Consider the following 142,911-nt stretch of genomic DNA (forward strand, 5'->3'; position numbering starts at 1 on the left):
ATCAGGCCAAGGGTGGGGGGTAACCCACCTCTTATCACCACAGTCCTCTTATCTGACCACCAGAGGCTCCCAACCTCATGATACAGGTGGGTATTATGAAAAAGATGGTCATAAAATGCAGGTGCTTTGGGGCCTTCCTTCCACATAGAATTCAGCTACCACCCCAGAGGCTGGTGGTCTGGCGCACTGCTGCCGACCACTGGCCAGAATAGCCCAGCAAGGGGCCTCTGGAAGCCATCTGCTGTCCTGAGTGCTGTCGGGGGTGGCAGCCCGGCGAGTTGGGCTGCGGTCCCCAGCACCCAGCCACCTTTGCGTGACCTGAGGCAGAAGATGGAGAGGTGCTGGGGACTGTGTGCCAGCGTGGTACACCAACTCTGGCTTCTCCCCCATTCTGAGTCTGAGCATCCTTGGGCAGGGCTGGCACGGGGGTCACTGCCAAGTAGCCAGGCAAGGCTGGACTGCATCCAGGAGATGCTTAATATTAATCTTTTGAGAACCAGAGCCTTCCCACTACCTGGGCGGACACAGCTAATTTATGCAGGATGCAGGAGGTAACCCTCAGACCAGCTGAGCTTGGTGTGACTGAAGGGTGGGCGCCTCCATCTCCTAAAAAGTTGCCAGACCAGGCTGACACTGGTTGCCCAGGGACAGGGACACAGCTGCTCCCCAGGGGGTGGTGGGGAGAGAAAGGTGGCGCAGGCTGGGGAGACGGGTCAGAGGTCACATTCAGCCGTCTTTCTCCAGGCTGGCTTCTCTTCACGCTCTGAACTGTGGCCTGGACAATGAGCCCCCTCCTCCCTGCCTGGAGGATGGACAAGCCTTTGGTCCCATGTACCTGCTTTGTAGCTACTCCCCTTGCCCCAGCTCCTCAAGGAGGACTGGCTGGGCCTGGTCTCCTGTGCGCCTGGCTCCAGGCCATACCTCAGAACACACAGCCTACCTGTTGCTCACAGGAGATGGGGGCTGCTGAGGCCCCTGGACCCACTCTGGTCACTCAGCCCCCAGGCCCAGGCATTCCAACTTCTGTTCTCCTCCACAGGCTGACCTTTCAGGCAGGTCAATTGTTCTAGCTCCACACCAGCCCCCTTCCCTTCAACCACCGAGGGGTTGCTGGGTTGGGGGCTCCCACGTGCCTCAAGCAGTGACTCTTGGAGAGCCTGGTGTGAAGATTCCAGACCGGAAAAGGCTGTGCTCTAAGACCAGGGCACCCGAGCTGCCACAGAGATGAGAACTGACACCAGCACCTGACCTGTGGCCCAGCTCCTGAGCCGTGTGCCAAGGCCTCCACACTGAGCCTCTGCGTTGCCATCTGAAAAATGGGGATGATGTACTGACACACGAGGAAGTGCCCAGCACCTGATAAACGAGTGCATCTGGGGCGGCTCACAGGACCCACTGAGTCAGAGACTCAGCCTCTGGAAAACGAGATGCAACTTTGCTCCACCCAGGGTTGTGGATTCGATGCCATGAGCTCATGGAGAGCCTGGCACCTAGGCCTTGGACAGGATGGCTGCGTCCTCCCTGCAGGCCCAGTCGCCTGCCACACCCACACCTGCTCCGTCTGTGATCACAGAGCTCCTGCTGCTGGGCAGGGGCTGGCCTGAGGATGCGGACAGGTCACCCACAGAGCAACGGGGCCGCCTGGCGGGCAACTGGTGGCAGCGCCTGTGCTGGTGCGGTGTGGCTGGGGGCCCAGTCCTGCTGCTGCACCCACCCCATCTGCAGACGTCTGTCTCGTGGGTGGCCCTCAGCCCAGCCCAGCCCTGGTGAGGCCAAGTAGCTTCCTCCTGGAGACTGAACACTTTTAGGGTGCTCTTCTACCTTTATTGGGGATACGAAAGGCACCTCTCCCAGTCAAGAGGATCAACCGACAGGTGAGGGGCCCGGTGGAGCCCTGCGAGGGAGGAAGGGAGGAAGGAGGGCAAGGCAGTGGAGGTCATGGGGGTCCCAGGAGCCGCAAGCATTGGTGGGAGCCCCCTGGCGGCCTCGGGCTGGCGCGGTCTCCCCCGTCACATGCAGCTTGTCTGGACAGCGCGCTTTCAGTAGAGTCACAGGCCCTGCCCTCAACAGCTGGCCAACCCTTCGGGCTCCATGGCAGGCCCTCGGGAACGGGCCTGAGGCTGCGAAAGAGACTTCTGCTGTCTCCAGCCTCTGGCCAGGCTTCGACTGGCAGTGTGGGCTCTGAAGAGGGCTCCTCTGGGGGCGGGTCCCAGGAGGGGATCACCCAGGACAATGGGAGTCACGTTGGGCCACCAAGCGACCAGCCTCTCCAGCCTGGGGCCTTCCTGTCCTCAGCAAAGTTGCAGTGGTTGGTGGGGGTGGGAGGGGAGGCATGAGTGTCCAGGGCCCCAAAGTAGAACTGACTCATTCCCCCAGTTCATCCAGCTGCCTCTCACACTCCCAGGCAGCACAGCCCCAACCTCAAGGGGAACAGAAGGACTTATGTGACAAGCCACCCCCAAGCAGCCTTAACACCAAAGGAGGGACAGTCCCCTGCCACGGGGTGTGGGAACAACCAGGGCTCGGGCAGCAGGGCGCCAGGCCCCACACTCATAAGGCAAACAGCATGTCGTCGTCTTTCTCCTGGGTCTTCTTTCTCAGGGCAGTGCCAGGTGGGGGGCCTGGGGGCCCCTCGGTTGAGGGACTGGAGAGGTTGGGCAAACGATCGGCCACTTTGGCACGTTCTTCCAGGAATTTGTCGAATTCTAGAACAACGAGAGGGAGGCTGGGGCTGGGCTCCGAGGCTGGAGCAGGGGAGGGGGGGCAGGGCCAGGGTCTACTACCTTCACTGGTGACGCCCTTGGGCTCCTCCACGTTATTCCCCTGACAAGGCAGAAGGAGGGAGGTTAGCTGCGCGCATGGCAAGGCGGGGCTCAGCTGCTGACCCAGAGACCTCAGCCCCACCACTCTGAGCCACAAGGCCTTGGGTGTCACTTGGCTTCTCTGAGCCTCAGTTCTCTGCTTGGTGACACTCATGGGGTTGTTGGCAACCTAAGGCGGAGGACTTCTGGAAGAGTGCCAGGTGCAGGGTGTGGTGCCCTTAAGGGCACTAGTTCCTCCCCTTCCAGTGTTCAAAGAGATGGGCAGACTCGCTCACGGTGGAGAGGCTGACACTCAAGCCTGTGTCAGCTATACACACTCAACTAGGGGCCAGGGAGGGGGTAAGCCTTCACCCAGTAGGCAAATTGGATGGACCGTGGGCAGAAACATGGTCTTGGCCACTTGCAGAAGGCGGCCTTGGAGCTAGAAGTACCCAGGCACTTGGTCCTTGGTGCTCAGGATGAGGGGTGGGCTGGCAAAGGCTGGGGAAGAATCCTGGAAGTGGGCCTGGACTGACTGCCCCTCCTGCACACTGGGGGCTCTGGAGGATGCTGGGCCCCCTTCTCCTGGCACAGCACCCCTGACAGTTGCCCATCAGTCTCCACTTTGCACAATGGGGCTCCCTCTGGCACCACTCCTCAAGCTACCCCAGGTGCCGAGCTCAGGGCTCTCATGTCCCTGCTGCCCTTGGGCGGCCCATCTTGCCACAGTGGGCCCTCATGTGGGCAGCAGGCTTGGGCAAGGGGAGGCCCCAGAGGCTGTGAGGAGTGTGAGGCTTCCCCCTCTAAGGCGAAGTACTGGGGAAGCAGCAGGGGAGGGGACACTGACCCTGCTGACGCTCTCTCACCAGCTAGTCACCCTGTCCCCACACTGGTCACTTCCTCATGCGAAAATGGAGCCCCAGGTGAGGTGGGTGAGGAGCGGGCCCCACTTACCACGTCCGTGGACAGCCACTTCTCGATATCCTCCATGAGGCAGGCCTGGGTGACGGGGATCTGGAGGGGAGGGCAGGGGTGAGGCGGGAGGGCAGTGCCCCTCACCACCCTGAGTCTACTGGCTATGGCCCCAGGGGAGTTGCCTAAACTGAGCCCCTCACTCATGGGATGGGGCCAGTTGACCTGCCCAGCCCCCTCATGGCAGTCCCTCCAAGACAGCTCTGGCCCAGCTGCCTGGGACGCTGAGGTCTCCCTGAGTTCTGCCTGCTGTGCCAGGCTGTGGGCGAGGAGGATGGGGGCCAGCAGGCTGAGCAGGGGATGGAGAGGGGCTCCTGACAACTGGCACATTATTCAAAGCCCAGGAAGTGGGCAGCCAGCCAGAAAGGCTGGGGCAGGGGCACGGCTGTGGGCTGTCCCCACAAGCCTCCGCAGACCTGGAGTTCCTGGTGGAAGTGGGCAGAGGAGGGCCAGTGAGGAGGCAGGGGCCGAGCCGACCAGAGGAGGCCAGGCTGGTGGCCCAGAGGGGATGTGTCACTGTGCTTCTGCCACACAGCCCTGCACAGGGTGGGGGCTGAGGGCAGGTGTGGGGTCTTCCCATTCGAAAAACATGTGAAGAATCCAGCCGGAGGTTAGGGGCAGACTCCGGGGTCAGAGAGACCGGAAGCTGGCTGGGCCCCTGCACCTGGAGCAGGTGACTTAGCTCCTCTCACCCTCACTGCTCATCGTTAGAGAGGATGACAGCACCTACCGTCTAGGTCCAGGTCGTTGTGAGGATTAAAGAGATGAGGGAGATCAAGAGCGCAGCTCTGCGCCCAGCACAGGGCAGACGCTTGGGAAATGCAAGCTACCACTCAGTTACTCTGAGAAACAGAGGGACAGCGAGTCCTCCTCCAACCAAAGCCAGCTCAGGCCCCAAGCCCCGTACTCAGCACCGAGACCCCAAGGGGGCGGGGGTACCAGAGAAGCGGCAGAGCTGACTTCCCAGCAGCACCAGCAGCAGCAGCAAGTTCTCTGGGCTGCACCCTCCAGCTCCCTCTGCCCGCACTTGGCCCAGACCCAGACACGCCCCGGGCACCTCCCAGCTGCCAGAACTTGCTCCGAGGCAGCACCGAGGGGCCGTGCAAGCGAGAGCAGAGGGACTGGGACCGTGCTGGGCGCTGGGTGGGGCCTGCAGGCCCTTAGCCGACCCTGCGCTCCTCTGGTTGTGATGCCGGCGCCACCTGGGCCCCCTGCGAGTGCGCCTGGCCCATCCTCACCATGCCTTGTCTCACCATCCAGTCACTGAGGCTCTTCTCACTGCCGCCTCCCATCTGGGTGAGAGAGAGTCACGCTGAAGGTGGTGGGGATGTCAGGCCACTGGTGTACTGGGAGCCTCATCCAGCACAGGCCTGCTACTGCCTCAAGAGGGGTGTGTGTGTGTGTGTGGTGTGCGCGTGTGCGTGGTATGTGTGTGTGTGTGGTGTGTGTGTATGGTGTGCGTGTGGTGTGTGTGTGCGTGGTATGTGTGTGTGTGGTGTGCACGTGGTGTGTGTGTGTGTGTGGTGTGCACGTGGGGTGTGTGTGCACGTGGTGTGCGTGTGTGGTGTGTGTGCATGTGGGGTGTGTGTGGTGTGTGTGCGTGTGGTGTGTGTGTGTGTGTGGTGTCTGTGTGGTGTGTGTGTGTGGTGTCTGTGTGGTGTGTGTATGTGTGTGGTGTGTGTGTATGGTGTGTGTGTATGGTGTGTGTGTGGTGTGCGTGTGGTGTGTGTGCACGTGGTGTGTGTGTTTGTGTGGTGTGTGTGGTGTGTGTAGTATGTGTGTGGTGTGTGTGGTGTGTGTGTAGTACGTGTGTGGTGTGTGTGCGTGTGGTGTGTGTGCATGTGGTGTGTGTGTGTGGTGTGTGTGTGGTGTGTATGGGGTGTGTATGGTGTGTGTGTGGTGTGCGTGTGGTGTGTGTGTGTGTGTGGTGTTTGGTGTGTGTGTGTGTGCGTGCGTGGTGTGTGCGTGGTGTGTGTGTGTATGAGGTATGTGCGTGTGTGTGGTGTGTGTGTGGTGTGTGTGTGTGTGTCCATGTTTGTGCAGGTGTGGTGGCTGGGGAAAGGGAATAGGAAAGGTGTCTTCCTGTGGGGACCGCAGAGTCCTGGATGGGTGGGGCAAAGCCTCGCCACCTACTTTCACCCCACAGATCCCGGTGGGTGTGCTGAGCAATCCTAGGATGGAGTAGGCAGCCCCCCACTGGCTCTCAGGGGGTTCTGATGGGCACCCAGTGTCAGGAGCACTGCTGTACCTGTTTCCCATCATGTTTGTTGATGGGCAAACAGGAGATGCCCAGGGCCCCAGAGCAGACAGATGGTGGAGGAAGCCTAGGGTCCTGGCTCCTGGCCCATCAGCCCGTGATCGTCTTCCCCAGCCAGACAGACCCAGCCTGGGGCCTGGCACAGGCGGTCCAGCATCCTCACCTCCCAGGATTCATCAACCCCTGGGGGCAAACTCCAGCCCAGCCACCTACAGGGTCAACGCTTGATTCCTTCAGTACTTTGCTGCCTGGAATCATGTTTTGACAGCGGAGAGGGAGAAAGCCTTAGCCCTCAGCCAGATCTGAGTATTTCATGAGCAGATGTTTATGACCTGCTTTATGACTTCCTTTGGAGGAAGTCGTACCATGATTGGTAGAACTCACTTAAATCTCAAGTCACCAAAGATGACCAGGCAGAACTTGTCAGCATCTGCTTTTCTGCAGGTAGAGGTGTGTGTGTTTCCGCCCCAAGGCTGATGGCAGGTGGGGCAGCAGCCAGGAGCCCTCGTCCCAGTGCTCGTCAGGTCCCTGAGCTGCTCTGTGCCCCTAGCAGGTGACATCTGTCCCCCACCACCCCAATTCTGTAACAGGAAGGCACAGGGCTGAAAGGCCAGTCTCTGCCCACGGGGACCAGGTGGTGGCAGAGGGACATGCTCCCTACTGTCCGGACTCATCTGGATTCTTGGAGCCAGACTGATGGCCCATGGAAAAGGAAGGTTGAGCATGGGAGCAACTCTGCTCCTTGGAGCTCTGCAGGTCACCTGGGCCTCTCGTTACCAGCACTGGTTTCCGCTCTGGACAGACCAACAGCTGTGAGATCGTGGGCAAATGACCTTGATTCTAAGCCCTGGTGTCTCCTCTGTAAGTGAGGACGACCACACTGCAGTGCTCTGATGGTAAAACGTTTCACTATATGCCAGGCACTGTGCGAAGGACGTGAGCTCTGTGGTTTCACTCACCCCCCTCTGGGACCTGGCTTTCTCATCTGCAAAGGGGACCCCTTCGGGGTTTGTGTAATGACTTAGTAAGTGGGGGACACAGAATGCTCACTCAGCAGGGGACATAGGGTCCAAGTGGGAGGCTCTGAGACTCAGGGCGTAAACGCACTCCGCGTGGTGGCAGATCTATAACACACCCAAGGAGGCATCTGAGCCCTTCGTTGGTCCTGCCCTGTTCTGACTTGGGAATGACTCCTGGGACACTGGGGATGCAGCTGGGAATCCCTCCCGCATCTCCTGCGCCCCCCTCCCCACTCCAGAGGACAGGGAAGCTTCCACAGCCTCCTGACTGCTCTCCCAGCTTCCAGGCTGGGTCCTCCTAAAATGAAGCCAGATAAACATCCCCCTGCCAACCCCTGCTCCAGACTGCCCAGGGCTCCCACCTCAGGCAGGAGAAGCCAGTCCTCCCAGTTGCCCCTCAGGCTTCACCTCCCAGCACCCAGTCCCACCTGCACCCCTGAAGCCCTGGGCTGTGACCAACCCCCTCCTTGGCCCTGCTGTTCACTGCCCCTGCCTCTCCAGCGCCTGGGTCCTGCACGTTCTAACCACCGCTGGGTGCCCAAAAGGCACCCAGAAACAAATTTAAAGGCAAGGGAACTGTCTTCGGAGCTCCTGCCGAAGGGGCAAGTGGCTGGCAGAGCATGCTCAGCGTGGCAAGTGGCTTTCATTCCACGTATGCCAGCAGTTAAATGGAATACAAGTGGCACCTTTGGGTGCCTCCCTATGGTTTTAGGGTCTGTCCTCCAGCCCCTCTCTGTCCACATTCCTGCAGATAACAGGGCTCTGGAGGGGCAGTGAGGCTGAATACTAGCTCAGCTCCAAGTCAGTGCCGAGCCCCTCCCATCCACACTCTCACACCTCCTGTCATAAACCAAGGGCACCGCCAGGCAAGCACTGCCTAGCCTTCCTCTGGACAGGCCCCTCTGCTTACCGCTCCAGTGCTCTGCTGCCGGGCATCCAGGGCTCCAGCCAGGCCATCTGTTGCTTGAGGGGCTTCATATTTTACCCTGAAATACAGAGGCCACCATGGCCATTACCTGCCACCCTCACTGAACCAGACATGCCAGCCCACGTGAGGAGGGAAGGGGTTGGGTGGGCAAGGGCTGGACCCACATCCTGTGTGGACTCAGAATGTGCCTGGGCAGGGGCCCTAGGAGGGGCACCAATCTGCAGGCCTGCCTTGAGATGGAGGAAAGGGTCTCCTTTCCTGCCTTTGGGAACCTGGGTCAGACATGTGACCTGCATGACAGGCAGAGCAAGGCTGGAGAAGCGAGGTGTTGGGGGCCAGAGACCAAGACCACCGACCTCCTATTCCCGGATTTGGCCACACGACAGGGATGAGCACAGCGTCCCAGACCCCGTGGTCATGGAGAGCTCGTATCTAGACCCTCTCCAGAGCAGCTCCCACAGCGTAATTTCAGAATCTGTGGTTCTGTGAAGGCTGTGTGTGAACGGGGGAACCCCACTCTGCAGCTGAAAACAAACCTGCAGACGGTGGGTGAGGATCTGCATGTGCTCGGGGGTGCCAGCCCTGGCGACTGGGAGGAAACGCAGGGGACACTATACCCTCCGGGCAGAGGAGGATGGGGAGGGAGGGATCTGCTGTGTCTCCAGTGAAGGCTCAGGGGGAGTGGGAGGAAAACCCGTGCTAACAAGCGGGCTGGTGTCTCTCTGGCTGCTACAGAGGGGGATATCCAGGGAGGCCTTGGGGACATGGTCCAGTAGCTTGGGAAGAGCTGTCATTCTTGCTCTGAACTGCTGGCAGAGAGGAGGTGAGACTGGGTCAGTCTTTTTTTTCTGGTGGTCATCCTGTGATATGTGGGATCTAGTTCCCTGACAAGGGATTGAAACTGTGCCCCCTGCATTGGAAGCATGGAGTCAATCACTGGACCATCAGGAAGTCCCTGGGTCAGTTGCTGAGGCGAAGATGAGAATCTTGGGATTCTTGCCTCAAAGGAAGGCCCTGCGCCTTCAGGGAGGAGGGGTCTTTTTCCAGCTGGGGTGGGTGGGGAGCACCTCGCACTCTGCTGGAGCTGGGCTGGACCAGCGCAAGCACAGCACATGCAGCTCTGATAGCGCCAACCTACCTCCCTGGGGCCTGGGCAGGCTGGCACTTAAGGGGCCTCTAGAATAAACCCCGAAATTCTCAGGCAGCCTCTCTGAAGAACGGAGGTAGCCAGGAAGGCACGGGAATTGGCGAGTTAACTCTGTCACATGGCTCACCACACAAGGGGGCTGCAGCCAACGGAAAACTGGGTGTCTCGTGCTACCCCTGCCTCTGACCCTTTGCACGAGCTGATCCACAGCCCAGCACTGCGCAGCAGCGGTCCACAGGCAGGCTACCTCCCACCCCCAAGAGACTGCAGGCTCTGGAGGCAAGCTCGGGGTGTGCTTTTCTCTGGCCTTCAGGGCTCCACAGAGTAGGGACAGCATGGTGGCAAACCTCAGCCGGGCTTGGGCTCTTAGGTGTCCACCTTCTGGCAGCAAGTCCCACCAGGCTCATTAGCCTCCAGTCACACAGCAGCCTCACTGCGCCCTACCTCCAAGGTGACCGTGATCCGCTGGTCCCAGAGCACCTGGGCTTGGGAGCACAGACTCCGCTCCAGACTCACAGTTCGGCTCACAGTGCAGGGCTGGTCGGCCAGTGGGTGGGGCTGTGAGCAGCCCTATGAGCCAGGCTGGCTACCGCCTGTCAGGTTTCACTGGGACTGGCCAGTGTGGATGGGGGACCCCTGAGCCCTCTGGAGGCCCATCAACAGTTCCCAAGGAGACCAGAATGGAGTCTGCCGAGAAGTTCCCTTAGTCCAGTGCTTCCCTTGGTTGTACATCCTGGTTGCCCCGGGGTTATAAGCAAAAGGCTGACAACAACCCCAAGTAAACCCTGTCCCCTGACCAGCTTGTATGGAGCCGGTCCTGGGAAGCCAGCCTGGTGGACACTTGGCCACGTGGCCTCCGCTGCTGAAAGTATCTCCCTGAAAATGGACAGTCCCAGGAAGCATAGAGCCCCAGCTCGAGGGCAGGGCAGGCAGACTCGAGTGGAATAATGCGACTTCTGTGGAAATTAAGGCTGGTTGCAGAATAGCAGAAATCACTGGACCAGTCTCTGAGGGCTTGGTACATGGTGTACAGTGCAGTGGGGAGCTGGGCTGGGTTGGAGACACTGTGTTTTAGAACCAAACAGTCTGGGATTCCCAACTCTGTCAAACATTAGCTGTCTGAGCTGGGGCAAATGACCAGCCTCTCAGAGTCTCTGTTTCCTCATCTGCTTGGCTTGTGTAAGATTCTGGAACCAAGCTGGTCATCACCCAACGGGCGTCCCTCCCTCATCCATCCCAGGCCATGCAGGACTGACTTAGGGGGAAAATCTCTGCCATCCTGAGGGGGTGCAGGCAGGGGCTGGTGTGCCCACCCACACACCGAGCTCAGGGACCTGGAGAGGCCCTCCCCCGACAGCGGTTGACCCAAACTGCAGGAGCCAGGGTGGGTTTCAGCACTCACTCTTTGCGTTGGTCAGCCAGTGAGCTGCCCCGCGTCAGCGCAAACATGTCAAACTCATCTTCCAGTCGGCCAGAGGCCTCCAGAGACTGCAGGCCAGCCCTCACGCTGCTGGAGCCCAGGTCTGTGGGGACAAAAAGACCACATGAAGGGTCTTCCTGGCTGTCCTTGGACACTGAGTTGCGGCTGGGCTGCTTCCTGGCAGGCCCAGGTAGGTTCTGGAGAAGCAGGGCAACTTGGAGTGGGGGCAGGGTGGGGCATACGGATGGGACAGGCCACCTGCTGGCTGAGGGACACCAGGCACCTCACCTCCTCTCTCTCAATTACTTCTGAGCAGGCAGCCGATAACACTTAACAGATCAAGTGACGATGGTGCTGATGGCTGACGTGTACCGGGAGCCCATTCTGGGCCTGGCCTGGTCTAAGCCCGCTCTGGGCATAAGCTTATTCAGGAGAAAAGGGGCCCAGGGTGTCCACGTGATGTGTCCAAGTTCACCAGATGATCCAGGGGCAATCACACAACAGCAGGGTTTCTGAGATCTAAGCGGGCTCAGGAGCTATGGGGCTGGGAGGGAGAGTCTCCCGTGTTTTATCCCAGCTATGCAGCAAGATTTGAGACCCACACCAAGATTCAGCAGGGGACCCCGGGGAGGTGGGGGCTGGGCCAACATTCTGCTGTGGGCACTCCAGCCCCAACTGTGTAATGAGAGGGCACTCCAAGAGCTGCAGGGGTACCCATGGTAGGTAGCGTACCCTGGCCAGAGCCCCCAGGGATGCACTTACTCATTTCTGCCAGCTGGGATGAGAGACTGCCGGTGGCTACAGGGTCAGGGCCCATGTCGATCAGGTCAGGGGCCGCCTCGGCCTCACTTGGGGCCTGTGGGGAGGGGAGAGGCCACCATCACCCTCTGACCGGAGGTGCAGCCTCATTCCTGTCTGCCCTGAAGCACTGGCGCCTGCATTCTTTGCCTGAGGGTGTGTCATTAGGCTCCCTCCTCCCCTTGTCACCCCCAGCAGCTATGACTGGGAGTCAGGGAGTCCTTCTTCTTCCCCTTGGCCTCTAGCTCAGCTGGACCCGCTGGGAGGTTCATAAGACCCTGGGGCATCAGCTGGTGGCAGAACCTTGTTTACCCTAAAGGGACAATGACAGAAAAACTTAGAAGAAGCCTTTTCTAAGAGCCTGGCTAAGAAGACACATTCTGGCCAGGATACCTAGGGAGGGAGATGGGCACAGCCCTTCCTGTCATTAATATGGAGAAGCTGCCTCTTACCTTGGTGGTCTGGCCTGTTCGGAGGCGTTCAAACCTACGGGACAGAAAAGATCTGGGTCAAGGAGACAGACCAGGCCAGAGCTTTGTCCACTGCAGGTCTCGAAACCCAGGGGATGGGTCACAAGCAGGATGGTGACTGGTCAGGTTTGCCCCGGACAATCCAGTGTATGCCCTAGGGGAGTATTAGCAGGGTGCCTCTTTCACTAGCAACTGTCCCAATTAGATGACCAATTATTTAGTTACAATTAGCATTAAACAAACAACAGGCATAGACTAGAGAGGAAAAGGAAAAGGGGGTGCACGCACATAGTAAAGGTGTGGATTTTTGGGGGGACCTTGTTTGGTAACATACATTTGTGCATGTGGTAAGTGTCTAAAGTGGTGTAAGGAGGACACATATCTCTTACACTACTTCATGGAGACACTTACACCACCCTAGACAGGCCAAGTTGCTGCTGGGTGGGCTGAAGACCTCAGTCTGGGATCTGCTCTTGTCCTGGTTCTGTCCCTCCCTGTGTGACCCCAGGTGAATTACATCACCTCTGAACAATTAACAAGGGGGTGACAGTGCAACCTGCCTCCCAGGTGTGAGGATCAAGCAAAGACACTGAGGAGTGATTATAAACCAGAAACAATCAGACACGAGGTCCGATGAGTGAGTGTCAGAGGGGTCCTGGTCACCTCGAGATTGGGCCCGTGGGCCACCCCCCAGCCCACACCCCTAGTAGCAGGGGCTCTTAGCGCCACTGGTCCAGTGAGCAGGAAAGGCTGGGCAGATGTTATCTGCTGCAGCCCCATCCCCATCACTTGATTCAGAATCACTGAGCAAGTGTCTGCTGATGGATAAACATATGAAATGAACTGGGAGCTGGAGGCAGCAGGCTAATTAGCACCCTGTGCAGACAGCCTGACTGACAAGGCCCTTACAGGAGTAACTGCACGGGCTGTCGGTTATCTACAAGGGATCACAGCTTCATTGTACAGACAGAGAAAACAGTAGGGGTGTGCTGTCTCTGCAGGCCCAGCACCTACATGCTCCTCTGGGGAACTGCTTCCCATTTCCTGTGACCCTGGTGGGCCTGCCAGGATCAAGGGGGCCTCTCCTTCCTACTCCTGTGGGCACAAGGAAGCTAAGCCAATCGGAGTGTCTCCCGGGGTGCTGACTCTTGGACAGAATGATACCTCCCAAGGGGGCAAGTGTTTGGAGCCCACGTATTCAGGGTGACACCCTGGGATCATGGTCCAGGCATTATTGTCCCGAGACCCCTGAGCCATCCTGGCATCTGCCCTTCTGCCCCCTTAGGAAGGCTCACTGTTTTATTCTTCTCCGGGCTCTGAAAGCTACCCATTCAATAAAAGCTGTTCTCCTAATGACTTCTTTTTCTACTTAAGTTAGCCAGAAGCGCTTACCGAGTTTGCAATCAAGGAGCCCCAGAGCCAGGCAGTTGGGCAAGGGGTAGGGGTGGGGGAGCAGGGACAGAACGGGCCTGTTTGGCTGTGGGCCGGTGCGCTCAGCCACCACCGGTGCTAGCCCGGAGGCGGGATGCAGACACACTGGTGGCAGGAGAGGAGGGGTGGAGGGAGGGCGGGCACTGTGGCCTGCGCTGGATGAAGACAGTTGAGAGTGCACACTGGGTGGCTGGCCTGGTGTTTGGGAGGGAGATGAAAGGTCAGCGGGTGCGAACAGAGGAGATGGCAGGGGCCGCGGGCTGGAGCGGGGCAGGCGGTGGGGCTACCGTTCGTGGCGCAGGAAGACGTTGTTGAGATTGTCATTGACGATGAGCAGCTCCTCGGTAAGCTGCTCGTTGGCGATGCGGGGGATGAGCTCCAGGACCCGCTGCTGCATGGCGCGGCACGTCCGGTTGAGCTCCTGCCGGGGAAGGAAGGGAGACAACTATGGCCACTGGACTGGGAGGGAGGCCGTCCCTTCCAGATGCCTGGTCCTTGGCGCGCCATGGAGAAGCAGAGGTCTCCACACTGGACTGGAGGTTGCAGGGAACAGCTTTTGGGGTTCTACGGACGAGCACCGGCGTCTCATTTCTAAGTGTGGAGCACACTGGACACAACCAAATGGGAACTGTGCTGTGCGTTTACTTGGCTCTGTGCGGACCTCTGGATGGAGCTCCTGCCACTATCTCCGATTTGGGGAAAGGTTGAGCTGGCAAGGTGGCTGGTGAAACACCTGCCACTTGTCAGGGGGCAGTTAGGTTTTTTGTGACCAAAGCATTAAAAATGAACTGGATGATCCAACTATTATCCACAAACCCTGACTCCAAATTTCTGCCTCTTTAGTCTAATTTCTTTTTTTAATGCCTTTTATTTTGGAAGAATTTTAAATATACAGAAAAGTCCCAAGGTAAGAGAGCACAGGGGTTCCTGTAAACCCTTCACCCAGCCTCTTCTTGCCTTAGCTTGGCACTGTCACAAGACCTTAACACGGGGACACTGCTATTGACAAAACTACGAGCTTCACTCAGGTTTCACTAGCTTTTCCTCTCTGTTCCAGAGTCCCACACTGCATTTAGTCACCAGGTCACTGACTGACTTTTAATCAGTTAGTGTTATGTATTTAAGCTTGTTTGGGGAAAAAAAAAAAATTAAGCTGCAGCATCACAGGCTTTTCATTTGTAGGACTGAGCACTTCCTTCCTCAGGGGCCTGTCACCCGGTGGACAGGGGTCCAGGTTAGAGTCTTAAGGTTCCAACAGACAGCTGTTGGGCACTGTGGACTCAGCCACAAGCCAGACTTTTCTCCAGGCATCATGAAGACCACTGACTTTGGTTCTTTGCAGACCCTGTTGCCCCTCGCCTACTTAGACCCTCTCCTGGGATTTCGTCTGCCCCCTGAGCACTGGGCAGGGCAGTCCAGACTCCTTCCAGCATCCCATGGGCCTCCCCTCTCCTCCCGCCATGACTAAACTCACTGTGGCTTTGTTCCCACCTCCTCGCCTACCCCTCTCAAGAGAGGAAAAGCAGCAACTGGAGCCAGGGCCCTGGGTTCATACCTCAGCTCTGCTGATGACCAGCTCTGTGACCCTGGGCATGTCCCATGACATCTCTCTGCCTGAGCAGTTTGCTGACCTGGGACATGGAGACAGTAAGGGTGCCTACCTTATGGGGGGGAAGGGGAGGATTGAGTGAGTGACGCTGTACCACATGTCCACATCAGAACCTGGCACGTGGGACATGCTCAGCATCTGTCAGTTGTCCCAGGGTCACCCCTGCCTGCCAGCCAGCCTCCTGAGGCCACAGAATCACTCACCCCCGCATGGCCCTGGCATGAGACACCTGAAATTAACTGCACTACAGTAATCCTGTCACTTCCCAACTCACTCGGGCTTCTGTCATTTACTCTTCATGTTTGTGGGTTCACTCAACTCTGAGACTCCGACTTCACCCCTCCCCCTGGCTCCTGCAGTAAGGTAAGGGCCACACAGCTCAGCTGGGCCCGGGGACAGAGAGATGAGAACAACCCAGCTCCGCCCACCAGAAATGCGAGGGTCCAGCAGGAAAGTCACCAAATGAGTTGATCACATCAAGCCCTCTGTCCCCTCACAGGTTCAGGTGGCTCCTGGGCCTCGGGGGTCCCCAGGGATGACCTCCATGGGGAGGGTGCCTTTCCCCACATACAGCCCCTTCATGCCCAGCTTGGGGTGGAACCCTGGGGATATCACCTGACATACGGGAGCCCTGGCCCGTAGATCCCAGCTCATGCCTGCCTGCTAGGCTTCCTCTTCTGATGGCTGGAAACCTCACCTTCCAGCCTTCATCAAGACACTGATTGGGAGCTATATGGAACCAGGCACAGGAAGGAGTGTTTACATGCAAAGCCTTATTTAATTCTCATGTCAAATGTATACCATAAAAGGAATCTTACATATGAGGAAACTGAGACAAGAGGGGCTTTACTGTTTATACCATCAAGTGGTAGAAGCTGAGTTCCAATCTGATGGAGCCCAAAGTCCCTGGTTTTAACCTCTCCCACTGTGACCTAGGAGCCCAGGGTCGCCAGGGAAACTGCCCTGGTGGTGGGGAGCGGGGAGGCCGAGCCAGGGGCAGTGGCCACTCACCTGTAGCAGCTCCAGGTCTGCTGGCTCCGTCTGGGTGGGCACCAGCTCTGTCAGCATCTCTGACATCACCCTCACGTTCCCGCTCACCATTTCCAGCTCACTGCGCAGCTTCCCGATCTGGAATACATGGTAGGTCTTGCTGAGTGAGGCCAGGGTCCAGAGCCGCTGCTCCTCCCACAGCGTGGCACCACTAGCCCAACCTGCTGGCACCCTCTCCAGGCTCCTGGACCATAGCCTTGTGCCAGGAGGCCTGTGGGGGGCTTATTCCCATCCTCACCGACCAGCTTACAGAGGTGCTACCAACCGTTACCATCTCCAAGCTGGGGTGCCCGGAGCAGGGAGAGGCGAGGAGGAAAGAAGCTGAGCGCTCCAGCATCTCATGGATGCTGGCGCCTAACGAGGCCCTGAAGGGCAGTTCCCCCGAGGGGAGAGGAGGGAGGCCGTCCTCCTAGGAAGATGGGGTTCTGTCTTGCTCCAGCCTGCTCTGGTGTCCCAGATTCTACCAAGGGTAAGTCCCAGTGCCACCCCCCACCTGAGTATGCATGTGAGCAGATTCTCAACGACCACGGTCCCAGCCCTGGCTTGGGAAACAGCTGCACATCAAGTCGCAGAGTCTTAGCACCCAGGTGAGGTGATGGAAGTGCCCTGGTGTAGCATCTCACACTGTGGGCTCTGCGGGGTGTCTTGTGTCCTCATGGACAACGTGGACACTGTGAATGCCCAGAAAGGGACCCTTGTGGACGTTGCCAAACATGACCTGGCTGATGAACCCTTTGATCACGGGCTGTCTCATGAGTCTAAGATTTAGTGGCCTACATTTTGGGAAATGCTGGATGTATTCTAAATTGGGTGACCCAGTTGATTTCAAAATACAAGTGTTATCATATAAATTCACGGTGCCTGTGAAGGCAGTTGCCATTCTGATCACCTCTAAGTGACAAGCACTTATTGTATGTTGCTAGTTAACCCTGACCACAGTCTCATGAGACAAGTATCACTACTCCCCACCCCTTATAGATGAAGAAGCGGGCCTGCAGACACAGTCTACTGCAGTCTGCCAGCACCTTCCAGACCTGTGAAATGTTTGGTACATTTGTCCTGTTTAATGAAGGCTCTTGGTAGAAGCGAGTGGAAAAACGACTGATCACAAACCCCGCGTGTCTGGGTCAGATGGGACCTAATTACAAGGAGTCTGGGAGTTACATCAACGTGTCCCAAAAGACAGACGGGCCCTCTGAAATTAAACTACTCAGACTACTCAGTCTTGTTTAGCAAGAACCTTTTTCCACTGGACATAATCAGTCTTAATCTACACAGAGGCCAGACTTCAGGCAAACTGGTTAAAATTATAACCAGGTTAGATCAGTTTTGTCACCCTGCTTATTTAACTTATATGCAGAGTACATCATGAGAAACGCTGGGCTGGATGAAGCACAAGCTGGAATCAAGACTGCCAGGAGAAATACCAATAACCTCTGATATGCAGATGACACCACCCTTGTGGCAGAAAGCAAAGAAGAATTAAACAGCCTCTTGATGAAAAGTGAAAGAGGAGAGTGAAAAAGTTGGCTTGGCATCTGGTCCCATCACTTCATGGCAAATAAATGGGGAAATAGTGCAAACAGTGGCTGACTTTATTTTGGGGGCTCCAAAATCACTGCAGATGGTGACTGCATCCATGAAATTAAAAGATGCTTACTCCTTGGAAGGAAAGTTATGACCAACCTAGACAGCATATTAAAAAGCAGAGATGTTACTTTGCCAACAAAGGTCCATCTAGTCAAGGCTATGGTGTTTCCAGAAGTCATATGTGGATGTGAGAGTTGGACTATAAAGAAAGCTGAGCACTGAAGAATTGACGCTTTTAAACTGTGGTGTTGGAGAAGACTCTTGAGAGTCCCTTGGACAGCAAGGAGATCCAATCAGTCCATCCTAAAGGAAATCAGTCCTGAATATTCTCTGGAAGGACTGATGCTGAAGCTGAAACTCCAATACTTTGGCCACCTGATGCAAGAGCTGACTCATTTGAAAAGACCCTGATGCTGGGAAAGATTGAAAGCAGGAGGAGAAGGGGACAACAGAGGATGAGATGGTTGGATGGCATCACTGACTCAATGGACATGAGTTTAAGTAAGCTCTAGGAGCTGGTGATGGATAGGGAGGCCTGGTATGCTGCAGTCCATGGGGTTGCAAAGAGTTGGACATGACTGAGCGACTGAACTCAACTGAGATCAGTTTTGGATCACAGGGTGATTTTACAACATTTATGCACCTTTTATTATTGGGCCTATTATTTATTAGGAAAACGTTTCTAGTAATATTTGTAACTCTGGGGATTGACTTCATAACTTGCTGCTGCTGCTGCTGCTAAGTCGCTTCAGTCGTGTCCGACTCTGTGCGACTCCATGGACTGCAGCCTACCAGGCTTCTCCGTCCATGGGATTCTCCAGGCAAGAACACTGGAGTGGGTTGCCATTTCCTTCTCCATCATAACTTGCTAGAAGTACAGAACTAAATAGGTTTGAATGTGAAGCTGTTGGTAAGCTTATTTGTTTCTGAGGCTAAATAATACATAGACATTTGTAGAACACCTCAGAAGGGACACCCACGGTGCACAGGCCATGAACGACTGCCATCCACAAGTAAACTGACCAAACACCCAGAGATGCTGGGCATGGCTGTGGATGTCCCTCGTAGGACAGAAGCAATGGCGCTGGCCTCAGGGGCAGGAGGGACAAGTGGCATGGTCTGAAGAAGGAAGTCCTGCAAAGTTACTCATGGGGCGCCAGAAAACCCTGCCCAGGACTGGCCTCCAGGATCTTACACTACATACAACCCCAATCCTCTTGTTAGGGCTTTATGGGAAGTATCATGGTGTGAGACAAGGGTTTAACATTTTTTCGGTGCCGATGTTTGAGAATCATTATTTTAGCGAGAACCTCTATTCAAATGAAATCTTGTGTGAGCACCTGAGCAAATCCTAGCAGGGAGTGGAGCTGCTGTGGATGAGGGGCCATCTGCTGAGTTGTTCCTCTTCCTGGCATTGCCCAGAAGGCCCCACAGAGGAGACAGTGTGGAGAAGGGCCTGGGTGCAGGACAGAGCCTGCCTGGAGTCACAGACTTGAGCTTGAATCCTGGCCCTGTCTTCATTGGGCTGTGTGGCTCTGGGCAAGTTAACTGACCTCTCTGAGCCTCATCTCCCAAATAATGAGCCCCTCTGGGGCTGCCTGAGGACTGGCTGGAGTACCTCCACACTGCCAGGACCCCCTCCGTAATGTGCGGGGAGGTGCTGAGCCTACGGCTGTGACCCAGGTTTGATTACCTGCTCAGGGGTCGGCGTAATGGGTGTGTCGCTGGGGAGTAGGGCCGAGGTGGGCAGGGGTGTGGTGTGTTGGTTGGAGTCCCCTCGGTGGCTGGTGTCAGTGCCCACGGAATTTTGTCCTGACTGTGTCTCTGAGTTGAACACGGTCTAGAAGGCAACAGGCTGAATCAGCAAGGCTGGAAGGTCAGGGGCCCCCAGGAAACAGCCGCAGAAACCCCTCTGGAGTGACCCCTGCCACTCCTGCCACTGCCCCTCACCCTCTGGGGCGTGTGGATGGGCGACAGCATGTCCAGGTCAGTCATGGGGAACTCCAGGCCCTTCCTCCGCAGGTCCTCGTAGACGGTCACCACACCTGTCAAGTCGGGCGAGCTGCGGAACGCGTCAGCCCAGGACTGAGAGGGGACAAGGGGACAGGGCTGATAACTGCTCCTCAGTGGCTCCTCTGCAAGCCTGCCTGCCACCCCAGGGAGCAGAAATTCCCTCCTGGATTTGCTGGTCCTTTGGCAGCATCACCCGGGCAGCCAGGCCTCTGCCAACTAGGCTCCCTCATTCAGAAGGCCTGTCCGCAGATGAGCAAGATGGTCCCAAGAGAAACCGAAGTAGACAGACAAAAAGCAGCACTGACGGGGGCACCTTCTTCCCCGCCTGCCCTGGGCTGCCCGCACGCACCTGGATGAGGGTGAGCACCTTGTCGTGCACGATGGTGGGTGGGTTGTTTTTGGGCAGGATGGTCCTCACCAGCACACCCTCCACAAAGTCCTGGCTGGCCACCAGCACGTGGAAGCGGTGCCCACAGTTCTTGACGCAGGTTTCCAAGACCTGGATGCCGTGTGGTACCCGTGAGCACCTGGCAGAGAGGGGGGGCACCCAGGACCCCACCCTCACCCCCGACCCACGTCCCATCATGGAGACCCTGCAGAGGGCATGGCTTTCTCCAGTGAGACCCAGACATGGAGGAGCAGGGACGAGGCTGGATTCAGGGGCTGGGTGGCTTGGGGTGAGCCTGGGGTGGGCAGAGGGCTGAGTATTGGCTGGAGATCCCTGGCTGAGTGGCCTTGGTGCCCACAGAATCCTGTCCTGAGGCCTTCTCTGAGCTGAGCACAATCTAGAGGGAGGTGGCTCTTCAGGTGGAAAGCAGAGAACTTTCACTGAAATGGTGACCCTGTGGCCTAGGAAAAAGGTGTTCAACTTTCTTCCCCACTCCTGTCCCCACTTCCTGGCAGGAGCTGCCTTTGACTTTCAGTTTAGTGGATTAATCCAAATATAAGTACTGCCTGGGGGAGGCAGAGACAGAGTCCTCCCAACCCCACTCCCCAGCCAAACCCACGCTGACTGCCAGCTCATGTCTGTCCTGCCCTGCTGTGGGCAAGGACTGGCCTTGGCCTCTGACATTTGCATTACGTTCATTTTTCAGGGCCAATTAGTCCAAGTGTCAATTGGAACTCAACTTGGGTACTGCCTGCCAGAGGCCTGTGTGCACTGAGCCTCTGTGTCACCGGGCAGGTCCTCTGCCCAGGTGTCCCACGACAGGCCCTGGCGGGCTGTGGGCCTCCATGTGTCTGTTCCCCACACCAGTAGGCTGGAGAGAACTTTTCCAAATAGCCTCTCTTGTCACTCCGTGTTGGCCAGCTGTGTCGACAGGCCAGTGCTTTGCTCACAGCCCGGTAGCTTGGTCAGTAAAGAATCTGCCTGCAGTGCAGGAAACCTGGGTTCAATTCCTGGGTTGGGAAGATCCCCTGGAGAAGGAAATGGCAACCCACTCCAGTATTCTTGCCCGGAGAATCCCACGGACAGAGGAGCCTGACAGGCTACAGTGCATGGGGTCACAAAAGCTGGGCACGACTTAGTGACTGAACTGCTACCACCTGGAAGAGGGGCCCCAGGGTGGCTGGGAGTCCCACCAGGCCCCTGGTGGACTGTGGTCCCCATGGATGGAGGGATGGGGCACTCACCGTGAGAGCTAACATCACCTCGTGGAAGTTCTTGTTCCCCACGATTCTCTTCTTCACGGCTCGGAAGGCATCTTTGGGACTGGGCAGAAGGACAAAAGGAAGGATGGGTGGAGGATCAGAACCTCCTTATCCAACAGGGAGGCTGCGTGCCTGAGATCAGGAGGTGCTGGGAGATGGGAACGGCTCTCATCCACCCAGGGGGAGGCTGGTGGGTGGGTGTGGGAGCCAGGGAAGCCTCCTCCTTCTCCAAGGCCCGCAGCTGAGCGTGAAGGGTGGGATGGTGTCAGCTGGAAGGAGCGGGGAAAGTGGTTCAGGTAGTAGAGGCAGGAGTCTGAAGCAGGCCCAGGTGGGGAGGAAATGAAAGGAGGCCACGCGTGTGGTGGCAGGTGAGGGAGGGGCTGGCGAGGCCTGTGGTCATGGTGGGGAGGGGAGTGCGGCAGCTACCCTCCCTGCTCCACCTGTAACCCCACGGCCGTCTGCACGCCTCACCCCGCGTCCTTGTCCCTCAGCCCTGTGCAGGGGAGATCCACACTGCTTGGACTGCTCCGGCCTAAAAGCCTCTGTGGCCCCCAACTTGCACACCTATTGAGTAAAAGCCCAGCTGAAATCCTGCTGATTCATGACCCTTTCCTAGTCCTCATCTCCCGGCTGCATTCGCCCTGGGGGGCTGCCCGGCTAGAGAGGACACCCCCTAGAGGCCGGGGGTGGCATTCTCCTCTGACACTTTGCCTTCCCAGAGCCCAGTGCACTGCAGGAGCTCAAGCAATCCTTCTAGGCTGGGGAGAGTGGGGAGGGGGCTGTCCTGCTGTTGGCTGGACGTGTCGGGCTGTCAGTGCCAAATCCATCAAAGGCAATATAGGAGAGTCGGGAACCCTGACGGGGGCTCCGTGCAGGAGTGAAGGAGGCAGCCAAGGCTTCCTGGGAACAGACCTGCGTGGAGGGCGGTGGGGACATAGGTGACACAAGGGGTGAAAGACCACACGGCCCTAGCTGGAGAGGGACCCTGCCCCTGGGGTGTGAGGGCAGTTTTCAACCCAACGCCCTGGGGCAGCTCCTCAGCCGCCCTCAGGGCTCCAACCTGGGAGAAGCTGGTTTCTGTTCCTGGCTTGGCCGCTCACCTGTGGCCACGTCAGCGCTCTGAAGGGACGAGTCTCCACTTCTTACCGAGTGACCAGAGAAAAGGCGCAGCACCGGGAACCAGCAGTTCTGGCCTGTGTCCTGTGGCTATGGGTCTACGAGTCTAGTTCTAGTCTACGGGCCTGCGGGTCTAGTTCTCTGCCAGGGCACATAGTGGACGACAAGAAGGCCGCAACCCAAGGTGGCAGCAGACAAGAGACAAAGGCTTAGATGACAAGCTCAGTGAGGTCAAGGGTCATGTCTGCCCCGCTCCCTGCTGGATCCCCCGGGCCTTGCGCAGAGCCTGGAACTCAGGAGGTACTCACATCAACAGCACCTGAATGAGTATGACCCTAGTTCCGCCGATGTCTACAGCGAGATGGGGACTTGCTTCTCTAAGGACATGGCAGTGACCTCCAGCCTCGACATTCACGACCGGGCTCCGTGAGGTTTTCTGCCTCAGTCCTCTCAGGGACCCCACCACCTGCCCACCCCCTCACCCCCCTGCCACACTCAGGAGTCCAGATGCAGGAGGGCATGTCCCCACCCAGCACCTTGGCGAGCCCAGGGCACATGGCTGGGGAACTGGAAGGCTCTGGCAGCCACCGAGCGCTCCTGACTGGCCCTGACCATGTGCCGCAGACGCCCACAGCCTCCTTAGCTCTGAGGTTGGTGCTGCCTGTCTGCTCCCTCCACACGGTGAGGGAACCCTTGCAGGGCAACTGGACCACCGCAGGGAGATATGGGGGGAGCGCCGAGAGCCTGCTCCAACTGCTGAGCCTCATTTTCCAGACAGAGGCCTCCTCTGGTAGCTCCTCCTGCTGGCGGTGGTCATCACACCCCTTCCATCTCATCCCTGGTTTTTCATGAGAAGGACAGTGACCCTGTACCCTTCTCTGCTCCCCTCAGGGCCTTGGACAGAAAAGAGCTTTGTCTCTGAGGACAAAGACCTGGGGAGGTACAGTGATTTGCCCAAGGTCAGATGCTGGTGAGCAATGCTAGTCAGAGCCCAGGAGCTGGGACCACGGTGCCTCCGCCACACCACGTGCTTCAGTGGGATGCCCTGACCCCGAGCAGGAGGCTGTGCCCTGTGCTCCAGAAACACTAACTCTGCCCAGTCTCGCTCGGTTCTGCTGCATGTTCACTGGCCTCCCTGTGATCCCAACCCTCCGTGCTTTTGGATCTTAAGGAAATGAAAGTCTGTCCCTGCTCACGGGGGAAGCTAGGCATCCCTGATGCACAGTCCCTCCCACGGCATGCAGGGGGTGCTCGGGGCCACCTCCGGATTCTAGGAGCCTCCGGCTGGCTTTGCCCTGTGAAGATGCAGCACAGGTGATGTCCCTGGAAGAGCCAGTAGACTGTGCTGTGGCTGCTGGGTGGGAAGCATCCAGGGGCCAGCTGGCCGGCTGCACACCTGGTATCTCTGGGCCTCTCACCCACCTGATAAGATGGTCAGACTAGATCAAGGTTCTGAAATGTTTAAGATGAACTGCAGTGGCTGCCTCGCCCGCGTCCCTCTCCCTCCGCGGTCCTCACCCTTCCTCGGTCTCGTTGATGATGTCACAGATTTCCATGTTGAGCGCCCAGTCCTCGCTCTGCAGGGAGCCATCCGTGGCTTTCTCTGAGGACAAGAAATCACAGGTCACAGAGGTGTGTGGGGGTCCCGGACGGACAAACTCAGAGAGCGGGAGTGGGGAGGACAGTGCCTCTGGGCACTGAGGTGGGCCAGCACCACGTATATGGTATCACCTTCATTGTCCCATTTCGTCTCTTAATTCCTATAGTAGCCATGTGAGGCCAGGAGGAAAGCCCTGGCTGAGTCTACCATGTGAGTAGCGGATGGATTCAGAGGCCTGGCCTCAGTGTGCTTGTTTCTGACATGACAATATTGAGAACAGGGTTTGGTTTTATACTTGCAAATAAGTGTTCTTTCTTGACTTTTTAATTATCTTTGGACTTGGAAACACTTCTGAGGTTCAAAGTGTAAAAAGTTCCAAAAACACATCGAATGGAGAGTCAATCTATCTGCCTTCCCTGCCCCCAGCTCCCTTTTCCTCAGTTTCCTCTCAATTCTCCCAGTGATGTTCTTTACCTCCAGAGCCAAGGACACGGGGTTTTAAATCCTGACTCTGTTACCACAAGGCCTGGCCACGGCCTTCCCCTTTGTGTCAGCTCATCTATACAGAGGTGGACACCGAGGTGCCCTGCAGAACCACCCAGGGGAATCTGGTAATGCAAACCAGCATCGACAAGATACTTGGTGCCAAACGGATGCTTCTAAGTGGTGGCAGGTCTTTTTCTTATTAAAATTGAGGCAAAGGTCACACAAAGTAAAGTTCACCATTTCAGTGGCATTTAGCATATTCACAAAGGTGTCCAACCACTCTGTCTGTCTGGATCTTAGGGTGAGGTCTCCAGGTAGCCAGCTACGAGACTCTCCAGGTCTGGAGAGGCCGTGTTTAGAGGTCCTTTGCTGTAAAATCTGCTCAGTGTGCTCCAGTGTGAGAGGTGGTGGGTGGACAACGAACGCAGGAAGAGAAAATCCTAGGACGTTCAAAAACATTCTTTAAGAGCGAAGCGCCAACCTGTGTTCACACTGCCTGTTTTCTCTGACCTCAGCACCTTCTAGGTTCCATCCACACACAGACCTAGCTTTAAAGGAAGCTTCAGTGGACTGCATATACCCTGCTTGTCTCAGGCAAGAGTCTGCCCTGCGCGTTATCCCTGCGTTTCTGTCAAACACGCACATGAGTGTTTACCACTGGCTGGATCAGCGGTTAGGACACTAGTCAGGAACTCAGTCATGGCTGAGTTCTCAGCTTGAGAGCCCAGCTCCAGGCTAGGAGTGCTCCTGTCTGTAGCCTCGGTGCACCCCCAGACACCGCGCAGTGGGGTATCTCCCAGGAGCCCCCATGGACCAGGCACCCAGAGCTTATTACACACGATGGTGCAGGGGAGGTTCCCGCACCACCCTGCTCATGGGGTGACATGCCAGGCCTGCTCTAGGCACTGGGGGTGCAATCTGGACAGATGGACATGGTCCCTGCCTTGCGGCGCTCAAAGAGGCCGAGCTCTCAGAACAGATGAGTAGGCTCTGTGAGACTGGTCAGGGTTCTCCTCCAGCCGGCAGGCAGTCCTATCCTGTAGGGCAGAGCCTGGGCTGGGCTGGCACAGTCAGATCCCTAAAACAGTGGCTTCCATGCTCTACGTTTGGAAACTAGCCCGACTTCAGCTCCACCCTGGGTCCCCTTGGGTCCTGCAGGCTAGATGGAGGCCTGGGTAGCTCAGGACATGGGCCAGGCAGCTGGGCATCCAGGCATGGACCTGGTGGCAGGCAGGTTGCTTGGCTCCTGGGTTAGGGCTTCGAGAGGGGTTGACAAAGGGCTCCCTTTAAAAGGGTGGAAAAGGGACTTACTCATCCCACAAGTATGTCCTGGGTGTGGCTTCTCTGGGCCACACTCCCTACCCCTGGGACTTACACGCCTACTGAACCACATATGAAGAACCGAAAGAGCTAAGTGACCCCCGGGCAGGGGAGGGCTAGGTCTTACTTTCGAGGGTCTGGGGGGCAGTGGCTGATCAACCATGAAGAATAGCACCTCCTTCCGAAGCCACGTCTCAGTGACCCCCAGTCCCATGGCGGGAAGGACTCATCAACCCAAGTCCTGACTGCCTCTAATGATCCACCGAGTTCTGCCAGTTCCAGCCCTGGACGCTCTCTCCATCCCAGCCCCTCCCTTCCCCGCCCTGCTCTCTGCCAGCCAGGCCACCTCCCCGCCTTGCTCCCCTCACTCGTCCTCCATGCTAACCCAGAGTGAACTTTCTGGAACCTGAAAGTGATTGTGTCCGTCCATTCCCAAATCCTTCAAAGGTCCCTTAGCCCCTGGCTGGACCTACAAGGCTCTTCCACAGTGGTGATGTTTTCACTTCCCAAGTTATATTGCTAGGTAACACTCAGCTGTTTACATAAAGAAGGTGACTGGGGCCCTGGCAGCTATAAGGTGCCACTACTGCCCTTGTCTAACTAATGGGGAAGCTGAGGCATGGAGAGGTCACACGGTGGTGAGGGAGGGTGGCTATGGCTGCCTCTGCCCTTATCTCCCATCGGGCGTCAGGCACTCTGCTTTTCCAGAAGGATGCGCCCAGAGCACTCAGGCCATCTGCCCCCTCCTTCCGGACCCTGGTTCCACCAGTAGCCCTCGGTGGTTCCTCCATTGGTTCCTCCCTATGACCTCCCCCAGGGACTGCTGAAAACCACGGCACCTCCCTCCTCCTGGGGGAGAGAGTGGCAAGGTCTCAGAAGGGATTATGATCATTTAGAAAGGCAAGCGGCTGTTGAGGGGGCAGATGTGGCATTTATGAGAGAGAGAAAGCCATCTTGAGGAACCAGGGTGGGTGCAGCGGGACCCCTGGAACGCGAGTCTGACACCAACCTGAGCACAGGGCCAAGCTCTTTAGTCCTGAGTGCCAGCTGTGGGCGGAGCCATTTGGAGGATGGAGCTTTTTGTAGGGGGTTTAGGGTAACGGGGGCTCTGCAGTCAGTCTGAGCAGGTAGGTGAGGAAGAGGCAGAAGGGAGACAAGAGACATCTGAGCAATTCCAGCAGAAGGGAGGTGCGCCCAGACCCCTCCCTTCAGGGCTGGGACAGTTCTAGGACTTCCTCAATAAAGATGTCCAGAGACTTCCCTGGTGGGGTGGTCCTGTGGTTAAGACTCTGTGCTGCCAATGCAGGGGGTGTGGGTTCTATTCTGGTCAGGGAACTAAGATCCCATAAGCTGAGCAGCTTGACCAGAAGATTAAAAAAAAAGAAAAAGATAGAAGAAAAAAAAGAAAAAGATAGAAGAAAAAAAAGAAAAGAATAAAAGGTGCAAAACGGTCCAAGGGGTAGGCATGCTCTATTAAGGGCAGAAATTTAAACCCACAGGAATCTGGGGATGTGTGTTTTGTTTTTGGTTTTAACCGCAGAAGCAACTCAGCTGGCTATTTTAAGAAGGCAGAATAAAAACACTGACAATGGTTACTAGTTCCAAAAGAATGACAGCTGACTTCTCGAGCTCTCTGCTGGTGGCTGTGACCTTTGGAGGCCCTGGGGCAATCCTACCCTTGTCCCCCAGCTCTGGAGGAAGCCGGGCCCTGTGAGTCACCTGCTGTCGTCCGGGCGGGCAGGTGGAGGTTGGGGATTTTGGGGCGTCTGTCTGTCTGCTCAGCAGTCTGTCATCTCCATGTGGGGCTGGTGCCGGCACAGCAGAGTGGTGGCACGGCCTTGGAGTGGGACAAGCCTGGCCTCACCTCTGAACTCGGAGACTATGGGCAAGGGTCTGAGCCTCAGAGTCTTGGTTTCCTCATCTGTGAAGCTGGAAGAAGATGGCCGCCCCTACAGGTGATGGGACTTTTCAGCCTGACAAAGTGCATGCGTCAGCTGAAGAGCAGTGGCAGGTTGCTGCTGAGTCCCACGACCATGACCCGGGATGAGAGCAGCAGACAGTGGCCACCGCAGTCTCCAGCTGCAGGCCCCTGGAGCCAGCCTGCTCGAGCCGGGCCACCCTGAGTTTCTGGAGAGCCCACCCTCTCAGCCATGGGGGAAGCCCTGCTTCATAGGAGGCCATTTCTGTGGAGCTCAGGGGACCTGTGGGTCACCATTGTGGGTGTCCGTCCCCCTGATTGCCTTCTGCCAGGTCAGCCCGAGGGCAGCAGCCTAGAGCTGCCTCCCCACCACCCTGCACATTCCGTCACCAGGTCCCCAGGGGCCCGGCTGCTCAACGTGTCTCTGAAGTGCCCACCTCTGTCATCACGGTCGCAGCTCTGGTTCCGGGCCTGTCTCCCACCCAGTCCTGTACCATTACCATCACACTCTCCTCTCCCAGCATAAATCCAACCAGTGCTCTTCTCTGTATAAATATTGTCTATGACACCCCACTGCCCGAGGATCAAAAACCAGATCTCTTCAGGGGCTGAGAGGGACATCTGAGGCCGAGCCTGGCCACGATCCGCTGTGGTCTCCTCCCTCCCTCAGCTGCCCTTGTTCTTTCATGCATCAGGGCTTCTGCTTGGGGCGCCTGGCTCCCCTCCAGGCAGGCACCAGGTCACAGGTGACGGTCAGACCTCAGCCCTCACCACCAACACTTGGCTTCTCAGCACAACCAAGCCCAGGGCCCTGCACTTCTCGTCAGCTCCACTGCGCTCACCACAGCCCCTAAGGCAGAGGGCGGAGACACTGAGGAGCAGAGAAGCCAGTGGCTTGCCATGGTCATACAGTGTGCGTGTTGCAGAGCAGAGGTTTGAACCCCAAGAGTTTCTTAGCTACTAGGTTGAGTGCCTCTCAAACATACTGAACATGTGCCATCCAGGCCCCGGGAGACACTGGTGAGCAGAGCTGGCCAGGTCCTGCCTTCAGGAAGTCTGCAGCCTGGTGGGCAGCCACAGTGGCATCACAGAAGGGAAAAACTCCTGGATAGAAAAGAGCAGGTGCTGAGACAAGCACAGGGGTGTGCGATTCAGATGTGCCAATGGGAGGACCTGTAAGGCCCTACCCCAGTGTTAGCCCTGCAGCGTATCTCCAGCCAGGTGAACCGTGCCAGGCTCATCCTGCCCCTCCGCACTGACACTGTGGACAACAGCAACCAGATGACCAGCCTTCCCTGCCCATCAGCCTGGGACCCTCCTCTCCTGTCACCACCCTACAGCCCACACCACGTGCGGGGACAGCTCACACCCACACCCGGAAGTGGAGGGTGGGGATGCAGAGCCGGTCTAGAGGGGTCTGGACCTGTGAGCTCCCCCTCTGCTCTGCTCCCGCCTGCCTCAGCTGGATGCCGAGCTCTGGAGACATCTCTGTGTCTCTGGGCCCACCCTCTGGTGGGACAGAGAGTAGAGGTTCAGCCAACGTTTGTGGAAGGACCAGCCGAGGCTCCAGGGAACCTCGCTGCTGAGCACCCGTCCCCACTCTGTCCCAGGGAAGATTCCTCGTGCTTCACTGACCTAAGCTCCCTTGTCCACTCTTGAGCCCCTCTGCTGCTAGGATGTGGCTTACAAATAACAACCTGTCAGAACTCGGTAGATTTTTCTTTCTAGATTCAATGAAATATGGTTTGCAAACAGTAATGAAGTGTCCTAAAGGGCGAGGCCGACAGCTCAAGTCCCACCTTGACCGTGACCACGTCTGGGGCAGGGCTCACTGACCTGGGATAGAAGGTGAAGTAGCTGACCATGATCAAGCAAGCAGTGACATGAGGCGTCGGCTCGACCCAGAGCTTCCACGGGCTCTCTTTCCAGATCCTCCTCCTATGACCAGCTCCCCTGTGAGGGTGCCCACAGGCCACCTGATCTTCAGGAACTGTCACCTTTCCAGTGTTCAAGGCCACCTACTCATATCGCTCAAAGGAGCCATGGTGAACCCTTGAGATTTCCCTTCTAGTCTTCACTGTTTTCAGGATTTAAAAAACACATCAGCATAATTTTTTTAAAGATGTGTAAGGGTACTGTGACTATGGCTCATTTGTTTCTAACTACAATCCCTGTTCCACACCCTTAAAAGACACAGAAATATTTATGAGTGAAATGATATGCTGTTTGGAATTCACTGTACTCACCCCTCCCTCTGATCCCTGCCCCTCTCCCCACCCACGTCTGCCTCCATCGCTGGCCCAGCGCCCCTTTGCCCCCTCTGCCCACCTCTCCGCTGCCTCCCAGGTGCCCTCTTCCTGCCCTTCTCTTCTCCCTCCCACGACACACTCTGAGCGGCTCCTGTTCGTCCAGCCCTGCACCAGGTGCCAGAGGGGCAAAGATGAACAGAATCCCTGCCCTTGGGGAGGCCCAACAGCAGTCAGTGAAAACAGCTGGAGAGATGTGTTTAGAGGAAAAGGACAAGTGATGTGACTGAGGTCAGTCCAGGGCACCGGGGAGCCGCAGGGAGGGGTCAGCACCTGCGGGAAGAACCAGGAAGGTTCCAGTGAGGAGGTACCTTTTGGGCTGAGCACAGGGCATGAACTGCTGGGCTGGAGGAGATGAGAAGGGACGTTCCTGGGAGAGGAAGAGCATGAGCTGAATGAAAGACTCCAAGATGAAACCTCAGGGGTGAAGAGGAGAAGAGGAGTGACAAGGGGCTTGAGGGTCAGTCTGAAGGGCCTGAAGGAGGGAGACAAGGCTGTTCTGAAACCAGGAAAGATCCAGGAGCCGGAGGTGGGCTGAGGGTCCTGGAGGGAGCAAGGCAGCCAGAGGAGAAAGGCAGTGATGCCAACGGCCTGGAAGACCAGTCCGCGGACCAGGACAGAAGGAATCAGGCATGGACACCCCTAGCCTGCCCCCTAGCAACTCCTCCCTCGTCCCCACCCAAAACAACAACCCCACTACCCACTGGCAGTGCCCAGTCCAGGAGTGGGCAAGCCACCCAGTCCTGATCCCTGGGGAGCATGGGGTGTCTGCGGGGCTGCACTGGGGAGGGGAGAGCTTTGTCTCGCTCATTCCTTCCTTCGCTTCTGGGAGCCAGCACGGGAGCATGGCTCCTGGAGCTTAGGCTGAGGGGGGACACACTCGGGAGACAAAGTTGGCACATCCAGGACCAAGAGTCTGGGTGTTGAAAGACATCTCTGAGCTCTCAGACCAACCCTGAAACCTCCCACCTTCCGACTTCTTCCCAGGTAAGCCCAGCATGTGGGGCCAGCTTGGCTGTGTTGGCTGGGTATCTGTCTGTCACTTGCAGCCAGGGTACCCCAAAGCTTGGTGGCGGGATGTGGTGTGGAGCCTGGTCTTCTCCCTGCTTCCTCCTCCCACTGCCCGGGCCTTCTGCCTGGGCCCTGCTTCCTATGGGGCCTGCCTGGACCCCCAAAGGGCCTTGCCCTCCGTGCTGGGCCAACAGGACTCGGCGCAGACAAAACTACAAGCTCTGCTTAGTGTCATGGTAACTTTGCAGAATTTACTGCTTTGTTCCTCCATCTCTTCCATCAGGCTGTAAGCTCCAGGGTGGAGATTGTGAGTCATGGAATTCTCTACACCAGACCGGATGACCAGGCCTGTGAAAAACCTGCAGGACGTGTTTGATGAATGACTGAATGAAGGATGAGGCCATATTCACCAGGACAATAAGCCCTTAGAGCACTTTAATTTAAATGAACTACTCCCACCCTTTGGCCCCCGTAGACCCTTTAGTAGCGGCTGTGTAGAAATCCTAATCTTCCTTCCACTTGGCAGTCCTATGAACTTTTAATTTTTTTTTTTTTTAACTTTTTTGCCCATGTCATGTGGCATGTAGGATCTTAGTTCTCTGCCCCGGCATTGGAAGTGTGGAGTCTTAACCACTGGACTGCCAGGAAGTCCCAGTCCTATGAATATTTTTAAAAACTACCTTGCGTGTGTGCCCAGTCACTTCAGTCGTGTCAGACTCTTTGTGACCCCATGGACTGTAGCCCGCCAGACTCCTCTGTCCATGGGATTCTCCAGGAAAGGATACTGGAGTGGGTTGCCATGCCTCCTCCAGGGGATCCTCCTGACCCAGAGATTGAACCTGTGTCTCTTACGTCTCCTGCCTTGACAGGTAGGTTCTTTACCACTAGTGCCACCTGGGAAGCCCTAAAAAGTACCACGTTCCTCTTTAATCTGACCTCCGCGCTACATCCTCAGTTCCTGTGACCACCCCACTCTGGACGTGACCTCTAGAGCCTTCGCTGTTCCCATCAACCCCTTGGGACACTGGCCAGCTGTGCTGTCCTCCTGGAAATGCAGTGTGGGAACTCACGTACCTGTCCACATGGGAGGCGGTATCCGTGTTAACTCACCCTGGGACTACATGAGACGTTTACTCAATCCACTGTATGGACCTGACCCCCACAGAGTCTGTTGCTGTGAAAGACACTCTCCATTGCTGTACTCTATTTAGGTGTTCTAATCTCCCTTGCAGTCAGAAGAGGCCCTGTGACCCAGTGCTGGCCTCTGACGTTAGTGGAACTTTCTGGTGGCTTCCAGGGAAGGTCTTCCTGCCCTGATAACAGAGGCAGTGCTGGCAGGTGCCAACCATGCTCTGTCATGTGCAGTCCAGCAGGAGGAGGAAACCAATGCGCTAAAGGCTGGGGGTGCGTGGGTGCAGAAATGCAGAAAGAAGAATATGAACAAACTCAAACTACACGCATTCTGGACCCACACATTTCCACTGTAAAGGAAACCTGCCGGGTCCCTGTCAGTTCTAAGGGGAAGCAATCAGGTGGGAAAGTTAGGAGAGTGGGATCTGGACACAGACAAACCCCAGTTCAAGTCCTGACGGGAGCACTCGCTGACTGTGTGACCAGAGTGAATTCCTTAACCTCTCTGTGCCGAGTTTCCCTCCTGCAGAATAGAGGAAAGGATAACTAAAGCACCGACCCTCAGGGTTATGTGAGGAGGAAATCAGAGAAGACACTTCATGTGCTCCACGTCCCACCCAGCACAACAGCCAGCCCCCAAACAAATGTTACCAACTAGAAATATCAATCCCCAAATCATTGCCTGAAAATTTCAAGCATCCCCCAAAAATAGCTTTCTAAATCACATACACGCAGAGGCCATTCTTTTTCTCAGCCAGCAAACCATCCTGAAGCCCACTTTCCAGTGAATAGCTCCTTCCAGGCTCAGCATGGAAAGTTCCATCATTCTCCTAAGTTGCTGAGCCATCCTTCCCCAAAACCCTGGCTGCCTCTCCCCTGCCATTTTGTAACCACACGCCACAAGAGGAACTCGAAAATACCTCACCGAAGGCATAACTTTGGCAACCCACAATTTTAAAGTTGATACAGCTAACTATAGTACCTAACTGAAGAAAATTCCAGTTTGCTGAAAGAAGGCTTTTGAAAAACTATCCAGGTAAGAAGGAGCAAAACTGTGAAAACAGGTTTGAAGGGACTGGCCAAGGCATATATGACATTCTTTTTTTCTTCCCCCAACTCATGAATGCAAAAGATGTATGTATGACGTATGTAGGCGTGTACATTATTATTTATGTACCTATCTATCCATAGAGAGATTTAAGGGATTGCTTGTGCTATTGTGGAGGCTTCAGTATCAGTTCAGTCGCTTAGTCGTGTCTGACTCTTTGTGACCCCATGAACCGCAGCATGCCAGGCCTCCCTGTCCATCACCAACTCCCAGAGTCCACCCAAACCCATGTCCATTGAGTCGGTGATGCCATCCAACCATCTCATCCTCTGTCATCCCCTTCTCCTCCTGCCCTCAATCTTTCCCAGCATCAGTGTCTTTTCAAATGAGTCAGCTCTTCGCATCAGGTGACCAAAGTACTGGAGTTTCAGCTTCAACATCAGTCCTATTAATGAACCCCCAGGACTGATCGGATCTCCTTGCAGTCCAAGGGACCCTCAGGAGTCTTCTCCAACACCACAGTTCAAAAGTATCAATTTTTCAGCGCTCAGCTTTCTTTATAGTCCAACTCTCACATCCATAAATGACTACTGGAAACACCATAGCCTTGACTAGACGGACCTTTGTTGACAAAGTAATGTCTCTGCTTCACCCATTCCAATCCATCTTAGTTCGCTGATTCCTAGAATGTCGATGTTCATTCTTGTCATCTCCTGTTTGACCACTTCCAATTTGGACTCATGGACCTAACGTTCCAGGTTCCTATGCAATTTTTCTCTTTACAGCATGGAACCTTTCAAAGTCTGCAGGACAGACTAGCAGGAGACAGATGCAGTTCAAGCACAGAGGTCATCTGCTGGCAGCATCCCATCATCTGGGGAGGCCAGTCTTTCTTCTATGCAACTGGTCAGATGAGGCCCATCCATGTTATAGAGGGTAATCTGCTCTTCTCAAAGATGGACTTAAATGTTAATTTCATCTAAAAAAATACTTTCACAGAAACATCTAGATTAATGTTTGGCTAAATATCTGTGTGGGCTTTCCTGGTGGCTCGGCCAGTGCAGGAGATGCAGGTTTGATCCATGGGTCGGGAAGATGCCCTGGAAGAGGGCATGGCAACCCACTCCAGTATTCTTGCCTGCAGAATCACCTGAACAGAGGAGCCTAGTGGGCTATACAGTCCATGGGGTTGCAAAAGAGTTGACACAACTTAGTGACTAAACAACAACAACAAATATCTGGGTACCGTGACCTGGCCAAAATTGACACACGAAGGGAACCAACCCAGGGTTTATCCTGCATCAGTGTATTCAAGCTCCAGGTGAACAGAGGACATCTCTGCCTGTCCTTCGTTCTCCTGGTCTCAATCTCTGTAACCCGGCTGGCATCTCCCTCCCGATTCCCTCCTTCCCTTTCCTGCTTTCCCCACAGGTGTAAAGCCCAATTCCTCCCATGGGTCCTGCATAGCTGCTTGGCTCTTCATGGCACTCTGGGGTCTCTACCAGTTCTCAAGTCTTCCATGTCCATGGAAGCACAATCCCCTTGGAGGTTCTGTCACTTGCTTGGGGACATGGCTGGGGAGGGGAGGAGCTGGTACTTGAATCCAAATCTTCTGATGCAGGGTCTATGTTCTGAGCCTATTCAGACTGCTTACATCTGAGTGGCTGAAATGTGCCATCTGGGATCACGAGCAAACCTGGGATCAGGTAGGCTCATAGTTGCCTATTTAATGTCGAGCAGCTTGTCAAAGTCATGACTTCAGGATGTAATTACACAGGATAAGGCCAACTTTAAAAAGGTAAGTGAACAAAAGGAAGACACTATGAAAATACAACTAAAGGTGGGACACAAGGGCAGAAGTCTGGAGAGAGCCAGCTTCGGCAGAGACTTCCGTGATAAGGAGGTAAAGAGTTAACTTGTCCTGAATCCTCCGGCTTTCCACGGAGTGATGGCCCCAGGCTAATTAGAAGACTGAGGGTTTTTGTTTTTTTCTGAAACCAGAAGGGCGGAAATCTGGGACTTTACTCTTATTTCTTTGAGCTCAGGGAGGGAACAAAACCTATTCACCAGTTCCATCTGTACAGTCAGGCAAAGGCTTTAATTCCCAAGTGAAAACCGGCTCCACCCCACAGCCTGAAACCTGACCTGTCTGTGACTGTGGCTGCCACCCAGCCTACGACTGCTCATTCCCAGTAACACCAAGACCAGACAGAGGCTGTGCTGGGACCAGGGCCCTAGGTGGGTACCCTGGCTCCCTGGCGACCTTAGACTCTGCCCCAGCAATGATAATAACACCTGGGGAAAATCACAACAGCTGACAATTATGGACAATTACTGTCTGGTGGGCACTGGGCCAAGCGCTTCACAACGTGACCATATGAGAACCTCCCTACATGGCTGAACCTCCCAATCCTGACTGATCCCTGCTATTATTATCCTCATTTTTAAGACAGGAAATTGGAGAACAGAGCGGTTAAGTAACTCGCCTCAGGTAACAAAGCAGACGATGGATAAACCAGGATTTGGACCACCTGGTCTGACTCAGGAACACACCCCGTGTGGCCATCTGACTCAAAGCCCTTTCTAGATATTAGTCCCTGTCATCCTTAAGACACAAATTTTGGGTTCTAACCTGGTGCCAGCACTTACAGATCAAGGAATCGGAGCTTCAAGCTGCAAGGGTTCCGCATAGCAAAGAGTGGGAAATGGCAGAGATTCTGACTCAGGGGGTTCAGAATTGGAGCGTTCTCAAGCATCTCTAACAGGGATACCCTGGGACCCCATTTTGAAGCACAATGCCCCCCATCATTCTGCCTCTGTCCAAGAGGTCAGCAAACTACAAACTCATGTGCCAAAAGGAGTCTGCTTTTGCATGACCCACAAGCTAAGAATAGTCTCTACAGTTTCAAATGGTTGAAAAAAAAATTCTGAAGATCATTTCATAACATGAAAATTACATGAAATTCCCATTTCAGTGTCCACAAAAGAAGTTTGAACACAGCCATGTCCCTTCACTGACATTGTCTGTCTGCTTTCGTCCTCTGAGGGCAGAGGCCAACAGATTGCAGCAGAAGCCATACGGCCCACAAAATTGAAAATATTTACTCTTTGGCCCTTTACAGAAAAGTTTGCAAATCCTGGTCTAGTCTACCCTGCCAGCCACGCAACATCCTGCTTACAGCCTCCCTCCCCTCCATACTTCCAGTGGTGGGGAGCTCACTACCAAACTGCGCCCAGTCCTGCTGTGAACCGTGCTGGCACTGAGCTCCTTGGAGTGATGGAATTGGTTCCATTACTCCTCCCCAGTACCCAGCCATTTCTTTCTTCTCTCTAATATCAACCTTCCCCCGTCCTCACCGTCCCCTCAGTTGTTCAGTTCTCTGTGAATGAGGGACAGTGATGGCCCCTAACAGAAAGCGGTGAGAAGGAATGAAACACAGTCAGGAGTGAACGTGAGCCGGACCCAGGTCTCCTGCCACCTAGCCTGGCATTCCTTGACAACACGCCTGAATGTCGATTTGGTTTCCACTCATTGCTCCCCACAGGGCAGCCCTGAGGGCCTGTGGGGCTCTCTTCCTGCTAATGCCTGTGGTCTCCCACCTATGATGCCTTCTGGTAGCCCCCTAGCTTGGCCTTTGTGGGGCTAAGAGCAGCTCTCCCTGACCTTTCACCTCTCCTGTCCACCCCAGGGCTCAGTCTTAGGCTCTGAGCTTTCCTCCTGCCCCACGACTGGGGGTAGTCCCCAGGCACTGCCTGTGTCTAGTCTCTGCTGTTTGCAGCTGGCTCTCCTGCGTCAGCTGCACCTCCAGTCAAAGTGCTGGGGTGAGCTGACAGCTGGAGGTGGAAAATTGGGTTTTTAAAACAAGGCCAGCCAGGGCTGTCCTCAGAAAATACCTCAGATGGGTTTTTAAATCCTTGGAAGAAAAGGGCTGTGTCAACACCAGCTAGTACTCACTATCTGGGGTCCTTTCAGCCAGAGGCTGCTGCCCACTGGAAGCTTTCCTGATAGATAAAGCATCACCCACCATTTCAGTAAACAAAAGCACTTGTGGCCATCAAGCCTTTGGTTACAGTGGCACCCTCCCTTCACCAAAGTGACCTGAGCAGAGTTCAGGATGGAGAAAAAGAGTATACTGGGCCTAGATAGTGAAGATGCACACCAAAGGAATGACTTCAAAACGCCCAGACTCTTGCCTCTTCCCACACAGAGAAAAGCACTAAAATCATTCGTGATGTCTGCTTTTTGTGATTAGCAGTCATCTTTTGCTGTCTGACTGTGTGTCCTCCCACCCCCCTCCACCCGCCTTCCCCCAGCAAAAACTCCTCTATCTCCTGGCTCCTCCCTGACCTCTTTGGAACGGTCCCTCAGAGCTATCTGAGAGACTGCCTCCCGGGCTGTAGTTCTCAGTGCGGGCTCCAGACAAAACACAATCCTCAACTTTTAGGTTGTGCATATTCTTTAGTTGACAGTGGATTCTCTAGTGAGCTGGAGGAGGAAATGGCACCCCACTCCAGTATTCTTGCCTGGGAAATCTCATGGACAGAGGAATCTGGTGGGCTACAGTCCACGAGGTCACAAAGAGTTGGACATGACTGACTTGACTGAACACTAGTGACCTGGAAACATTCAGGGCCCAGCAAGCGCCACAAGCGGAAAAGCTGGTCTGTGGGTCAAACAATAACTGTGGCTGCTGGAGGGCTGGGTTGCTCCAAATTCCAAACAGGTGTTGACCAGCCAGGGGCAGGGTGGTGAGGGTGCAAGAGAGGACCTCAGTTCTGCAGGCAGAGAGACCTGGGTCTGGGTCCTGACTCTAGGAAGCTGGGAAACCTTGGGAAGTGACACCTTCCTTCAGACTTACTTTTGATGATTGGAAAAAATAGCAAAACCCTGTAGGCTTGAAACCGACTCCCCCTAAAACTGAGTTCCTCTGTCAAGTTCATATTAATTTCTTTATTCAAAACTTTATGCCCTTTCTTGTCCCACACCTGTTGCCCCCAAGACTGAAGAGTATCAAAGAAAAGGGAGCTTTGAAAACCAATGGTATCCTGCAGGGCCCTTCTGGGTATGAAAGCTTTTCAGTGTCCCCCGTTTCTTGTTTTTGTGGAAAAGGCTTCTGTCTCCTAAATCTTCCCTGAATTCCAAAGGGCAGATTCAGTTACTCATTAGGGGAGGGAGGGAACCCAGAAACAAAGGAAAAGCAGTCAAGAAACAATAGCGCAGCAATAAAAAAAGAGTCCTAGTTCCTTCTCAAGGGATTTACTTGACAATCTGATACACATCTCTGAGTTCTACTAGAGGAGCTGGGGCCCCACCCAGGTGGATGATGGTGACTTCAGGTCTGCGCAAGCAGGGAGACCCCAGACTGGATGGAACCAGAAGGCTGATGCCTGAGATTCCTGGAGCCCCCACCTTGTTACCTCCCACAACCAATCAGGAGAAATTTACAAACCCTGGCATTCCACCCTCCTCCTAATTTTGCCTTTAGAAACTCCTCCCTGAAAACCAGTGGGATTTTGGGTCTTGTGAGCATGCACAGCCCAATCTCCTTCCTTGGCCCTTGCAATAAACTTTTCTCTGCTCCAAACTCCCGCTGTGGTTTGTTTGGCCTCACTGCACATCCAGCACACAAACCTGGGTTTGACAACAGGACTTCGATGCAAGTATGGCACCTGGTGTTTGCTCACAAATTGTAACTTTCCTTTTTTCCTTTCTTCCCTCCAGTCATGTGTCAGCATGATGCTAAGCACCTAGGGTCTGGATCAGTCAGAGTCAGCATCTGCTCTCACAAAGCCTAGTCCAGCAGGGGAAACACACGCACAACTACTAACAGAATGCCACGTGCTTTATTAGTGTGACGTTGGTGAAAATAATAAAAATGATGACCATGTTTCCTGCAAACTGATAATGTGCCCGGCCCTCTCCAGAGAGCATCTCACTTCACTCTCACAACCACTCTGAGAAATGGATGCTGCCATAACCACCATTCCACCCAGGAAGCAGAGCCCAAAGGCAGACAGGGAGTGAGCCTGAGGACCTAGGGTAATGGGAGGGCACAACAATGGCTGGATCTGAAGGGGTCAGCGAAGGCCTCATGGAGTAGGTGATGATGCCTGGAGCTTTGGAGGCACTGGCAGCAGGCGTTCCAGGCAGAGGGAGCAGCAAGCAGAAAGGGGTGTGGATGGGTGACTGCAAACTTTCTGAGTCGAGAGACACTGCACTCTGATTTACACCATCAGGACCTACTGTGCTCAGCGCTGCCAACTGGACAGGGCTCTATGCTCAACTGGGGGATGAAGTTGGCAGGCTTGAGAAGAGATTATTTCAATCCTGCAGTTTATAGAAATGCAAGCAGCTCATACTAGGTCATTAGTAATTACAGCTGATCAGGGCTGTTGCTCCCCCACACCCCGGGAGTGGAGGTGGGGGGAAGAAAAGAAAAGGAATACTGAGGGTATTAACTCAAATAGCAGACATTATTCATTTAATCGTACTTTTAGAGTCTCTTCAGCTTTGGTTCAGATTTCAGGGACTCAGAGGGGTCCCTGAAATCTCAGCTTTCTGACCACATCACTGGGGTCTTGGATGAGTCCTATTTTCCACCTTCCCTCTCTTGGCCTCAGTCTCCAGTGTAGAATGAAGGGGATGGGCTAGAATGGAGGTTTTCAATGTGGTGGCCACCTCAGATCTACAGTCACAAACTCTGGGGGGGTGGGGCCCAGCCTTTGATGCTTTAACAAGTCTTCCAGGGGATTCTGATGATAGCCCTGGATTAGAAGAGCCCCAGGATAAGGACCTGCAGTAAAACATGGTCTGTGCTCTAAGGGACTAAGAGTTTAGTAGCATGCTCTTCGGATTGAATATTTCTTGCCCAAGACGGGTAACCCTTCAGGGCAAGAAGAGAAGCTTTTTTCTTTGACTACCTCAAGCCTGGAGTCCCAACGAGCTTTTCTAGAAAGCCTCAGGCATATTTGGCTGACTGTGAACCAGAATTTTTTTCTTTTTTGGGGGGTGGGTGGGTAGGAAGTCTCAAACTTAACATGTGATAAAAGCAGAGATTTTTGCAGTTGGAGAAATACAGACAAGAGATGAGCTGCCGTCTCTTCAGCTCCCAAACAATGACTCATCAGTGTGTGCGTGTTTATTTGTGTAGCAGGTGGGTGAGGGTCCTGAGACAGCAGCTGCCCCTTTCAGGTCCAAGAGCTTCCTGGTGTGTAAAGTCTCTACTGACAGCATCCTCTCAAAACATTTGATTACAAAACCTCAAAAGAGCCACAAGCAGCCGCAGGGGGCGATTTCAACACAGAGCTGGGTTAACAGACTTAAGTGAGGTTTGACTTCTAAGACAGCAAGAATGAAAAGAATGTCTTGTCTAATAAAAGATCCAGTTTTCCCAGTCTGGACTTAAGGCTAAAAATCATCAAAAAGATGAGAGAGGCTGTCACAGTACTTCCCTCGGTTTATTCAGGCGAGGAAGCACACCCAGAATGTTCTGGTGAAGTGTCCGGGCCATGGCCTGTGGGTCCTCTCTGAGATGGTGGGCAGGAATGAGTGTCTGTGAGACCAACTGTCCATCCATTCTCAGGATTTTGGAACCCTCACTTGGTGGTGTCTCAGTAACAATAATAAATATTACCACCTTCTTTTAGAGAGCATCTGCCACGTGGAAGGCACTAAATCCTTCACACTTATGAACGAGTTTAACCTAAACAACAACCCCAAGGAGGCAGGGATCATTATTATACCCTAATCACTGGGGGAGGGATCCTCTCTACAGACAGCCAACGCCGCACCATTAGTAAGTCTCCGGTCAACAGGTGCCAAGAGAACCAGGGGACCTGGGCGCTGAGTGAGCCTGTGTCTTGCCCAGAGGGCCTGGCCCTCCCAGCTGCTGAGAAATGAGGGAGGCCGAATCAGGTGGTTTCGAAGATCCCTTCCAGCTCCGAGTCTGCGACTCCACGCGGTCCATTCGGTGCCGGCTGGTGAGGCGGCTACGGCCGGCAGTTCCTGAGGCTTTGGCCTGGCCTTCTCGTGGGGTGGGCTCGCCAGCGTCTAGCCCCGGCTTGGCGGAGGAAGGGCTCCCAGCCGCCTGCCCGCAATATGCCCGCCCGGCCGCCAAGCCCCAGCCTCCTGGTCCTTGAGAATGGACTTCCAGCCCTTCTCAGGTATCAGTGTTCGCAGCTCCAGACGAGCCAGGAAGGAAATGGCAAGAGCCCAGGTGGTGTAACCCGTGCGGGGGAGGCGACGACAGAAACCATCGAGGGACCCAAGGACTGCAAAAACCACGCAGTCCCTTTAACCCCCCAAACTTTCTGCCTGGATTCGCGACCCCAGCAGCTGCACATTGGCTGAGCCGCGGCCGCGCGGGCCCGCCTCCTCTCTTTATTTATTGGCTACCGTGGGCATCCATCACAATCCGAGGCTTCCTGGTGGACAGCGGCTTTTGTCAATCAAAGCAGGCGGGAGGCAGGGCGGGGCCGGGTCTGGGAGAGACACGCCAGCCTCACTCCCCTCCCTGCCTCCCTCTGGTGTGTGACTCGGGACCTGGAGGTACCCTGGGGGGCCGGGGTCGAACGCGGGGTGGTGCGTTGGGGCCGCGCGGGGCCCCGGGGACTCACCGATGCGCTGTCCCACCGGAGAGCTGAACGGGTTCCCCAGGAGAAAGTCCATCGCCACTGCTGCCGCTGCCACCAAGCCGGGGAATCAGCTGACAGCAACCGCCAACGCCGCGGACCCGTCACGTGACGCGCTGGACCGTCCTCGAGGAGGCGCGGCTGGGGCGGGGCAGAGGCAGTCTGGAGCCGAGCCGCAGGCCCCGCCTCGGACATGGAGTGTCGGCTCCCTGAGGCGGAGGGCGATGACCTCACTGCGGTTAACTCGGCGTCGGCGGACGTCACGCAGTACGTAGGGCGACTGCGGACCAGGGGGCGTGGGCTTCGCTAAGCCACGCCCTCCATGCTTGCTTAAGGATTTAGGGGCGTGGTCTTTGAGCTCTTTTCATCTGGAAAAACCAATCTCAGACCCGGGAAATGACTTGGGTAAGGTTACCCAGCAAGCCGAGACCAAAGCTCTAGCTCTTAGTCTAAGCTCCCGGGACCTCAGTATGACTACACACCCGGTGCTGGGGTTGACAGCCTCTCTGGCCTGTTGCCTCCCTACCCAGAGAGGGCGCTTCCTGTTTGAGGCTGAGGTCTCCTGGCTGCAAAATGCGTCATGTTTGCAGCCCAGATTCTCTTACCTCAAATAGAAGGCAAGAGCCAAGGATTTTCGAGACCTTGACACTGAGAGACAACTCAATGAATTGCAGCTAGTGATGGGCTAGAGCTCAGGGTGGCAGAAAGCATACACATGTTGTGAGGGGGGCCTAGGACACATCTCTGCCATTCATTTACGGTGTGATTCAAACAGCAGGCTTCCATTTTCTCTGAATTCTGGAATTAGATCAAGGACTTCTAAACTTTATTTTTTTAGGTCACAGGATCCTTTGAGAAATTGTACAAAGCATTGGAGCGTTTCTGAAGAAAAAAGGCAAGATAGAATTGTACCTCAGAGGGGTTCTGGGGTCCCTGAGGTACACCAGTGGACCCCAAGCTAAGAATCTCAAAGGCTTTCTCCAGCTTTGTAATTCAAATATCTTCTTCCATGTTCCCGTGTGCCATGTTTCAGCTGTGTCACTTACTCATTAGATATCTTATCTATTGGTTATATTTTTTTTGCTTCTAATGACATGCACTCCAAAAGATACAATAACCACTGCTTTGGTAGTCTGAGCTACTGCGAGGTGCTTTAGTATTTATCGAACATATTTGTGAATTTTTAATTTGAAAGGCTAGTCATTTTCACAAATTTAGGATGATAGAAAACCTGAATTACAACTTTATCACTTCTGTATGTTAACTGTTTGAACAGTCAATAGGGTCTGACATCTTTATTGTATGATATAAAAGCTTTATTGAAATCATGTACTCCTGTGCTTTGAAGTGTTTTAATAATGCTCATGAGACATGTTAATATATAACCAGTCCCCCAGTAGTCTAGATGCTCCTTGAGGCTGGGATGCTATGTCTGTTTCTCTCACTGTTGTCCAGCATGATGACTAATGCTTGAAAATTTAAATTAGCAATGGCATTTAGCCTATAAAGGGGGGATGTGCACTTATGATGATTTTCATGTCAGGTAGGTACCTTCCATGTTTTTTTTCATTTAAGCATATTGCTTGTTAGTATGGCAAGTATTTAGCATGATTTTCCTTTGGATTCTTCCATTAATCTTTAATATCACTATGTTGGATGACTGGAAGTTCTTGCCTTCTTGCATCACTCTGGTTTGAAGTGATTATAGGCAGATCTTGGCTTTACTACAGAGAATAGAACAGCCGTTAAGTTTTATCCTTCATGGTAAGAAAGCAGAAACAACTCACATACCCCCAAACAGGGAGTGAAATTATATTAACTCCATGCAGACAGAAAGTTGTACAGCTATTAAATTAGAAATGGAAGTGTGTAGATTTTGTCAATACAGTGAATAGTAAAGTAAATGGCAAACGTTAAGTGCAGTACAAAACTATGTCTTTAAACTATTTCCTAACAGGTAACAAACTCATTTAGTAAATAGTCTGTTTTAATTTTTCCTTTTAAGCATTTTAGCAATATCAATATCAAATGCCTTACTATGGATAAAAATGTTGAAGTCCCTCAAGACTGACAATGCATAAATGTAATATAATTGATTATAACCTTTAAGTACATTTAAACAAAAAAAATGAAGATACTCTGCTTCCAAAATTTAAAGACCACAGTATGACAAGAAAAGTGAGATCCCTATAGTAAAGTCCAGCTAGGACAAAAGAACATTTGGACAATGTATAGTTCTGATAGTTTTCCTGCAATCACATTTGCTCAGGACTGCAGATAATGGAGAGGATTCCGATGAATTACATACACAATTTAAATTTGAAGGTGGCTTGGGGTAGAAGAGCAGAGAAGGCAATGGCACCCCACTCCAGTACTCTTGCTTGGAAAAATCCCATGGATGGAGGAGCCTGGTAGGCTGCAATCCATGGGGTCGCTAAGAGTCAGACACGACTGAGCGACTCCACTTTCACTTTTCACTTTCATGCATTGGAGAAGGAAATGGCAACCCACTCCAGTGTTCTTGCCTGGAGAATCCCAGGGACGGGGGAGCCTGGTGGGCTGCCGTCTATGGGGTTGCACAGAGTCGGACACGACTGAAGTGACTTAGCATAGCGTAGCATGGGGTAGAAGAGAGCCTCGGCTTTGGGGTTTGCTGTTCCAGTGTGCTTATTCTGGCTTTGCCATTTACTTAGCTGTTTAAACTCAGGGAAAGTGCTTTCCTGTACCTGTCTCCTCATTTGTAAAAGGGGATAATATTTATAAATCTTTGGGGGAGGATTAAGTGCAATAAAATATGCAAAGCACTCTTCATTCAGCAATATGGTGATCTCTTTCTTGCTGCCTCTCTGTAAGAAGTGAGCCTTAAAGCCAATCATAATATTTTACTATTTATGACTGTTAACATCTTGTGTTTGTGTTGAAAACTTTACCTTGAAAGGTCTAATCTCATATATTAGATGTTCACAGTATTACTAAACATACATGTCAGGCTGGCTGGCTGCAAGGCTTGGAGACAGGGAAGTGACATTAACACTTTTATAGACAGGACTGCAGATACCTATAAAATTAAGTGATTTATCCAATCCAGTGTAACTCAGCAAATCAGGACAGTACTGAAACACATGATTTAGCACACAATTTGAATGCAACTCTTATACAAGACTGATAGATATTTGACTTAGGCCAACAATGTAATGTGCATACAATTTCATTTGCCAGTGAATATAGCTACACTTACAGAGCCACTGGCTTTGCAATTAGCAAAAGAGAAGATGAAAGTCCTCAATGTAAAAGTTAATAGAAACAGAGCAAGATGTTTGTTAGGAAGATAGCTTTGATCAGAAACTTGACCTCTATTCCAGATGGGCTTTTTTTTTTTTTTTTTAATGTGAAAGACAGGTTTAAAATTTCATAGGAACTTTGGTTTGCCACAGGAAAAAGATAGCTGACACTGGACTACAAATATTAAAAATGTGATTTTTAATAATATAAGTACAAAATTTTATTTCTTTATACAACTGTAATGGGATTTGGATCAAACTGCTAGAATTTATTTAAAAAACAAAATAAAACAATGATATAAAAACTGCAAGAAGGTCTGAATCCAAAGTTTTTCCTCTAATAGTACCAAATACCACAAGGAACAGATTATTATACAAATGTGTACAAATTTTAAATACAAATACAATAGGGTTGGACTTTAAAGGAAAACAAACAAACAAAAAGCAGGCTCTCGTCAAGACGTCGTTAATGTGTACAAATGATGATGGTGGGACTGACTTCTTTCTGTACTCATCCATGTCTCCGAGGCCCCTTCCCTGATACCCTGTGTCCAACAGGAGACTGACCTGGGTAGAGAGGAGGTGTGCAACAACCGCTGACACACGAAATCAAACCAGGACTTCTGCTCTTCGTAATTTTGGTTCCCAGACATTCCTGTTCCCTTCTGTTTCCCCAGTTCAATCTCAAAACTGCTCTGAGGTGAGAAAGGCATTCGGTAGCCAGAATACCTTTAAGGAACACAGTCCTGTGACCACATGGATGGGAAGGAAGGATGAAAGGAGTTACACAGGATGCAGGCCTGGGGGCACTATCCTCAGAGATCGACTCTGATGCCTCTGCTCCATCCAGGCCAAGGGAAGCAAGCAGTCACCTCAGAGCTTGGTTTTGATGTGGACTCTTGCACCAAATTTAAAAACAACCCTGAAGGGCTTAACTGTTTTCTTTGGAACTGGGAAGCAAAATCTGGTTCTTTGGAAATGAGGGCAGCTGGGAATGGTAACATTCCTTTTTATTTTACTTTCTTGACATTATTTAATTGTAAAGAACTAGAATCCCAACATAATGATTCCGTCTTGAGGCACGATACCTTAAAGAGTGGGTGATCTGGAGTTTGCAGAGGAGGCCAGAGGAAGGAGCGGGGGAAGAAATGACAAATCTAGTCTCTTCCACATGCTGTTGCTGGTGGAGGCTCTTGTTTTTTAAATTATATATACAGAAATTTACAGGATAAATTAAAATCTAAGGGAGTTTAAAGAGTTAAATACACATAATTAAAACACATTCATACTCGCACATAAATAAACCTACATGAGAACACAGTACTTTTTTTTTTTTGCAATTCGCTTATGTGTGGAATGCGAAACGCCATGTATCTGGCCAGCAGGGGAGCCAAAGAGAAGATCCCAGGAATTAGGCTGGGCAAAGCTCACCTTCTACATGCGCCCGACAACCAAGCGGGAGAACTGTGAGCTGAGCTGATGCTGCCCATGGAAGATACCAGCTCTTAGTGCTGCAGACCAAATGCTCTGGGTCAGTTCACAGTACAGACTGTGCAACTGGTGACACTGATGGCTTTACCCACTCGAGGGCTCACAAAACTCCTTGGCCGACAGAGGCTGCCAATGGTACCAATGATTACAGTAAGTTTTGAGACGTGGACACCGATAGAGCAGGAATTGGAATGAACCCTCTACTAAGTTCACTTAGGCCATCACAATAACTTTCAGATGGGAACGATGTTATCGCCTCCCACCTAGGTCACTTCAAGTTGAAAAGCTTTGTATTTTCAGTTAACTGACGTCTTCCCATAATCTTTCCCATTACATTTCAGACTGTAAGACAGGTAAGGCAAATGGTCAGTGATGGGTCTGGAGGTACAACTGAGTTTGGAAAAAAATCACATTTTAGCCAACCTTACCGTGATGCACACTAGGCATCCAAAACTAGCCCCCAGCCCCCAAGTTACATTGATTTTTTAAGGCAGATTTATCCACCACAGGAGAAGAAAGAATTCCAAGCCCATATTCATGCCAAGGTTTCATCTTGGCTAAACCTTTGCCATTTCATAAAATTATTAAAAGCAAAGTACTTACAGTCCTATGTATATATTTTACATTTTACATATATATATATATGTGCATATATATAAAAATTTAAAACCTACACCCAGAGGCCAGTGAAGGGATCTGGAACAGTCACATACACACAAGCCAGCAACAGGGCAGGATAAGGTTTCTGTCCCAAGAGTCTTTGCTGTCACAGTCCAGGCATGATGTAAGCAATGTTGTCTAGTGTGTTTGACTGCAAAACAAGGGGAAAAGTTTCAGTCGAAGAGTACTTTACCTTAGTTCCCTGAGACATAGTTCTTTGTTTAGGGGAGAGAGATCAGAAAAGGAGTCTGGAGTTAGAGAAAACGGGGGAGAAGATGGTATTCTGTTGTCTGTTATGCTGGGAGCTTTTCTGCTGACATCTCCCATTAATCCTAGTAAAGCAGTGGCAGCAGACTCGCACTCTCTTCATCTCTGGAAGAGCAAATAGGAAACACAGGCGGTGCAGTGCCTTAGGGGCTACGCTGCTTCTCTCCAAAGGAGAGAAATCTTAGGAAATGGCGTGTCTGCAATTTCACTGAGGGTCCAGCGCACATTCAACAGTGTCACGTTCCGTCGGCTGACAGCAGTGCGGTATCCAGGGAGCTTTAAGAGGTTGTGCCTGACAGGGCTCCCAAGGGTCTGGCCCCTCCTAAATCCCAGGAAACAAGGAAACTTACCAAGACCTGTTTGGGACAGCCGTTCAACTCAGGTAGTTGTGTGGTCAGACACGCCAAGGGGCCAAGCGCACAGATGATGGAGTCCAGAAGCACGGACAGACTGCCGGACACAGCCACCATGCCCTGAAAGGAAGAGCGTGAGAGGAGGAGGTTGCAGCCTACATCACACTCATGAGGCTCCCTCCAGGCCCTGGGTACTTCTTCGCATGGATCTCTGAGTCTGGGGCAGTTCCAGGAAACTTGCAGCAGAAATGGAAGCTTTCTGCTTTGGTAACTCAATACATTCCAGGTTTCCTGTCTATATTTCTAACCCGTTGTATCCTCTGTGAGACCTTGGGTTGGTCACTTAGGAAGAGTGGGGGCTGGTGGGGGGGAACAACCCTACACTTAAAAATATTTAAAAAGGCCTCACCTATTGTGGAGAACTGCTGGCAAGATTTGTAGAGGTCATGAATGCAAAAGTTATTTTTCTCATGAACTCCACAAATATAGCTCAAATGTGATAACCATGAGAATTCTACATGTTAATGTTTAATATAAGCACACACACACACACACAAATTCTCCACATATGTAGCTTTTTGACAGGTGAGGATACCACTTTTCTGTTCTTTTTAAAATTTAACCTCTTCTAGAATTCATATCGTTTGTTATCTCTGTGATTCAAAGAGATAAGAAATAAGATTGCTTGCTGCAAATACTGCTGCCAAGCTCTTGTGTAATCTGCTTCAACTAGGAGTACTGTGAGGATATGTGACCTAGAAGGCAGTGTAGCAGAGTCCGTCAGAGAAGGAGCTCTGGGCTTCAGACAGCTGGGTTCAGAACCTGGCTATCCCACTCACTGAAAGGGGCAAGTTGCTTTCTATGCTGTGCCTGTAACAGACAGTACTAACAGCATCTGCAGCAAGGAGGGGATTAAGTGAGATAACAGATGTAAAGTACTTGGGGGTGGTTCTTGCTACCTGGTAACTGCTCAGAAAGTATCCACAGTGCTTACTAGTATTACCAACATCTTCATCTCCAAAACTGCATTTCAGGCTTCCTGCTAGATCTTCCGTTTTGGGTATTTTTCAATCTCAACACACTGTAAAGAGAAATAACCTACCGTTCCTCCTAGCATTCCTTCCTCTGCTAAAGTCATCATCACCCACACACCTGCCCAGTCTCAAGGCCATGCCACCACTGACTTTTCTTTCCCTTCATTCTCCTCGTCCAATGTCTCCCCCTACTTCCAAGTCAGAAAATAAAGCAAAAGGTTATAAGAATGGGCCCTGAGGTCATGCCACCGAACTCAAGGCTCCATTTCAGCACTTAGGGGCTAAATTCCAGAGAGAGTTCCTTAATCTGAAAGTCTATTCTTCCTTCTGTAAAATAAGGGAACACAAATTCTGTTTTACAAAACACGCAATGTGAATTAAATGAGAGACTCCATGTATAGCACTCGCAAAGCTGCCTGAGTGAGAGTTCAATGAAAGATAGCAATTAATAGTATTACTCCATACTTTTACAGTTAATTATAGGTAATATTTTCTGTCTGACTCTCCTAATAAGCATCCTGAGGGCAGAAACCAAGTCCTATTCTTTTTTATATCCTCCCAATAACTACTGGGGTTCTGTATAGTATAATATCCCCCAATAAATATTTGAATTAAATTCAAATCTTTGTCATGTCTAGACTATTGTTATAACTTTTCCCTAATTCTGGTGTCTTCACTCTCAATCTAAAGTAGAAGATATTCTCAAAGAAAATCAGATGAGAGCTGTGATCATTCCTTCTACTCAAAACATCCCCAAAGCCCCTGAGCTGTCATTTCCTTCCGCAACTTGTGCTGGGCCCTTCATAGTTCAGCCTTCCCCCACCTTGGGTGCTGGATGTTCTAGTTTCTCATCATTTAAGCAATAAAACCCTCTGAAAATAAAACCTCAAGTGGAACCCTAATACATAAAACAGTTAAAAGATCTGGTGAAGGTAGGAATGGGGGTTGAGAGCCCCACTGGGTCTCTTCTGACCCATCTCGGCAGAAGACGCCATGGCTGAGAACCACATGTGCACTGTGGTCTTGGTTTAGGACGCCATCTCCATGATCCAAGTCCTGCCTGTCCTTCCGGGTCCTGATGGAACCCCACTTCCCTTTCAGAGCCTCTCCTGACCCCCTCACTCTGCTCTCGACTATTGCTCTAACTGCTTCAGGTGGCGGAGCTGTAGAATGACAGCAGGCTGCACAGTGGGGCAAGCTGAGCCTGTTCACAGTGAGCTGTGTAGACTTATGATAATGGTCACAATTTTATTAGGCTTCAGATATTCAATTTTAAATGAGCAACTGTATAAATCAATGCTCCTTGAAGTGTAGTAGTTTACTAATTTCAGGTGGCATACAGGTGAACATTAATCAGTTGATAATGCACATCCATTTTTCCAATGTACATTAGAAAAAAGATTAGAATACCACACTTGTGATATCCAGGGTATCACTGTGAAAGCATGGGTAAATGTATTTAAATAAAAACACACAGTAGATAACAGTATAAGTGGTCTGAGGAAATCGCAAACTTGTGAAGATCTATGCAAATGATTCAAGTCTGGGGAGAGGTGGATTAGAAGGGGAATACTGCTTACTGCTGACACACTGTTGCTGTTTAGTCACTAAATTGTGTCCAATTCTTTGCAACCTCATGGACTGTAGCCTGCCAACCTCCTTTGTCCATGGAATTTCCCAGGCAAGAATACTGGAGTGGGTGGCCATTCCTTTCTCCAGGGGATCTTCCTGACCCAGGGGCTGAACCCTTGTCTCCTACAATGGCAGGTAGCTTCTTTACTGTTGAGTCACCAGGGAAGTCCATTGCAGATACATATGGGGTCTCTCTTGGGGATAGTGAAAATGATCTGGTATTAGACAGTAGTAATGGAGCCAGAAATCTGTGCATATACTAAAAGCCACTGAATTCTACATTTCAAAAGGGTAAACTTTATGGCTGTTGCTGTGTTAGTCACTCAGTTATGTTCAACTCTTTGCGACCCCATGGACTGTAGCTTGCCAGGCTCCTCTGTCCATGGAATTCTCCAGGCAAGAATACTGGAGTGGGTTGCCATTCCCTTCTCCAGGGATCTTCCCAACCCAGGGACTGAACCTGGGTCTCCTGCACTGAAGGCAGATTCTTCATAGTCTGAGCCATGACAGTTATATCTCAATAAGACTGTGCCTTATGTTTTTAAAAAAAAGTGGAATAGAGGGTCTGCAACGTTCTTTTCCCTTTTCCAGTCAATATGGACATGTAACCCTCCCATGGCAACTGCTCACAGAAGCTGGCTTGTTTTATTTGCTCATTTTGTACCTATTTTATCTTTCCAGTTACACTGCAAGTTTCTTGATGATATGAAATCATCAGGAAGCTATTAGGAATTCTCCTCCTCCCAGTTTTTGGAATTATGCCTAAGTATTCAACAAGTATTTGCTAAACTAAAAGGAAATGGCAGGGAAAATCTGTAATATGGGAGGTGAATTTTATTGCTGTTCACTCGCTCAGTCGTGTCCAACTCTTTGCAACCCCAAGGACTGCAGGATGCCAGGCTTCCCTGTCCTTCATCATCTCCTGGAGTTTGCTCAAACTCACGTCCATTGAGTTGGTGATGCCATCCAACCATCTCTTCCTCTGTCATCCCCTTCTCCTGCCTTCAATCTTTCCCAGCATAGGGGTCTTTTCCAGTGAGTCAGGCTCTTCGAATCAGGTGGTCAAAGAACTGGAGCTTCAGCTTCAGCGTCAGTCCTTCCAATGACTATTCAGGATTGATTTCCGTTAGGATTCACTGGTTTGATCTCCTTGCAGTCCAAGGGACTCTCAAGAGTCTTCTCTAGCATCACAGTTTGAAGGCATCAATTTTTCAGTGCTCAGCCTTTTTTATTGTCCAGCTCTCACAACCATACATGACTATTGGAAAAACCATAGTACTGACTATACAGACCTTTGTTGGCAAAGTAATATCTCTGCTTTTTAATACACTGTCTAGGTTTGACATTGCTTTTCTTCCAAGGAGCAAGTAACATTTAATTTCATGGCTACAGTCACTGTAACTTTTTAGGAAACATAAGAATATCTAAATATGAAAAATAAGTAAGGATTCCAGAATATTTTCTTCTAGAAATATCTATATCCATTCAAATATCCTAGCCTACCAGGAAGTGTCTGTTTGTGACACTTATTAAATTTTGAGAAATTAGCCAAAGAACTTAGACAAAGCTTCATCTCTTGTGGCCTCTGGCGTTTTATTTGTTGAATAATAATTCAACTTCCACATAAAAGCAAGTGGGTAGTTTTATATTTTTACGCTGACTTCTCAGCTTAAAAATGGCTTTAGGAACGGAGACTGATGTCTTTGCTGCAATGTCCTACTAGGACCCAGTGGAAACCTGAAATCCTACACCACTGAGTTAGCCAGGGGGCAGTATGATTAGAAGTGGAATATGGTAACAGAAATGGGACATGACAATTTTGCAGGTTAAGTGATTTTGAAACTGAAGCTTAAAAGGACAAAGATCTCCTTAGGGTATACAACACTGTATAATTCAAGTGCAGAGTAATGAAGAGCTTGGACACCTCAATCTCCCCGTTTGCTACCTATTTTCAAAGCTGTAGAGGAACTCTGACTCCCCTGGATAATCTAACCTGTCTATTCAAAACCTTGCTGGAAATGCACAGAAAAATCCAAACTCTCTTGGAAGTAAAAATGATGAAAGTTTCCATGGGATTTGGACTCATTTTTCAAAAATAAAAGTGAGTTGTAGGGTTATATGTCAATTATTTTTCTATAAAGAGGGGAGGGAGAGGAAGTGTCAGGGTAATTTTCTTTTGTGTCATTGTTTCAACAGAAAAGTATCAGTGTAAGCTTTGAGAGCCAGCTTCCAAATCTTTCAGTTCAGTTCAGTCGCTCAGTTGTGTCCGACTCTTTGTGACCCCATGAATCGCAGCACACCAGGCCTCCCTGTCCATCACCAACTCCCGGAGTTCAGTCAGACTCACGTCCATCGAGTCAGTGATGCCATCCAGCCATCTCATCCTCTGTCATCCCCTTCTCCTCCTGCCCCCAATCCCTCCCAGCATCAGAGTCTTTTCCAATGAGTCAACTCTTTGCATGAGGTGGCCAAAGTACTGGAGTTTCAGCTTCAGCATCATTCCCTCCAAAGAAATCCCAGGGCTGATTTCCTTCAGAATGGACTGGTTGGATCTCCTTGCAGTCCAAGGGACTCTCAAGAGTCTTCTCCAACACCACAGTTCAAAAGCATCAATTCTTCGGCGCTCAGCCTTCTTCACAGTTCAACTCTCACATCCATACATGACCACAGGAAAAACCATAGCCTTGACTAGATGGACCTTTGTTGGCAAAGTAATGTCTCTGCTTTTGAATATGCTATCTAGGTTGGTCATAACTTTCCTTCCAAGGAGTAAGTGTCTTTTAATTTCATGGCTACAGTCACCATGTGTAGTGATTTTTGGAGCCCCCAAAAATAAAGTCTGACACTGTTTCCACTGTTTCCCTATCTATTTGCCATGAAGTGATGGGACTGGACACCATGATCTTCGTTTTCTGAATGTTGAGCTTTAGCCAACTTTTTCACTCTCCACTTTCACTTTCATCAAGAGGCTTTTTGGTTCCTCTTCACTTTCTGCCATAAGGGTGGTGTCATCTGCATATCTGAGGTTATTGATATTTCTCTCGGCAATCCTGACTCCAGCTTGTGTTTCTTCCAGTCCAGCGTTTCTCATGACGTACTCTGCATATAAGTTAAATAAGCCGGGTGACAATATACAGCCTTGACGTACTCCTTTTCCTATTTGGAACCAGTCTGTTGTTCCATGTCCAGTTCTAACTGTTGCTTCCTGACCTGCATACAAATTTCTCAAGAGGCAGGTCAGGTGGTCTGGTATTCCCATCTCTTTCAGAATTTTCTACAGTTTCTTGTGATCCACACAGTCAAAGGCTTTGGCGTAGTCACCAAAGCAGAAATAGATGTTTTTCTGGAACTCTCTTGCTTCTTCCATGATCCAGCGGATGTTGGCAATTTGATCTCTGGTTCCTCTGCCTTTTCTAAAAGCAGCTTGAACATCAGGAAGTTCACGGTTCATGTTTTGCTGAAGCCTGGCTTGGAGAATTTTGAGCATTACTTTACTAGCATGTGAGATGAGTGCAATTGTGCGGTAGTTTGAGCATTCTTTGGCATTGCCTTTCTTTGGGAATGGAATGAAAACTGACCTTTTCCAGTCCTGTGGCTACTGCTGAGTTTTCCAAATTTGCTGGCATATTGAGTGCAGCACTTTCACAGCATCATCTTTCAGGATTTGAAATAGCTCAACTGGAATTCCATCATCTCCACTAGCTTTGCTCGTAGTGATGCTTTCTAAGGCCCACTTGACTTCACATTCCAGGATGTCTGGCTCTAGGTATTTCTGTTACCATCCCATTTCTTTAAAAAATTTTATTTATTTTTAATTAGAGGATAATGGCTTTACAATGTTGTGATGGCTTCTTCTATACAACAATGTGAATCAGCCACAGGTATACACATCTCCCCTCCCTCTTGAACCTCTCCTCCACCACCTACCTCATCCCACTCCTCTAGGTTGTTACGGAGCACCAGACTGAGCTCCCTGTGTTCCACAGCAGCTTCCCACTAGCTATCTATTTTATGTACGGTAAGGTATGGGGAGAAGGCAATGGCACTCCATTCCAGTGTTCTTGCCTGGAGAATCTCAGGGACAGCGGAGCCTGGTGGGCTGCCATCTATGGGGTCACAAAGAGTTGGACACGACTGAAGCGACTTAGCAGCAGCAGCAGCAGCAAGGTATGGGGAAACAGTGTCAGACTTTATTTTTTTGGGCTCCAAAATCACTGCAGATGGTGACTGCAGCCATAAAATTAAAAGACGCTTACTCCTTGGAAGAAAAGTTATGACCAACCTAGACAGCATATTGAAAAGCAGAGATATTACTTTGCCAACAAAGGTCCGTCTAGTCAAGGCTATGGTTTTTCCAGTGGTCATGTATGGATGTGAGAGTTGGACTGTGAAGAAGGCTGAGCGCTGAAGAATTGATGCTTTTGAACTGTGGTGTTGGAGAAGACTCTTGAGAGTCCCTTGGACTGCAAGGAGATCCAACCAGTCCATTCTGAAGGAAATCAGCCCTGGGTGTTCTTTGGAAGGAATGATGCTAAAGCTGAAACTCCAGTACTTTGGCCACCTCATGCAAAGAGTTTACTCATTGGAAAAGACTCTGATGCTGAGAGGGATTGGGGGCAGGAGGAGAAGGGGATGACAGAGGATGAGATGGCTGGATGGCATCACTGACTCGATGGACGTGAGTCTGAATGAACTCTGGGAGATAGTGATGGACAGGGAGGCCTGGTGTGCTGCGATTCATGGGGTCGCAAAGAGTCGGACACGACTAAGCGACTGAACTGAACTGAAGTGAAGGTATGTATTTTAATTCTGCTTTCTCAATTTGTCCCGCCCTCTCGTTGCCCTACTCTGTTCACAGGTCTGCTCTCCATGTCTGTGTCTCTAGTCTTGCCTGCAAACAGGTTCATCAGTAACATTTTTCCAGATTCCATATATATGCATTAATAAATGGTATTTGTTTTTCTGATGTACTTCACTCTGTACAACAGGCTTTAGGTTCATCATCTCAGTACAACTGACTCAAATTTGTTCCTTTTTATGGCTGACTACTGTTTCACTGTATACACGTACCACAACTCCTTTATGCATTCATCTGTCAGTGGACATCCAGGTTGCTTCCATGTCCTGGCTACTGTAAGCGGTGCTGCAGTGAACACTGCCACCCCTCCTTATCACTGTATCCCGAGCACTGGTATGGCAGCACACAGCCACCGCTCACTGCATGTATGTGGATGAGCACATGGGTCCAGACTGTACCAGCAGCTGGAGCTTGCTGCTGACGGTGCCCTTACCTCAGTTTCCTGCAGGCGGTGTCCGATGAGGCTCAGGGACTCTCCCAGCAGCTGGAGGTGAGCAGCCACATCAATGGGCTCTGTCTCAGGAGCTTTGGCTGGCGAGGCAGGTAACAGCATGGCGGTGGGTGGGGATTTCTTCTGGGGTGACAGTACTCCCATAGAAGAAGCTGAGAACAGAGAAGAAACAGAGTGATAAAGCTTGCCCAGGGCCTTGTACCACAAAACTGTTCTTCCCGGTTTTCCCTTTTCATGAGCTCCACCAGGCATATGCTAAAACTATAGACTGTGGGTTGGATCTGGCTAATTTACTTTGTGTGGCCTGTGAGCTAAGAATGATTTTAGATTTTTAAATGGTTGTTGTAGAAGAAATAAAGAAAAATACGTGACACAGAATGCATATGGATCTCAGACCTAAAATATGTATTCTCTGGTCCTTTACAGAAAAGTGTGCTGACTTCTGACTTAACATTTTCTAAATATTGGGGCCAACCTTTATTATCTGGTATCTGGATATCAAGATCTGCTTCAAATATAGGCCACTCTCCCCATTTCTTAGTAAAGAAGCAAAATTCACAGAGCTGTGGGGAAGAAAATGACAAGAGGAGAAGGATGTGGTCATTACCTTTCACTTTCACGGAACCTTCTGAGCTGGATGCTTTTCTTTTCACAGTTGTAGCTTCTGCTTTGTTCTGTTTGTGTTGTAGATACTGAGCTTTTTGCTTCCAAACCTGCAATCAGATCAGGGCAAAAATACATTTCAAAGGGCAAAAAACTGAAAGGGAAAACAGTCATGGAAGAACAGAATGAAGAAAAGAAAAGGAACAGTGGAGGGGAGCAGACAGAGGATTAGCGTTTCTTTTTAAGCTGGAAGGTCACTGCACAGGCTTCAGGCAGTGGTGACAGCAGCATCCCAGGCGAGGACCAGGCACGTCCTTCAGCGCTACCGCTCAGACGGCAGCATTCACTCTGCGATCCCTCTAACTAAGGCTGGAATGTAAAACCACAGAGGAAACCTCTGGCTCACCTTTATGTCCATCTGGTTTAAATATTTCTTCTAACCTGTCGGCTTGCAACACCAACAGTAGGATAACAATTACACAAAACTCAGAAACTAAAGATAATCTACCTGGGTGAAAAATATATGTCATCTCACCTAGATGAGCAGTACCTTAAATAAAGCAAAATGGAAATTCTAATTCCTAGACCACCTTTATATCATCTAACTGTAAGTGACTGTGAGTGATTCAGGTATGACTATTTATCATTGTCTTATTAGTGTTTTGATAGGGCGGTATATTATTTGGTAATGGTTGATGGAGGTGATGACCCAGAACCTATCTTCCTAGTAAACACTGTCCCATGTTTTTATTATTTGCTGTGACTATGGACCTCTTTCCTCAGTTCTCAGACCACAGCTAACTACTAGCTATAGTCAGGGGCTCTGACTTTAGACCCTTTTTTAACACGTATCATTGCCCTAGGTAGGTCATCTTTTGGCTCAAATGTAAGGTTGCTGAGAAAAAAAATTAGATGAGGTTAGAAGACAGCCTCCCTGCAGCTAAATCCTCACCTAGAGTGAACTGGCACCAACTTGTTCACTGCCCTCTAAGCCATTTTCCACCAATCTATAATTTTTCTTTTTTTCCCTATTTTCAGTGTTTGGGATTTCGGGCTTCCCCAGTGGCTCAGAGGTAAAAGAATCTGCCTGCCAATGCTGGAGACATGAGTTTGAGTCTGGGGTCAGGAAGATCCCCTGGAGAAGGCTATGGCAACCCACTCCAGTATTCCTGCCTGGGAAATCCCATGGCCAGAAGAGCCTGGTGGGGTACAGGCCATGGGAAGCAAGAGTCAGACACGCCTGAACAACTGAACAACAACAACAACACAGGAGGATCACACACGCTGGAGGACAGAGCAATGAAAACGTGTCTGTGGTAAGTCTGCTTACCAGTTTGTCCTTCTCTGGCAACTGCTTCCACACCTCAGCCAGTTTTTTACTCAGTTCCCCAAAATCTGGCACAAAAGAGTAAAAAAACCCAGGAAAACTGAATACAGTAAAGGTTTAACCATAAACAAAACAGAAGGCCGAACAGAACAAAAACTAGGAAGAGGGTTTTGAAGATCAGATTTAAATAGCACAAGATTCTTTCAGAAAACCAAACCAAACCCCACCACTTCCCTTGGGTCTTTTATAGAAGGAAGGAGCTGTTTGGGTCACTATGAGACAGGCTCAAAATCTCACACATCTACTCTTTAAGGATTTATGCCTGAAGCATCGTATTGGTATCTTTTAATATGATCCCATGAAACAAGGCTTATCTACTTAGGTTAAAGAAAAAGTGTTATGTAGAATTTGATAAGAAATGTTAGGTTTTTACCAAATTTCTGAGAGCTCAGAAACAAAGGAGAATTTCCCTAGAGCAGCTCAGAAGCAATCTTTCGGATGTGTGAGTCTGTGCTCCCCACATTGTAGAGCAAGCTCACACTTTATAAAGCGCATCTGAGTCTTTTCTGGTGCTTCATGTGTGCCTCAGAGCAGCCCTGGTGAGAGGGGTGAGAAGCGAGTCCACACACCTGGCAGATGAGATTTGTAGATGTTACCTGACTTGTCCAAGGGCTGAGGTGTAGTGTTCTCACCTTACCAACTTCTGATACAGAGACAAATAATGAACAATGTAATATGTCATCTCCATACCCAACTCCAACCCTATACTCCAACTCCATACCCAAGAGGCGGTTGAAGGAAAAAGTCAACTATAGAATCTTGGAAAGAAACAACTGTATGTTTATATACTGTGCTTTTGGACGGGGCGTACTAAGACATAATCTAAAGAGACCTGTACAGTTGAGGAAATGAGATTTGTGTCCTTTTCAGACCATGGGAAGAACTTTGCCTGCTGATTGGATTAACTGCCTTGCTTCGATACACGTGGAAAGTAAGAACACTAAAAATGAGAAATGTGCTCACCTATGCCTGGATGGTCAGCCACAATGGTTACACGATACTCCTTGCAGAACACTTGGTAGGCCGACATGTTCTTCTTTTTTGGCTAGCACCACATAAAAACAGAGCACGGTAAGACTTAATCAGAAGCCAAGTTGAACAACTTTGTGTCTATGAGAACAAAACAGAAAAGTGACCTGCACTTTTTCCTCAAGTGTCCTAAGTTGCCAACCAGCTTTCCTTAAACAGGATAATTATTAAACCATGTTACTTATGACTCAGAGATGACTATCAGTTTTACCTTTAGAAGGTAAAAACCAGATGGTGATTTTTAGATTTTTCAGGTTGTTGCAGCTACTTGATAATTGTAAAGCTCTTCATTCGTCCTACAAATGTTACCTAATTCTTTTAGAATTGAGTGCTAAGCAAATCTTTACCTCTCCTGGGGTAGCTATTTTTTGTCTTTAAAATAAGAACCACATAACTTTCCTTTACTTTGGGGCTAGAAAATCAAGAACCAAATTTACATTCATATTGTGCCTCTGGTTTTCATTTCTTCTTTCTTTTGGTTCTGCGGCATGTGGGATCCTAGTTCTCCAACCCGGGATCGAACCTGCGCCCACTGCATTGGATGTGCAAAGTCTTAACCACTGGATCACCAGGGAAGTCCCTGGCTTTGATTTCTAATCTTAAAATTTTATTGATCCTGCTTTGACTGTCACTTGTAGTTTATTGTTATTTTATTATTCACATTCTTGTGGTCCAAGGTGAAAAGTAAATAAATAACCGAGGACAATTCTTTGGTACTCAACGTAAGATGAATCTTTTTCACATCAACAAAGTGCTTTGTACTACTTGAAGTATGTTTATGCTTCATTGAATTATGACAATTCCAAAAGCGACACAGGATTTTTGAAAAACAAGATTTTAAAACCAACCAAGTGTATATAAAACAGAAGGTATTATACATTACTATGCATTCCACTTTATAATTAACCATAAACTTGGAAGAAAAAAGTTTTCCTACCTGAAAAGGCACATTAGATAGTACCTGTCCAACCCCTCACATTGAGGATGAAGAAAAGGAAACTCAGAAAAATAGTGACTTGTCTGGGTCCTGCAGCTATGCCGGGTGTAACGCCAGAATGGCTACAACCCAGGCACCTGACCTTTAGAGCTCTGCACTATGGGCCAAGGGAAAAAAGACATTGCTTCCTTACAGAAAAAGTGACTATTTCAGAATAAACGATTATCCCTTTATAACTTTTATCTAATATACTGAGATGTTTTCAGTCTGGCTTTCCTTACAATCTCATTTGTAAGTATCAGAGTACGATGATTGGTCCTCCACCTCCTTCCAAGATAGTCCTTTCTGGTCCTGCAAGTTATTATAATGACATGAATGTTCGGTGCTTTAAAAGCTGCTGGAAACTTTTGTTTGCCTTGAGTCATATTTTACAACCAAAACAAAACAACAAACAACACCGTCCCTGTCTCATGACTTCAGAGCTGCACCTTGTTTAAAATGAAGTCTAATCATGCACTTTGGGTTCACCTGACTTAATTCTTAATATTGTTTTCATAAAACCGCTATCCTCAAAGACCAAAGGCTAGGCAACACTTTTGTTGTTGTTCAGTCGCTCAGTTGTGTCCAACTCTATGGACTGCAGCATGTCAGGTTTCCTTGTCCTTCATTATCTCCGGGAGTTTGCTCAAAGTCCATTGAGTCGATGATGCCATTCAACTATCTCATCCTCTGTCACCCCCTTCTCCTCCTGCCCTCAATCTTTCCCAGCATCAGGATCTTTTCCAATGAGTCAGCTCTTTGCATCAAGTGGCCAAACCACTGAAGCTTCAGCTTCAGCATTAATCCTTTCAATGACTATTTAGGGTTGATTTCCTTTAGGATGGACTGGTTTGATCTCCTTACTGTCCTAAGGACTCTCAAGAGCCTTCTCCAGCGTCATGGTTTGAAAGCATCAATTCTTCAGAGCTCAGCTTCCTTTATGGTCCAACTCTCACATCCATACATGACTACTGGAAAAACCATAGCTTGAACTATATGGACCTATGTTGGCAAAGTGATGTCTCTGCTTTTTAATACGCTGTCTAGGTTTGTCATAGCCAACACTTAAGACAATAAAAAAAGCTGTGTGACAGCGCTGACTTGAATTCCCAAAGGAATTCTGAAACCATTTTTGAAGAATGGAAACAACCCTGAATCTCCCAAAGTACCTACTCTGAATGAGATAGCACTTCTTTGGCTATAAAAATTATGGCATGTTTGTTATAAATTTACCTTCAAAAATTTCAGACCAGTCTTTTAAAAACAGCTTATTCATAGGACTGACATTTGGCCATATTATAAAACTTGTAAGGAGTTTTAACAATGTTTCCTTAGACAAGTTATAAGACTGTGAAAGGTTATTGCCCTCTATTTCACAAGGCTATCTACAGCTATAACATAAAACTAAAATTACTTTTATAGAATGAATCACAACTCTTACTCAATACACTAGATCCCAATCCACATCCTGAAGAAAGGAGTTCCTCTCATAACTCTCATAAGGACTTTATTCAATTGTGTAGAAAATAAACCTGCATTTTTTGAGTACCTGTACTGGGTATAGTGAGTAGTTAAAGAGGATGAGCTCTTGAAGCCCAGATCTTATTCTAAGGCAGTCAAGCAGCATAAAATGGTGGAAAACTTTTGAAACATAAAGTTCGAAGGCCCACCATCTTTTCTCAGCTTCACCTTATACTAATGATTTGATCCTGAATAAAACACAGAAGTGGATAGCTCTTCTGACATGTGCCATTAAAAGTATTTCAGCAGCAAAGAAGGAAAAGCAGAGACTAGACTAACAAGGAGGAGATTGCAAAGGAAACAAAGTAACCCATCAAAGTACTGTCATTCATTTCTTAATATTTACTGAGCATCCACTATATGCCAGACATTGGGAATACAGCCAAGAACCAGACACAGAATCTAACAGAGAAGACAGATAAATGTGTCATCATAATACAATGTGACATTATTATAGGGGAAGTACTGGCTGCTACAGGAATACACAACAGGACCGCCTCACGAATCAGGGAGTTGAAGTAGGTCCTCCTTTCTGGAGGAAAGACATTTAACTTAGACCCTAAAGCTGGGTAGAATTAGCCAGGTGAAGAGTGGTACAAGTGTTCTAGGCTCTCAGCGTGGTGATACTCATCAGAGAGGAGGTAGGAGATGACGCCAGAGAAGCAGGGAGTGCTCAGAGATGGATGACATGTAAACTGTATTGAAGAGTAAGGGTTCTATCTGAAAGAGGCAATTATTTCAAGTAGGAAGTCACTAGGTCAGATTGCAATTTATGACCATGGAGAATGGACTGGAGGCACGAGTCCTGTGGATGTGAGAAGGCTGCTGCAGGAGCACCCGGGAGGGGTGGATGAAGGCCCATGGCTAAGACAGTGGGGTTGGAGAGAAGCAGGTCAATTGAAAGGGAGGGAAAAGTTAACAGGATTTATCAGACACAATGCGGCAAAGAGAAAGACCCTGGGCTTTGGGGGCCAACATAGCTAGGTTAGAATCTGACTTTAGTTTCCCTGTAAGTAAAACCTGGATGATACCACTGAGCTTGGATAATACTGTTTCCAGAGGTGGGAATTCATCAGTTTGGCACTTCAGGAGGTACTCAGTCATGTTATCTCTATGGTAGGCAGGATCCTAAGATGGCACCCAAGATTTCTGCCCCTCTGGTGGACATGCCTTGTAAAACACCCTCCCTTGACTATGGGCAGGACGGGTGAATACCAGAGGGTGTCACTCCCATGGATCGTATTATGCTATATGGCAAAAGGGGATTTTTTTGCTATTAATTAAGGTTCCTAAGTAATTAAGGTTCCTAAGCAAATTGAATCCTAGTGAATCAAACAGAGATCCTGAGTGGGCCTGATGTTATCCAGTTCAGTTCAGTTGTGTCCGACTCTTTGTGACCCAAGATATTATTCGGTGAGACCTTAAAAGAGGTGAGACCCAACAGGAGACACTCCCCTGCTGGCCCTGAACTTGGAGACAAGTTGCCATGAGTTCTACAACTGAAAGGAACTGAATGCTGCCAACAACCTGGCAGAGGACATCTAGCCTCAGCCGAGAACCCAGTTCTAGCCAACACGTGGACTTAGTCTTGTGAGGAAACGGAACAGAGAGCCCAGAGGAGCCCTGGCTGGACTTTTGATCTATAGGGCGGTGAGGTGATATTAACAAAATGGATACTGTGATAATTTGTGATGCCATAATAGAGAAGTTAATTTCTATTCCATTTTTTTTTTTAACAATAGAAGTTGTAGCATCCAAAAAGCCAATGTGAGTTTTCTTAAAAATAGAAATTCTGGTGAAAGGGGATAGGGTGAATCCATCTTAAATCAGACAAAGAAAACAGTGGCAAGGCATTTAAACATTTCATTTAAATAGTAAAGGTCTTAGTTTTAGTATTCTTCTGATGAAGCCAGTCCTGTTCAGAGATGCTACAGGAGTGAGTTCTGGGTGCTGTATCTCCTTTATTAATTGAGTAACAGCCTCATATCCCCAGACATGCTAAGTATTCTAGTCCTTTCAAATCTCCCTTTATTGGGCTCAAGATAAAATGAAGTGGCATTACAGAGAAAGATATGAGTTCACAGTTCTATATTTGGCCATGAAAGCGAGAGAGGGAGCTATGGACTGATTAGTCTGGGTGATTCTGCTCTGAGAACCCAGTCCTTGGAGTGAGTGTGACAGAAAGCATAAATCTGCTTTCCTCACACAGTTCCTGTATGTCTCTCTGTGTGTGCACCTCGCTTCCCAAGGGTAAGTCTGATGTTGGAGCTGACATAATTTAAAAAATAAAATTATGGCTTCTCAATATACATCAATGACTTCATCTGGTGAAGAATGGGCTGACATTCTGTTGGACTGAGCATCTACTGGCCTTCAGCTTTCCTAAGGGATTTTCAAGGGAAACTCTTAACAATTTTCACCTTATGTGCTGACCTTAGAACCTAACCTTTGTGTTATAACATGCAACTCCAGCCTAAGAATCCAAAGTTTGGAATTCAAACTTGAGGGTTAAGTTTGTTTCCAGGGCATAGCCATTTTTTTTTTCTAAATTAACAGTCAGAAATAAAATAAATAATGGATGATCTCCAGACAAACAAAATATTTCCATATGATTCTAAATGCAAGGCCAGTCATTTCACCCTAGAATTTTTTTCTGCTGCCCCACACAGTATGTTAGAATCTTAGTTCCCCATCAGGGATTGAACCTGAGCCCCCTGCACTGAAGCTCAGTCTTAACCACTGGATCCCCAGGTAAGCCCATACCCTAGATTTTTTATTTTTATAGTAGAAATAGGATTTTAATACATTCAAGTTTAGCACTTGCTATTTACAATAAATCACCACCCCTCCCCCACTCCCAAACTGGTAATGGAGAAGGAAATGGCAATCAATTCCAGAGTTCTTACCTGGGAAATCCTATGGACAGAGGAGCCTGTCAGGCTACAGTCCATGGGGTCTCAAAGAGTCAGACACAACTTAGCAACTAAATAACAAACTGGTAAACCATTTTTTTTTTACTTATTATACAAAGATTCAATCCCTCTCCCTACTCCCAAAGTCTTGTGACTCACAGTTGTTACATCTGGAATAACTGTGGGCTCTCCTTTAACAAAATGTTAATACTTCAAAAACTTGGATACTTTATTACTAGCAGCAAATAACTACAACAAATCCACTTAAGCATGACTCAGGAGGTTGTAATTTTACAGCCAGACCTCCTTTTAAATGTTTGAAGACATGTGTCACAATATCAAGACCTTCCAAGAGCAGCTTCTTAATGTGTTGTATAAAGCAGTCATGCTGAACTCCTTTACAGCACAGAACTCTTTGTGAAAGTCTGATAAAAATCGCTCTTTGAACCCATCTAGGACTCTAGTTTAAGAACCTATTTTTAAAGGGTAAAATATCTGGGGGTTAAGGCAAAACAGCTTCCCTGGTTGTTCATTCGGTAAAGCATCCTCCTGCAAAGCGGGAGACTGGGTTCAATCCCTGGGTTGGGAAGATCCCCTGGAGAAGGCATGGCAACCCACTCGAGTGTTCTTGCCTGGAGAATCCCCATGGACAGAGGAATCTGGCAAAACATAATTTATGAGTTTTCTAAATAAACTTGGCTTTCTTCTGCTGATGATGGAACCCAACCTCTCCACTGATGTTAATACTGTGCAGGAGACAGTTAACAAGGCTTTACCTGCGGAAACTCTTTTACTGCTCCCAACAACCCTACAAGGTAGGTTTCATCATTCCTGGCATTTTAAGACGAGAACCAGATACCTGAGGCATTTACCCAGGAACTGGCAGGGCCACCATCTGATGTTCCTCTGAACTAACCTCACTGAGATCTCTAAATCTGTACTGGCCAAAGGAAAGGGTGCTGGAGCAGTTAAGTTTTCACACCAAAGCTTCTGTTTTAACCCTTCTCAATTGGAATCTAATTCTGCTCTCTCTCATATTACATCACTGAGTAGAATTTAAATATTCTGTGTCCTGTCATCATAAAAACTTGGGGTCAAACCCTTGTACTGCCACTAAACAGGTATGCATCCAGGGGCAGGTTATTTCACTTTTTTGAGCTCGTTTCTGTGAAATGGAGATGAAAATACCTACACCTCACTGGGCACTTGTGGAAATTCATCAGTACACCATAGACTAAAAAACTTAGTGCAGTTCTTAGAATGTATGAGCAACTCCAGAGCAAAGTTCTTATTACCACTGTAATTTACTAACGCCTGCTTCCTGCCTTCCACACGGTTTTTACCTTTCGGCTGGTTGGACTTCCTGTGGTTCTCTGAACACCCTACCACCTCTCGTGCCTTCACACGCATTCTCCACTCCTTGACTGGAATGCCCACTCCTCCTTTCCACCCGTCAATTCCTATCTGGCCTTAAGATTCGATTTTGGTGCTGCCTGCCTCTGAAAGCTTCCTGGTCACCCCTAGGCTCTCCTTGGCACTCGGCACGCATCTCTGCTGAGGTTCAACCCACTGGGTACTTTCCAACCCCTCTTACTACATCGAGAGCTCTTTGAGAGCTGACACCGTATCTGATCAGGGCCTGGCACAATGTAAGTGCAGAATAAATACGTATTTTATGCATAACCAAGTGTCAGAGTTGTGTGTGAAAAGCACATTCATTTGTATTCCCTCATCTGCTTCTACATGAAGCAGGCTGGGTGCTTGTTCATTAAGACTGTGCAGAAAAGAATAGGGCCAGTGGCCCCTTGATGCATCTCCAGTTGATGTTCCCCTTTCCCCAGCGCCCATGAAGTGTTCCAAGGATCTGTTGTAAACTCGTTCTGTAACATCTGCTTTTGCTCCTTAGGGACCCTGTTTTCTTTCTGGTTCTTAACTGCTTTCCAAATAGATGCTAGTTGCAGAGGTGGCTTCCTAAAAGGTGGGTGTTAATATGAAAACAAAACAGAAACAAAACCATAAAAGCAGCACCCCCTTGCTTATTCTAATTTGTGAAATGAGTGGCTGAAAAAAAAAGTTTTGTTTTCAAGAATATTTTATGCTTCCAAGGAGCTTGGGATGAAAACAGTTGTTGTAACAGCAGCTCTTGATTGAGACACGCCTTGTGCAAAGCATGTTACTCATTCACCTGATTGTCTCTAAGTAGCCCCTTTCACAAGTGAGCAGGGAAGTGAGGAAGCCATCTCCAGAGAACAAGTCTAGTAAGTAGCAACTAGAACAAGAACTCCCTGGAGTAGGAAATGGCAACCCGATCCAGTATGCTTGCCTGGGAAATCCCATGGACAGAGGAGCCTGGCAGGCTACGGTCCATGGAGCCGCAAAGACCTGGACATGACTGAATGACTGAGCACAAGCAAGAACAAGAACCCAAGATGACTGAACTCAAGTCCAAGCTTTCAGCCACTTTATTACAACATCTGTCCGTCTCCATAGGGCTGATCTCAGACACCAGCGCACTGTATCAGTCTCAGTTCCCCTAGGACCTACATTTAGCTTTGTTGAAGGCTTACTGTGGCACTGGGTAATCATCTTAAGTATTGGAAAGGCATGCACTATAGTGGAAAGAGTACAACATTACGGTTAAAGAAACTTCTATTAAAATTCTGGCTCCATGTCTTGTCTTCTCAGCTTCCTCCTCTGTGAAAGGGAGCTAACCATACCTGTCACTCAAGACCCCTCTGTGTGCAAAAAGGCCTCAGAGAGCCTGGCACGTGGCAGGCCGTCAGAGATGGTGCCTCCTTACTGGTACCACTTCTGGCTATTGTGACTCGTTTATGTAATACCACGACAAGACAAGTCTAGTTATCTCTCTGAATTTAGTTTATTAGTAGATCAACAGCAATGTCTGAGCGTGCCAGGCACTAGGCCAGCCTTCATTTGCTTAGAGGAAATGAGATCACTCTGGAAACACAGAGATAAGTGAAGACATGCCTCTGAAGTGGCAATGTCACAGATTTTATTTCAAGTGGTAGTGAATGGGGTTTCACTGATTTAGTAAAACCAAAAGTAAGGTATCTTTGGACTTCCCTGGTGGTTCCGTGGTTAAGAATCCTCCTTCCCGTGCAGGTGCCATGGGTTTGATCCCTGATCTGGGAAGATTCCACATGTTTCAGCACAACTAAGCCCATGCACCTCAACTACTGAACCCACATGCTGCAACTACTGAAGCCTGAGTGCCTAGAGCCTGTGCTTGGAAACAAGAGAAGCCACCACGATGAGAAGCCCGAGCATCACAACTAGGGAGCCCCCACTCGCTGCAACCAGAGAAAGCCTGCACAAAACAATGAAGACCCAGCACAGCCTCACACACACAAAAGGAAAAGAGTCTTGGAAATGCTACCATATCCTGCTCGTCCAATATAAACCAGAAGACCCCCACTCCAACAGCATGATCTTAAAGGGGAAATGATGCAGCAAGGTACCACCTCACGATTTCGCTCTTCCTCCTGGAAAGCAGGATTCAGTAACAAAGAAACAAAGAAGTGAATACAAGAGCTAAAAACCTCCTCCAAGATAAAATTCCACACTGAAAGCGTGTCCATGAGGGAGACAGTCAAGTCTCCCTTATTTGTATCGACAGTCATGGTTCTTTAGGAAGAGCTCCCCCCACGTCATTTCTCATTCTGATGTCAACTCTGCCAACCTGGCTTCCGCTCCCATTATACCTGAACTTCTGTCTTTACTAGACCTCTCTGGTCCTCCTCCAGCACCCACAGCCTCTCTTTCCCCTCCAGGGCCTTCGTGTGTGTTACATGATTCTGCTTTGGGCTTGATGACCTCTCATCCACTCACGTTTCGTTTACTGCCCACAAGCACCCAACTTCTAACCCGAGTTTCAGGTGGTCCATCAACCTCAAAGGCCTCACTTTTCTAGTGCTCCCTGGAAAACCTCCTGAGATGATGACTCGTCACTGGTGACTTGTCAGTGACAAATGATAAGTATCGAGTGCTCTTTGGCTAACTTGCCGAACACTGTGCAAAGTCAAGGGCTTCCAAACTTTGTTGGGTCACGGTGCCTGTGCAGGTCTTCAGGTGGTATAGGTGTTTTTTTTTTTTTTTTTTTAATTTCCTTGTTTAAAAAACATATTTATTTTTTTAGCTGTAAGGCATGTGGGATCTTAGTTTCCCAACCCGGGATTGAACTTGTGCCTCCTATGGTAGAAATCGGTGTCTTCAACACTGGACCACCAGAGAGTATATGCTTTTTATCACAGCAATCACTGAAAACTTAGCTTTGAAAAGATATGGCATTACGGAAAGAAATGGAGTATAAAAAGATGTTGAAACTGAGAATTACTTCATTCCAGTAGTTCAGAAGGTACTTGACAGATGGCAAATATGGCTGTTTCTCCTGAAATTTTAATGTTGAAAAAAATCCCGTGGTACCCTGTGAGTTTGCTGTTGGTGCCCCAGAGGGCCTTGGCATACAGAGGCCCTAAACACCTCTACATGTATCACCTTACTGAACCTTAACAACCCTACCAGGTTGGTCCATCCTCACCCCCAACTTATAGATGGAGGAGTTATGCAACATGTCCAGCACTGCACAGCTTCTGAGTGGCAGAGCCAGGAATGGAGCCCACGGGGCTGGCTCCGTGGCCTTGCTCTTCACCACTTAGCTTCACCACACACTTAGCTCTGCTGAATCTCTAGATTCCTATGTCTTGGAATCTACACCTAACTTTTCTTCTTCTTCTTCCAAATCAGACATTTTCTTGCTTCTCCACGTTTACCGCTGTCCTGGTCACAGAACCTAGGGTAGAAAGGGCACACGGAGGCCTACCACACTTCCACAGTGAGCTCCTCATGTGTGTTTCCTGCAGGCCAAGGGAAAGCTGTTCCTGAAGCCTTCCTTTCTATCTTGAGGTGAATTTTCAGATAGTTCTATTTTTTTTGGCTACACTGAGTAGCATGCAGGATCTTAGTTCTTCAACCGGGGATCAAACCTATGGACCTTGCAGTGGAGGTGCTCAGTCCTAACCACTGGACCGCCAGGAAAGTCCCTCAGATAGTTCTTTTTTTATACTGAAACAAAGCCCAGGGAAGGATTTTGTATTTTTTTCAAGCTCCATGGAAATTTTCACACACAGTGAAAACTCAGTGTATGTCCCATAATAATCTGTTGGAGAAATAAAGAATTGCATTCAGAGTAATCAGGTTTCAGCTGTGGACAGTCACAATCAAATACTGATTCATGGTAAGATTTTTTGCTATAAACTCAAATTCATTTTTCACTAGCAACCGCTCACCACTTGGGGGGTGTTATAAAAAAGTCCTCACCCTTGAGATTATAATTTTATCTTCCCAGGCACCCAGGTTCAAAACCTAAAGGGACATCTATGTACTCACTCATGTTTCTGGCTCCCAAGAGCCAAGCCCAGCTGCCAGATCTTGTCACTTTTCCCTTCAGAGTCTCTCCTGAATCTGTCTCTTCAATTCTATTTCTAACAGGCTTTCATTACTGACCTCTGACTATAGTAACTTCCTGGGTGATTTGCCTCAAGTCTCTCCTCTGTCTAAGCCACCAGGTATAGCTTCATCATTTTATTCTTAAATTATCATTTACCGCATATTTAAACCCTGCTCAGAACCCAAAGTGCCATGGCCAAATCTCTCACTTTGGCATTGGAGATTCTTTACCATTCGTTTACAACCTACATTTTGGATGCTGTTTTCACCCACATATTCATTCGTTTGACATGCGTCACAAAATGCCTACAAGGACATCGAGGAGTTGAAAGCTATCCCAGTAGGTGGCTAAAAGAGTCCCTAAGGAGCTAAAACATCCTCAAGGAGCTTACCATCTTCAACAGGGGAAATGGAATACACACAAAGACAAATCTAATATAAAGAAGAAAATAAGTGCAGTAACTGCCCATAGCAAGGGTGTTCTGGGAATTCATTAGTTACTTATAACTGGAGGGTCAGGATATCTTAGAGGAGGTGGCATTTGATTGGGTCTTGAAGGGGAAGCAGAGCTTCAATATGTGAAGGAGAAAAAATAAGGGGAAGAAGGTCACTGCAAAATAAAATCCAAGGAGTGGAGGTCAGACTGTGAGGAGCAAGTCTGGTTTCTGCACAGTTGCATGCAAATCAGACTGCTAGCAGGTAAAGCTGAAAAGGGAGGCTTCAGGCTAAATCACCATTATGAATGCTTGGGCAAGGGTTTGGACTTTGATATTTATTCATTCAACAAGCATTCATTGATTTTTTGACAATGGGCCAGACTGCAGATTACGTATTAGGGACAGAGTGGACAGCAAGGCAGACATGATCTCGGTCCCTCTGGAGCTTATGGTTTAACATGAAGACAGTAAAAATTCACTGAGGATGTTGAGCGGACAACTGTCATCATCAAGTGACACTTCAGTTCATTCTGGCATCAGTGTAAGACTAATTAACTGCATGGGTGAAGAGAGGGAAAGAGGGCTATTTATTACATTAAGTACCGAGAGCGATGAGGCAGTGGTGATAGAGGGCATAAAAGTGTGGAAGTTATTAAAAAGGAAGAATATCAGGCTCAATCCTTAAGAGGAGGGAAATGTAAAAGTGAACTATAAGGTTGGGAAAAAACATCAGAAAAAGTGGGACTGACTGAGAATGGGTACGAGAAATACCTCTGAGTATCTGTGATGAGGGTAGTACCTGTATCATGACAGAGGTTTGGTCACATAGGTGTGTGAACATATCAACATTCATCACATGGTATACTTAACATTCGTGCATTTTTACCATATGTGAATTTTACCTAATAAAAGCCCAGAAGACAAATATTGAGCTCAAGTTAATGATATGCAAACTGAAGTGTCTAGGGGTGAAGTGTATGATACATACAACTTACTTTAAGATATATTAACAAAGATAAGATAAATGGATGGATGACAAAGCAAATGGCAAAATACTAACTACAGAATCTCAATGGGTGGCATATGGTGTTCACTGTATAATTCTTTAATGCTTTTAGCTTGAAAAATTTCATAATAAAGGACTGAGAAAAATAATAAGCATATAGATTTGAGTCTGGGTTGACTGGTAGGACATGAGGATTATAGGAGGCGATGGAGGGGGAGAGGCAGGCTTAGGGGTCTGGCGATGAGCTTCGTGAGCGACACACGGTCTGAGGTAGCCAAGGCATTCAGGTAGAAATATTATCAGAGAGTTGGAAATGCAGGACCGGAGTTCAGCTCCTTTGCTGTCCTGCTTCCTAAACATCTCTCTGCCTCCATGTGTTCCCTTCCGCTGATTAACCTTTTTCTCCTTCAAGCTTTCTGTGATCACCTTGCCTTCCTCACATTTAACTAGATTAATTAATGGCATTAGCATGTATCACTAGAGTGGAAATTCTTGGAATAAACAGTATCTTACACAGGAAATGTATCACTTCGTGAAATAATTTTGGAATAAACAATGAATAAAACCTGCCCTGGAATTTGTCCAGTTCTTGATGATCCTTAGATTAGAAGGTAAAGTTTTTTTCTTTCTGATCTGTATATTTTCTTAAACAGCAATCTTACTAGTGGGGAAAATAACTTGTGCCTCAGTTATAGGCTGAAATGAAATCACCAATCCTATGTTCTTAATATAGTTGATTTTCTCTTTCTTAGTTGGTTTTTTTTTCTGATTTTACCTGACATTTAACTTTGCAGGGGAAAGGAAGAAAATGGTTGTCCTTGGGTGGTAAAAACTATGATTGATTTTTTTCTACTATTCTGAATTTCTAAGTTTCTAGACAAATAACATGCTACTCTGATAACTGGGGGAAAAAAAGTTTATCTTTTAAAGGAAACCTGTAACTGTTAGAAAATTTCTTGAGTTGTGAGACAGAAATCAAACCAAGGCATCTGATTTCTATTCCTTTCTTCTCAGTAAATGGTGAGCTTCCTGAGATCAAGAGCTATAGGCCCCTTGCTCCTCTTCCCACCTCTTAACTCATATGGCAGCACAGGTCTTGGCACACAGAAAGCACTCACATGGTGAGAGAACACATCTTTGACACTAAAAAGAACACCACACCATAGCCAGTATCAGTTAGTGGGAAGCCATTACCTTATTTTGTCATTCTAATTTAAAAAATCTGTTTTTCAAGATGAACTCACAGAATGAATACCTTTTCATCTCTCTCAACTGCCTTAGGCAGACTGCACTGCTGAGTAAAAGAAATTGGGTTTGGCTCCTTCTATGAATTCCAAGGGCCAGTCAGAAAAAAAACCTCGGTATTTCTAAACCCATGCTTGGCACAGTGGGAGAACAACTCTCTCAAGAAAACCCATGAATAATTAAGATGGCTCCTATTTCTGTACCATTGGTACTATTTTATGAGTGAATGTGTTAGTTGCTCAGTCGTATCTGACTCTTTGCAAACCATGGACTGTAGCCAGCCAGGCTTCTCTGTCTGTGGGATTTCTAGGCAAGAATACTGGAGTGGGTAGCCATTCTCTTCTCCAGGGGATGTTCCCAGGGATTGAACCTGGGTCTCCTGCATTGCAGGCAGATTCTTTACCGTCTGAGCCATCAGATTTATATTTCAGTAAAACTGTTGCTTCTGTTAAAAAAAAAAAAGTGGACTAGAGATTCTGCAATCTTCTTTCGTGAGCCACCAGGGAAGCCCAGCACTATTTTATACTTTGCATCGTTCCAGTGGATTTATCTTGCTACATTCCCAATGGTTCACCTGCTTAATTCTGAGTCCACTTACTATGGTCAAGGAAAAAGCCTGCTTCACCTCTTGTCTTCCATCATACTTAAAAACATGCCTTACCTTTTCTCCTCGGTCTCTCTCTCTGTCCTTCTCCTCTCTTTTCTTTTTTTTCTCATTGTGCCCGTCTGTGTGGGGGCTGGGAAGCGGCGGGGGCGGGGCGGGGGCTCCGGTGTACGGGAGGCTGGGAGCGGGCACAGGCGGCACGGGGACCTCTCCTGCCACCGCAGCAGGGGGAAGCCCTGAACTCCTCTTGGACTTGGAGTGTCGCTTCTCTTTATGCTTCTCCTTGTCCTTCTTCTTTTTGCTCTTCTTTGACTTCTTTTTCTTTTTGATTTCCCGGTAAGAATCATCGATCACTAACTCCCCAGCCTCTAGCTCCCCGCCAGAGGAGGAGTCTGATTCTACCAGGATAGGTTCCAGCCCTGAAAGGTCAAGGTTAGCACTGTGGGATTCTGGGAACTGGGAGGCCTCAGAGCCACAGCCTTCGGGGCCAGGAGAGGAACGTGGGTCTGAGGATGACTTGTGCTTCTTCCGGGCTGTTTTTAGAAAGCTCTGTAACTCGTGTCCTAGGAGTAAAGCACCCTGCTCATCCCGAGCTGACTTCTTAGAAGATTTTTTCACAGTCCCTTGTTGAGAGGGGTACTGAAAAGACTCCTCGTCAATGGAGCTGCTCCCCTTCTCCTTGGGCGAGAGGATAAGTTTCATCTTTAAGCCATCAGGCTCACGGAGGGTCAGTGTCTCTGTGTTCACGTAGAGCGGTTTCATTTTTTTGGATTTGTGGGAACTGCCATCCTCCAGGGACAGCTCCCCACCGCTTCCACTGACTTTCTTCCTGTGGTGTTCCTTCTTACTCTCCGAATGGCTTGAGGAACTGGACGACTTTTCTCCTATCTTTTTGGAGGGTTTGGCGCCTGTGGCCAGAGGGGAAGTGATCGCTTTCAATAGGTCCATAGCTGTATCAGCAGACTGTGGGCTGGACTTTTTCTTTTTCTTCTGTGATGGCTCCAAAGACGAAATATCTAGAAGTAATCAAGAGAAGTAATTGTCCCTATGGCAGAGTAACTTCTAGCAAGTTTCCTCTCTCACCAAAAACCCCCAACTAAAATGAGGAAGAGGCTAACAGGAATGACTGGAGGGGAGGCCCTTCAACTGATTGTAAACATTCAGAGATGATGCCCACGTGCTTCTTGGCTTGGTAGATCCTGCCTCTGACCCTGAAGACAGTTCTTGCTACTCAAGATGTTTTTCTTCACTGAGTCTTCTCAAGCCACCAAAGACAGCATGCTCAGAAGGATGGACCGTGGCTGCGGGGTTACGAGTAGTTACAACTTTAGATTACGCTGAAGACAAAGCATCATTTGTTTCTGGGTTCAGGACAAATCCATTCTAGCAAAGAGTCGGTCTCGTCAGCTAAGTGCATAATATAGCTCAGAAAAGCTGGTCTTGTGAGTGGATACGCGCTGGAGTGAGAAGGAACCCCCAGGCGCAGGCTGGAGGGCCCAGGACTACAAATGGCAAGAGGGATGCTAATAACAATGGGCGCAAGATAAGTGGATGATTGGGGGGAGAAGGAACCTGGTACCTGGTGTATCACAAATGAAGACTGTTCTTCTATGCTGAATCCTCCAAAATACCAGCCCTCCACCTCTCTCCTCCTTCACACTGGTTTATCGGCACTCAGAACAAGAACCACTGTCCTGTTAAATAGGCCACTGAGTCAGCAACATCTGGATCTCTCTCCCCTACCCCGACTCCAAGAACCAGTGAAGTGTCTGTCCCGCCTGCTGCCGCTCCCCAGCCTCACCTCCATAGTAGTAGTCATCGGAGGAGTGCTTCCTCTTTTTCCTGTGCGTGTCCGTCCCCAAGAAGTAAAGCTCACTGTCCTAGAATTCAAGAGGAAGGAGAACTGAGCAACGAATAAGACGATGAGGCACAGGCACTTTGGAACCAATGTTGTTTTCTGACGATTTCTGACTTTGGAAAATAAAGTACCACACAGGAAATAGTGAAAAAAAAAAAAAAGATGTGAATGATGCTTATCTTTCTTTTTAAACGTTTTTCAAAGAAACATCTTTCTTCGAATACTAGGAAACACGCTATGAACTAGTTTAAACATTCCTAATTCAAATGTTTAGAATTTACCTTTAATTTCTTCTTGGAAGAATTCCTGACCTGAGCAGCGATTTCTTCCTCTTCCCTCAAAAAATCTTTGTAAGAACGTTTCTTTTCTCGTTGGCTTCGGCCAGCAGCTAGCCCTATGTCCTCAAAGCTGTGATCACCATCAAAGCAATCTGAGAAGCACAGGTTCGTTTGGGAAAGGAAATGAGAAAGTCAAGTAAGTCACGACTGCATCACCACCCATGAAATGCAACAGTCCCTCCATTTCCGAATTAGAATCATGTCATTTGGTAAGTCCACTGGAACACAGGGCTAGATCCGAGGGGGTGAGCATTATGTCCTGACGAGCTGGCTGCAAATAAGAATCAGACCTGAAGAAACAATGCTTCCATGCTATGCAAAGGCCCAAGGTGCGTCCTGAAACATGGTTTCTTGGTTGTGGTTTGGCAGGTGGACACGGACTTGCAGAGGTAAGGCTGAAAAGAATAAGGATTCATGTGCTGTGCTGCTCTGTGGGCGTCCACTGTGTGGTTCCTATCCCCAGGCTCCTGCACACTGGAGCTGGCAAGGACCACGAGTGCTGCTGGGGATCACCCCATAGACTAGAGACTTATGGCTCAGACTCTTGGGTTAGAACCCTGTCCCAGTTTGCGTTTCCATGGGCCCAGTCTGGGGATGATGTGAAGTTTTACTAGTGCTCTGGGTCATCACTTGGGAGTCCAGGCTGTGATGGCCAGTCCTGGTCTCTCTGTCCATGGGCTGCAAGGATTGAAGAGGACACCCTCTTTGGAATGCTTCTCAGGTTAAGGGGTCATACCTTCTTTCTTCACGGAGTCATCATAAGCCATGGCGGTCCTGCAGGGCCTTTGAGAATGGGGTCCCTGTGTCCAGGCTCCTTCCCGTCTACAGGACCAGGTCTGAGAAACAAAGAAGGAAAACCCGCCTGTAATGCGAAATCACTGTGGAGAAGCAACCTTCCAGGTGGAAATGCGAAGTGATCCAAGGGCGGACTGGAAGGGCAGCAAGGAATAAAGGAGGGTCTTGTCACCACCTCCTCTTTCTGTTTGTAAATATACTAGGGATGAAGCTGTAGCAAGTGCATTAGGCTTAATTCGATTTGATTCATGAATTAAAGCTGTCAGTTGGGGAAGTATATAAAATACCTCCCATTTAAAAAAAAAAAAACTTCAAAAATTCATGAGAACTTGTGAAATGCCAACAGGCCTAGTAACACTGAGACAGGGTGAAAGCCGACATGAAGTCAGGGTTAGGTTCAATTACGGTCACAAAATGCACAGACAAAGCAGGATGCAGAGGAAGACAGATCATGCCAGGCACTTGAGACCACAACATCCTACTGGTTGAATTGGTGACAGGCTAAAATCTGTTGTATTGCAGTTTAAGCAGAAATGATGACAGGGATAGTAAAGATCTTGAGAGCATAATTTTTTGGTGTGTATTTTGTTGGGCTCTTTGAATTTGCTCAAAATCACAGAAGTGTAACAGTAGGCACACTTCTTATATTAGTTGCCCATAAAACAGCTTTAATGCAATCAAGCCTTTCTTAAAGGCTACAGGTGAAAATGGGCTTCCCTTGTGGCTCAGCTGGTAAAGAATCCGCCTGTAACTCAGGAGACCTGGGTTAGGAAGATCCCTGGGAGAAGGGAAAGGCTACCCACTCCAGTATTCTGGCTTGGAAAATTCCACGGAGTGTATAGTCCATGGGATCGCAAAGAGTCGGACACGACTGAACAACTTTCACTTTCACTGGTGAAAATAAGGAGGAATTGCCACCTGTCCACTGGTGATGTAATTTTTATCATTATTAAGATTTTCACTAATTTGAAGAACTGTTAAAATTTAAGTGTTCTAAATACTGCTTTAAATTTGTTAAAATTACTTTTTTGGCATTCAACTTTATATGTCCATTTTGACTTTGAAGATGACAAGCCATAAACTGCACTGGAAGGTAAGGTTCTTCAAATATTTTTAGGACAGGCAATGTCACAATTCCTGCAGGAAAAGTTTTTGCAGGAAGTTTAAATTTTATATACTAAATATATTGAAAATGTCCTCATTCTGTTAGTGAAATGCTTAAAAGTTGATCTAATTATTTACTTATATTTTACCTTCATAACTACAGTGGGGTTTAGAAATGCTGAAGGACACTTCAACGAGATATTGACAATCCCTTTGAGGAAGGTACAGGTAATTGTGAAGTATGCAACTTTTAGGAAAGAAAAGATGAATGAACAAGGGAAACTTTCCTAAGAGTTACATTTAAAATAAACCAAAAGAAAAAAGACCTACTTGCACAAGTCAGATAATATGCAATGCACAGATAAGTTTATGTTGAAAATAGAAAAAGAAGTATTACCAGGAACGATTTACAAGTAACATTCAGAAACATAAAAAAGCATTTCTCCACTTCCCTAAGGAGTGGAAAGAAGAATGGACTTGGTCAAGGTAAGAGAGGCTTGAGTGAAGTGGAAAAATGAAATGAACTTGGTTCTTTTACAAATAATTGGAGAACTGCTTACTCAAAGGGCTTTTCGCAGGAAATTATGGGGATATGAGGTTGGGTATCATGTAGAAATTCATAATATAGCCAGTTTTTCATGTTCCAATACTAAGCGTTAAACTTTCTCAAATAGAAATTGCTGTTGCCCCCTGTCCACCCACATGGTGCAACTCCAGGAGGGGTCAGAGGAGAAGCATCATCATAGGGAATTACATTCATTCATTTAAAAACAGAATATCTGCTCACTGGCACTAAAGCATAGTAAGTTTATTAGAAGAATATATGGACCCCATTCATTTTCATAGGCTGATAATGCCAAGAAATAGCACAACTTGTGACCTCAAGTTAAATGTTTTCCATGCCAAATGGATTCTGGCTAAGAACCTTTGAGAAATAATGGGCAAAAAAATCTGAAATATTCAACGCCAATGCGGCCACCAATCTGTGGTCAAGAACAAAATGCTCTACTGTATGAAGTGAAGGCAGGTCCTGAGACTTATAACCAGGCCTTCCCTTTGGAAATATCAAAACTAACATAAAACAGAGCTGAACAACTAACAGTCAGAATAGGAGTAAGTAGCTCTGAAGACAGCTCCAGAAAGAAAACAATGATGTCACTTACTGGACTAGGAAAAGGCACTCATGGTCTCTTAACTGACTGCTTTGAAAAACAACCAGTGGATGAAAAAACTGTACAAGGGAACAGAAAATTAGGAGCTGATCCTCAGAGGCACAGAACAGCACAGAAAACGTGTGCTGGTGTTGGCATTTTGTATTACAATCAGGTCTGCTACTATTATTCTAAAGACACAGGAGAAGCATTTATAAATTACAAGATTAAACAACCTATAGTAAAAAATGAACGGGGCCTGAAGGCAAGTCCAACTCAGTAAAGAACTGGGACAGTCAAGAGCTTAGAAAACTAAAATTAGATACAATGGTCTCACTCACTCACAGCTTGGGCAGACTGATGGACCCTGAACTTGTAGGTTCTTTCAAGTGAGGATATTATTGCAGCCCAGGGGTTAGTTTTGGATGCTGACTCATAGAAGGAAGATGAAACCAGATAAAGAAGTCTCAAGCAACAGTGTGGAGGAAAGGCAAAGTTAGGGCAACATTTATATAAGATAACTCTCCTGATGTTCCTTCCAGGTCTTGAACATTATCCATGATAAATTCAGAGTCCAGGCTTAGGCAGCAGATTGTGAGGATTAATGAAATTGAAAAATATTAGGCTGGATATTCACATTAGAAAACAGAGGCCATAATTACAATAAATGTTGGCAAATGTAAAAACTCATTTCGATGTTTAAAGCTCATTCTCCGGAACTCCATAAATTTTGGTGTGTATAGAATTCAAAACTGTCAACTTCAAAAGGTAGGATAATTTTACAATTATGTTCCTCTCAGTGGGTTAAGAAATGACAACAGAAGTAAAAGTTCATTATTTATGTTGTTTGTGGAAGTAAGAAATATGCCATCATGAAAAATGTGTACTTTTGGAAGGTGAAAATTATCAAACTTGTGGACTTCTCTTCAAGAGATGAAAAAGGAGACAGCGCTACTCTTCCACTTGTAGGTAAGTATATGGTGAAGTTTAGACTTTGCTTTCGGAGTTATCAAAGCAATCAGGAAAAAAAGGGAAATCATCAGACATAGTACTTTGTTATTTTGAAAGCCCAAATTAAAAGTACTTTGGGAAAAAAGTTTCAGAAGATGGTGTTCTGAGGTCATCTCAGCCCCAGCATTCACTAGCAAGCTTCTTCATCCCAAAATGTGTGTTTTGAAAAAGACAAAGTAAGCCTCGGAAACCCGGGCAGTAAGCGAAATCCTGAGGCGCGGGTCCAGTTCAGGAGGCAAGCCTTGTTCAAGATTTTCAAGATTCCACGTTCTCTTCTTCCAGCCCTTCTTTCAGGAACTCAAGCTGCCAGTCGGTGCAGGAAAAGGAAGACGCACATACAGCTGTTGCCAGTTTCTGAATTGCTGCTGTTGTTACTTTGAGGATAGGAGCAGGGGATGCCTTCTCATTTTCGCCCAGATTTCCTCCAATCTCAGAACCCAGAGCCTCGTAATTCTTGCCACTCCCTTCTCCACGAACCTACCTATGCAGCACTCACAGCCCCTGCCAGCTCTGGAAACTGCAGAGATCCCGACAGCCAGGGTTGGGGATTGAATCCTCTCATTGGGGTGCAATTGAGCGGAACCACGACCACCACACAGATCTGCTGACAACACACATTTCCAAAAAAACCCAGCGGTACAAATTTTGACAAGCCTTATCCAATCAACAGGCTCTACTCTAGATTCAGTGGTGTTTTTTTTTTTTTAAATTCTGCTATGGGGTAATATAATTAGCCACCAACTTAGCCATCAGGTAGCAGAGAGATAAGATGGTTCTCCTCTTCTGCCCGATAGAAAAATTAAGTGAAATCTACAAGCAACAGCTTTGGGTTTAAAATGGGTCTGGATGGAGCAGATCCCACTAAGGAAGGCACGTTCAAACTGGGTCGCACGCAAAGATTACATACCACACAGGTTATTGCTACAAAGAGCCCGCAAGACCACCATTTTTGTGGTCCCCACGGCAAACCAACGGGATTCTCTTGGCAGTTTTGCAGCAACAGCTAGTTCAACAAAGCTGGGCGAAGAGGGGGAAAAAAAAAGAAAGCTCGTCGCATCCACTCCTGCCAGCCGCGCCCCAGCCCTCCCGTCACCCCAGCTCCCTTGCCCCTTGACAGCCCAGGGGCCGTGTCCCGGGTCCTGAGCCGCAAGGCGGCCGCGACCCGGGTTCCCGCGTCCCGGCGGCTCCAGGCGCCCCCGAGGGCGGAGACGGCCGGGCAGGGGGAGGGGCGGCCTCGGCCCGCGGGCCCCCGGGGCGGCCGCACGCCCCCTCCCGGCCCGCACTTTCCCGCCTTCCCCATTTGAACAGCTCCCGCCCGCCTTCCTCCTTCGGCCCGCTCCAGCCCCTTCCCGGGGGCGGACTGCGGCCGCTACTCCAGTCCCCGGCTCGGCCCCTGGGCTAGGCCGCGAAGGGCCCGGGGCGCTCTCGGGGCGGTGTCGCGGCCCGAGGCGGCGGGTGGCGGCGGGGCGGGGCCGCTGCCGCCTGGGGGTGGGGGCCTAGCTCGGCCTCGTGGGGGCTCCGCTCGCCGCTACCTTCACTAGGCTCGCCCGGATCCCGCCTCAGCGCCGCCGACCGCCGCCATCTTGGAGAAGGAGAGAAAAGCGCGAGCGACCAGGGAGCCTCAGTCGAGCCCAGAGCGCAGACTCTGCTTTGGAAGGGGAATCCCGCTGGTGCAAGAGCGCCGAGCGCATCGAATGAGATGCTGGGCTTGCTGAGCCCCGGAGCTAGTCTGTAATAAGAATTAGTTCTGTGTCAGGCGTGGGCTAGAAGCTTTACGAACAGGACAGCATTTGATCCTCACTGCATCTCTGTGAGGTAGGTTCCGTCACATTTTACAGATCAGAAATGGGGTTCAGAGGGAGGGATTAAGTGACTTGCCCAAGGATACACAGGTAGTTGGAGTGCAAGACAGGCTACCAGCCACTTCTAAGACTTTTGATTCTTACTGAAGTGCTCTTTCCGAAAAACCCTACTGTTTCCTTCAAGATATTTTTATACAATAACTTCTGTCTTTGCAAAATCGTGCAGATTAATACCAGTGCTGCTTGTCTGGAATTTAGCGTATGCATTTAGAAGATTGGCGTATTTGGGGTGAGGTAGGCAGAATATATCTTTATAACAATGCACTGAAAAATAATTTGCATGGCAAATCATCTGCATTTCTCCCCATAAATCGTTTGCATTTCAAAGTTAGAAACAATTTTCAGAGAAATGAAAAGTTGCTACACAAAGGAGGGAAAGTGTTTTGTTTTTTCCCCATTTTGCTCTGGAGAATTCAGACCAATGGGTAGAAGTTACAATGTGCAGCTCTTGGTTCAATATGCAGACGAATTAATTTTTCCAGCGCAGTTCAGTTATGTTTGACTACTTTGTAAGGTAGTGAGCTCCCTGTCACCAGAGGAGTCCAAGCAGAAGCTAGTGTCATAGTTTCTGTGGAACAGGGAGTTTAGAGATATAGAATGACTTATCAGTTCAGTTCAGTCGCCCAGTCGTGTCTGACTCTTTGGGACCCCATGAACCGCAGTGCACCAGGCCTCCCTGTCCATCACCAACTCTCGGAGTCTACCCAAACCCATGCCCACTGTGTCGGTGAGGCCATCCAACCATCTCATCCTCTGTCGTCCCCTTCTCCTCCTACCTTCAATCTTTCCCAGCATCAGGGTCTTTTCCAATGAGTCAGCTCTTCGGATCAGGTGGCCAAAGTATTGGAGTTTCAGCTTCAACATCAGTCCTTCCAATGAACACCCAGGGCTGATCTCCTTTAGGATGGACTGGTTGGATCTCCTTTCAGTCCAAGGGACTCTCAAGAGTCTTCTCCACACCACAGTTCAAAAGCATCAATTCTTCAGCACTCAGCTTTCTTTAGTGTCCAACTATCACATCCATACATGACTACTGGAAAAACCATAGCCTTGACTAGACGGACCTTTGTTGGCAAAGTAATGTCTCTTATTTTTAATATGCTGTCTAGGTTGCTCATAACTTTCCTTCCAAGGAGCAAGCATCTTTTAATTTCATGTCTGCAATCACCATCCGCAGTGATTTTGGAGCCCAGAAAAAACAGGCAGCCACTGTTTTCACTGTTTCCCCATCTATTTGCCATGAAGTGATGGGACCGGATGCCATGATCTTCGTTTTCTGAATGTTGAGCTTTAAGCCAACTTTTTCATTCTCCTCTTTCACTTTCAACAAGAGGCGCTTTAGTTCTTCTTCACTTTCTGCCATAAGAGTGGTATCATCTGCATATCTGAGGTTATTGATATTTCTCCTGGCAATCTTGATTCCAGCTTGTGCTTCCTCCAGCCCAACGTTTCTCATGATGTACTCTTCAGTTCAGTTCAGTACAGTCGCTCAGTCGTGTCCGACTCTTTGCGACCCCATGAATCGCAGCATGCCAGGCCTCCCTATCCATCACCAACTCCCGGAGTTCACCCAGACTCATGTCCATTGAGTCAGTGATGCCATCCAGCCATCTCATCCTCTGTCGTCCCCTTTTCCTCCTGCCCCCAATCCCTCCCAGCATCAGAGTCTTTTCCAATGAGTCAACTCTTTGCATGAGGTGGCCAAAGTACTGGAGTTTCAGCTTTAGCATCATTCATTCCAAAGAAATCCCAGGGTTGATCTCCTTTAGGATGGACTGGTTGGATCTCCTTGCAGTCCAAGGGACTCTCAAGAGTCTTCTCCAACACCACAGTTCAAAAGCATCAATTCTTTGGCGCTCAGCCTTCCTCACAGTCCAACTCTCACATCCATACATGACCACGGGAAAAACCATAGCCTTGACTAGACGAACCTTTGTTAGCAAAGTAATGTCTCTGCTTTTGAATATGCTATCTAGGTTGGTCATAACTTTCCTTCCAAGGAGTAAGCGTCTTTTAATTTCATGGCTGCAGTCACCATCTGCAGTGATTTTGGAGCCCCCCAAAATAAATGTACTCTGCATATAAGTTAAATAAGCAGGGTGACAATATACAGCCTTGATGTCCTCCTTTTCGTATTTGGAACCAGTCTGTTGTTCCATGTCCACTTCTAGCTGTTGCTTCCTGACCTGTATACAGGTTTCTCAAGAGGCAGGTCAGGTGGTCTGGTATTCCCATCTCTTTCAGAATTTTCCACAGTTTCTTGTGATCCACACAGTCAAAGGCTTTGGCATAGTCAATAAAGCAGAAATAGATGTTTTTCTGGCACTCTCTTGCTTTTTTGATGCTCCAGCGGGTGTTGGCAGTTTGATCTCTGGTTCCTCTGCCTTTTCTAAAACCAGCTTGAACATCAGGAAGTTCACGGTTCACATATTGCTGAAGCCTGGCTTGGAGAATTTTGAGCATTACTTTACTAGCGTGTGAGATGAGTGCAATTGTGCAGTAGTTTGAGCATTCTTTGGCATTACCTTTCTTTGGGGTTGGAATGAAAATTGACCTTTTCCAGTCCTGTGGTCACTGCTGAGTTTTCCAAATTTGCTGACATATTGATTGCAGCACTTTCACAGCATCATCTTTTAGAATTTGAAATAGCTCAACTGGAATTCCATCACCTCCACTAGCTTCGTTCGTAGTGATGCTTCCTAAGGCCCACCTGACTTCACTTCCTAGGCTGTCTGGCTCTAGGTGAGTGGGAGTGATCACACCTTCATGATTATCTGGGTGGTGAAGATCTTTTTTGTACAGTTCTTCTGTATATTCCTGCCACCTCTTCTTAATATCTTCTGCTTCTGTTAGCTCCATACCATTCTGTTCTTTATTGACCCCATCTTTGCATGAAATGTTCCCTTGGTATCTCTAATTTTCTTGTAGAGATCTCTAGTCTTTCCCATTCTGTTGTTTTCCTCTATTTCTTTGCATTGATCGCCGAGGAAGGCTTTCTTAACTCTCCTTGCTATTCTTTGGAACTCTGCATTCAAATGGGTGTATCTTTCCTTTTCTCCTTTGCTTTTCGCTTCTCTTCTTTAAACAGCTATTTGTAAGGCCTCCTCAGATAGCCATTTTGCTTTTTTGCATTTCTTTTTCTTGGGGATGGTCTTGCTCTCTGTCTCCTGTAGAATGTCATGAACCTCTGTCCATAGTTCATCAGGCACTCTGTCTATCAGATCTAGTCCCTTAAATCTATTTCTCACTTCCACTGTATAATCATAAGGGATTTGATTTAGGTCACACCTGAATGGTCTAGTGGTTTTCCCCACTTTCTTCAATTTCAGTCTGAATTTGACAATAAGGAGTTCATGATCTGAGCCACAGTCAGCTCCTGGTCTTGTTTTTGCTGACTATATAGAGATTCTCCATTTTTGGCTGCAAAGGATATAATCAGTCTGATTTCGGTGTTGACCATCTGGTGATATCCCTGTGTAGAGTCTTCTCCTGTGTTGTTGGAAGAGGGTGTTTGCTATGACCAGTGAGTTGTCTTGGCAGAACTCTGTGAGACTTTGCCCTGCTTCATTCTGTATTCCAAGGCCAAATTTGCCTGTTACTCCAGGTGTTTCTTGACTTCCTACTTTTGCATTCCGGTCCCCTATAATGAAAAGGACATCTTTTTTGGGTGTTAGTTCTAGCAGGTCTTGTAGGTCTTCATAGAAGCATTCAACTTCAGCTTCTTCAGCATTACTGATCAGGGCATAGACTTGGATTACTGTGATAATGAATGGTTTGCCTTGGAAACGAACAGAGATCATTCTGTTGTTTTGAGATTGCATCCAAGTACTGCATTTCGGACTCTTTTGTTGACTATGATGGCTACTCCATTTCTTCTAAGGGATTCCTGCCCACAGTAGTAGATATACTGGTTATCTGAGTTAAATTCACCTATTCCAGTCCGTCTTAGTTCCATCTTAGAAGAAGTCCATCTTAAAAGAATGGCTTCTAGAGTTGTGAAACCCATGAGACTCTATGCAAAATTTTGTGTTTGTGCACGTGTGTATTTTTCTGGGGTTTAGATCCTATTAAAGATTAGGAACCTCTATCCTAGCCGGCTGTCCATTCCAGAATTGGACAGGTGCTTGAAGATGATATAGTCATTCTTATCACTTTACTTTACAGACTTACAAATTGAGGTCAAAAGGAGCAGGGGAATTTGTCTCAACCCATGCTGTCAATTAGTGATCAGATTAGGATTAGATACCAGGTTATTGGACTTTTGGTTTTCACTGCCGTTTTCACCATATCACTCTCTCTCTTCCTCTATGCTATGTAGAAGATGAGATTCTGTTTAATTACTGTTCTTACAACTGTGAGATGCTGAGATGTTAAAACACTTGAGACAGAGTTGTTGAATATATCCCTCAAATGTAAACATGCACACATGCACACAAAATAACTCTTGCATGATGACCTTCTGCACAGCCCGTATCCTGCTCACCAAAAAGACTGGCAATGAGTTTCACCAAAAGGTATGGGATTGCACTTCTGGACACCTTACCTGACATTAGCATCCTTGCTAAGTATTTAAGAGCCTCAGGAATGTATATCTCTCTTCTTCAATATTGGTCAGGATGTTTCTAGTTGTAAGCGACAGAAACCCAACTCAAAATAGTTCAGCAGGAAAGGGGAATTTATTGGCTAACATTATTGAGGTGTCCAGTGCATTCAGCTATGGCTGGATCCAGGGAGGAGCTCCAGCTGCTCTCTTGACATCTCTCTTTGGTGCTTTCTTCTGAACTGGCTTTATTCTCAGGCTCCAGGTGGTGACTCCAATAGTTCCAGGCTTTATTATCTTTATTGCTAGCAACATCCCTGGAGAGAAAGTTTCTTTTTCCTGTTTGTTTGGTAGGTATCATGGGACTGACTCTTCTTTCCTGAATTGGATCATATGTCCAAACAGAAAGCAATTGGTATGAGTGAAGGCATGGGGTACGCTCATTGGTTAAATTAGGTCACATCCTCACCCAGGAGTAGGTCAGGCAGAACCTTAAGGAAAATCAGAGATTGTTGTCAGAAGAACTGTAGGGAGAAACAGACAAACACAATTATGTCAGAGATTTCAACAACCGTCTCTCAATAACTGATAGAATACCTAAATAGAAAATCAGAAATGCAACTAAAACCTTGAGCAGCATGTTAATTGGCTTCAGTTCAGTTCAGTTGCTCAGTCGTGTCTGACTCTGCGACCCCGTGGACTGCAGCACTCCAGGCCTCCCTGTCCATCACCAACTCCCGGAGTTTACTCAAACTCATTTCCATTGAGTCAGTGATGCCATCCAACCATCTCATCCTCTGTTGTCCCCTTCTCCTCCTGTCTTCAGTCTTTCCCAGCATCAGGGTCTTTTCAAATGAGTCAACTCTTTGCATCAGGTGACCAAAATGTTGGAGTTTCAGCTTCAACATCAGTCCTTCCATTGAATATTCAGGACTGATTTCCTTAGGATTGACTGGTTTGACCCCCTTGCAGTCCAAGGGACTCTCAAGAGTCTTCTCCAACACCACAGTTCAAAAGCATCAATTCTTTGGTGCTCAGCTTTCTTTATAGTCCGACTGTCATATCCATACATGACTCCTGGGAAAACCATAGCCTTGACTAGAAGGACCTTTGTTGGCAAAGTAACATCTCTGCTTTTTAATATGCTGTCTAGGTTGGTCATAACTTTTCTCCCAAGGAGTAAGCATCTTTTAATTTCATGGCTGCAGTCATCATCTGCAGTGATTTTGGAGCCCCCCCCCCCCAAATAAAGTCTGCCACTGTTTCCACTGTTTCTCCATCTAATTGCCGTGAAGTAATGGGACCAGATGCCGTTATCTTTTTTTCTGCATGTTGAGCTTTAAGCCAGCTTTTTCACTCTCCTTTCACTTTCATCAAGAGGCTCTTTAGTTCTTCTTCACTTTCTGCCATAAGGGTGGTGTCATCTGCATATCTGAAGTTATTGATATTTCTCCCGGCAATCTTGATTCCAGCTTGTGCTTCATCCAGCCCAGTGTTTCTCTTGATATACTCTGTATATAAGTTAAATAAGCAGGGTGACAATATACAGCCTTGACGTCCTCCTTTTCGTATTTGGAACCAGTCTGTTGTTCCATGTCCAGTTCTAACTGTTGCTTCCTGACCTGCATACAGATTTCTCAAGAGGCAGGTCAGGTGGTCTGGTATTCCCATCTCTTTCAGAATTTTCCACAGTTTCTTGTGATCCACACAGTCAACGGCTTTGGCATAGTCAATAAAGCAGAAATAGATGTTTTTCTGGCACTCTCTTGCCTTTTCACTGATCCAACGATGTTGGCAATTTGATCTCTGGTTCCTCTGCTTTTTCTAAATCCAGCTTGAACATCTGAAAGTTCATGGTCCACGTATTGTTGAAACCTGGCTTGGAGACTTTTGAGCATTACTTTACTAGCGTGTGCCACCCAACAACATACATGCTTTGTAAGAGCACATGGAGCATTTACCAAGATAGACTATATATTGAGCCATAAAAAAAGTCTTAATAAGTTTAGAAAGGATTCAAGTCATGTGAAATATGTTCTCACTATAATGGAACTAAGCTAGAAATCAGTGACATAGGGATAATGTCTCTATGGAAAATTCCCAACTATCTGGAGATTAAATCATGTACCTTCAAATCATGCAGACATCCAAAAATGAGTCAAAAGGGAAATATAGAAGTATATTGAACTGAATCAAAACAAAAAACACAAAACATATCAAAATGTGTGGGATGCAGTTAAAGTAGGGCTCCAAGGAAGATTTATAGTACTAAAATCTATGGTACTAAATCTGTCAATAAAAGACAGGTCTCAAAGTTTGAAGTCAATAACATCAACTTTCACTTTAAGAAATTATCAGTGGGTTGGGAGCTTCCCTGGCAGTCCAGTGGCTGGGACTCTGTGCTTCCACTGCAGGGGTATGGGTTCGACCCCTGGTTGGGGAACTAAGATCTCGCATGCTGCACCATGCAGCCAAAAAAAAAAAAAAAATTAGAGAAATTAATTAAAATTAAAGTCAAAATAAGCAGAAAAGAGGAAATAATAGAGGAAGGGCAAAAATCATTAAAATGGAAAGCAGACAAATGATAGAGAAAATAAATAAAACTGAAAAACTGATTCCAGGGTTGGGGAAGAGAAAGTACAAATGAGCCCGAAGCACGCTGTAGTACCAGAAAGTAAGAAGAGTTCTTCAGAAAGAGAAACGGAGGGTGTGTGTGTTTGTTGTGTGTGTGTGTGTGGAGGGCGAGGGTATGTCAAAGGGACAGACGAATTGACCTGAAAGAGCTCCCAATGGTCAGAGCTGGAGCAATTCAAGAAACTAACTAAATGGTATCTATTGGATCATAACCAAGGTTATAAAATAAATATACAGGAGTTGATAATGATATCAATGATTGAAGAGATAAATAGGGGAAAAGAGACAAATATGCATTGTAGAAAAATCCCGAATAATATATGCAGGCACTCCTGGCCCCCACCAGGAGGTTGAGCTTAATTCTCACCTTTCCATTTGAGAGTTGGCTAGACTTAGTGACTCAATTCTGAAGACTATAGTCATGGAGCGAGAAGGTAGTAATTGTAGATGTCGAATTCTGTCAAGTGCTACCTTAACCAAGTGATGCTAGTTACCTTTGATATGACAGGATGAGAAAGACACTTCACCTTCAGGTATTCTTCCCCGGGCTTCTCAGGTGGCTCAGTGGTAAAGAATCTGTGTGTCACTGCATGAGACGTGGATTTGATCCCTGGGTCAGGAAGATCTCCTGGAGTAGGAAATGGCAACTTGCTGTAGTATTCTTGCCTGTAAAATTCCATGGACAGAGGAACCTGATGGGCTACAGTCCTTGGGGTCGCAAAGAGTCGGACACAACTCAGCGACTGAGCACACATTCTTCCCTTAAATCCATCACTCCAGCCAAATCATGATAAAATACATCAGATACACACCCAAATTGAGGAACCATCTCCAAAGCACCTGACCAGTACTCCTCAAGTCTGTCAAGGTCGTGAAAAATGAGGGAAGGTTGAAACATAGTCACAGACCAGAAGACATGAACACAGCAACATGCAAAGTGGTAATCTCTACAGTGTAATGGATCCTGGAACAGAGCAAGGACATTAACAGAAAACCTGCAACATCCAAAGTCTAGAGTTTCATTACTAGTAATGTGTCTTTGTTGGTTTCTTATATTTTGACAAATATACAACAGTAGTGTGACATAGTAACACAAGGGGAACCTGAGACTGCAGAGTGAGTGGTGTATGAGAACTTTCTCAGCTATCTTTGCAAGTTTTCTGTAAGTCTAAAATTATTCCAAATAAAGGTTTATTTTCAAAAGGTTGTCCCTTGAGAATATCTATAAAATGGGTAAATTTCTAGTTGGACTGATCAGAGAGAAAAAAGAAAGAAGGCATGAAATAGTAAAATCAGAAACCCAGCTGCAAAATGCACACACATAAATCTTGCCTTCGCTGTCCATCTGTGTTGACACACGTACATGAAGTGATTTATTTTCACAGCTGCATAGTATTCTATGGTGGCAGTGTACCAGATTTTATTTTTTCATTCTCATCACTTTGGGCATTTACATTGTATCCATTTAAAAAATTATTAGAGACTTCCCTAGTGGCCCAATGGCTAAGATTCAGAACTCCTGATGCAGGGGGCCTGGATTCAATTCCTGATCGGGGAACTAGATCCCACATGCTGCAACTAAGAGTGTGAGCGTTGCAGCTAAAGATCCTGGATTCCAAATCTTACGCATACCACAACAGAGACCCGGCACAGCAAATAAATACTTAAAGATGGTTATAAGCAGTAGTGCAGCAATCTTGTTTGAGTGCCCTGTGCATTTGTGTGAGAGCTTCCTCGAGAAGTCTGCTAGAAGTGAAAATGCTACACATGTGTGCTAAGTCGCTTCAGTTGTGTCCAACTTTTTGCAACCTTATGGACTGTAGCCCACCAGGCTCTCTGTCCATGGGATTCTCCAGGCAAGAAACTGGAGTGGGCTGCCATGCCCTCCTCCAGGGGATCTTCCTGACCCAGGGACTGAACCCTCGTTATGCCTCCTGCATTGGCCGGTGATTTCTTTACCACTAGCGAAGTTCTTTACCACTTGGGAAGCCTGGAAATACTATAACCTAGTGCATATCACTATCTTTACCGATATCACCAGGTTACTTTCAAAGTGGTTGAATGAACTTCCGTGTTTTTCCTATAGTTGACTTCCTGAGTTCTGTTCTGTCTCTGCTTGGGGGCTTCCATCTCTCTCCCTCCTCTCCATGCCTTTCACCTATGAGATGACCAATTAAGGTTAATCCTAGATGATGGAAACACCCAGACCTCCTGAAATACATTAATAACCTCTTGAATTTTGCTCTTTCAAAATATGATCAAAGCTTCAACCTCCTGGTGAAGTCCAGTGTAAGAAAAATCAACATGGTGTACATATCTGGCAATTTTCTGTACGACCCAATAAACTGAAGGACCCGTTCATAGACACCAAATCATTTGCTTGGTCATTTGAGACATACATTGTGTTCTCATAAATACTCCTTTTGTATTGGCTGGCCTCATCCTACTGGTTTTTCAGATATGAGGAGTGACTTATCCAAGGTCCCATAGTAAATTAATGGCAGTACTGAGATGAGAGGGCTTCCTAAGGTGGCTCAGTGGTAAAGAATCCGCTTGCCGATTCGGGAAACACAGGTTCGATCTCTGGGTTGGGAAATCCCCTGGAGAAGGAAATGGCAACCCACTCCGGTATACCTGCCTGGAAAATCCCATGGACAGAGGAGCCTGGTGGGCTTCAGTCCGTAGGGTTGCAAAAGAATCAGATATAACTGAGCGACTGAGCACCACCACCAAGATGAAAACTCACTTTCTCTCGACCCCACCAGAAAAGTCATTCCCGACCCCATCTTTGTGTTTGAAGACTAGTAACTCTGATTCAGTGCCCAGGGATGCAGAGAGTGTATCCTGATGTTCTCCATTTCATGGAGCCAAGCACAGCTGCATATATGAACCTGCTCAAATGGCAACTGCTCTGAGCCCTCAATTTATTTAGAGGGGGGTGATCGTTTTCCCTCGGGTCTCCTAAATGCTCAGAGGTCCTGTCACATACCCATGATTTGGCTTTCATCCTGCCACTCCTGGTCCCCAATAGCCCTTCCTGTTCTCCCACCTCACTGCCCATTCCCTGTGACCCTTGCTTTGCCCTCCTCCTTCTCTCTGTGTTATGCTTAGCCGGGGAGTCACATGGGTCCCCAAGGGTCCCAGCTCTTCAGTGATGAGTTCCCAGAGGATGATGGTAGCCTTGTATTGTCCCCCTGGCACACCCACAGTGCCAGTTGGCTGGACCATCACCTCTCCTCGAGGACAGGATCTCAGTGCAGAGTCTAGTCATTGCTTCATCCTCATGCTCCTCAGTTCCCAGCCCCTCACTGGAAGGTGAGCTTCCTCCCAGCATCTTCCTTTCCAGCAACCAAGCTCCAGCTGGCGCTACCCAGTCTGTAAGACATGTTTTAATGACTTTAAACTACAGAGGGAAGGGATCAGAGTTCTCTTCCTTATTCCTGTGGCTACAGATAAATAAAATGCAAATGGGAAGGATGACATCTTATTACTTTCCATTCTGGCTCTAAATACCAGGTGCTTGCTGAGCACTGTCTTCCTGTGACTTTAAAAATATACTTTATTCTCACCAGCTCCCAAACCCACTCACCTCCCAGTCTTTCTTACTGGCCATATTGGTGGCACCATTTGAGGATGAAAATAAACAACGGTAGTAGCAGATTTGCTGGAGGAGGGCGTGGCAACCCACTCCAGTAGTCTTGCCTGGAGAGTCCCCATGGAGGGGGAGCCTGGTGGGCTGCAGTCCATGGAGTCACAAAGAGTCGGACACGACTGAGTGACTAAGCACAGCATAGCATAGCATAGTAGCAAATTACAACCCCATAATAAAGGAAGAATCACTGAGTCCACTGATAAAGGTAAGTACGTAAATTAAAAAATGGGCTAGAAGAGAAAGCTCTGCCTTATGAGAAAACCCAAATAAACGAGAGAAAAAAAGATGGCATTAGACAATCATTCTTTGGCAACTCTTATAGTTACAACTGAGATGAGAGTGGGCAAAGGATGCTGATATAGTGGGCAAAGTTGGGGAGTCATGGATATTACACAATCTCAAATTAGGTCTCCACAAGGTACTTATTATTTACAAAGGAAAACCCAGCAACATTACTGGGGCAACCTGGCAAAGGCCACTTTAGCCAGGCATCAAAGATAACATCACCAGCAAACGGACAACTTGACATCATGTGCTTCTCAATAGAAGGCACTGAGAAGAAAACATCACTCTCATATTATTTTTACCAAAGATGCACAACCCAAATCTAATTACGAGGAAACATCAGACAAATCCAAAATGAAAAATGTTCTACAATATTAGCCTGTCCTCTTAAAAATGTCAATGCCAGGGAAATCTCTGTGCCTCCCTCTCAATTTTGTTGTAAGCATAAAAAAGCTCTAAAAAAGTCTTAAAAAAATGCCAGTGTTGTAAAGTATGTATGCACACGAGATTGAGAAACTGGCTCAAATTCATGGGGACAAAAAGACATAACAATTGAATGTCATGCATGATCCTGGATTTTCTTTTGTATTGCTGTTCAGTTGCTAAGTTGTGTCTGACTCTTTGTAACCCCATGGACTGCAGCATGCCAGGCTTCCCTGTCCATCACCAACTCCTGGAGCTGCCTCAAACTCATGTCCACCGAGTCGGTGATGCCATCCAACCATCTCATCCTCTGTCGTCCCCTTCTCCTCCTGCCTTCAATCTTTCCCAGCATCAGGGTCTTTTCCAATGAGTCAGTTCTTCACATGAGGTAGCCAAAGTATTGGAGCTTCAGCATCAGTCCTTCCAATGAATATTCAGGGCTGATTTCTTTTACTATTGATTGGTTGGATCTCCTTGCAGTCCAAGGGACTCTCAAGAGTCTTCTCCAGCACCACAATTTGAAAGCATCAATTCTTTGATGCACAGCCTTCTTTATGTCCCAATTTTCACATCTCTACATGACCACTGAAAAAACCATAGTTTTAACTATACGCACCTTTGTCTCTGCTTTTTAATATGCTGTCTAGATTTGTCATAGCTTTTCTTCCAAGGAGTCCTTTAATTTCGTGGCTGCAGTCACCATCTGTGATAATTTTGGAGCCCAAGAAAGTAAAATTTGTCACAGTTTCCACTTTTCCCCCATCTATTTGACAGGAAGTGATGAAACAGGATGCATGATTGGGTGAGTTGGTAAAACTGAAATAGGGTGTGTGGAGTTGATAACAACATTTATTGCATTTATGTTAATTGTCTGTTTTTGATCACTGAACTGTGATTATAGAAGAGCCTGTCCTTGTTCTTTTTTTTTTGGTTGTGCTGAGTCTTCATTGCTACGTGCACGGTTTCTCTAGTTGCAGCGAGTGGGGATTTCTCTCTGGTTGTGATGCTTGGACTTATTGCGGTGGCTTCTCTTGTTGTGGAGCACAGGCTCTAGGCCCGCCGGCTCATGTTATTTAATCTTAGAACCACCCTGGAAGTAGACATTTAATTTAATCATATTCAGATACATATTATTTACAGGAAAGGAGATTGAAACTCAGAAGTGTAAGTTACTTGCCTCAGACTCAGCTACAGGAAACTGTACATCTAGGTGCTTATCTCTGAGCCTCTAGTAATAATTACACAATTCTAGGGTCAGTAGGTGAAGGTGATGAGAAACTTTTGGGAATCCAAAGGCGAAAACTGGCCTGCCTGGCTTTGTTGGTAGCGGAGTCGGAGCTTAGGGGCTCTCTGAGGCGTTCCTCCACATGTCCACTAGAGGGCACTGCTGGCCCAATTTAGAAGTATTGGTACCCGCTTTCCAGCTTAGGTGTGGTCAGAGTACAATTGTTATTAAAGCCCCGAACGCTTAAGCTTTTGGGTCTCTCACTTACACAGTTTTGCATTCATAATTTTATATTATTTTTCCATGATAGGATTCTCTCAGTAAGCTTCAGACTCCTCCAAATGTGAATTTACTCCAACTCTTGCAAGTACTTTAATAATTAAGGGCTGGGAGCTTTGGGACACTGATGCTCATGAGCAGCTCAGAGAGTCTCTCTCCATGGGACGAGGCTGTGCCCTTGGGGACTCTGCCCTATTTGACCCTGATTCCTGGTCTGTAGCACATGGTAAGCTGTCTATACATGTTTGTTGAGTGAATAAACGAGGGGTGGACAATCCACCAGTGCCACTGATTTTCTCTTTTCCTCTTTCTCCTCTTTGGGTCTCAGTTTCTCAACTTCAGAAGTGGGAGGATGAGATCTAGAATTCATATGAGGCTTCTTCCTTCCAGTCAGAGATTTATTCTCGATTCCCTCCCTCTTCTCTCTCCTTTTGCCCCTCTGCTGCCTCCCATCTGACCTTTTATTTCTCTATTTCTGCCCTCTTCCACCTCTACCCTCAGCCTGTGCCTCCTGGTGAGAGACCTCTTCCTGGTTTGCAAACAGTTGCCTTCTCTTTGGTCCTCATATGGCAGGAAGGGAGCACTGGTGTGCCTTCCTCCTCTTATAAGGTCACTAGTCGAATCATGAAGGCTCTACCCTCATGACCTCATGTAAACTTAACTATCTCCTAAAGAGATAACTTAGGAGATAATTAAAGGCGTCAGCTCCAAGCATCATCACATTGGTTCAACATAGGAATTTTAGGGGGACATGATTCAGTTCTTAGCAGCTTGTTAAATGATGATGGTTTATCTCTGTCCATTAAAATCTGTTTCTACTTCTCTATTCCTTATCTAGGGAAAAACAGTCACTCTTTTCATCCCTGATTCCCTCCTCCTCTCATGTCCAGTCAGGTGTCAAGTCTTATCAATTATATCTTCTAAGCATATCCCACATTTTCCCTTTTTGTCTCTCTACAGCTTCTCTATGTCAAACCCTCAGCATTCACATCAGCTAGGATTGAGTACCAGGAAACTCTGTTGCAGTGGCTTTAAGAAGTAAAGGGTATGTTTCTCATGTGCAAAAGGAAGTTTGGGACAGGCAGTTCAGGATCGGAACAGAAGCCCAAGGATGTCACCAGGGACCCTGGCTGCTGCTTTTTCTCTTCCGCCATCCTCAGTGTTGGTATTGGTTCTCATGACCACAATATAGCTGCTGCTTCTCCAAGTGTCACATCCACATTCTGGGCTATCACTTCTAATTGAAAGCCTTTGTCTTTTTATTTGGGAAGGGAGTTCCTCTCTTCCATCTATGTCTCATTGGCCAGAACTGTGTCACGTGACTCCCCCTGGTTGCTGTGTTTCACTTTCCAGGCTCTATAGGAGAGGGAAGCAGGGGAAAGAGGGATGCAAATGGCTTTAGGTAGCCAATCTTGGCATCTGCTATGTCATGCCTCAGCCTAGCAGCCTCTGAATTGATCTTTCTGTCTCCATTCTCACCAGAGTGTTCCCATTGACAGTATGTCTGTCTTAGGGGCATAAGAAACCATTATATCCAGCGAATCAATTAAAGTACAAATGCAACAGTAATACTTATGGCAAAAGTCTATTAGATGTGTCCTGGTGTGTCAAGTGAGCTTCCCTGATAGTTCAGTTGGTAAAGAATCCACCTGCAATGAAGGAGACCCTGGATCGATTCAGGACCCCAGTTCAAACATACAGGACTTGTGAGGTGTAATCCTAAAAGTTACTTTATTATTGTCTCTCCCTATCCCTCTAAATTTGGCTTTGTCCCTTCCCTTCCCTGGAGGAAAACTCTGGTGGTCCCTTTTGGCTCTGCAGGTCAGCTGAGGAAAGGGAAACCCCTATGGTCACTTTAAATACAAAATAGAGCCTTGGTTCAGAAATTAGAATGTACAGTCCGAGCTTCCCAGGTGGCTCAGTGGTAACGAATCTGCCTGCCAGAGCAGGAGCTACAGGAGACCTGGGTTTGATCCCTGGGTTGAGAAGATCCCCTGGAATAGGAAATGGCAACCCACTCCAGTATTCTGGAGAATCCCATGGACAGAGAAGCCAGGCGGGCTAAAGTCCATGGGGTTGCGAAGAGTTGGGCACAACTGAGCATGCATTCACTTACATACATCCAATCTAGATCTATTCAATATTAGTACTTCAGTGGGTTTCCAAGGTAAGTCACCTCCCTCTCCCTCCCCCATCCAGCTGGATTGCAGACAGGGCTCTGGCTTTGGGAAGGGGATGGTCCTTCTCTTTTCTTCTTATGGATAACTGTTATTTCTGGCTCCTCTGGGGCTGTGGAGCATTGGGTAGGGGAATGTGGAGGGAAGGAGGAAAGGGGATCAGGGAAGGTCTATTTGCCTGGTAGTGTCATCACATGCCTTCCTGACCTTTGGACTGGCTGATGGAGCTGACCCTCTGCCAGATTTTCCGGGGATCCCCCTGCTGCCCTCCACTCCTATTCTGTTCCCCTGGACATTGCTGCCCCATCAGCTCCTGGCTTTCCCATGATCCACTGCCGCAGAGCCTCATGGTTGGTAGAAGGCTCCTGACTGCAAACCCTGTGTCCTTTTCCAGAGGCAGACACTGAGATCAGCCTTTGTATCCACATGGTTTATTAAGGAAATGCTCCCTGGAGAAACCTGTAAGCTAGTAGGGGAAAAGTGGACAGGGAAGGGGAGGAAGACAAAGTGCGGGTGAGAGACGTCGGGAGAAACCCCAGCGTCAGTCAGGTTCCATGGGAAGCTCTGGAGTGGATATGAAACCTCAGAGCACTTCCCCACTCAGAGCAAGATGCTGGTCTTTCATAGCGTCACACCAGAGAGCAGCCTCCGGTCTGGGGTGGGACACTGCAGAGCGGCAAAGCTACTCCAGTAGCCCAAGGGTGGGCTTCCAAAGAGAGTTTGCACTTGTAACCTTTATAATCAAGGCATCTCGCAACTGAGAGGTGGGCACACAGGTCAGGTAAGAGCTATCTCCGTGTTAGTGTTAGTGGCTTCAGTCATGCCCGACTCTTTGTGACCCTGTGGACTGCAGCCTGCCAGGCTCCTCTTGTCTATGGTATTTCCCAGGCAGGAATCCTGGAGTGGGTAACCATTCCCTTTTCCAGGGGATCTTCCTGACCCAGAGCAGGGCACCAACAGTGTCCCCAGTACCATCCCTACTTGGATGGTTTTATTTTATTTCCCAAGTTGTTTGTCCAGCGATCAGCCCCCTTGTTTATCCTCATACCTCAGCCCTCCCTGGCATTTTACTTCCAAAACCCCTCACTAGAGCCTGAACCCAGTTGCACTGGAGGAAAAGCCTGTCATGAGCCTGAGGCCACCCCCACCCCCACCCTTCTCCCAACATCCGTCACAAATCATCACCTTCCCCGTAAACTCGGACATACACTTTGTGTATTTCCATAATGTTGTCAGTTGCCCATATAGCATCGAGAATATATTTCCCCATTTTGGAGTACTGGTAACTCAATTTACAGCGATTTATTCCACAAAAGCAGACAGTAACTCAACTGATGAGAGGAGGGGCGAAAACCCTACCAACCCACCACCGTCTCTTTGCGCTGGAAATCAAAATGGTAATTCATGGAATAGATTACGGCAAGTAATAGGCTTGGTCTGGAGACGTGCGAGCTGAGTTAAATGCCTTTTAAGTAAATCTCAGTGTGAGTTATCTGTTCACTCAGACGTGCCTGCATGGAGACAGAGGGAGGCTGTGTGGACAGACGGGCACACGCTGTAACTTTCATTATCACACACTGAGGTTCTTTGTTAATAACCGCAGTCAGAGGGACTGCACGTCTTCTGATCACTGTGACAGGTGGCTACCAGCGTGAGATTGAGGCATTCATTCGTTCATTCGATCATTCATTCCCCAAGCCTCTGGGAGGCCCAAGATACCCTAGGCATTATGCTGGGCATTGGAGGCACAGAGATTCAGAGATGGATCGACCAGGTCCAGCCCCTGCAGAGCTTACAGTCTGGTGGGAGGAGATGAAATAATAAACAGGTCAGGTGATCAGATATTCATGTGCTATGAGATTCGGCAAGGTCACAGGCTCTGGCATCAGACTGCTAGGATTCGAATCTGAGTCCTGCCGTTTACTTGGGCAAGATACTTACCCTCAGTTTCCTCATCTGTAAAGTAGATAGAAATAGTGCGTATTTGATAAAGTAGATAGAAATAGTGGGTGGGAGGTTTATGCATGCATGGCAGACTGCCTGGTGACACTTGGTGCTCAATAAACGTCTTTTGCTGCTGTCAGGATTGCTGATGTCTGTGTAGGACCAGTGTCAGAAGGGTTCAGAATGGTTTGATGGAGTGGGTGATGCTTGTTGGGAGATTTGAGTGGTTCTAGTGCATCTAAGCCAGGAAAGGGACCTAAGAGCAGGGAATCAGAATGAACAAAGTTCAGAGTGAAGGGTAGGTGGTGGGGCACTTTAGGAAGGTGCTGGTGTCTGTCTTAGTCTGCTCGGGATGTCAGAACAATGGACCACAGACTGGTGACTTGAACAACAATTATTTTCTCACAGGTCTGGAAGCTAGAAGTCAATGATCAAGGTTCTGGCTGATTTTGTTTCTTAATGAGCACTCTCTTCCTGGCTTGCAGGTGGCTCCCTTCTTGCTGTATCCTCGTATGACCTTTTCTCTGAGCAGGTGGGGAGACAGAGGACGAGACATCAGTGAGGTCTTTCTCCTTGATGTCTCTTCCTCTTCTTATAAAGGATACCACTCCTGTAGGATTAGGGCTTCACCCTTATGACCTAATTTAACCTTAATTACTTCCCTCAAGGCCCCATCTCTGAATACAGTCATACAGTCATTAGAGCTTCAACATACAAGTTTTGGAGAACACAAACATTCAGTCCATAACAGAAGCGCTGGAAAACTGGGTCTAAGAACCATGTTTCTCCATTTACTAGAGGTGTGGGCTTAGGTCAATTATGGCTAACTCTTGGGACTTTTGTATGAATTAATTCAGGTAATATTTTGTGTTGAAGTGGGAGAAAATGTTGAAGGCTGTGGTTTCTTAGTTGGAATGGTGGAGATACGGCTCTCAGCGGAAGGAGAACCATGCAAGAGTATTTTCCATGCCCACTGGTGCCAAGGCCACCCAACCCAGTGGCCCACGGACCCACTGTGGAGTCCGAGCCCGGGTGTCTGCAGCAAATCTAACTTCTGTTGTGGGATTTCCCAGGTGGTCCAGTGGCTAAGATTCTGTGTTCCCAGTGCAGGGGGTCTGGGTTTGATCCCTGGTCAGGGAACTAGATCTCACACGCTGCAGCTAAATATCCTGCATGCTGCAGATTTTTGAAGAAGATTGAAGATCCCACGTGCTTCAACTAAGACGCAGAACAGTCAAATAAATAAGTAAATATTTTAAAAAATCTAACTTCTGCTGCAAATCCATCCAAGACTTCGTCTCCTGATGCTTTGGACGATGTGTGCTGCATGAACTCTTGGGGCCTTCTGTATCACAAGATACTGTACATGTCACTGCTGATCAAAACCACACACAACAGATCTCGTTGGTGTTCTGTCCACTCTGTACATCCTGTCAGTAAGTATGTCCTTCCTTAGCTAGGTCATGAATAAAACACAAAAAGGAAATTTGGACAAACAAGACCAGACAACAAGCTGCCTAGGGGTCAGTGAATCTCAGGGATGACTTTTAAGTTTGCAGTGTGTCGAGCTAATTCTACGGCATTCTCATTTTGCATAAGACTGGCATCTCAAAGATATCATTGCCCATTGACTAACGCTATGGCCTCCTATGAGGTTAAAAACATCGTCACTCATATAAATTGTAGGCCACTTTTTCTCTGTTCTCAACGGGAATCCCATGCAAAGAATGATCTGTCCAGAATCCAAAAGTAATTGAACAGGCAATTTAATTTTTTATTGCAATCCTCTTGAGAAAATAACAAAAGAAACTGGCATAAAAAGGCATAGCAAAACTTCTTAAAGCTCCTTTCTCCTTATTTCTTATACTCTTCCTGTCTTTCATATACATAAAGCTCCCCTCAGCCCAATCCTCTCTGCTATAATGACCCTGTTACTTTTGTCCCCTGCCATTCACTTCCATTACTATTTATTTATTCAGTTTTGCATTGAGTCTCTCTTATGTGCCAGTTTCTGAATATAATGGCAGACCAAAGGCTCGTGGCTCTTGCTTTCTCAAATTTGCATTGCTTTCCCCAGCTCTTTCCAGGTCTATGTCCACCATTCCCACTGTTGTTGCTCACCTGGTTGACACCAGTGACCTTAATTTCTGGCCTCTTCTGCCCTTGCCCTGTGAATCTGCTGTTCAGACTGCCTGTCTGGGTTCTTGTTCCTAAAGTTCTCCCTTCTTTCCTTCTCTCACTTTGTTGCACTTCCCTCCCTCCATCTCCCTTTGTTGAGATATGATAAAGTTTATATTCTTTTTTTAAAAAAAAATTTAATTTAAAAAATTGTTTTGGCTGTGCAGCATGTGGGATCTTAGTTCCCTGACTAGGGATCAAACCTGCACCCCTTGCATTGGAAGCACATAGTCTTAACCACGGGACAAACAGGGAAGTCTCAAGTTTGCATTCTTTGATGGAAGACATGTAGTTCCTTTTCCAGTCTCCCTAGATGATCCCTGGAAGCCTCTAGTCCTATGTGAAATTTGTAACAGGGAAAGGAGCATCGGGACAAGAAAAACAGATCTGCTGTTTGGAAGGAATTTTAGAGATTATCTGGTCCAATTGGAAAGGGTCCTTTCAATCTAGACCCTTTCTGCAGTATTCTTGGAATCACCCAGACTTTGCCTTGGTTTATCCAGCATATCATTTCCAAGGGTAGTTAACTTTCTATAGTGTTCCTGAGAGTAATGCAACACCTGGAGCTGTAGGTGCTGGTGAATAATCATTGGCTTTTGGATAAATGGGGAACTTCTTTAGAAAATGAGGAACTTCCCTCAAGAAAGTTCTTCCCAATTGTTGTTGTTGTGTTCAATTGCTAAGTCGTGTCTGACTGTTTGTGACTCCATAGACTGTAGCACACCAAGCTTCCCTGTCCTTCACCATCTCCCAGAGTTTGCTCAAACTCATGTTCATTGAGTTGGTGATGTCATCCAACCATCTCATCCTCTGTCATCCCCTTCTCCTGCCTTCAATCCCTCCCAGCATCAGAGTCTTTTCCAATGAGTCAACTCTTCGCATGAGGTGGCCAAAGTACTGGAGTTTCAGCTTCAGCATCATTCCTTCCAAAGAAATCCCAGGGCTGATCTCCTTCAGAATGGACTGGTTGGATCTCCTTGCAGTCCAAGGGACTCTCAAGAGTCTTCTCCAACACCACAGTTCAAAAGCATCAATTCTTCGGTGCTCAGCCTTCTTCACAGTCCAACTCTCACATCCATACATGACCACAGGAAAAACCATAGCCTTGACTAGAGGGACCTTTGTTGGCAAAGTAATGTCTCTGCTTTTGAATATGCCATCTAGGTTGGTCATAACTTTTCTTCCAAGGAGTAAGCGTCTTTTAATTTCATGGCTGCAGTCACCATCTGCAGTGATTTGGGAGCCCAGAAAAATAAAGTCTGACACTGTCTCCACTGTTTCCCCATCTATTTCCCATGAAGTGATGGGACCAGATGCCATGATCTTCGTTTTCCGAATGTTGAGCTTTAAGCCAACTTTTTCACCCTCCACTTTCACTTTCATCAAGACGCTTTTGAGTTCCTCTTCACTTTCTGCCATAAGGGTGGTGTCATCTGCATATCTGAGGTTATTGATATTTCTCCCGGCAATCTTGATTCCAGCTTGTGTTTCTTCCAGTCCAGCATTTCTCATGATGTACTCTGCATATAAGTTAAATAAGCAGGGTGACAATATACAGCCTTGATGTACTCCTTTTCCTATTTTGAACCACTCTGTTGTTCCATGACCAGTTCTAACTGTTGCTTCCTGACCTGCATACAAATTTCTCAAGAGGCAGATCAGGTGGTCTGCTATTCCCATCTCTTTCAGAATTTTCCACAGTTTATTGTGATCCACACAGTCAAAGGCTTTGGCATAGTCAATAAAGCAGAAATAGATGTTTTTCTGGAACTCTCTTGCTTTTTCCATGATCCAGCGGATGTTGGCAATTTGATCTCTGGTTCCTCTGCCTTTTCTAAAACCAGCTTGAACATCAGGAAGTTCACGGTTCACATATTGCTGAAGCCTGGCTTGGAGACTTTTGAGCATTACTTTACTAGCGTGTGAGATGAGTGCAATTGTGCGGTAGTTTGAACATTCTTCTTTATGATATTGAGCCTAAATCCTCCTTCCTATCCCATAGCTCTATTATTCTGAGCCCTTTCCTGCATAGAATGGTAGCTGCCAATGAAGCTGTACTTTGGAAGATCAATTCTAAGACAATTTCTGCAGTTCCTCTTGAAGGATGGTTTTTGGTGCTTATTTCTGAGCTATATGAAGGAATGACACTTGGTGCTTTATCTTAATATCAGCGTCCTGGAGTCTTTCCTTTATTGGGATTTGCAATGGTCCTGTATTTAGACCAAGGGAGACTCAGATGGTGGGGGGAGGGCAAGGCTGGGTTGCAGAAATCACTTAGTGAGCTGACTCTTTCCCAGGGCTCATCTCTTTCTGATCAACAGATTGAAATTGGATGTATAGATTTTTTTTCACTCATTTATTTATTCAATAAACATTTATTTAACACTGACTGTGTGCCAAACCCTGTGTTAATCACTGGATACAGAGATGAATGAGAAATCTTATTTTCTCCAGAAGCTGTTAGCCTGGTGGGGAAATCAGATAGGGAGACAATTCTGATACTCTGTGATACATACTAGAATAGTCAGTATGGCGCAGAAGACTCACTGGGAGCTCTAGAGCGGGAGGGTACATTCTACAAAGCAAATGGGGTCAGGGAAGTCCTCACTGGAGATCTGACACTTGAGCTGAAGTTTGGAGGTATAGACCAGATGGATGGCTTCGAGGACAGTGTTAGACAAACTACCAGGTAAATGTGCAGGAAATGCAAAAGCTTGTTGAGGTGGGGTGTGAACGAGTGTGGTCTATTTGGGGAACTAGGCGTGCTTGAGGATGGCAGACTCAGAACACACGAGTAGGAAAGGATGGAGAGGGAAGCCGGGGCAGACCTTCAGAGAAAAGCCCCTCAGCTCAGAGCTGCTTGTATTTTCAACACAGGTTTGTTCAATCTTGTATGTTTAATGTGGAGTTCTTGGCTTTATGGAGATCATAAAAGGGTAGCCAGGTTTAAGAAAATAATTATAAAAAGTTTGAACAGGGGACTTCCCTGGTGGTCCAGTGGTTAAGAGTCTGTGCTTCTGCTGCAAGGGGCAAGGGTTGGATCACTGTTTGGGGAACTGGGATGCCATATGCCACAAGGCCAAAAAAAAAAAAAGAAATATCAAACTTGAACATACAAAAAGTTGAGATACAGTACAATGACTTCTCATATATTCATCATAATTACCTTGTTTGTGCTGCATTTGCTTTATCCATAATTTTTTCTTTTTCCCTGCTGAAATACCTGAAAGCAAACCTCAGATGCTATGGCATTTCATCCCAACATACTTTATTATGTATTACTAAAAACTGGTCATTTTCAGGAATTCTCTGACAGTCTAGTCATTAGGACTCCACAATTTCATTCCCGGGCCCTGGTTGGGGAACTGGGATCCTGCAAGTCATGTGTTGAGGCCAAAGGAAAAAAAAGAAGTCATTTTCTTATCAGTTCAGTTCAGTTTCTCAGTTATGTCCAAGTCTTTGCGACCCCATGAACTGCAGCACACCAGGCCTCGCTGTCCATCACCAACTCCCGGAGTTCACTTAAACTCATGTCCATTGAGTTGGTGATGCCATCCAACCATCTCATCCTCTGTCAGCCCCTTCTACTCCTGCCTTCAGTCTTTCCCAGAATCAGGATCTTTTCCAATGAATCAGTTCTTTGCATCAGGTAATCAAAGTATTGGAATTTCAGCTTCAGCATCAGTCCTTCCAATGAATATTCAGGACTGATTTCCTTTAGGATGGACTGGTTGGATCTCCTTGCAGTCCAAGGGACTCTCAAGAGTCTTCTCCAACACCACAGTTTGAAAGCATCAATTCTTCAGTGCTCAACTTTCTTTATAGTCCAACTCTCACATCCATACATGACTACTAGAAAAACTGTAGCTTTGACTAGACAGACCTTTGCTGGCAAAGTAATGTCTCTGCTTCTTAATATGCTATCTAAGTTGGTCATAATTTTTCTTCCAAGGAGCAAATATCTTTTAATTTTATGGCTGCAATCACTATCTGCAGTGATTTTGGAGCCCCCCAAAATAAAGTCTGTCACTATTTCCACTGTTTCCCCATCTATTTCCCATGAAGTGATGGGATCAGATGCTATGATCTTAGTTTTCTGAATGTTCGGTTTTAAAGCCAACTTTTTCACTCTTTCACTTTCATCAAGAGGCTCTATAGTTCTTCTTTGCTTTCTGCCATAAGGGTGGGGTCATATGCCTATCTGAGGTTACTTATATTTCTCCTGGCAATCTTGATTCCAGTTTGTGCTTCCTCCATCCCAGCATTTCTCATGATGTACTCTGCATATAAGTTAAATAAGCAGGGTGACAATATACAGCCTTGACGTACTCCTTTCCCGATTTGGAACCAGTCTGTTGTTCCATGTCCATTTCTAACTGTTGCTTCTTGACCTGCATTCAGATTTCTCAGGAGGCAGGTCAGGTGGTCTGGTATCCCCATCACTTGAAGAATTTTCCACAGTTTGTTGTGATCCACACAGTCAAGGGCTTTGGCATAGTCAATAAAGCAGAAATAGATGTTTTTCTGGAACTCCCTTGTTTTTCCGATGATCCAATGGATGTTGGCAATTTGGTCTCTGGTTCCTCTGCCTTTTCTAAATCCAGCTTGAACATCTGGAAGTTCACGGTTCACATTCTGTTGAAGCCTGGCTTGGAGAATTTTGAGGATTACTTAGTTAGCATATGAGATGAGTGTATTTGTGTGGTAGTTTGAACATTCTTTGGCATTGCCTTTCTTTGGGATTGTATTGAAAACTGACCTTTTCTTGTTTTTTATATAGAATCACAATTCCGTTAGCACACCTAATAAAATTAACACTGTTTTCTTCCTATCATCCAGTTTATAGTTTATATTCAGAATCTTCCAAGTACCTTAAACATCTTTTGCAGGGTGGGTTGTTTGACTCAGGAGCGCGGTGGCCAGAGAGGATTTTCATCAGAATTCTCTCAGTAGATGTATCAATACGGAGGTAGTGGTGGGCGAGTTGAAGGGTGGCTCCAGTAGCGCCCACCTGCTGGGAGTCGTGCCTGCATCTAAATCCTTCTATGCACGTGGGCAGGACCTGTGACTTGCTTCTGCTGATGGAATATGGTAAAGGAGCAGACTTCTGTGACTGGGTTGTGAAGGATGCTGTCTTCTGTTGTATGCGGGGAATCTCTCTCTTGCTATTATTATTATTTTTTTTGATATTTACTTATTTATTTGGCCATGCTGGGTCTTAGTTGAGACTTGCAGGATTTTCAGAGTCTTTAGCTGCAACATAAGAATTCTTAGTTGTGGCATGTGGGATCTAGTTCCCTGATCAGGGATGGAACCCTGGACCCCCTGCATTGGGAGCATGGAGTCTTAGCCACTGGACCATCAGGGAAGTCTGGAGAGAAATAGCTTTCCCAGAAGCACTTGGTTGTCTTTTCTGAGCACCTTTTTTTTTTTTTTTTCTCTTTTATTTCCAGAACTGGATCGAATGCCCATTTTTGGACTTAATACCTGGCAAAGAAATTGAAGATTGCACAGTAGTTTGGAGCAATCAATCATGGTTTATCTGCCAGGCTGGGCATTTTGTCACCTGAATGAAACTGACGTTTCATTAACAAGGGAGAAGGGAGGAGTGACCCCTAGGCAGGCTGTGGTCGGTGTCTGTTAGAGCAATACTGCATGCCAGCAGGGGATGCATGTGACCTTTCCACACACTGGACCTGCACATCAGGCCTCTTCCCTCGGCCTTGTAGGAGCCAGAAGGAGCTTTCTCTCCCTCTAGCTGATGGCTGTAGATAGCCGTGTATTGTCCTATAATGGATCTGAAGATAGCAGGCATCCAGTGCTCAGAGCTGGGGCCTTTGGGAACACGGTCCCAGTTAACTCAAAGGAAACAAAAAAAGTGCACGTGCGTTAGAAGACTGTATCACAATGTGACAAGTCAGTAGGTGTCAAAATCTGGATCTGTCATCATCTGTGATATAAAATTTGACGATAACCTCTGTGAGCTTCAGAGCCCATTTGATTTTTTTTTTTTTTTTTTAACATTTCTCCTGAAGCTGGTGGATTCTAAAGGACTATGCAAGTGTTTTAACCAGGGGACTCCTAGGGACTTTAATTGGAGCCCAGTGTCAAGGGCTTCTATACATGCATTTGGACAGTGAGGCCTGAAAATTCACTTCCTTTTACCAGTAATTCTCTTTTCTTTATTTCCAGGAAGGGCAATTCACATGTTTTCAGGAACACATTTGGTTGTGTGGCTTCATGCCATGGCAATCTAGACAGTAGTGCCTCTCTCAGTGGGGTGGGGGCAGGATGCACAGTTTTGAAAATTGAATGAAGTTTAGCTGGGAAGGGGTGGTGGAGGTTTAGTTGCTAAGTTGTGTCCGACTCTTTGCGACCCTGTCAACTTTAGCCCGCCAGGCTCCTCTGTCCATGGGATTCTTCAGGCAAGAAAACTGGAGTGGGTTGCCATTTCCTTCTCCAGGGGATCTTCCCCACCCAGGGATGAAACTCTGCATTGCAGGGTCTCCTGTTTTGCAGGCAGATTCTTTACCAACTGAGCTGCAAGGTGGGAATCTCCATGTTATTGCAAATGAGCATGTGAAGCCTGACATATCCAAAGGATCAGAAACTTCTCCAAAATCCTGCCCTGGTAGAGGGCACATTTCAGGACCCAGCTGGCTGTCTTGTTTAAAGCAGCTGATAAAAAGCTGAAGCCTAGTTCTTCTGGAAGCAGAGTCCAGCTAAAGTGAAGGATGTCACAATGTGAGGAGTGGCCCAGCTGCAGGGCTGGGCGGGGGGAGTTGTCCAAGAGACTACATTTCTCAATTCCCTATGATTCTGCACAGTAGAATCATCTGGGAAGTGTATAAAAAGACTGAAGGCCTAGGCTGAACCCCGTAACAGAATCTCTAGGAGTAGGATCAGTTCTTATTTATTTTTTAATATATTTTTTAAAAATTGTGGACTGTTTTATGCCTTGCAAATTAGTAATCACTGCTTCCTGTCTCTTTTTACATACACTAGCATTCCCTCGTTCCTTTTATTAAAAAATTTTTTTTTAATTTATTTATAGCTTCCCTGGGTCTTCATGCAAAGATGGGCACAATAAAGGACAGAAATGGTATCAACCTAACAGAAGCAGAAGATATTAAGGAGAGGTGGCAAGAATACACAGAAGAACTATACAAAAGAGATCTTCATGACCCAGATAACCACGATGGTGTGATCATTCACCTAGAGCCAGACATCCTGGAATGTGACGTCAAGTGGGCCTTAGGAAGCATCACTACGAACAAAGCTAGTGGAGGTGATGGAATTCCAGTTGAGCTATTTCAAATCTGAAAAGACGATGCTATGAAAGTGCTGCACTCAATATGCCAGCAAATTTGGAAAACTTAGCAGTGGCCACAGGACTGGAAAAGGTCAGTTTTCATTCCAATCCCAAAGAAAGACAATGCCAAAGAATGTTTAAACTACCGCACAATTGCACTCATCTCACAGGCTAGCAAAGTAATGCTCAAAATTTTCCAAGCCAGGCTTCAACAGTACATGAACTGTGAACTTCCAGTTGTTCAAGCTGGATTTAGGAAAGGCAGAAGAACCAGAGATCAAATTGCCAACAACTGTTGGCATCGAAAAAGCAAGAAATCATTGAAAAAGCAAGAGAGTTCCAGAAAAACATCTATTTCTGCTTTATTGATTACACCAGAGCCTCTGACTGTGTGGATCACAACAAACTGTGGAGAATTCTTCAAAAGATGGGAATACCAGACTACCTGACCTGCCTCCTGAGAAATCTGAATGCAGATCAAGAAGCAACAGTTAGAAATGGACATGGAACAACAGACTAGTTTCAAATACGGAAAGGAGTACATCAAGGCTGTATATTGTCACCCTTCCTATTTAACTCATATGCAGAACACATCATGTGAAATGCTGGGTTGGATGAAGCACAAGCTGGAATCAAGATCGCTGGGAGAAATATCAATAAACTCAGATATGCAGATGACCCCACCCTTATGGCAGAAAGCAAAGAAGAACTAAAGAGCCTCTTGATGAAAGTGAAAGAGGAGAGTGAAAAAATTGGCTTTAAAACTCAACATTCAGAAAACTAAGATCATGGCATCTGATCCCATCACTTCATGGCAAATAGATGGGGAAACAATGGAAATAGCGACTTTATTTTCTTGTGCTCCAAAATCACTGCAGATGGTGACTGCAGCCATAAAATTAAAAGATGCTTGCTCCTTGGCAGAAAAGCTATGACAAACCTAGATAGCATATTGAGAAGCAGAGACATCATTTGCCAACAAAGGTCCATCTAGTCGGCTATGTTTTTTCCAGTAGTCATATATGAATGTGAGAGTTGGACTATAAAGAAAGCTGAGCACTGAAAAATTGATGCTTTCGAACTGTGGTGTTGGAGAAGACTCTTGAGAGTCCCTTGGACTGCAAGGAGATCCAACCAGTCCATCCTAAAGGAAATCAGTCCTGAATATTCTTTGGAAGGACTGATGCTGAAGTTGAAGCTCCAATACTTTGGCCACCTGATGCGAAGAACTAACTTACTAGAAAAGACCTTGAATCTGGGAAAGATTGAAGGCAGGAGGAGAAGCGGACGACAGAGGATGAGATGGTTGGATGGCATCACCAACGTGATGGACATGAGTTTGAACAAGTTCTGGGAGTTGGTGATGGACAGGGAGGCCTGGTGTGCTTCAGTCCATGGAGTTGCAAAGAGTCGCATATGACTGAGCAACTGAATTGAACTGGGTCTTCATTGCTACGTGTGGGTTTTCTCTAGTAGTGGCAAGTGGGGGCTATTCTCTAGTTGCAGTACGTAGGCTTCTCATTGCAGTGGCTTATCTTGTTGGAGAGCATAGGCTTCAGGGTGTGCAGGCTTCAGTAGTAGTGGTGCGTGGGCTTACTTGCCCCATGGCATGTGGAATCTTCCCAGGCCAGGATCGAACCCATACCCCTGCATTGGCAGGCAGATTCTTAACCACTGGACCACCAGGGAAGTCTAGGATCAGTAACTCTTAAAACGTCAAAGCTGATTCCAATATACAGCTAAGTTTGAGAACCAGTGATCATTCTAGCCCAGGGGTCTGCAAACTTTTCTGCTCAAAGACCAGATAGTGAATATTTTTGACTTTGCTGGCCATGTGGTCTCTATTGCAACCACTCATCTCTGCCACTGTTGCAAAACAGCCATAGCCAAGGTGTAAATAAATGAGTGAGATGGGGTTCTAATAAAACTTTATGTAACCAAAACAGGGAGTGGGCTGTGTTTGGCCCATGTGCCCTAGTTTGTGGATCCCTGTTCTAGACCCTATAATGCAGTTCGGGCTATAAGCATCACTTGGGATCTTGTTGCAGATACAGGCTTCTGGGCCTCATTCTAGACCTACTGGATCTGCATCTACATTTAAGCAAGATTCTCTAAGTGATTCACATGCACACTGAACTTTAAAAAGCCCTAGAGAGCTCAGTTAGTAAGCGGGGTTCCCCCCACAAAGCATTCATTTGTGGCGGACAATGAAGGAGTATAGTTATCTTAAGTGGAGTGTAGGTAGGCGTCTCTTGGAAACGAAGGAAAACTCTAGTTGGAGAATTGAGGCACAAGGTGGGAGGGTCAGGCAAAAAGCGTGGTTAGTCGCTCAGTGTGTTAGTCGCTCAGTTGTGCCTGACTCTTTGTGACCACATGGACCGTAGCCCACCAGGCTCCTCTGTCCGTGGAATTCTCTGGGAAAGAATACTGGAGTGGGTTACCTTGCCCTTCCTCCAGGGGATCTTCCCAACCCAGGGATCGAACTCACTTCTCTTATGTCTCCTGCATTGGCAAGAGGGTTCTTAACCACAAGTGCCACCTGGGAAGCCCAACTTAGCACGCACACATGCACAAATAGATCCCTCTTTTTTAAAAGTTTCATGAGACACTCCAAGTAAGGATTTAAGTTGCTATTTATTTTTATTTTTTAAAAATTGGTGAGTAAAGTTTTTAAATTGATTCACTGACTGATTTTTGGCTGTGCTGGGGCTTCATTGCCGCGCGGGCTTTTCTCTAGTTGTGGCAAGCAGGGAGCTATTCTCCAGTTGTGGTGCATGGTCTTCTTATTGCAGTGGCTTCTCCTGTTGTGGAGCATGGGCTCTTGAGTGCATGGGCTTCACTAGTTGTTGCACACCGGCTTAGTTGCCCCGTGGCTGTCATGAGGTGGTGAGTACTGGGCCGGGGAGAGGGAGGCAGGGGTCTCACTGGGAGCCTTTCTTGTTTGGGGGCCCCTTTTAACTTGTTGTAGTGAAGGGGGTTTGAGGACTTAAGGAAGTGGGAGTGTTGATGTGATGCGATCTTCTGAACTTCCTTTTAATTCCTGAAGGCAGCCCAATGATACTGCATCCCTGCAGGACATGATGCTCTCCCCTGCACCTCAGAACTGAGTATAGTCAGGATGTGGTCTGCTGTGGGATTTAAGAGGAGGCTGGTGCTGCCCCATGTTCATGGGGGATCTGCACACTTGTTGTTCAGTCGCTCAGTCATGTCTGACTTTATGTGACCTCATGGACTGCAGCATGCCAGGCTTCCCTGTCCTTCACTATCTCCTGGAGGATTGCTCAAACTCACGTCTATTGAGTCAATGATGCTGTCCAACCATCTCATCCTCTGTCACCCCCTTCTCCTCCTGCCTTCAATCTTTCCCAGCATCAGGGTCTTTTCCAATGAGTTGGCTCTTCGCATCAAGTGGTCAAAGTATTGGAGCTTCAGCTTCAGCATCAGTCCTTCCAATGGATATTCAGGGTTGATTTCCTTTCAGATTGACTGATTTGATTATCAGCATTCTGCATAGCTGTGAATGGTGGCCTGGAGGGTCAGGCTTCCAGAACCCCTCAGAGCAGCGTGCAGGGTTTATCTTCCCAGAGGGCACGGCTGTTATGTGATTTGTCTTCTGCTTCTGTAGGGACTGAGGGTCAGGGAGGGGGGCTGCGGGGCTTGAAGTCTCCCCTTCTGTACTCCATCACTGGCCACCATGAGTCCCAGGACGACCAGCTGAGGAGGAGATTGAGCTGTGGTGTTTGTCAACCTCTGGTCATGACACAGCTCTTCCAGCATCCCTGGGTGTCACAGGGACCCCCAAAAGAGCAAAGCCACTAAGGATGCCCCTCCTTGGGCTATTACTGACAATGCAAATTCCAGAATTAGCAGAAATTAGCAAATTCCAGTGGGTCAGCTAAGTAGGGTCAGCACTGATTGGCTTCCTGGCAGAGGAGCCTCACAGGGCCTCCTTCCTACATGCATGCCCACATAGCATGGCACAGTGGCAAGAGTAAGACTCAGGGCGAGTGCTCTGTTCCCATTTGCCCTCTAGCACTTACCAGCTAGTCATTTTGGGTCATTCAAGTAATGTCTTGGAGACTCGCTTTTCTTATCTGTAGAAGACAGAACAATGCATCCCTATAGGGTTGCCATGGGAATGGGGATAAATAGGATAAAGGATGGGTAGAGGATAAAAGTTAGGTTGTGTTAAGAACCTGGGCGGTAAGTACGAGTCCCTGGGTCTGAATTCCAGCTCCTCCACTTTGTAGCTGTGTGGAGTTGGACAAAGGCATGACTTGGAGCTTGCTTACTCATCTATTGAATGGGTGTGTTAGTAACACCTACATTATGGGATTGCTAGGATTTGATGAGATAATGCCTGTGAAACTCTTAGCGCAGTGTCTGATACACAGTAAAGTTTCAATGTCTGATATTATTATAGGTTATCTGCTATTATTTCAGGTTATCTGACTTTCAGTTGGAAGGTTCTATACTGTACTCAGTTCAGTTCAGTTGCTCAGTCATGTCCGACTCTTTGTGACCCCATGAACTGCAGCACGCCAGGCCTCCCTGTCCATCACCAACTCCCGGAGTCCACCCAAACCCATGTCCATCGAGTCGGTGATGCCATCCAACCATCTCATCCTCTGTCGTCCCCTTCTCCTCCTGCCCTCAATCTTTCCCAGCATCAGGGTCTTTTCTAATGAGTCAGCTCTTTGCATCAAGTGGCCAAAGGAGTTTCAGCTTCAACATCAGTCCTTCCAATGAACACCCAGGACTGATCTCCTTTAGGATGGACTGGTTGCATCTCCTTGCAGTCCAAGGGACTCTCAAGAGTCTTTTCCAACACCACAGTTCGAAAGCATCAATTCTTTGGTGCTCAGCTTTGTTTATAGTCCAAATCTCACATCCATACATGACCACTGGAAAAACCATAGCCTTGACTAGACGGACCTTTGTTGGCAAAGTAATGTCTCTGCTTTTTAATATGCTGTCTAGGTTGGTCATAACTTTCCTCCCAAGGAGTAAACATCTTTTAATTTTATGGCTGCAGTCACCATCTGCAGAGATTTTGGAGCCCAGAAAAATTAAGTCAGCCATTTTTTCCACTGTTTCCCCATCTGTTTGCCATGAAGTGATGGGACTGGATGCCATGATCTTAGTTTTCTGAATGTTGAGCTTTAAGCCAACTTTTTGCTCTTCTCTTTCACCTTCATCAAGAGGCTTTTTAGTTCCTCTTCACTTTCTGCCATAAGGGTGGTGTCATCTGCATATCTGAGGTTATTGACATTTCTCCTGGCAATCTTGATTCCAGCTTGTGCTTCCTCCATCCCAGCGTTTCTCATGATGTACTCTGCATATACTGTACTGGGCACACCCAAATCCTTGGGAAGTTAGTATGAACAAGGAAAGGGAACACAGGAGTCTTTTTTATTTTGCTTACTTTTGGCTACCTTGGGTCTTTGTTGCTTTCAGGGCTTTCTCTAGTTGCAGCAAGGGGGGCTACTCTTCATTACAGTGCACAGGCTTCTCATGGCAGTGGCTTTTCTGGATGCAGAGCACAGGCTCTGGGCATGCAGGCTTCAATAGTTCCAGCACTCGGGCTCAGTAGTTGCAGTTTTCAGGCTGTAGAGCATGGGCTCAGTACTTGTGGTGCATGGGCTTAGTTGCCTGAAGGCATGTGGAATCTTCTGGAATCAGGATCGAACCTGTGTCCCCTGTGTTGGCAGGTGGATTCTTATCCACTACACAACCAGGGAAGCCCAACACAGGAGTCTTGACCCTCCAGTCCCTCTGATTTCCCCCTGGCTGTAACTCCTTTCCTTCTAGACTAAGCTCCAATGCCCAAGGCTACAATTTCAGGGTAGAGTAAGGAGCAGGAGATTATAGTCTGTTGCCTCTTTCTATGTCATCTCCAGTGTTCCTGTAGAAGTCATAAACTGACTCAGTGTCAGAGGTATGGATCTTCTATTTCAATACTTGCCATTTTAAAGGTGAGGAAACAGACTATAGACCTAGATGGCAGAAGAGACTGATCATCTGACTACTGGGTCTGTACTCTTTACACTACCTTGCACTGCTACCTGATTAATTCTGCACTCACTCCCAACATTTTCTCCCTTGACTAGTCAATCTAGAGTACAGCTAGGTGTTTTAATGTGATCCTATTTTAGCCAATGAGGTGTAAGTGGAAATTTGCCAGGGATGTGGTGATGCTTCCAAGAAAGCTTTTGCTTTAGTGGTAAAAAGGACTAGATAGACTTGTTTTTGCCCTTCTTTGTCTTTCATTCTGCCTGGAATGTGGTCATGATGCCTGGAGCTGTAGCAACCATTTTATAACCATGAGGGAACAGACAGTAGAATTGCAGGGACACAGCCCTGACATCATTGAGCTAATGAATAGTTTCTGACAGCCCCTTGTTTGTTTGTGTTAGTCAGATGCCCTGTTACCAGGAGCAGAAAACATTCCTAACTCCCTTTTCTCTTGTTGAGCCCATCATAGAGGTGAAGGCATTGAGATCTTCAGATAGGAGGAAGGGTCTGTGTGGATGGTAGGGACAAGGAAATGCTGGCTGCTCTTATGGAGCACTAACCCTTGGATCTAGCCATTTTCAGACTTAGCTTTCAGTTCTCACTGGCCTCTGGGGCTTCATTCCAGCCTATGACTAAGGGCTCAGAGCCAGTTACCAGTTAATAATACTGTAGGATGATGTTTACAGGCACTCCCTGATGCATAGCAGTCTATGGATATATAGTATTATTATTATTATTAACCCTCCCCTGGCCCCCCTGAGCCTCCAGGAGCCAATGAAAATGAACCATCCCATCTGTCTGAGAGACAGAGTGAGAAAAGTAATTTTGATTTAATTCTTGGCTTCTCTGAAATGTGCCTGTATATTGCTCAGGGGTGGGAGGGGGAGGGACCATAGAGCTAGAAGATTCTCATGGATGGAGGGGAGAAAAATGGCAGCATGAAGGCACATCACTCGCCATTTAAAGGGCCATTTTCTATGTGACACCTTAGAAATTATTTCAAATATAATCTCTTAAAATTGATTGTATTATTTATTTGGCCACACTGTGCAGCATGTGGGATCCTAGTTCCCCAACCAGGGATGGAACCTGGGCCCTCTGCATTGGAAGTGTGGAGTCTTAACCACTGGACCTCCAGGGAAGTTGCTCAGATATAATCTTTTTTTTTTTTTTATTTTTAAACTTTACAAAATTGTATTAGTTTTGCCAAATATCAATCAGATATAATCTTGAACATAATCAACAGCCATGCTTCTGCCTGCCTCCCTCTGCTCCACCTCCTCCCTTGCTGACCTTCAAAGGAAAAGATCTCAGGTAAGTCTACCCTTCCATCGATTCCTCTAGAATGGCTAAAAGGAATTATGGCTTAAATGATTGCTCAGCTTTAATGAAGGTAAATCTGTGCTGACCATCGAAAAGAGACAGAGTAAGTTTGGCTTCTGTGGCTCAGAATATCTCCTCTACCCACAAATGCAATGAATTAGTAATAAATAAACCAGTTGTGTGTGTGGGTATCACTGGCTTTATTTCATGTATCTGGCTATTATCTGGGAGCAGAGACTCTGCCTTACTTATTTCCACAAGATATGAGCTGTCTAATTGTGATGACATGATGGATGCTGATATCACATTTCCTGGGTTCCGACCCTGATTCCACCAATGCCACTTAGCTGTGTGACCTTAAGCATGTTAATTTACCTCTCTGTGCCTTTCTTATCTGTAAACTGGGGGTGATAGTAATACCTACCTCCTGGGGTGGTTGTGAAGCTAAGGGAAAATAGTAGGTGTAAAGCTCTTAGCTATCGCTCTGAATGTGCTAGCAGTCTCACAGTGCCTGGAACAAGGCCAAGTGTGGTTAGCACAGAGGAAGAATCACTACAGTGTAAATGGTGGTCATGCACTCACTTGCGACCATGGTTTTCAGATGCTGCACTTTCCAGGCACTGTGAATGCGATGGAAAACCCAAGACACAAGATCCCTGCTTCATGCAAGTTATATGCATTTACATTCTCATGGGGAGACAAGACAGGAAACTAACAAAAGCATCATCTACAGAAAAATGTTTTGAAGGGATGAGAGAGATGCTCTGAGGAGAAGCCATGTGGCCTGGGAAGTAGGGCATTATGGGAAGAACTGTTTTAGGCAAAATGGTCAAAGGAGATCTCTTTAGGGAGGTTGCCTTTGTGGAGACCCCAGAGATGGAAGGGAATGGGCCATACTCCTCACTGGATTGGAGGGTTTAGGTAGGCATCCAGCTCTCATGGGACTTCTGTTTTGGTGGGAGAGTCAGATGTGACATCTAGCCCTACAAGCAAGCATGACAAGAGTTGTCATAGGAAAAATATGGGGCACTCTGAGGACACCACCTATCCAAGTGTCTCTCCTTTGGAAGTGACAGAAATCCCTCTTAACTGGATTAATGAAAAGAGGGACCTTCTAACTCAGGCAAGTTAAAGGTTGGGGCATGTTGGCTTCAGGCATGGCTGAATCCAGGTGTCCTAGTGGTGGCTTTAGGACAAAGTGATTTGGTTGTACATGTCTTTGTGTGTATGTCTGTATTCTTTTTTGATTCTTTTTTCCATTATAGTTTGGTACAAGATATTGAATATAGTTCCCTATGCTGTACAATAAATCCTTGTTGTGTACCTATTTTATATTTAGTAGTGTGTATCTGTTAATCTCATTTTATTTGTCCCCCTACCTTCCCTTGGATAACTATAAGTTTGATTTCTATTTCTATAAATCTGTTTTTGTTTGGTAAATAAGCTCCTTTGTGTCATATTTTAGATTTACATATACGTAATATCATATAACGGAGAAGGCAATGGCACCCCACTCCAGTACTCTTGCTTGGAAAATCCCATGGACGGAGGAGCCTGGTGGGCTGCAGTCCATGGGGTCGCTAAGAGTCGGACACGACTGAGCGACTTCACTTTCACTTTTCACTTTCATGCATTGGAGAAGGAAATGGCAACCCACTCCAGTGTTCTTGTCTGGAGAATCCCAGGGACGGGGAAGCCTGGTGGGCTGCCGTCCATGGAGTCGCACAGAGTCGGACATGACTGAAGTGACTTAGCATAGCATAGCATAGCAATATCATATAAATTTGTCTTTCTCTGTCTGACTTCACTTAGTATGATAATCTTTAGGTCCGTCCATGTTGCTGCAAATGACATTATTTCGTTTTTTATGACTAGTAATATTCCATTATGTATATTGGGTTGACCAAAAAGCTCATCTGTTTTTTTCCCCCCATAATATGGCTCTAGTAGCACTTTAACCTCATTTGAAACAATTTTGTTAGATTGTATTGTGACAGTTGTCATATCAGAGTTCATTTAAAAACTTACCAAAATTGGTGAAGTTTTGTGTGTCCATTTTAATATTGAAGATGGAAGGGAAAGAGCAACATTTTCAGCATATTATGCTTTATGATTTCAAGAAAGGTAAAAAATTGCACCCCTTGTGGCTCAGCTGATAAAAGAATCCACCTGCAATGCAGGAGACCTGGGTTTGATTCCTGGGTTGGGAAGATACCCTGGAGAAGGGAACAGCTACCCACTCCAGTATTCTGGCCTGGAGAATTCCATGGACTGTATAGTCCATGGGGTCGCAAAGAGTCAGACATGACTGAGCAACTTTCACTTTCACTTTCAAAATGCAACTGAAACACACCAAAAAATTGTGCAGTGTATGGAGAAGGTGCCATGACTAACAGAACTTGTCAAAAGTGGTTTGCAAAGTTTCAGGCTGAAGATTTCTCACTGGACGACACTCCAAGGTCAGGTATACTAGATAAAATTGATAGCAATCAAATTGAGACAGTAATTGAGAACAATCAATGTTAGACCACCTGGGAGATAGCTCACATACTCAAAATACCCACATCAAGCATTGAAAATTATTTGCACCAGCTTGGTTATGTTAATCACTTTGATGTTTGGGTTTCACATAAGGGGAAAAAAACCTTGACCATATTTCCACATGCAATTCTCTACTTAAATGGAACAAAAATATTCTGTTTTTAAAATAAATTGTGACAGGTGATTAAAAATGGATATTGTACAGTGATGTGGAATGGAAGAGATCTTGGGGCAAGTGAAATGAACCACCACCAACCATACCACAAAGAAAGTCTTCATCCAAAGAAGGTGGTGGTGTATATACGGTGGGACTGGAAGGGAGTCCTCCATTATGAGCAAGTCCTCTGTTGTAACCAAGACCGCATGCTTTTTTGATGACCAGCAAAAACTGTTACAGCTTAACTGGGAAGTCCTGACTCCCCTACTGTATTCACTAGATATCGCACCTTTGGATTTCCCTTCATTTTGGTCTTTACAAAATTCTCTTAATGGAAAAATTTCAATTCCTTGGAAGAGTGTAAAAGACATTTGGGACAATTCTTTGCTCAAAAAGATAAAAAGTTTTGGGAAGTTGGAATTATGAAGTTGCCCTAAAATGGCAGAAGGCAGTAGAACAAAACAGTGAGTGTTTTGTTCAATGAAGGTTTTGGTGAAAATGAAAAATGAGTCTTTTATTTTTACTTGAAAATGGAAAGAACTTTTGGGTCAACCCTACACACCCACCCACACCCATACACACACACATATATGTTACTGTTTGTTGTTCAGTCGCCAAGTCATGTCTGACTCTTTGCAACCCCATAAACTGCAGCACACCAGATCTCCCTGTCCCTCACTATCTCCTGGAGTTTGCCCAAGTTCATGCCCATTGAATTGGTGATGCCATCCAACCATCTCATCCTCTGTCGCCCCTTTCTCCTTCTGCTTTCAATCTTTCCCAGCATCAGGGTCTTTTCCAATGAGTTGGCTGTTCCCATCAGGTGGTCAAGGTATCCATTCATCTGTTGATGGACACCTAGGTTATCTCCTTGTCTTAGTTATTGTAAATAGTGCTGCTATGAACATTGGAGCACATGTATCTTTTCAAATTTGAGTCTTCTCCAGAAGACAGAGTAACTACTGAGCAACAGAGCCAGTGTTTGAACTTGCTGCCTGACTCTGGTATGCAGCACAGCCTCCCAGGCTTTTAATTAGAAAAATGTGTATTTGCATCCCAGCTTTGCACATGCTCACTGTACACTTGGACACGTTGTTTTGTATCTCCGAGCCTTAGTCCTCTCACCTGTAAAATGGGTTAACAGCTACAACCTTCAGGACTGCTGAAAGTATCATGGCTGAAGAGGCTGTTTGCAAAGTTCCATAAAATTATTCAACTTCCACCACTGCCTTTGTGATAGGCCTCAGACAGTTGAGAAATTGGCCCTGGTGCCAAGCCTTAATGTCTTCACATTGACCGTTGCGCATAACAGATTGATTTGTTCCTGTTGCTCTGAAGAGAAAACCAGCTCTGGAGGGGATTGGCCTTGGGGAGGATGGGAGCCGGGTTCTGGGTGTGTGTCTAAACCTCAAGGGAAGTATTTCCCATAAGTTTTCTCTGAAGAACCTGCACACAGACTAGCCATCCATTTCTCTTGCCATAAATAAAGGTGGCCGCACCGGCTCTGCGGTTGGAAGGAAATATCAATAACACGACTAATTATGGAAATTGCATAATGCATCATTAGTTAGTGATTATGACTTTGTCAAGTGCCTGTTAATTTTTATGTAAGAATCACTCAGTGTGTGACACGGACATATGAGCTTGTCATCCGGCTTTCCTTTCTGGTGGGGGAGAGAGATCTTGAATGTTTAGGTTAATAATGTGTCGGGTTGAAGGATGAGGAGGCAGAGTAGTGGGGTGGAGCAAGAGGAAGGGAAGGGTGGGAGAGGACTTGAGGGAGGAAGATAGCAGAGGAGCCTGTGGCAGGACAGGTAATGTCATGCTTGGAGAGATGCCCAAGGGAGGAGTCAGGAGCCGGCCTCAGAAGGTGACTGGTGTCAGATGGGCCTCCCCCTTCTATCCCAGAACCCGAGTTTGCATGGGGTGTTGACACATTTTCCTAATAAGATGGCTTTATCATTTTACAGCCTCCCCAGAGATTCCTGGCATGTCTCTTCTTGCTTGAATAAATTATTAATTTGGTCTAATTAGGTTCATCCAGCAGCTGGGAGGCAGGTTGAGCTAATTTGGGCTTCCTGTGTGGGTCTGCATGGATGCTTGGCTCCGTGGAGAAGGTGGTTGGAGTGGAAGGCTCTTGGAGGGTTTGAGGAAGGGGGAGATAAGGCTTCCTGTCATTTCATCCGCTTCTGTGACTATTTCTTCTCAGGCACCTGACAACTGAGAAACAAGTGCTAAAAACCTTGGTCTTTCCTGGGACACCTGGATCCCAGGAAATTTCGGCAGCAGAGTTGCTTAGGTCAGGAGAGGACATGGTTTGAAAGAGTGGATTCTGTCAAGGTGTCTTCCAGCCTGGCGTTCAAGGAGCTCCACAGTCAGGCATATATCTACCAAGTTCATTGCCTCAGAGTACCAGACTGTCAAAGACAGCTTCAGCTGATGGTTTTTAAAGCAAGACAGGTCCAGCTTCAGAATGTGGCTCCACCCCACGTAGTCCTTTGAATTCAGAAAGTTATGTCAACTCTCTCTGTGGCCTTTATCACACTGAGATAATAATGACTGGCCCTTGCACTCACTGTCAAGATGAATGGAGTTGATCAATGCCTGGAAACTTCCTAGGATGGTGTCTGGCATTGTGTTCAGTAAGTGGTAGCCATGAAGTTCATGGGAGAAGCAGGGCAGCAGCAGTTACAGCCGCTTTATGTACAGGGAAATGAAAATTCACGGATTTACGCAGGACAGATGAGACAAAATCTCTATCCATTGTTCTTCCAGTCCCATCAGGTCACCTCTCAAGTTTGACATTGGCATTTAACTATTTATCTTTTTAGATAAAAGTTTATGTTTTCATAGGCGATGAAAACAATGTGCTTCTGAGCCCTAATTATGTTTTAATGATACTCAAATCCCCCTGACACTTCTCCCCAAGTAATAACGTTTCAAGATTTAACTTGCTTTGGGGAAAACAAAACCATCTTCCCAGTGCTTCAAGTGCTGCTGCTATTTCTAAGCAGCAGCACCGGAATCCATCTCATCTTCCCCTGAGCCCTGGAGCCCGGGTGGGAGCTCAGGCAGCACGTCTAGGCTGGGTCTTCGGTGGTTCTCTCTGGGTTTGTTTCCCAGGCTGGGCTTCAAGCAAATGGAAGAGATGCTTCCTCCCCCAGGTTAGGGGCTGTGACTAGGAGCTCTATGTCTTATATCAGTGCCCCAGCTCAGTGTATGGCATCTCATGGCATTTCTAAAACGTCTTGGTGGGTAAAGAAAAGATGTTTAACGACAGAGCTGCGGAGGCTGCCATTTAATCGTTCCTCAGGGTTCAGAAGGCCCCAGAGCACCTCAAGGTCATCCATTTAAGTCAATCAGCACACATAATAAATTTCACTCACTATTGCACTGCTTCTGTGCCCACGTGCCGGCTCACATAATCAGGGGATCAGAGACTCCCTTGTTGACAGACAGGAGATCAAGGGCAGAAGGAGAAAACTTGTGCAAGGTCACCTGTATTTAACTCTTCCCTCTCCACGGCCCTTTTCATTATAACATTATTGACTCTTCTGATTATACATATGCGTGCCTGCTCAGTCTCTTCAGTCGTGTTTGCCGCGCTATGGAGCCTATCCCGCCAGGCTCCCCTGTGCATGGGATTTCCCTGGCAAGAATACTGGAGAGGGTTACCATTTTCCTCTCTCACTATATATAGATATAGATATAACAGATGATCTATGTATGTATGTATATATATATGTGTGTGTATCTTTTCTCTACCACTTTATGCCAAGATTGCTGCAACCCCTCCTCACTGATCTTCCTGCCTTTGTCTCTTCCATCTCAGGCTATTTAGCTTCACAGAAAGAAAGATTCTCCTGAAAGAGGGTTTCTTTGTCTTACTCCATTTCTTTTTTTTTTTTTTTCCTCTTTAAGAAAATTTTTATTCAAATACACCTGAGATATAACCTTGTGTAAATTTGAGGTATATAGCATGTCAATTTGATATATTTTATATTGTAGTATGACTGTAGTGATAATTAGCACCTCTATCTTGTTTCATAACCATCATTTCTTTTTAGTGGTTGGTTATTCCATTTCTTAAAAGAAGCTACTGTGACTTTTTCCTACTGTTTATCAAAGTAAAGAAAATTTATACAAACTTGCTCAAGAAGAGTGTATGTGCATGGGGGTAGGGAGGGGCTTCAAAATTTGTCCGAGTGTTTAATACATGATACTATAACCATTTGTGCTGTTGATATTATTGCTTATATTTTTTTTATTAATATTAATCTCTAATAGAATTCTAGGGTAACAAACAAATCAGTGCAGCAGTACCTCAAGGGAATTGGAACTGAGACTCAGCAAAAGTATTACTTCTAGGAAATGTTCCTGACACCCCAATGCTTTAAATGGATTCCCCAAGTGGCCCACAAATCCAAAACAGTCAAGAACCATTATCTCAGTTCTTATTGATTTTGTCCTTGGATCAAGTCAGACATCAGGCAGCTATGGATTTGGGCTTTATTGTTTTGGCCCTTGTAGAGTTGGTTTCATATAGGCCTTCATTGAAAGACATTATAAAAAAGCAGGGCAAAAACAGGTTCTTGGGTTTGTTACAGGAATATCCAGAAACTGGTGTCCATTACCTCTATACTTTCCCCTTTACTGGGGACAAACTTCTCTCAGTCTATGCACCAGGGAAAGTTGTCATTGTTCGGCTGGTTGTATTTGATGCTTTGGACATTGGGAATTTGCAATAATGTCCATGTTTCCCTCTTTGCTTTTGATGCTAGGAATCTCAGAGTTACCTCTCCAGCTGACCTCTGGCAAGGATTTTTGGATGCATTTTGTGTGCTAATATCACTTCATCTTATGTTATTCTCTACCTATTTTCCTTTTGCTTTGATTTCATGATAAAGATTCTGTTTTACTATTTGCATCCCTGTAACCCACATTGATTCTTTTGGATATCAAGTAGTGTATCAGTGAAAAAGTATTCCTCCCTATCCTTGTCCTCCTCATCCTGACCCCAAAGCCTGCATGAGAACAGAAAATCCCTAGAGGTTGTCAGGCAGAACCCATTCCCAGATCCCATATAGTTGAATTTTTAACCCACTGTTAAAATCTCAGTCTTTTAACTGGAGAATTTACTCCATTCATATAAATTATAATTTATATATTTAGACTCATTTCTGACATCCAATTTTTATTTTTTATGCATTTCACTTTTTCTAGCCTTTTCCCCTTTCCTTTCATATTTTCTTTTGCCCTGATTGAGACATTTTTAGCCTTATTTCATTTTTACCTCTGTGTTGAGAAGTTGTGCTAAACCCATGTTTATATTTTTTGTGGTTTCCCTAGAAATATATATGATAATAATATTAACATTGTATGTTATAATAAAGCAACATATATAATCGGGGCTTCCTTGGTGGCTCAGATGGTACAGAATTTGCCTGCAATGCAGGAGACCTGGATTTGATCCTTGGGTCAGGAAGATCCCCTGGAGAAGGGAATGGCTACCCACTCCAGTATTCTTGCCTGGAGAATTCCATGGAAAGAGGAAACTGGTGGACATGGGATTGCAAAGAGTTGGACACGACTGACATGTTATAATTATATAAAACATACTGAAATAACATATAAGAATATAACACATACAAATGGAAAATATTATATGTCACATATACACATATATGACAATGTCCTAAAATTAGTATCTTTGCCTTCCTCCTGAACAAAGCCAGGTTCTGAGAATGCTTTATTATTATCTGCCTCCAGGCTTATTTCTCATTGTTCAGTATTTTAATTTTTTTTTTAACCTCATATACTGGTCATTATTGTGAGTGTTTCATTAAATCAGTTTTTATTTAAATTTATCCACACATTTACCATTTATTTATTCCTGTTTCTTCTTTCATGTGAAACATTCTCTGGGACCATTTTCCTTCCCTGTGAAGCATATCCTTTAAGAGTTACCTTTGTGAAAGTCTGTTGGTTAATAATCACTTCTTGCTCTCCTCTCCTACCGTCCTCCTTCCACAAATGCCTTTATGTCACCTTGGTGCAGAATTCTAGGTTGATGATTGTTTTTAGCACTTTGAAGATGTTAATTCACTTTCTGTTGCCATGAAGTCAGTTTTCTTCCATTGTTGCTATGAAGTCAGTTGTCAGTCTTATTATTTCTTTGTATGTAGCAGATGCCTTTCTCTGATTTTTTTTTTAAGATTTCCCATTTAATCCTTTCACTGCACAAGTATTTATTGATGGTTATTATGTGCTTGGTGCTCCTTCCTGTCATGGAGCCTTGAATCTTGAATCTTTGGCATTTTGAAATTTGCCTTTAATGTATCAAGATAGGAATTTCTTTTCAATTTATCTTGCTTGGAACTTTCTTGGGTTCCTTGACTTTTTAGTTTCATGTCTTTCATCAGTTCTGGTAAAATCTTAGTCTTTTTATTTCTGTAAATACAGTGTATTCATTATTTTCTCTCTCACTTTGAGTTCTAATTAGACATTGTTGGATATTTCATTCTGTTCTCTATTTCTCTTCACTTTTCCTACCTTTATTTTTATCTCATGGGCATTTTAAATACTTTTTAAAAAGTTATTTTCTCTTTTGATAATTTTCACCTTAGCTGGTTCTAATTTAATCTATCCACTGAATTTTACGTTTTAATTATATTTTTAGTTCTGTAATTCTGTTTTAAACATATGCCTGCTAATCCTGATTGTTTCTTATTTTTCTGTCATACTTTAAGTGCCCTCTAATCCTTGTCTTGCACTGATACCACACTGTCCTGGTTACTGTAGCTTTATGGTAAACCTTGGAATCACGTAGTGAAAGTTCTTTAACTTTCTTTCTTAGGACTTTTCTGGCCATCTTAGGTCTTTTATATGTTCCTTTGTTTTAGAGTCAGCTTATCAGTTTCTTCAAAAAGTCTTGTGGGGGCTTCCCTGGTGGCTCAGTAGTAAAGAATCCACCTGCTAATGTAGGTTAGATTGTAGGATCTAACGGGAAGATCCCACGTGCCACAGAGCAACTAAGCTCGTGTGCCACAGCTACTGAGCCCATGGTCTGGGACCTGTGCTCCACAAGAGGAGCACTGCAATGAGAAGCCTGTAGACCACAGCTAGACAGCAGTCCCTGCTCGCCACAACCACAGAAAAGCCCACACAGCATTGAGGAGCCAGCACAGCCAAAAATAAATACATAAAATTAATTTTGGTATTCTAATCAAGATTGCACTGAATGATACATAAATTTGAAGAAAATGGACAGAGTATCTCCTCATTTATTTAGATCTTTAATTTTTAATAGAGTGGTCTTGTATGTTTTTTTGTTAGAGTCATTATTTGGTAATTAATTTTTAATGCTATTTTTAATTAGGTTGTTTTTAAAAATTTAGTCTTTTAACTGTTCCTTTCTGGTATATAGAAATACAATTAGTTTTTATGTGTTGTTTAGTTGCTCAATTGTCTTTTGCAACCCCATGGACTGTGGCCTGCCAGGCTCCTCTGTCCATGGGATTTCCCAGGCAAGAATATTGGAGTGGGTTGCCATCTCCTTCTCCAGGGAATCTGCCCAACCCAGGGATCCAACCTGAGTCTCCTGCACTGCAGGCAGATTCTTTACCACTGAGTCACCTGGGACCCAATTTTTATGTGCCAGCCTTATATTCTGTGAACTTGCTAAATTCACCTATTAGTCTTATTGGTGTTTTTGTAGATTCCTTAGAGTTTTCTATGTAAACAGTTTTTCGTTATGGAATAAAGATATCTTTATTTTCCCTTTATAATATTTATGCTGGTGTTTCATTTTATCACTTTATTGCACTGGATAGGACTTCCTATATCATGCTAAACAAAAGTAGTCAGAAAATACGTCTTTGACTTCTTCCAGATTTTAGGGAGATTCAGTGTTTCACTATTAAGAAGGACGTTGTGCGTGTGTTCATGCTCAGTCACTTCAGTGATGTTCAACTCTTTGTGATCCTATGGACTGTAGCCTTCCAGGCTCCTTTGTCCGTGGGATTCTCCAGGCAAGAATACTGGAGTGGGTTGCCGTGCTCTCCTGCAGGGGATCTTCCCAATTCGGGGATCGATCCCCCATCTGCCTGCGTCTCCTGCATCGCAGGCGGATTCTTTCCCCACTGAGCCACCTGGGAAGCCCAGATAGGGTGTTAGCTGTGGATATTTCATGTGCTGTGCTGTGCTGTGCTGTGCTTAGTCACTCAGTCGTGTCTGACTCTTTGCGACCCCATGGACTGTAGCCCGCCAGGCTCCTCTGTCCATAGGGATTCTCCAGGCAAGAATACTGGAGTGGGTTGTCATGCCCTCCTCCAGGAAATCTTCCCAACCCAGGGATCAAACCCAGGTCTCTCCCAATGAAGGCAGATTCTTTACTGTCTGAACCACCAGGGAAGGTATTTCACAGATGCTCTTTATTGGATTGAGGAAGCTCCTTCCTAGTTTTAGTTTTCTGAGAATTTAAAAAACGAATTGGAACAGAGTTTTGTCAAAAGCCCTGTTTTTTTTTTTTTTCGTCTTTTGACATGAGTGTGTGACTTTTATCCTTTATGCTGTTTATTTACTTATTTATTTGTGACTGTGCTGGGTCTTCGTTGTTGTGAGTGGGCTTTCTCTAGTTGTGGTGAGCAGGGGCTACCCTCTAGTTGCTGTGTAGGGGCTTCTCATTGCATCGCTTCTCTTACTGCAGAGCACGGGCTCTAGAGCGTGCAGGCTTCAGTAATTGTTGTGCACCGGCTTAGCTGCCCCACGGTATGTGGAATCTTCCCGGACCAGGGATTGAATGCGTGTCCCCTGCACTGGCAGGTGGATTCTTAACCAGTGGATCGCCAGGGAAGTCCTGTTCTTTATTATTTTAGTGTGATGAATTACATTGCTTTCTTTTTTTATATTAAACCAAGATTCAGATTCACAGAATAAATACCATTTGGCCATGATGTATTATAATTTCATTATATTTCACCAATTCAATTTGCTAATATTTAATTAAGGGATTTTTGCATCTATGTTCAAAAGGAGTACTAGCCTGTAATTGTCTTCTCTTATGATATCTTTTTCAGTTTTTGTTATTGAATTTTGACTGGCCTCATAAAATGAGTTGCAAAGTGTTTCCTCACCCTGTGGTACCCCTATCCTCTCCAGATACTCTCTCAGGAATGAAGGGATCATTTTTCCAGCTTCTGGGAATAGTGCCTATTGATGACTCAGCCTCAGGAATTGCCCTGGGATAAGTGGAGCTGTCTTACTTACTCTGTACCCAATGACTAGGTTGATGTAGGACTGCAAAGATCTGGATCCCGCTTCGGTTTGGAACAGCTTTAAAGAGGCTGAAACCTCTCACAACCCCATCATTGTTCAACTCCTTCTGTTTAGTCTTTCTTCTTTTGCTCCATCATTGATGTTGCTCCTCAGAGCATATTCTCACAAACCACTTCAGTAAAACTCTATCCTAAGGTCTGTTTCTTGGGGACCTCAATCCATGACAGAGTTTATGTAAAGCTGGTTTTATTTATTTCTTAGATGTTACAATTCATTAAGCTATCTTGACCTGGAGTTTTCCTTGTGAAACAGTTTTGATTAAGAACTCATTTTCTTCCACAGATATGGGGCTATTCAAACTTCCTAGTTTTCTTGTATTGTTTTCAGTGAGTTGTATTTTTCAAGGGATTTGTTCACTTTGCCTAATATTAATATAGGTAAATTAGCTTTTTCATGCTTTAGAGCTTATTTTACATGGTATTTTTTTAAAGAAATAGTTTAATCTGTCAGTTTTCATATTTAAAGTGCTTTATCTGCAAATAGAGTGCTGTTAGGGTTTTTTTTTTTTATTTACACGGATAATTTCTGGTTTTGTTTTTTATTGTTTTATTTTTTCTTTTTTGGCTGCATCATCTGGCTTGTGGATCCTAGTTCCCTGACTAGGGATTAAACCCAGGCCCTTGGCACTGAGAGCATGGAGTCCTAACCACTGGACCATATTTAGTCATTAAAAAAATTTTATTAGTGTCTAGTTAATTTACAATCTCTGATTTTGAATTGAAATCCTTAGTCCTTTTACATAAGTGGAAGTATTGATCTTCCTTCTGGGTATATGTTTTTAATTTGTCTTTATTTTTTTGTCTCATCTATTTTAATTCCTCTGTGAGTTGAGTAATTTTTACTATTCAGTTTGAACTCCTTTATTGTTTTTAGCTGTGCTTCATTATATGTGCTTTTAAAAAGTCATTGGTGGGATGATTTGGGAGGATGGCATTGAAACGTGTATAATATCATATAAGAAATGAATCGCCACTCCAGGTTAGATGCAGGATACAGGATGCTTGGGGCTGGTGCACTGGGATGACCCAGAGGGATGGTATGGGGAGGGAGGTTGGAGGAGGGTTCAGGATTGGGAACATGTGTACACCCGTGGCAGATTCATGTTGATGTATGGCAAAACCAATACAATATTGTAAAGTAATTAGCCACCAATTAAAATAAATAAATTTAAATTAAAAAAAATAAAATGGAAAAAAAAGTCATTGGTCTAGAAATTACAATATGTATCTTTAATACATTACTGTACCTTCAAATAATATACTAATTCACAATGTAAGAACGTTAAAACAATGATTTTTGTTTTATTGCCTTCTTGCTTTTTATACTCTGTGGTTGTATAGTTTCCTTCTATGCATGTTCTAAACCTCACAATAAATTGTTATTATTTTTGCTTTGATCAGTCTTTTAAAATATACCAGTTCAGTTCAGTCGCTCAGTCGTGTCCGACTCTTTGTGACCCCATGAATCGCAGCACGCCAGGCCTCCCTGTCCATCACCAACTCCCGGAGTTCACTCAGACTCACATCCATCGAGTCAGTGATGCCATCCAGCCATCTCATCCTCTGTCGTCCCCTTCTCCTCCTGCCCCCAATCCCTCCCAGCATCAGAGTCTTTTCCAATGAGTCAACTCTTCACATGAGGTGGCCAAAGTACTGGAGTTTCAGCTTTAGCATCATTCCCTCCAAAGAAATCCCAGGGCTGATCTCCTTCAGAATGGACTGGTTGGATCTCCTTGCAGTCCAAGGGACTCTCAAGAGTCTTCTCCAACACCACAGTTCAAAAGCATCAATTCTTCGGCGCTCAGCCTTCTTCACAATCCAACTCTCACATCCATACATGACCACTGGAAAAAACCATAGCCTTGACTAGACGAATCTTTGTTGGCAAAGTAGTGTCTCTGCTTTTCAATATGCTATCTAGGTTGGTCATAACTTTCCTTCCAAGGAGTAAGCGTCTTTTAATTTCATGGCTGCAGTCACCATCTGCAGTGATTTTGGAGCCCCCCAAAATAAAGTCTGACACTGTTTTCACAGTTTCCCCATCTATTTCCCATAATTAAAATGAGTTATATAAGTATTTACCCTCATATTGATCATTATTTTTTCTCTATTTCTTCCTGCAGATCCAGACTTCTATCTGATTTAATTCCCCTTAAGTCTGAAGAACTTGTTTTTGTGTTTTTATAGTGCTAGTCTGATGGAGAAAAATTCTCTTTGCATTTTTGTGTTTGAAAATATATTTCTTTCACTTTCATTTTTGAAGGATATTTTCATTGGACATAGACATCTTGGCTGACAATCTTTTTTTTCTTTCACCACTTTAAAGATGCTGTTTCACTGTTTTCCAGCCAATTTTGTTTTCACTGAGACATCAGTTGTCATTCTTATTATTGGCGCTTCCATATATGATATGGCATTTTTCTCTTAATACTTCTAAGATTTTAAAAAATCTTTAACTGTGCCCTCCTGAGATGTGGATTTATTTATATTTATCCTGATTAAGGTTCACTGTTCTTATTAGATCTGTGGGTCTAAAATAAATTTTTGAATTTCATGTAGAGATGAAATTTAAAACAAAATTAAAAATGAGTAAGTTTTGATGAACCCATCACATAAATTCTCTACTCTTCTATATATAGTGTCAAGAACAGATTATGAATTAAAAGTTTCATACCACAGAGGAGATACAAAACTTCTAGATTGAGAGAGGAAATAGTTAGGGAAGATTGGAACTTCATTATTTAGTCATTAGAAAGAGCTCTGCTTGTTCCTTCTTTCCAGGAAAAAATAAAGAGAAGAGGAAATGAAAGAATTTCCCAATTGATTTTGGTACCCAAGAGCAGAGGGAATATGTGCCCTTTTTCCTGCATCAGCCCTGGAAAAATGGCAAGACCCCACAATTCTCCTGTGTCCCATTTGGCCTGAGGAACCGAGTAAAAATAGTCGCAGGGGTCTGTCAGGGATCTATCAGGTGTCTGTCAGGGATCTATCAGGGGTCTGTCAGGGGTCTATCAGGTGTCTGTCTGTCAGGTGTCTGTCAGGGGTCTGTCAGGGGCCTATCAGGGGTTTATCAGGTGTCTGTCTGTCAGGGATCTATCAGGGGTCGATCAGGGGTCTGTCTGTCAGGGATCTGTCAGGGATCTGTCAGGGGTCTGTCAGGTGTCTGTCTATCAGGTGTCTGTCAGGGGTCTGTCAGGGATCTGTCAGGGGTCTGTCAGGGGTCTGTCAGGCAGAAATTACTGGGTGAGTCTTATAAGTTTCCTGGGGAGCAAAAAATTACTTTCCTGGATCCCACCTGTATCATAGAGGTCAAGAAAAGCTTCAGTTTCCCAGCAGAAAGTTGTCTGGAGGCTCTGAGTGGAATCTAGCCATGAGAGGACTTGGAGGTTTGGGTGCTGGGACAAAGACATACAACACTGTATTGTCTGAAGATGCCTGAAGACGTCTGAAGATGCCACATAGTTAGATAATGATGTCTTGTTACCGAAAGTGTGTGTAGGGTCTGGCTGCTTGCTGCTAAAGAAAGCCAATAAACAGGCCAAGTCGGTGGAAAGGGAAGTTTGCTTTATTTCAGATGCTGGCAACTGGGTGGGTGGGAGAGGGTGGCAGACATCTGTCCAAAGGCCGAAAACTCCCTTCTCCCATCACCACCCCCACCCCCCACTGGTAGCCAGTGGGCCAAGAGCTTTTATAGACAAAAGTGAGGGGGGATACATGCTGAAAAATGGCAGTCAGCTCTGACAGCCATCTTCAGATTGGTCATCAGTGGTCTGTCCAGCGTCATCTTGGTTGTTTCAGGTACAGTTCATCTTCAGGTCCAGGGTTAGTTTGTTTCCATTTCTTTGAAGCCAGTTCTTAGAATTGTGGAGGCTTATGTCGTGGGTCAAACAAGAGATGGAAAGAGTGAATGTCAACATTCTAGGAATCAGCGAACTAAAATGGACTGGAATGGGTGAATTTAACTCAGATGACCATTATATCTACTACTGTGGGCAGGAATCCCTTAGAAGAAATGGAGTAGCCATCATGGTCAACAAAAGAGTCTGAAATGCAGTACTTGGATGCAATCTCAAAAACGACAGAATGATCTCTGTTCATTTCCAAGGCAAACCATTCAATATCACAGTAATCCAAGTCTATGCCCCAACCAGTAACGCTGAAGAAGCTGAAGTTGAACAGTTCTATGAAGAACTACAAGACCTTTTAGAACTAACACCCAAAAAAGATGTCCTTTTAATTATAGGGGACTGGAATGCAAAAGTAGGAAGTCAAGAAACACCTGGAGTAACAGGCAAATTTGGCCTTGGAATATGGAATGAAGCAGGGCAAAGACTAATAGAGTTTTGCCAAGAAAATGCACTGGTCATAACAAACACCTTCTTCCAACAACACAAGAGAAGACTCTATACATGGACATCACCAGATGGTCAACACCGAAATCAGATTGATTATATTCTTTGCAGCCAAAGATGGAGAAGCTCTATACAGTCAGCAAAAACAAGACCAGGAGCTGACTGTGGCTCAGATCATGAACTCCTTATTGCCAAATTCAGACTGAAATTGAAGAAAGTAGGGAAAACCACTAGACCATTCGGGTATGACCTAAATCAAATCCCTTATGATTATACAGTGGAAGTGAGAAATAGATTTAAGGGCCTAGATCTGATAGACAGAGTGCCTGATGAACTATGGACTGAGGTTCGTGACATTGTGCAGGAGACAGGGATCAAGACCATCCCCATGGAAAAGAAATGCAAAAAAGCAAAATGGCTGTCTGGAGAGGCCTTACAAATAGCTGTTTAAAGAAGAGAAGCGAAAAGCAAAGGAGAAAAGGAAAGATATAAGCATCTGAATGCAGAGTTCCAAAGAATAGCAAGAAGAGATAAGAAAGCCTTCTTCAGTGATCAATGCAAAGAAATAGAGGGAAACAACAGAATGGGAAAGACTAGAGATCTCTGCAAGAAAATTAGAGATACCAAGAGAACATTTCATGCAAAGATGGGCTCGATAAAGGACAGAAATGGTATGGACCTAACAGAAGCAGAAGATATTAAGAAGAGATGGCAAGAATACACAGAAGAACTGTACAAAAAAGATCTTCACAACCCAGATAATCACAATGGTGTGATCACTGACCTAGAGCCAGACATCCTGGAATGTGAAGTCAAGTGGGCCTTAGAAAGCATCACTACGAACAAAGCTAGTGGAGGTGATGGCATTCCAGTTGAGCTATTCCAAATCCTAAAAGATGATGCTGTGAAAGTGCTGCACTCAATATGCCAGCAAATTTGGAAAACTTAGCAGTGGCCACAGGACTGGAAAAGGTCAGTTTTCATTCCAATCCCAAAGAAAGGCAATGCCAAAGAATGCTCAAAGAGCACAATTGCACTCATCTCACACGCTAGTAAAGTAATGCACAAAATTCTCCAAGCCAGGCTTCAGCAATACACGAACCGTGAACTTCCTGATGTTCAAGCTGGTTTTAGAAAAGGCAGAAGAACCAGAGATCAAATTGCCAACATCCGCTGGATCATGGAAAAAGCAAGAGAGTTCCAGAAAAACATCTATTTCTGCTTTATTGACTATGCCAAAGCCTTTGACTGTGTGGATCACAATAAACTGTGGAAAATTCTGAAAGAGATGGGAATACCAGACCACCTGATCTACCTCTTGAGAAATTTGTATGCAGGTCAGGAAGCAACAGTTAGAACTGGACATGGAACAACAGACTGGTTCCAAATAGGAAAAGGAGTACGTCACGGCTGTATATTGTCACCCTGCTTATTTAACTTATATGCAGAGTACATCATGAGAAATGCTGGGCTGGAAGAAGCACAAGCTGGAACAAGATTGCCGGGAGAAATATCAATAGCCTTAGATATGCAGATGACACCACCCTTATGGCAGAAAGTGAAGAGGAACTCAAAAGCGTCTTGATGAAAGTGAAAGTGGAGGGTGAAAAAGTTGGCTTAAAACTGAACATTCGGAAAACGAAGATCATGGCATCTGGTCCCATCAGTTCATGGGAAATAGATGGGGAAACAGTGGAAACAGTGTCATACTTTATTTTTTTGGGATTCAAAATTACTGCAGATGGTGACTGCAGCCATGAAATTAAAAGACACTTACTTCTTGGAAGGAAAGTTATGACCAACCTAGATAGCATATTCAAAAGCAGAGACATTACTTTGCCAACAAAGATTCATCTAGTCAAGGCTATGGTTTTTCCTGTGGTCATGTATGGATGTGAGAGTTGGACTATGAAGAAGGCTGAGTGCTGAAGAATTGATGCTTTTGAACTGTGATGTTGGAGAAGACTCTTGAGAGTCCCTTGGCCTGCAAGGAGATCCAACCAGTCCATTCTGAAGGAGATCAGCCCTGGGAGTTCTTTGGAAGGAATGATACTAAAGCTGAAACTCCAGTACTTTGGCCACCTCATGTGAAGAGTTGGCTCATTGGAAAAGACTCTGATGCTGGGAGGGATTGGGGGCAGGAGGAGAAGGGGACGACAGAGGATGAGATGGCTGCATGGCATCACTGACTCGATGGATGTGAGTCTGAGTGAACTCTGGGTGTTGGTGATGGACAGGGAGGCCTGGCGTGCTGTGATTCATGGGGTCGCAAAGAGTCAGACACGACTGAGCAACTGAACTGAGCTGAACTGATGTTGTGGGTACAGAAGTTGACATCATGTAGTTAACTTCTTCCACCTGGGGTTTCAGTATCTGTAAGACAACTCACAGGATATGGCTCAGGATATTATCTGTAGTCCTTGAGAAGGAACTAAATATGCTTCATGACTACATTATTATTATTCGGCCTCCTTTGTCTGTTTTCCTTTGTTTCTGCATTTCTCACTTCTCCGATTAAACTTTTTCTTTGACTAAAGTTTTCCACAGACAAAAGGCAGGCAGGATATGGGGGGCAGGCAATGACCATAGGGTCCTGCTCCGTTTCAGTCTGAGGATCAGATTGAAGCTCCTTATACTTGTGCTTTGACTGTTTTAACTCTTGAGAATGTGAGAACTACCCAGCAGAAAAGTAGACTAGAAACTGAGTGAGGTGTAGTTTCTGCCATCAAACGAAATGAAGCTTAAGAGAGAAATTAAATTCATTGATGGTAATATGTTTTATTTCTCGCATCTGTGAGCTTTTGGACTGTGGTTCCATCTGCAGTGCTGGACTATTATTATTATTGGGTTATCATGTACTCCCCCTAGGATGTCCACATTGTATCTGATCGCTAAGTCTCATAAGTTTGTTTACTGTATTATGTTACATTGTGCTCAATACTTAGTAGACATCCCATAATGATTCAATCACATGGTTGAATTCTTTGATGTATTGGACCAACTAAAGTTGTGCTACTTTGCTTCCTGGATGCCTGGTCCACCTTCTGTTTCAGTGTTTGATTCTTTTTTAAAAATTTTTTCTATTTATAGTACACTATTTAGGCAGAAGATGGGACAATTCAGGGGGAAAGGGAAAGTTCGGTGGGGAGTGTGTGTGTGTGTGTGTGTGCGCAGTCGCTCAGTCAGGTCCATGTCTTTGTGACCCATGGATTGTAGCCCTCCAGGTCCCTTCTGGACTTGTCAGGCAAGAATACTGGAGTGGGTTGCCATTTCTTCCTCCAGGGGATCTTCCTGACCCAGAGATTAAACCTGTGTCTATTGTGTCACCTGCATTGCAGGTAGATTCTTCATCGCTGAGCCATCAGGGAAGCGCAGTGGCCAATATCCTAGGTCTTCATGGGTGTGCTCAACTACCTGAAGCACTTATTAATTTCTTCCTTTATGGAATCTCAGATAATTCTGTGTTCTTTTTCAGCACATGGCTCACTCTCATAGATACATCTAGTGAATGTATATACTGTTATGTTACAGTTAAAACCAGAAGTGTAATTCGGAAACACATCATGGAAGATCTTGACACCAGGCTGATGTGTTTGAACAGAATCTTGCAGGCTTGTGGAGTACAGAGGCATTGAATTTTAAACCTGGAAGAGACTTGATAAGAATGGTGTTTTAAGATTAGCTTGCTTTTCTGGCATTGAGATGTCTAGGAAGCTTTTAAAAAACACAGAAAACCTAGATTATTTTTTCTTCTCTTTTTAGGAAAAAGAGACCAATTATCTTACATAAAGTGATATGTGTCAGGTGGGCATGGGAGGTTAACAGTAGTAAAAAGCCATCTTCTAGACATGACACAGAGTATGTCCAGTCTCTGTAACTTTCTACATCCTCAAATATGCAGAGTTTTCAAAGGTGATGCTGAGACTCTACAAAAAAGGAAATTTTGAAATCTAGTGCATCTTAGGATTCTAACTTTAGCACTTCCTCTCCAATAAAGCCTTCCAGGATCTTTCTAGCCCCCAAGTTCCCATTGCAATACTTATCTGTTCCAATTTTAAGGCTCCTATCACTTTTTTGCCTTGACCAAGAGTTGGTGGCCCTGACTTACATGCTCTTTCAGACTGGGAGCTCTTTGAAGGCTGGGAAACATTATCTCTAACATGTAGTGGGCACTCAAAATATGGAGATTAACTACATGTGAACATCTAATAATATATGTGAACCACTGGTACTTACAAATCCTCAAAGGGAAAAAATGATTAGCATCTGTTCATGGAAATTTTAGATGGAAGTGTACTTAATTGAATGCTTGCATTCATTCTTTGAGGAGAGGAATTCTGGTAAGCTTAGGGGTAGGGAATTTTTAATTCTGATCATAGTCTGGAATCCACAGAAAATAGTTGATCACATTCAGTTCAATTCAGTTGTTCAGTCATGTCCAACTCTTTGCAATCCCATGGACTGTAGCACACCAGGCCTCCCTGTCTATCACCAACTCCCGGAGCTTGCTCAAACTCATGTTCATCAAGTTGGTGATGTCATCAACCATCTCATCCTCTGTTATCCCCTTCTCCTCCTGCCTTCAATCTTTCCCAGCATGAGGGTCTTTTCCAGTGACTCAATTCTTTGCATCAGGTGGCCAAAGTATTGGAGCTTCAGTTTCAGCATCAGTCCTTCCAATGAATATTCAGAACTGATTTTCTTTAGAATTGACTGGTTTGATCTCCTTGCAGTCCAAGGGACTCTCAAGAATCTTTTCCAACACCACAGTTCAAAAGCATCACTTCTTTGGCACTTAGCTTTCTTTATGGTCCTATAAAAGTTGATCAAGGGTCACCTATAAAAGAAAAAGAAAATTTGACAAGAAATTTCACAAAGTGTAGAATGTCCTTCTCTTGTGCATTCCAAATTAGGAGCAGGGATCACATATATTACTCTCTGATGGGGAGTAGGAACTGGGCTTTGGGATCAGACGTTCCTGAGCTTGCATCCCAACCATACTAATCCTCAGCTGTGCAACTTTAGCCAAGTCACTCAACCTCTTTGAGTCTCAATGGTACAGGCTTTGAATTCAGACTACTTGAATTTGAAGTTTGACCCTGTAATGAACAAAATTGTGTGCCTCAATTTTTTTCATTCCTAAAATAGGGGAAATCATAGCCCTTGACCTTAGAGTTATTATGAGGCTTAAATGTGTTTTAACACTTGTGAAAGTGTTTTGAAAAGCATTTGACACAGTAGGCACACAGTGTATCTTTTTTTTATTACTATTACTTTATTACCTTTCTGAGTTGTTGTGTGGATTATGTATAAGCGTATCTATAGTATTATCTAGTGATTTTAGTTCCAGGCTTGACACGAAGAGGCATGGACTAGAGACTGATTCAGAGAAGGCAATGGCACCCCACTCCAGTACTCTTGCCTGGAAAATCCCATGGGCGGAGGAGCCTGGTGGGCTGCAGTCCATGGGGTCGCTAAGAGTCGGACGACTGAGCGACTTCACTTTGACTTTTCACTTTCATGCATTGGAGAAGGAAATGGCAACCCACTCCAGTGTTCTTGCCTGGAGAATCCCAGGGATGGGGGAGCCTGGTGAGCTGCCGTCTATGGGGTCGCACAGAGTCGGACACGACTGAAGTGACTTAGCAGCAGCAGCAGCAGCAGCAGCAGTGATTTTAATTCCAGGCTTGACACGAATAGGCATGGACTAGAGATTGATTCAGAGAAGGCAATGGCACCCCACTCCAGTACTCTTGCCTGGAAAATCCCATGGGTGCAGGAGCCGGATGGGCTGCCGTCTATGGGGTCACACAGAGTCGGACACGACTGAAGCGACTTAGCAGCAGCAGCAGAGACCGATTAGCAAATAGGCATACACTCCTCTTCTGATCATTTTAGAAGAAGGGGGGAGGGAAGGAGAAAAGGACCATGGCAGTGGAGAAAGAGAAATAGTAAAAGGAAGTGGTATTGGTGAGGCAAGACTCAGGAGGAGAGAGCAAGAAGGAAAATGCAAGGGAGAGAGCAGAAGAGGAGAGACAGGGAGATAGATTCATTCAGGTGTTTTTGTATTATTACTGTTTAAAATTTAAGTATAGTGGATCTACAATGTTTCAGGTATGCAGCAAAGTGATTCAATTATACATCAGATATATACATATTTTCAGGTTCTTTTCTTATAATATCTTATTACAAGGTATTGAATATAATTCCCTGTGTTATACAGTGAAGTGAAGTTGCTCAGTCATGTCCGACTCTTTGCGACCCCATGGACTGTAGCCTACCAGGCTCCTCTGTCCATGGGATTTTCCAGGCAAGAGTACTGGAGTGGGTTGCCATTTCCTTCTCCAGGGGATCTTCCCGACCCAGGGATCGAACCTGGGTGTCCCGCATTGTAGACAGACGCTTTACTGTCTGAGCTACCAGGGAAGCTATACAGTAGGTCCTTGTTATTTATTTCACATACAGTATGTATCTGTTAATCCAAAATTCCTAATTTGTACCTCCTCTCCCCTATCCCCCTTTGCCAACCATACATTTGTTTTCTATGTCTGTGAATTTCTATTTTGGAAGTTCATTTGTATAATTTTTAATATTCCATATGTAAGTGATATCACATGATTTGTCTTTCTCTGTCTGACTTCGCTTAGTATGATAATTTCTAGGTCCAACCACGTTGCTGCAGATGGCATTCTTTCCTTCTTTTTATGGCTGAGTAATATTCCACTGTGTACATATACCAAATCTTCTTTATCCACTTACCTCTTGATGGACATTTGGGTTGCTTCCATGTCTTGGCTACTGTAAACAGTGCTGCTATGAACATCGGGTGCATGTATCTTTTCAATTCATTGAGGTTTTGTTAAGTCAGGGCTCACACTCTTTATGACTCATTAAAGGTAGGGACTTCACATTATTTTCTGTTATTTTGAAATATTTACCAATAGTTAACCATGGCTTTCTGGTTCATTGTCAGCCTCTGGCTGGGAGACGGTCCTTTGGACAGCAGCAGCATCAGGATGGCACCTGCAGAGCTGAGGCTGGCTCTCCTTTGGCCCCAGCTCCCCACCCAGCTGAGCTTTGTTTGTGGCAACTGCCTGTTAAGAAGACCAGGAAGTTTACCCACCAAATTTGGAGCCAATGGGAGTGTCCCCTACTGTGCCTAACCCCTCTGTCAGCCATTGTGCAATTGGACTCACTTGGATGGATGCCCCAGCTGAGAGAATCCGCAGAGACCACTGGCTGCATCTCCTTGGCATTCCTCGGATGCCTCTGTGATGTTTGGTGCTCTCCAATTTCCCTTTTCAATCACAGTTGCCCCTGACTCCTGTGGACATACCCACTTGGTCTTGCTCCTTTAATTTCAGGGAGACAGGGCAGTGGAAGGGGCTTGGTTCAGGGAGGAGACGAAGCAGAGAATGGCACAGCTGCATTTTGATTTTCTATTCAGGTACTTCACCAACATTTGGCAAGAAGTCCCTGATTTTGTGTTGGTGTCCCTGGGGCTGCCAGCTTCCCAAAGCTTCCTGATGTCCACCAAGGACATGGCCATGTTCTCCTGTCCATCAGTGCCAGCCTGGTGCTCTGCTTGTTGGCACATCACAGGGATGGCAGCTCTGAGAATGGAGGCTAGTTGTTGAAAGGCTGGGTGTGCAGAGGAATCATGCTAGGGACCCCCAGGTCTTCTGGGAATAAACAGAGAGCATGGTCAAGGCAGGCACTAGTTCTGGGCCAGAAAGACTGGTGAGAAGCAGCTGAGTCAGTCTGGGATCAGGTGGGCAGTAAGGTGTAATTTCCACGTATGCGGAGCATCTCATAGAGGTGAGGCTCGTATCTCTGTCCACATCTGTTTCTTTCCTGGAATGATTGATGAGCTGTCCTATCCAAGGTCGCCCCTTATCTTCTTGAGGACAGCACTGCAGCTGCTTGCGCCTCTCCTGCAGCATCAGGCTTTCCTTCTAAACTCTGAATCCTTTCCATCATCATACAGATATGCTGTAATAGTTTTCATCTTAAACAAAACCCTTCTTTGAATCCAAATTTCCCTCCTGTGGCTCTTTCTCCCTTTTTTTTTTTTTAAATATTTATTTTAAAAATTTATTTATTTATTTGGCTGTGTCAGGTCTTAGTTGTGGCCCATGGGATCTTTAGTTAAGGCGCGCGTGTGTGTGTGTTAGTTGCTCAGTCGTGTCTGACTCTTTGCGACCCCATGGACTGTAGCCCACTGGGTTCCTCTGTCCATGGAATTCTCCAGACAAGAATACTGGAGTGGGTAGCCATTCCCTTCTCCAGGGGACCTTCCTGACCCAGGGATCGAACTTGGGTCTCCTCCATTATAGGCAGATTCTTTACTGTCTGAGCCACCAAGGAAGCCCAGTTAAGGCATGTGGGATCTTTTTTCTTTCTTTAGTTGCAACATGCAAACTCTTAGTCCCCTGAACAGGGATTGAACTCGTGCCCCCTGCATTGAGAACGTGGAGTCTCAGCCACTGGACCACCAGGGAAGTGTCATCTTCTCTCTTTCTTTCCTCTCCTTTACTGTAAAACTCTTTGAAGAGTTTATACCTTCAGCCCATGCCTATTTGAACCTAGGACATGTATATCCAGTTATCTGCCTGACAGTTGCCTATTTCTTCTTGTATATTTCACAGATATTTCAAACTTACAACTCTAAAACTTAACTCAAGATTCTACTTCCTTTCATCCCTGGCCCTACTCTGATTTTCTCCGTGTCTTCCCCATCTTAGTAAGTGATTTTACCATCCACCCAGGGCTTCTATGATGGCTCAGTGGTAAAGAATCCCCTGGCAGGAAATGCAAGAGACACAGGTTTGATCCCTGGGTAGGAAAGATCCCCTGGAGAGGGGCATGGCAATCCATTCTAGTATTCTTGTCTGGAAAATTCCATGGACAGAGGAGTCTGATGGGCTACAGTCTATGGGGTCACAAAGAGTTGGACACAACTGAGCAACTGAGCATGCATGCTTATTCAAGTCAGAGCCTCAGAAAGGATCCTTAAGTGCGCCTCCTCTCTTACCAGTCCACATCCAGTCCATTAGTGAGTATGTGTGCTAAGTTGCTTCCGTCGTGTCCAACTCTGTGTGACCCATGGACTGTAGCCCTCCAGGCTTCTCTGTCCATGGGATTCTCCAGGCAAGAATATTGGAGTGGGTTGCCATGCACTCCTCCAGGGGATATTCCTGACCAAGGGATCGAACTCACGTCTCTTAGGTCTCCTGCATTGGCTGGTGGGCTCTTTACCACTAGCACCATCTGGCAGCAGGTGTATCTTGGTGATGTCCTGACTGTGTTCACTGATCTCACTGTCATCTCTCACCTGGATGACACCTGTGGCCTTAATTTCAGTCCCTCTTTCCACCCTTGTCCTGTGGATCTGCTGCTCTGACTGCTTGCCTGGGTTCTTGTCCTCACAGTTTTGCTTTCCTCCCTCCCTCTGCCCCCCACACTGCCCCTCCCTCAGCCTTCTTCCCCATGCATCAGTGTTGCTTCATGCCTGTCCTGTGCCAGCTGTCATGTGACTGCTGGGGATCCAGAGGTGATGGCGGTGTGGTCCCTGCCTTAAGGGACTCCCAGCCAATGTTCCCTTTTGCTTTCTCTGTGTGCTAACGTCTCCCTCACCGATGAATGTTCCACTTTGGTCTCTGTGTGCTCTTGTTTGGGGGCTGACACTAGCTCCTAGAAACAGCAGCCAGGGGCTCAAACCAACATCTGCTTTCCAGAATCAAGAGCCGAATCTGTGGGGTAGGGAGTCATCTCAGTAGCCAAGAGTGGGAGGGGACAAATGATGAAACTGAACTTAGGCCCTAGGAAGCACAGAAGTTCAAAATCAGGAAGTCTGGTTGGCTCAACAAGTCCAGAAATGGGACCCTCGTATACTGCATTTGGTTGCACAGGTTGTTAACTGCACAAGAGGCTACCTACCACAGGGGGCAAGTAGGGACTGAAATCCAGCCTTCATTCCTTTTTTGTTTTTTAGCCTTGAGCTTGAACACCAGTTCCCTGGAGAAGATCCCCTAACACCCAGTTTGGAGTGGGTCTCACTTTTTTGGTCCTCATTTCCCTGTTTTGTCTTCCTAGCTCTTGTCAAATTTGGAATTGTGCATCTCTACACTGACTTATTTATTACTGGATGTCCCACCAGACTGCCAGCTCATAAAGGCGGGAGCCCTCTCTGTGTATCTAGCACCTGGTACATTGTGGGTGTTGGTTCATATCTGTGGAATGAAGGACCAAGGGCAGAAGTGGAACAGGGGATGGAGGTCAAGAGAGAGGATGAGATCAAAGTGCAGGTGAGTAGGTGAGACCCATGCCAGGCCTTCCTAACTGGCTGGGCCCTGTCTGGTTCCCAGGGTCTCCGTAACTATTCCCAGGTTCCTGCTCAGCATGCCGTTGGCCCTTCCAGGACCTCACATTGTGCACCTGCTGTGTGCCGGCCCTGCACTGGGTGTGAGTGATAGAGGAAAATGGTAAGTTCATGTCCCACCCTAAATGAACTTACCTGCCCCAGTGGGACAAGGCTTGTGAGCAGAGAAGCAGGCACGGGTGCGGTGGGACGAGTGCAGAGAAGCGGCAGAGGAATCATGCCTTCTTTAAGAATCAGAGAAGTTTTCGAGAAGAGGGAGCATCCAGGCTGGGACTCGAAGGAGGCACATGATTTCCCTGGAGAAAATAAGAAGTTCGGGGAAGGGCAGTCTGGCCCCGGGGAGCAGCAGCTAGACGGCCCAACAGAGTTGTGTTCTTTGAGGCTTCAGCACAGGGTGTCTCTCAGCTACTGAGCCAAGGCAGTTTAATACTTTCAACCAGTCTGCAGGTAATTATTATTCATTCCATTCTACAGATGAGGAAACTGAGGCTCAGGCTAGTTAACTGGGATGCCCGAGGCCACACAGTGAGAATGTAATGAAGACAGCGGAGGTTTTAGGAAAGGATGTGAAGGTGAAAATGTGTCCTTGTATTATTCTGTTCACGCTGCCATAACCAAGCACCCAGACTTGGGGGGCTTATGCAGTGAAATTTCTGTCCTCACAGTTCTGGCGGCTAGAAATCCAAGATCAAGGTGTCGGCAGGGCTGGTTTCTCCTGAGACTGCTCTCCTTGGCTTGCAGATGGCCATCTTCTCCCGGTGTCTTCCTGTGGTTGTCCCTCTGTGTGTGTCTATGTCCTAATCTCTCTCCTTATAAGGACATCAATCACAAGGGATTAGGGCCCACCCTAAGGACCTCGTCGTAACTTAATTGCCTCCTTAAAGAACCACGGAACAGCACATGGAACTCTGCTCAGTGTTATGGGGCAGCCTGGATGGGAGGGAAGTTGGGGGGAGAACAGATTTGTGTATAAGTATGCTGAGTCCCTTCGCTATTTACCTAAAACTATCACAACATCGTTAATTGGCCATGCTATGCTAAGTCACTTCAGTCGTGTCCGACTCTGTGCGACCCCATAGACGGCAGCCCACCAGGCTCCCCCGT

At 46.8% G+C, this 142,911-nt stretch overlaps 2 protein-coding genes across 16 annotated transcripts; both read right to left on the minus strand.

The window, feature by feature from the left end:
• Positions 1–1,802: 1,802 nt before the first annotated feature.
• Positions 1,803–41,847, minus strand: TOM1 (target of myb1 membrane trafficking protein). 9 transcript variants are annotated; one of them, XM_025283553.3, is made up of 17 exons: positions 41,708–41,847; positions 23,790–23,874; positions 21,627–21,719; positions 21,138–21,216; positions 19,855–20,004; positions 19,443–19,577; positions 19,186–19,332; positions 15,864–15,980; positions 13,531–13,664; positions 11,795–11,828; positions 11,307–11,400; positions 10,527–10,647; positions 7,960–8,035; positions 5,027–5,065; positions 3,756–3,815; positions 2,784–2,823; positions 1,803–2,705 (listed from the first exon to the last, which is right to left on the minus strand). In XM_025283553.3, exons 1-17 carry the CDS (start codon positions 41,757–41,759, stop codon positions 2,551–2,553), a joined length of 1,611 nt encoding a protein of 536 aa, XP_025139338.1. In that variant the 5' UTR covers positions 41,760–41,847; the 3' UTR covers positions 1,803–2,550. The 9 variants fall into 9 exon arrangements, with proteins under 9 accessions (XP_025139338.1, XP_025139337.1, XP_025139340.1 ...); XM_025283552.3 differs by having other exon boundaries at positions 5,012–5,065; XM_025283555.3 differs by lacking the exon at positions 21,627–21,719 and having other exon boundaries at positions 5,012–5,065.
• A 3,332-nt stretch (positions 41,848–45,179) lies between these two features.
• Positions 45,180–80,863, minus strand: HMGXB4 (HMG-box containing 4). 7 transcript variants are annotated; one of them, XR_003108758.3, is made up of 12 exons: positions 80,725–80,786; positions 80,100–80,209; positions 75,075–75,223; positions 74,737–74,815; positions 72,993–73,951; positions 58,703–58,784; positions 57,683–57,747; positions 56,357–56,462; positions 55,732–55,901; positions 47,772–47,894; positions 47,169–47,305; positions 45,180–46,836 (listed from the first exon to the last, which is right to left on the minus strand). XR_003108758.3 is itself a non-coding variant. In XM_025283562.3 (11 exons), the coding sequence occupies exons 5-11, from the start codon at positions 73,881–73,883 to the stop codon at positions 47,261–47,263; spliced, it is 1,482 nt and encodes a 493-aa protein (XP_025139347.2). In that variant the 5' UTR covers positions 73,884–73,951; positions 74,515–74,629; positions 74,737–74,815; positions 75,075–75,223; positions 80,725–80,863; the 3' UTR covers positions 45,180–47,260. The 7 variants fall into 7 exon arrangements, 6 of the variants coding, with proteins under 6 accessions (XP_025139347.2, XP_006079958.2, XP_044797310.1 ...); XM_025283562.3 differs by lacking the exon at positions 80,100–80,209 and adding an exon at positions 74,515–74,629 and having other exon boundaries at positions 45,180–47,305; positions 80,725–80,863; XM_006079896.4 differs by lacking the exon at positions 80,100–80,209 and adding an exon at positions 75,868–75,967 and having other exon boundaries at positions 45,180–47,305; positions 80,725–80,861.
• Positions 80,864–142,911: the final 62,048 nt, after the last annotated feature.

This window comes from Bubalus bubalis, chromosome 4 (genome assembly GCF_019923935.1).
Source record: "Bubalus bubalis isolate 160015118507 breed Murrah chromosome 4, NDDB_SH_1, whole genome shotgun sequence".
NCBI lineage: Eukaryota > Metazoa > Chordata > Mammalia > Artiodactyla > Bovidae > Bubalus > Bubalus bubalis.

What these genes read in the sequence shown, in the direction of transcription:
- HMGXB4 (XM_044941375.2), bottom strand. Translation starts at nt 80,139, where the DNA reads ATGGTGGTCTTGCGGGCTCTTTGTAGCAATAACCTGTGTG. An exon ending in CGATGACTACTACTATGGAG is followed by an intron (nt 73,952 to 74,736) that starts GTGAGGCTGGGG and finishes GATTACTTCTAG; the next exon opens with ATATTTCGTCTTTGGAGCCA. An exon ending in TGCCAGAGAAGGACAAACTG is followed by an intron (nt 56,463 to 57,682) that starts GTAAGCAGACTT and finishes ATCTGATTGCAG; the next exon opens with GTTTGGAAGCAAAAAGCTCA.
- TOM1 (XM_025283552.3), bottom strand. Translation starts at nt 41,759, where the DNA reads ATGGACTTTCTCCTGGGGAACCCGTTCAGCTCTCCGGTGGGACAGCGC. An exon ending in CCATCCACACGCCCCAGAGG is followed by an intron (nt 19,333 to 19,442) that starts GTGAGGGGCAGT and finishes GTTGCCTTCTAG; the next exon opens with ACCGTGTTCAACTCAGAGAC. An exon ending in CAGACCTGGAGCTGCTACAG is followed by an intron (nt 13,665 to 15,863) that starts GTGAGTGGCCAC and finishes CTTCCCCGGCAG; the next exon opens with GAGCTCAACCGGACGTGCCG.